The sequence below is a fragment of the Neltuma alba genome, unplaced genomic scaffold (genome assembly GCF_004799145.2).
Source record: "Neltuma alba isolate B1F8T4 unplaced genomic scaffold, ASM479914v2 tig00011551_pilon, whole genome shotgun sequence".
Classification (NCBI taxonomy): Eukaryota; Viridiplantae; Streptophyta; class Magnoliopsida; order Fabales; family Fabaceae; genus Neltuma; species Neltuma alba.
Genome location: NW_021636212.1, coordinates 103,375 through 247,553, shown reverse-complemented (window position 1 = coordinate 247,553; position 144,179 = coordinate 103,375). Strand labels below are relative to the sequence as shown.

Below are 144,179 nucleotides of genomic sequence, written 5' to 3'. Positions count from 1 at the left end.
ACAAATTAGAAATGATATTAAAAAAAACTTCCCCGATATTTAAGTTATAAACAAGACTATTGAGGTTAAAAAAAAAAAAAAGGTTATAAACAACGCTATATAGGGTGCACATCACATGACTATCAGAGTATCCTTTCCTACTCCCTTCCCTCTCTCTTCGGCAAAGGACGCGATTCAGACGCAGATTGCCCCTCGCATCCTCCGTCCCCACACGCTGCAAACTTCCTTTCATTGCAATTCAAATATCCACTACGTCACTCTCTTCTTCTCTGCAAGCTTGCAAATGCTTCACATCCACATCCTCTAGAAGATTTCTCGAACCCCAATCCCCCGCCGTCCCCAATGTCTCGTCGTTTCGCCTTCACGCTCTTCCTCTTCCTCTCACTCCTAATTCTCTCTGCTCAGGTTCACGCTCGGTTCCTTTTGTCCTCCTCTAATCTTGTTTCCAATGGGATCCACGATTCCCGGGATTCTCCGGAGGACAATCTGCTCCGACTTTTGCCGCCGTTGAAGGAGTCTTCCTGCGAGCAGACGTATGGATTCCTGCCCTGCACCACCTCTGTAGTCGGAAACTTGTTCCTCATCGCCGTCTATGGCTTTCTCATGTACAAGGCTGCTACCTATTTGTCCAATGGCAGCGAGCTGTTGCTTGAGATATTGGGCCCCGGGATCGTTGGTGGCTTGTTTCTTCCCGTTCTCGGCGCTCTGCCCGATGCCATGCTCATTCTCGGTAAGTATAATATGATTACACTTCTGTTTTTAATCCTGCAAATGGAAAATTAAGATATCATAGAATCAGTAAAACTGATTTAATTTGTCTTCTTATAAATTTTAACAATTGTTGCGTCGTCGTACTTTTTTTATTTTTGTCATTGATGTTCTGCTCTGGATTTTACTTCTCTTTTAACTGTTTGGTTAGAAGTAAAATACGATAATAATTTGCGTTTTCTCTGCCGCCTTCATCCTAAACACGAAGACTAAGAATTATTAGTGAAAAACGAGATGAATTCTTGGAGGCATCAGTAATTGCGTGATGCATTTCTGTTTTCTCTTGGATGTTCTAGATTTCTTTTTTTTTTTTTGGCCATCTCCCACGTTCTAGATTCTACTTCCTTATGTTTGGATAGTTGGGAAATCATAATAGCAATTTTCTCTCGCCTTTTGTTCGAAAACGAGAACTCTAGATGTTCATGCATAGCTCACACGAGTTCTTACTTCTTACCCGCGTTATATTTATCACACCGATATTAAGGAGTTTTCAGTCTGCTCATTAATTCGGATAAGGATTTGCTTTGATCTGTTTGGTTAGCTGGAAAACATGTTACTCTACCTAACGTTTCCTCCTCTGAATCGTCTCTGAAAATTCGGCGCGCAGTAGACAATTTTCTCCCTTCTCTCTTGAGATAAAATTCGGTTTCTTTGTCCATTTCTTTTTATGGTTCCCGCGAATGTTGGGCGTTGAATTGAATTTCTTTAAGTAGATATTAAGAAAGATTTCTTTAAGCCTAAGAAAAATTCTTAGATGACTCGTCTCCGTTTAAAGCTTCCATTTCTCTTATTTAATTATTTTAGATTTTCCTGCAGCGTTGAGGATACTGCAGGCATCAGAGTTTTCGTTCAATCGTCTTCATTATTCTTGTTTTGTTTTTTTGGCCAACTACTCATGTGATAATATTTTAAAATTTTTAGATGGGATATTTCATAATTTTTTTTTTGGATCCTTTCAGCCCTTGGGGGAAAATTAAAAAATTTAAAGGAGTTTTTTTTTTGTTGGCCAAACTATCTTTCTACTAAGAGACTAATATCTCGAAATACTGCTAGACGTCATAGCGGGGACTCCTCTCAATAATGTTTTTTTTCCATACATGCTGTCTCAAAGATCAAACCCAGGACATGATGTTTAAGGTGTCGAAGTATAAATATCAATAAATTTTTCTGCTAACTTGTGAATTTATTATAAAAATAATTAATATAAGATTCATGAGTCTAATAAAACTACTCGTGTTATTTATGCTTGACATAAAAATTCTATTATTTATGATTTTTATAATATTGCAGTTTATTATAAATTTTATATATAATACTATAACGAATTAAATTATTTGCGATATATGAATAGTTTGATTATTCTTTAATTAAAATTTGTCCATTCGCAAAAATAATTTATAAATTACTTAAAAACAAATTTGTTAAGTAATTTATGATTCTCATAATTTTATTTTATTATTATCTATTTATGATGTAAGTATTTACTTAACAATATTTACTCATTTTTTTGCCAGCATATTTATCATATTATATGTTATAAAATTTTCAGTATTAAAATAGAAGAAGTGTACTTAATCAGTTGTCAATCGCATCTAAATTTTGGATTTTTCTTCTTTTTGTCTTTACAAAAGTATTGATAAGACGGTTCCTTAACATAATCATGTTTTCTTTTTTGACCAACAAAAATCCTTTATTTTTCCTATCAATTTAATTTTGGAAAAATCACAAAAAAGACCATAAAAATTACAAAATCCCAAATCAAGATCAATTATAAGATTTGTATAGATTTTGACAATAATTGAATAGCACATAAATGAAATAACAACAATTTTTAATTTTTTGACAAAATGCTTGATTTGTAATTTTGTAGTTTTTATGGTCTTTTTTTAATTTTATCTTTAATAATTTTTAATAGAACAAAAACCAATTAATAAAACTCCGCGTCTAGTGATTTTTCTTGTTGTCTATAATGAAAATATATTATAGAATGCTTAAAATATTTATCAAATTAATTATCTATTAATTACTATTTATATGTATGAGCACAATTTAATGCTATTCTGACTTGCCATCTCGTATCCTTGCTTTTTCAGTCATATTGGGTCCTCTTCATTGTAGTTTCAGAATTCAGGTATAAATAAAAGTACTAGATCTTTCACCAAATTAAAAAAAGAAAAAGAAAAAACGAGATCTATTCATACCGGGCAACTCTGGGCATGAGGATTTGGTCCATTAATCTGGTGCATGAGATCCACATTCTTTTTGGAGCTTCATTCCCACCTTTTAGTTTTTATATGCTTTGCTTAAACTCTTCAAATTTCTATTTGCTCAACCTCCTTTTACATTTTGTGCGCTGCTCTCCACTTGATGATTATTTGTGCCAATTGGGATTTAGGAATGACGAAAAAATATCCTCAGGTGTATCTCTCAAAAAACTGTCAGTTGTTTCTAATGGTGATCATTCTCAGTGTTCCAAGAACTAACGAAATTTGCGTCCTGGGGGGGGGGGGGGAAGAGGAAGCGGACTTTTCAGTTCAGTAAATAGTGTGCAGTTCAAGAATTTATTTCTTGATCGCATTACAGAGGTACAAATAGAAGACTTTAACTAATAGTCTTAGCTGACAAGCAGCAATTTTTGTGAGACATTTTTCACGATTCATTGTTTATGTTGACCACAATCTCGTGGTGCTCATCATACTAGCCAGAAGATTGCTATATATTTGTTCACTCTCAAACTAACGAACACTTGGTGTTGTTATCTCCCTATTGTTGTAGTTTCTGATCTATTTATCTTGTTTTTACTCCAGTATCTGGGCTTTCTGGTGGTAAAGAAACCGCTCAAAGTCAGGTCTCTGTTGGAATGGGTTTGCTTGCAGGGTCAACAGTTTTGCTTCTGACTATAATATGGGGAACTTGTGTAATTGTTGGCAAGTGTGACATAGAAGATTCAATTGCGAAAGATTCACAAGACACACGAGGATTTAGCTTAACTGGTAAGTCTCTTATGTCCTCCTTCCTCTCAGGGATCTGCGAAAAATTTGATATTAAGCTTTTCTTGTCGAAGACCTTAAAAAAATATCTCACCTCATGGTGTGATATCCAACAAGTATACGTCAATTTTTTCTCCTGAATTAGGGCATAACTGTTCAAATTTTAAAAGGATGAATGCAGGAGATTAAGTTTATCTATTTTGCTGAACCTTCATTATTTCATTTTAATGTCATACATCTCAGCAGTGTGGATGTTTTAATAATTACTCCAATATATTTCCAACTTGCAGGTTCTGGCGTTAGTACTGATATTTGGACAAGCTATGCTGCAAGGATCATGGTTATATCTGTCATTCCATTTCTGATTGTTCAGATACCCCAATTACTCAAATCAACGTCTGGAAGGCACTTGGCTGTTTTAATTGCACTTATTGTCTCTCTTTGTTTATTGGCTTCTTATTGCTTTTACCAGGTAAATGTCAATATTGTCATATATCATAATACCATGAAAGAAATAGAGACAATGCTTACTCTGTGGTTTTTAAGTAGCACAATGCCATGAAAGAAATAGAGACAATGCTTTACAAAGCCTTGATAAAAGGAAGCATGTGTTGCATGTATGCCTAGTGGAATTTAGTTTGTTTCATTTGTGATTAGCCAATTGGTATACTTGGCCTAAATAAGGAAGGGATGTAAACCCATATACCGTGCCAACAGTGTCCAAATCCTCATATTGTTCTGTTGTATTTTTCTTAGATTCTAGGATTAGCACTTCCAATATCTATTAGTATTACTGTATACGAAGTGAGAGATTGTCTGTACCAATGAACAATTGAAAATTGTTCCTGCAACCTAAAGTAATTAGGGGGGGTCAAATTTTGCAGGTTTTTCAGCCCTGGATACAGAGGAGAAGACTTGCTTATGTGAAACACAAGCACGTAATATTTGGAATTCTGAGACACTTAAGGCAGCAGGCATTGGGAAGGTTGCTGAGAGAAGATGGTGAACCTGATAGAGAAATAATCAGGAAGTAAGATGTTTTCTCAGAGATATTACTTTCGAAGCATATTGTTGTCTTATTTTCATATTTTTATGCTTTTTGGGTCGTCGTTGATCTCCTTTTAATGATTATCCATATAGGCTTTTTTCAAAAATTGACGAGAATGGTGATGGACAACTTTCTCACAGTGAATTGAGAGCGTTGGTTATTGGAATTGAGTTTGAAGAGGTTGACCTGGACCATGGTGATGCTGTGACAAAAATAATAGAGGATTTTGATACTTCTCGTAACTCACTTATTGATGAAGATGAGTTTTTTAACGGAATTAATAGATGGCTTTCTAAGGCTAAGCGCTCTCGACGTGCTACTGGTGATGCTGGTCCACATACAATGAAGTTTTTAACTGATTTTCACCAGGTGAGTTTTACCATGACAGACTCGACCAAAGAAATTCTTTCAGGAAACGGATGTAGAACTGACTGAATTTTCATTTGCAGGAAACGAAGAGGGAACACGATCTACTGGATGTTGGGGGTCCGGCTGAAGAAGCTGCTGAGGATGTTAAGAATGCCAAATGGAATACTATAAAAGCAGTGCTGCTGCTCCTTCTGGGAACAGTTATTGCTGCTGTAGTTGCTGATCCTCTGGTTGATGCTGTTGACGAATTTTCCGACGTCACAAGTATTCCTGCATTCTTCATTTCCTTCATTGTACTGCCTTTGGCTACGAATTCCAGTGAAGCAGTGTCAGCAGTTATTTTTGCTAGCCGTGACAAGAGGCAGACCGCCTCCTTAACTTTTTCAGAGGTTGGTTTATTACTGTTTTGACACTTCTTTTCTTTCAAGCGTAGGGTCTCCAGCCTTTTCATTCAACTTCTGCCATTTGAGTTTAGTTCTGTTTTGCGGGGATGTCTAAGAAACATCTAATTTATCCTTCGATCAATGCATCTTTCCAATTTCTGGGTGTTTAGCTTGCTTTTCTTTCATCATTAGCACTGCATTGCGCGACACATGGATATGCCAGGCTCATAGTATAAACCCCACAATTCACAGTCTCACAGTTCTTGTAACAGCAACACTTAGGGGATGTTTGGATAAGATCAAAACAATGGTTTTAGAAGTGTTTTTACGGTATATGAAGTAAATATGTGGAAGAATTTGTTTCGATTTATAGAAAAATACTTCTGAAAAGTGCTTATTGGGTTACCTAAATACCCGTTTAGGGATTCTTAGTCAGAATAGATATTTCATGCCTTCACTCAGTATCAAGTTTAAATTTTTTTTTCATAACTTTTGTTGGTTTCGGTCCTGCTTATCTCTTAAAATTTCTTCATTCTGTTTCCAAAACCTAACACACGAAATTCTTAATGAAAATTCTTTCAAACTCGATTGATGAAAAGTATTTATATATATTCAGGCATTTTTCTTATATGCTTGCTGTGACAATTAATGAAGGCTTATAATAATATGAAGTGCATTATTTGTGTGTTTGCAGCTATATGGGGCAGCGACAATGAACAACGTGCTTTGCCTGGCAGTGTTCTTGGCCCTTGTATATGTAAGGGGATTGACATGGGACTTCTCTGCAGAAGTGTTGGTCATTCTGGTAGTTTGCATTGTGATGGGAGTATTTGCCAGTTTCCGTACCACTTTTCCTCTGTGGACTTCTATAGTGGCCATCCTACTTTATCCCTTTTCTCTCGCACTGGTCTATGTCCTTGATTATGTGTGTGGTTGGTCATAAACCCCAATCATTAAACATATGAATGCTCTGTTAAATATAAGCAAACCAAGCTAGTTATCAATGAACCTGTGTGTTAGATATGTTTGTTTATGATTAGCTTGGTTTAATTCTTATTTTTAGTGAGTATGTTCTATTCTAGGCCTTTACTATTATCGTGTGTAGATATTATAGTAAACTGCGGAGAGACTGATGTTGCTACAGCTATGTTTGATTGAGAAACTTGCTTGAATAGAGAATTACAAAGCTTGATCACTACTAATTGGATTGATTATGAGTTTCTAACATTTTTTTTTTGGAGGTTTTAATTAGAACCAAATAATAATGTGAAATTAAAGTTTTAGAAAATAACAACTAAGGATTTGTATTTATAGTTCCATTAACAACAATTAAATATTTTAATAATTAAGTTTTTTCAGAGAAAATTCAGTATTTTCATATAAGTTGAGATAAAATTCCGTTGACATACTTACTTTATATTTTATTATAAAATTATCTCTAAAAAGTTAATCTAAACACCTTTGAAAGCTTACTGGACTCATGGCCCACCCAAAAAAATAAAAATTCGAGGCTTGTGATTCGCCAATAACAACCTGCACAGTTCAAGATAGAGCGGGCCCCATGAGATCCATTGTCGTTTTGTCATCTAAATTCCCACAATCAAGTCCTCTTTTCCTTCCTCGGCCTTCATAAGGATCGGAATCCCCTCTACCAGAGAAGACACCCGCACCCATGCACGTTGTTGGGAGGGCCCCACAAGGCGTCCCGTTGAGTTTAGAACCATAATGAAGCCTTCATTTTAATTCATATCTTGAATTAGATCTCAAACGAAAATAGTGCTTCTTCATGTGTTTTTATGCACAAATTTTGATTTGAGATTTTATTTAATGATAAAAGTAAAAGGATAGTGCAACGATCCTCTAAAATTTTAAAATTTTAGTTTTATTAGCATATTTTCCTTAAAGCTTTAAAAAAATTGATTTATATGAGGAGGTGTTTAACTATAAATATTATACAAAATCTAGAATGATCAATTAATTAAAGGGACTTCTTGCTTTTCTTTCTCTTCACAGCTCATTCCTATCTACAAACCCTCCACCACCCCACCATCTCTCTATACCATTGGTTTAATCTTCCCAAGAGTTTTCTTGTTTTAGGCATGACCTTATCACTTTGAATATCATCTAAAGAAATGCTACCTTCTGTCTTAATTAAAAGAACTCGTTTCTAGATTATAACGAGGTCTTATAGTTAGGACCGAAGGTAGTAGTTATGAACTCATGTATTTTTTATATTCATGTGAGCTGTTTTTTTATCTTGAATAATTACAAAATAATTACTCCTCTGATCCTATTTATAGGGCAGAGAGATAAATTTTTTTGATCCTATTTATAAGTCACTTCATTAAATTTTTACCATAAATGATAAATGTATCATATTGTTCTTCATTTATTATAGTGTAGATAGTTATTTTTTTGAAAGGAGTATATATTAAATAAAGGTAAAGTTAAAAAATTGCTATATTTTAACAAAGAGTTAATACAATTTAAGATTTTTTTTGGTCTGTGTGAAACACATTGAAAGTGCCTTATAAATAGAACCAGAAGAGTATATTATAATCAGACGAATATGCATGTATAAAAAATGAATAATTATTTAAGGAACAAAATAAATGCAATCAATAATAGTAGTACCATCGTTTTGTTTTATCAATATAATTCTGATATTAAATGATTGGTTATAACAATTTTTTTTGGATTAGGAGTGTCTTCATCATCATAATAGAAACCAATTTTTCCGTAAAGGAGACATTTTTTTTCCGGATCACACTCTTTCCAAAATAAGAGTTATTAATCTTTAACTCTCATTATTTGTTTTGAGGATAAAGTCTTGTTTTTTATCCTATACAATTTAAATGGGTTTGAGTTTAGTGAAAAAGACCAGTCCTCCATGACATGATGACCTAAGATGCAAATCTTTGTAAGGAGAAATATTCATATTCCGTATCTGATAATACCTCAAACAAAATTACTTCTAACAGAAGAATGAGTAATAAAAAAAAATATCTATGCCAATTTAAGAGTGTTTGAATTTCCTATAAAGCACTTAAAAAAACACTTTTATATAAGTCGAAACAATATTTTTCTCACGTATTATCTTAAATGTCATAAATTATTTGTAGAAAGCTAATATCAAATACTCCTTAAACAGTGACCGCGTTCAAATTGGGACAATTTTACCCTTAACAGATGAAAGTTGTCCTGTTACGAACTCACATGCATTAATTAAAGTTGGAAAATTTTCATCTATTTGAATGATACGAGCGACAGTGCCAAATTTGTAAAGGAACCACATTAAATGATCACTGCTCTGGTTAGCCATATCTGAACATTGAAACCCTTACACAGAAGAAGAGGCGGGAGGCAGCAGTGGGGGCTAATTCATTTCGGGTCAGCAGCAATGAATGTGAGATGGTTGGGTCGTTGCGATGCTCCACCGACCCTCTCCAAACTGCAAGTGGGCCCATAGGCCCTCACTTTGCTCCTATTTTAGAATATTTGGCTCCATTTTTCTCTCAATATTTTAATTTAATTAACTAAGAAACGAATTGTATATTTCATTAAAAAAAATGTATGACGTCATGGCTCACGAGATCACGGCACACTACCCTATGAATCAACCATTATGCGTGCTCCTGTTCTTCCTTCATGAAATTCAGAAAAGTTTTCTAATTAATATAATATGTAACTCACCTTGTAAGAGCTTGTGTAATAATGTTAAAAATATTTACTCCCTCCAACCTTTTCTGTAAGTTATTTATAACTAAATCATGCAAACTAAGAAGTCAATTAAAATTAGTTAAAGATAATCAAATGCAAAAAAAATGTATTTTTACCGAAATATACCGTTATTTATAGAGAGGATGAATTAGGAAGAATGAGCGTGAAAACTATTATAATTAATTAATGGGGAGACATATAATTAATTGGCAAAAAAATAAAAATTGAAATGATTTTTAGACAATTTTGATAATGTAACTAATATTTTTTATTAGTGGGGTAATTAAAAGTAGTTCAAATAAAAAACATAAAGAAGTATAATTTTTGTTCAAAATTAGTGCTTTGTGAATAGTTGTATGATCTGTCTTGGACAATGTAATTTATTCATTTGGTTTTTTTTAAATGCTTATTTAATTACAGGGTAATTGTTTTATTCACCTGTGAGTTGTGACTTGTCTCGTTGTTCATTATAAACTATTCTCATGCATATCAACAAATAGAAAGAGATCAATTTTTACCAACTCAAAGCAATGGGAAAAAAAAACACATTGATTAAAATAAAGGGAGGAGAAGAGAAAGAGAAGTGAAGAGAAGACATAAAGGGGAGGCAGTTCATGAAAGTAGGGGATTAGATTTGAATATGAATATTGAATGAGGAATAGCATTTTGTGAGATAATGGATGCCAAAGGGAGGGGTCACATCGGCACGTGGTTGCTGATTCCACTACTTCTCCTTCACAATATTACACTTCTGTTCCCAAAACTTATCAAATTAACAAGTCATCCATGTTTTTAATTCGTAATAAATTACATCATTCATGAGGGACATTAATAATATCATGCATAATTTCTTTGTGGAAATTAAACAAGTTTTAAGGTGAGAAGCTCCCACCAATTCTTTAATTAATTTGTAGTGTCTCTCTTTGAATTATGAGGTTTGCACAATTTAAGTTCTAAAACACTTACATAATTAAAGTCTAAAGAAGAGAAAAATTAAGATGGTGTAGTAAATATTAAAGTTAGACGCATTGATGGTTTAAAACGCAAAAACTATAAATATTAAGCTGCATGTTGAAACTTTTATTAGTTTTAATGTATTAGGATGTCTGATGGCTGGATGTCTCTTGGCATTTAGCTACTAGGCTTTCATCTTTATTTATATCTTAAAAACATCATATTATATATATTCTTTGAATTTTTAGACTGTCAGTAATATATATATAAGATCTAGATCTTTAGTCATGGTTAATTGAAGTAGTAATAATAAACCATATATGGTGTGCGTAAAGATGCTAAATCAGCTTAATAAACTAATAGACTAGTTCTTATACCTAATATATCAGGTTAGTGTAATAAATTAAATTGGGCATTGGGTTAAAATCAACTTAAATATAAATAGAATATTGAGGATTGTCCCTAATGACATTAGATTCGCTCTCATGTGTGAGAGTCAATGTTGGATGTTTTGATCCCATTAACTTCATAGGTAGTTTCACTTTGGCCCTTGCACACCAAAACAACAAGGACTAGTTAAGAATTTTGAATGTGAACGTAACAAAATTAAGGTAAGTGCAAAAATATATCACTAACAATAATCCATTTACATATGATGATGTCTTCGAGGTGGTTGTAAGGTGACCTCTTCCTGATATTATATGACCTGACCTCCCTCATACTACACTGCTGTTTTAGGATCCGCAGAATTCCCTTTTCATCTAAGATTTCTGTTCGGTTCTAACTTCTAGGTTGCTTCTTTTTAATCTTCTCTCTCTCTCTCTCTCTCTCTCGCGGACAAGCTCGTTCAAGTTGACCTTGTTGTCCGATCCCACCTAGGAGATGGCACAGTTGTCTCTTAAGATACCAACCATGACCCAGAATTGGCCATCGTTTAATCCTCACCAGAAGTCAGCCGCCGCAATGCCGCCTAGTTTCAATCCCAGTGCAGCTCAACAATTTCAGCAACAGAACTCGCCGCCGCCGCAGCCGTCGTTACCGACGTTGGTGGATGAGTTTCTTGACTTCTCGTCGGCACGGCGGGGGGCTCACGGGCGGTCTGCTAGCGATTCCATTGCTTACCTCGATGCGGCTTTCCTTGAGGAATGTCGGAACCCAGTGACCGGAGCACATCATGGGTTTGATAGGCTTGACGATGATCATGTCCATGTCCTCCAATGACATTGGCTCGGTTTCGTTGCCGCCGTCATCTGCCACTGCATCGAACCCGTCAACGCCTTCGGATGATCAGAATAGCAATAACGAGGAGAAGCCTATGATAATTGACGACGTCGTTGTGCCGAGACAAGACCTTCAATTGCAGAAACAGCTCAAGAATGAACCGGGGGAGGAGGAGAGCGAATGCAAGAATGAAAGTGACACTCTGCCGGTGGTCGGCGGTGGCGGCGAACCACTCGTTGATCCGAAAAGAGTTAAAAGGTAAGCCACATCTATATGTCGATGCCATATCAGATGACCCATGCACGTATTAACTGAATAATAATAATAATAATAATAATAATAATAATAATAATAATAATAATAATAATAATAATAATAATAATAATAGTTACCAAATAATTATAAGTGATAAACATATAGATTTCATAGTTAATTTAATTATCTATATTTATGATCTTTTTCTTCTTTGTGTTGTGAAAAATCAGAATTTTGGCAAATCGGCAGTCGGCTCAGAGATCCAGGGTGAGAAAGCTGCAGTACATTTCTGATTTAGAAAGAAGCGTATCAACTTTGCAGGTATACATGAAAGCTAAATTTAGGCAATTCATTTGGCATCTAATTGATAAGATCACACCATATTTTTCTTAATCGACAAAGTTAAAATGATTTTAGGTGAATTCAAAATAAAATAGGTATACTAAGCACGTTAAAATTATAAATCCCTCTTACATTTTATGTTAATTTAGACTAAATCTACCCAAATTTTTCTTCACAAATATTGTTAACTATTATTAATATTTGATAAACTCAAGTCATTTCTCCATTTTTTTTTTTGCTATAACTTATAGTGAAATCACTGTTATTCTAGGTAACTGAGTAACCAAAACATTATGGCTTTCACATGCATGGGCAACATAACTTTATGCTTAAGAGTAATTAATTATTAATTGGCATCTTAAAAAGGATCATTCAAGTCAATAATCATATCTAGTTTATTATATGCTGTTTTATCATATGTATATATAGACAGAGCATATAGATAGGTATTTTTTAATTAATTAATGAGTTTGAATGAATAATAATGGAATTAATAATAACAATGTGTGAAAAAATGAAGACGGGGGAATCAGCATTGTCGCCGAGGGTAGCATTCTTGGACCACCAACGTCTGATTCTGAACGTAGACAACAGTACCTTAAAGCAACGTATTGCTACTTTGGCTCAAGACAAGATTTTCAAAGACTGTAATTTTAGTTCTAATGATTTTAATTTTTAGTTTTTCTATATATTAATTCCATTATCATCATCATTAGGCGATGATTTCGCAGCTTTTTTTTTTCCCCAAACCTATACGCACACCCTGATTAAATTGGTTTTAATGTGGTCGGTCTCAGCTCACCACCAAGCATTAAAGAAGGAAATAGAAAGACTAAGACAAATCTATCATCATCAGCAGGAACAACAATACAAATGGCCACCTGCTTCACTCTCCTCCACCACCACCTCCGGCGGCGGCGGCACCACTGCCAAAACTGCCACAACCACCACTAATGCCACCGCAATCTCAGCCCATGGCATGTTTGGACAAGGAACAGCTTGTGAGTTGATAATTTCAGAACCTTCACGTGATGTGTTCCCCACACTTGAATGTCCACCATGTGGGGGCTGCTCAGCTAGCTAGCTCTGACATTTTCATGAGATACTACCAATTATCAGTAAATTCAATATATTTGGGGATGATAAAACAGATGAAGGCGAAAATAATACTAATTAATGGAGATTAATTGGGGGGTTGAAAATTTAATTAGCCATTACACGTTAATTTTTGTTCTTTTTCTATGCTTAGAGAAAGCCATAGGGTGTGTGTCAAACTGCTGTATTTTTCTAGAATTCCTTAATTCCCTTGATTAGTTCCAAGTCCTAACTTTCCTGTTGTAAGCTCTTTCTTTTATGATTTGGATAATTGTACAAAGTACTAGTGATGATGAGTGCATTTTAACAGTTCTTAATTCTTACTTTGTCCATTGCTCTTGACGTCGTGTGTGAGAGAGAGATATATATGTACACACACACACACACATTATCGATATATATGTTCTGACATGGATGGACTGCAGCTTTTAACTTGAATCGTCATATCTATTATCACTAAGCTCTTATATTATACTCAATTATTTTTGTTATTCTAATATGTTTTTAATTAAAAACGAAACAAAATGCATAACAACAAAATAATATTTCATGATATTTAAGTAAATAATAAAGTCAGAAAAAATTCCAAAAATTCAGATTTGATTGAACAATTGTTTTCCAAACTAACTGAAAAAGGTTTAGGGAGATGCATCCTATGAGGCACATTAGCATAACCATTCTTTACATCTGCGTGGAGCTAATTTTGCTGTATGTATATACTCACATTTACTTTTATTTTAACCTTAGTCTATAGAGTAATTTCGTAGGTGCGGGATTAACCCAGCACGATTAACTAGTTGAGTTGCAAGTTTCATAACTCTAATTAATTAGTTGCTGCTAGTGACAGAAGTTGGTGTCAAAATTATGTCGATCGGTTTGGACTAATTTAATTTGTTTGGAGCAACTTAAGCAAACCGTCCATTAAGTAATTGACATAATGATTATATTAACGGTGGAGGATAACCACAACAATCATTACTACTAAACATCAATTATAGAGTTTTGAAAAGTTGTTTTATTTTTGGATCATTTGAAAAGTTTAAGAATGGGAACAGATTAAAGTTTACTACTTATACTCTGCACGCTGTTACTTGGCCTTTCTAGGGAGAAATTAAGCATTATTTTTCTCCATTATTAAATATTTCTTTGAGATGCTGGCTTGCAGTTTTTAATATTTAAATGTTAGATATTTTGATTATTATTATTATACTCCTCCTGTTCTTAATGTAGGGCTTAATTAACTAATTTGAGTAAATTAAAGATGTTAGTTAAATTAGCTAATATGATATTTTTTCCCCCTAAAACACTCTAAGCATCTTTCTTAATTCCTTCTCTCCTTCTCCTACTTGATTATTATTAGAAGAATATCAATACGGTTAATTTGAGAAAAAATTGATAAACATGTGAAATAAGTCTTACATATAGGATTAATATTAACTTTCCAATTAGATCTGGGAACCGAAAGAGCATATTGCATTATATCATCATGATATTTAATTGACTATCTAATATTCTTAGTGTGGGCCGCTAGTTAGTTTAATAAGGCTAGTTCAGTCTAGGATTTTCACTCAGCCTATTTAGTCATTAATACTTAATTTGCTCTAATGCTCACATTATTCTGTTTTCTAGGTCAAGTAGCTCCCCGTTCTCAAATGCCTCTATTAGGGCTTTGCTTGCAGTAGCCAAGCCTTGGAAATGCCTGCAAAAACACAAGGAAGAAGCACTATATAGTCCCATGTTGGTACGGGAATAGAATTTAAAAGATCATTACCATTAGAACTTAACAACCATCACCAATCACGTACGTCTCCTATAATTAAGAATGATATGTGTAAGGTAAGACTCCAGATGAGGATATAGAGATCCGTGTCTTTATATGTATTACCTCTGGTTCTAATTATAATACCTTGTTTATAATCTATATACGAGGTCTTATAATTAGGAACTAAAGTAATATTATGTTCAGGAAGAGCTAACTTAAGGAATGTTTGGATCATTTTTTTAAAAATAATTTTACATAGTCTGAGGCATATATATAAGCAGAGTTTTATCTCGGAAGTAGTTTTTTAGGTGCTGTTGAGGGTTTAATTTCAAACGCCCCTTAAATGGTGATGAGACTTGAACAAGGAAGTGCCGCTTTTCTGTTTGATATGGCCAGTTTGGTGTTGCAGATTAGCAAACGGAGAATACACGAGGATTAAGGGGGTACTTCACACTATGCTCTTCACCTCAAAAAAATCATCTTCATATCCGCTGCATGTCTTCTCTAATGCTGATTAGGGTGGCAAGGTTGATGATTCAAGATCTACAGCTGGCTTTGCCATTTATTTTGGTCCCAATCTAGTATCATGGAGTTCAAAGAAGCAACCTACTATTGCTCGGTCAAGTACTGAAGCAGAATATAAAGCAATTGCTACAGCATCTAGTGATTTGATATGGCTTCAGCAACTCCTTCATGAATTACATATTGTTCTCTCTGATGTTACATTTTTGCATCGTGTAATCTTGGTGCAACTTATCTAGTTGCTAATCCTATATTCCACTCCAAAGCTAAACATATATATGGCTCTTCATTATCACTTTGTTAGGGAACACCTTCCTACCAGTCTTCTCAATGTTCTTCATGTATCCTCAAAGGATCAACTGGTTGATATTCTTACTAAGCCTCTACCATCATCCAAATTTGCAGCTCTTAGATCGAGTCTCATTACACTACCAGCTTAGTTCCACTCGCGGGGTAGTATTGAGGCCCAACACCAAACAACACAAAGCCCAATTGACTAATAGGCTCTTACTTTGATTTTTGTCATTCTAGATCTTTCCTTTCAGTTCATATTACTTTTATATTTCTGACTTACTGCACACTTTTTCATTTACAATGAAATGAGATACTACACACAGAATTAGCCCGTTCCCTTCGCCTTTTACTGTTTTTTTCTCTTTAAAACTCCATTGTGTACTTCTAAAACCTTGGTCAATAAAGAAAAATTAAATTTTGGTGAAGATTATTGCAAAATTAAAGCTCTGATTATTATAATGTTTTGCTCTAGCTTGCCTATTTATCTTGCTATACATACTTACTAAGGAGAAAAGTATTAGCACCGTATGTGATTACTTTAATGGTGCTGAAATAGGAGAGTTTTATTAAAACATAAGTATTTCAAAATTTCAGCAAATGATATGTGAAAGGACTATCCTATTAGCAAAGGCCAGGCTGTGGACCACCAAGCACTGATAGTACTAAAAATATTGTTTTTTTTCCCCGGGTATTTACTGTGAAAGGACTGTAAGATTGTACTTCAAGAGTGTATTTGAATTGCAATTGGGAGAAGGATAACTAAATGTCTCGTAACAAGGTTAACACTACTCCGTCTTTTTTTTTATAAGATCTTTTTAACTAAATTATATAATTTAAGAAAATAGTTAAAATTAATTAAAAGTAATTAATATGTAGTAAATATAATTTTTTTTAAATATACCCATATATATAAATGGGTAGATGTGAGAAAATAATAGTGAGATAAATAAAGAAAGAGAATATATTAAATGCATTAAATTAAAGGTAAAATAGGTAATAATGTATTAAATATTCAGACTCACTCAAAAAAAATCTTATAAAAAGAGACAAACATTCAAAAAATTAGATCTTATAATAAAAACGGAGGGAGTACCAAATTAAAACCTTATCATCACAACTTATGTTCCCAAATTACATTACTCACTTTACTATAAATTGGCCCTGAAAATCTTTATAAGTTCTTAGTTTGATATTAACCTTTTTACGAGGTTCTTGGCCGTTAACCTCCCGGTGTAATTATTATACTTTCTGTCTTTGATAAATTTACATATGTGCGTAGTATTTTTCAAAAATAAAGTATCAATGCATCGAACAAGTATTGTATCTCATTAACGTATCTGAGTATATGTGGATCGATAGGTTGTACTACAACTGATATTTAATATAAAAATTAGTTGGGAAATTGATTTAACCTTAAATATAAAATCTCAGTTTATTTTATTTTTTAAATTTGTATTTTTTTTTCAAAATATCCTATTGGAGGTTACTACTGAAGAGTAATTCTCTCAACAATGAAATGCTAAAATGATATTATTATTGCTACTTTAATTTCCAATAAATCTATAGCCTGTAATTAAAGTAAACTTTATCATCTCCTCTCCTGTCTGGCAATTTATCTTCGTATTCTTCGTATAATTTTTCGTCAGTTTCAATAGCATGCAAAATAATAACATTATCACCTTTATTTATTGAATTCTCTATTCATTTATTCAGTTCCAATCAATAAACGACATTTTTATCTTAGCTTTCCCTTTCTGAAACATGCGCGTCCCTTGAAAACAACTCCTCGACTATTATATTATGTCTCTATGAGTTATAGTTATATTGCTATTTTTTTGGCAAAAATAATTTCAAAAACCTATTGACATTCCGCATTTATTGTTGTGTATGCAAAGGGGTGTGTCAAAAGTGAAGTCCCACATTGCCCAAGCGAGAGGGAGCTCAAGTGTATAAATACTATCACACTTTATTGGGCTAGTAAATGGGCTAGAGGAGAAGGAGGGTCTTGCGCACACAACAACAGCCCACCAGGAGGGAAACGCAGTTGAAAACTAGCGATTTCCCCCCTGCGCGTGAATTAGAACAGTACCGGGCACCTTTTGTAAATCACTTTTGCAAAATTAAATTATAAAATAGTGTTAGGAGAGCTTATCAGAAAACCCTTCTTTTGACCGTTTATTTTTGTAACAGCTGAAGGTTATTGAATGTTGGGAGTTTTCGAACCGTCATTGATTCTCCATTAATCCTCAAACCGTTTCTCATGGATTAATGCCTGGTAACGTCTGACATTGAATTTATTTCTTAAACGTACCCAACGTTCATAACCGACGGTATAATTACAGGTTAATGCAATAACGTATGAAACTGATAAGTTAATCGTGTTTATGATGGTGCCCAACGGTTAGGTCCCCGAGGCCTATATAAGCGGTCCAGGACAGTGTGTTCTGCACCCCGCTCTTGAGCTTTCCAGCATCTGTTCCTCCTCTGCATTTCCCTTCTTCCCTCTCTGTGTTTCTGTGGTGCTGGGTTACTGTATTTTTCTACTGCTCTGTCACCCTGTTTCCTGCAGGAAGGGTTCGTTTAATCCTGGGGAGTGCCGCACTCACATTTACCTACGGTTGCGGAATAACTCTTAAGGACAGTGTCTGCCGGCACGACTCGGACCTAGCTGATACACAACTCCAGTTTTCTCTACAATCTTAAGAGTTATTATGGAGTCCCGTAACGATGCTGCTGCTGGGAACACTGAACCTACTGTCAACGTAGCCCATGCTCCTGTCTTCACTGCAGTGCCACTACCCAAGCCATTCCCAGATGTCTCCAAGATTGACGTGTTTGACGGAAAGTACTTTAGACGGTGGCAGGAACGTGTGTACACTGTCCTTGACATGCATGGAGTCGCTGCTGCTCTTACCCAACCTGAACCCCCCACTGATGCTGACCAGGCCCAGAAGAATGCTTGGGCAAATGCCAACAAGGTTTGCCGACATACACTCATTAGCACTTTATCTAATGACTTGTTCGATGTCTACTGTGTATACAAGGAGGCACACAAAATATGGGAGTCACTGATCGTGAAGTACACTGCTGAAGATGCTGGAAAGCAAAAGTTCGTGGTTGGAAACTTTTACAAATGGGAGATGGATGAAGAGAAGGATATAAAAATTCAAATCAATGAATACCATAAGCTACTGGAAGAGCTCCGAGCTGAGAAGATAAATTTACCAGATGAGTTCGTGGCCGGGGTCCTGATCGAGAAGCTGCCAAACTCATGGAATGACTATAAGCAACAACTGAAGCATAAGCAGAAGCAACTTTCATTATCAGACCTAATCACACACATCATCATTGAGGACACAAACCGGAAGGCAATTCAAACAGCTAGAGGAAAGGAGTTGGCAACAAAGGCAAATTTGGTAGAAGCAAAGCCTAATGATAAAAGGTACAACACTAAACCCAGAAATAAAAACTTTGATTACAAGCCTAATGATTCTAACCCCAAATTCAAGAAGAAAGGAGATTGCTTTGTGTGTGGAAAGCCAGGTCACCACGCAGCTCAGTGCAGGAAAAGGGCTGGTAAAAACAATAACCGTAAAGGCAGAAATCCTCCTAAGCCAAACGTAAATTTGGTGGAAGGAGATGATGATGAGATTATTGCTGTTGTCTCACAAGCCCTTGTGATCTCTGATATGAGGAAGTGGGTGGTAGACTCAGGTGCTACCAGGCACATCTGTGCGAATAAGGACATGTTCACCTCCTTTGAAGAAGGAGAAGACCATATTTATCTGGCTGATTCCCGAACCACAAAAGTTCTGGGAAAGGGAAAAGTTGTCCTGAAACTCACATCTGGAAAGACCTTAGCACTGAATGAAGTTCTGTACGTGCCTGATGTTAGAGCTAACCTGATTTCTGTGGCTCTGTTAGGGAAAGCTGGGGTTAAGGTGTCATTCGAATCTGACAAGATCGTAATGACAAAGAATAATGTTCTTGTTGGGAAAGGCTATTGTAATCAAGGATTGTTTGTATTGAACATTGCTGAAATGAATGGAAATGCTTCTTCTGCTTACTTGCCTGTGTTCTATGTTAATTCCTTTGATATGTGGCATGCTAGATTAGGACACATAAGTAAACCTTATATAAAAAGGCTTCATCATCTAGGACTAATATCAGGGATTAACAACAGTATTCCTAATAAATGTGAAGTGTGTGCAGAAACAAAACAAACTAAAAAATCACATTTTCCCACTCAAAGAGAAACCGAGTTGTTATCCTTAATACACACTGATCTAGGTGATTTGAAACAAACTGAGACTAGAGGTGGTAAAAGATATTATGTAACTTTTATCGATGATTTTTCGAGGTATACAAAATTATATCTGTTAAGAAATAAAGACGAGGCCTTTGGAAAATTCTTGTCATATAAAGCTGAGGTAGAAAATCAATTAGACAAAAAAATTAAACGGGTTAGATCAGATAGAGGAGGCGAATTTTTTCAATTAAATGAATTTTGTGAAAAAGAAGGAATCATTCATGAGGTAACTCCTCCATATTCCTCAGAATCTAACGGTGTTGCGGAAAGAAAAAATAGAACACTAAAAGAGATGATGAATGCTTTACTTGTAAGCTCTGCTGTACCAGACAACCTTTGGGGAGAAGCCATTTTGTCTGCTTGTTTTCTACAAAATAGAATACCCCATAGGAAAACAAATAAAACTCCTTATGAATTATGGAAAGGCTTTGCACCTAGTCTTAATTACTTAAAAGTGTGGGGGTGCCTTGCAAAAGTGTTATTACCTGACCCTAAAAAGAGAAAAATAGGTTCTAGAACTGCTGATTGTTTATTTATCGGGTATGCTCAGCAAAGTACAGCCTATCATTTTATGGTTTTAAAAAGTGATATTTTGGGTCAAAATACTATTATTGAAACTAAAGATGCAGAATTTTTTGAACATATTTTTCCTTTGAAAGCTGAGCGTATCCCTAGAATTGTTGAAAATTCGTCTGAGCAAAACCCAAATGAAAACGTAGTAGAAAGTTTACGGAGAAGTAAAAGGCAAAGAAAGGAAACCTCCTTTGGAGATGATTTCTACACTTATTTAGTACAAGATGAACCTAGAAATTTTTATGAAGCGACCTCTTCTCCAGACGCACCTTTTTGGAAAGAAGCAATTCAGGCTGAAATTGATTCTTTAAAACAAAATAAAACTTGGGTCCTAGTTGACTTGCCCCCAGGAGCAAAACCAATTGGATGTAAATGGGTTTTTAGGAAAAAATATTTTCCTGATGGTTCTATCGATAAGTACAAAGCGAGGCTAGTAGCCAAAGGTTTTACACAGAAAGAAAACATTGATTACTTTGATACCTTTTCCCCAGTGACAAGAATTTCTTCTATAAGAATTCTTATTGCTCTGGCCTCAATTCATAAACTCTTTATTCATCAAATGGATGTTAAAACAGCTTTTCTAAATGGTGATTTAGAAGAAGAGATTTACATGGTACAACCTGAAGGGTGCGTTGCCCCTGGGCAAGAAAACAAAGTCTGTAAACTTGTGAAATCTTTGTATGGCCTAAAACAAGCGCCTAAACAGTGGCATGAAAAACTAGATCAAGTCTTAACTAATGGCGGTTTCACTACTAACGAGGTAGAAAGGTGTGTTTATACCAAACTTGTGAATAATGACTGTGTGATTATCTGCTTATATGTGGATGACATGCTAATCTTTGGTACTTGTCCAGATGTTGTGCTTGAAACTAAAAGTTTTCTTGCTTCTAATTTTGATATGAAAGACCTGGGTGAGGCAAAGGTTATTTTGGGTGTTAAGATAACAAAAACTGAAAACGGCATTTTATTATCTCAAGAGCACTATGTTGAAAAAATTCTTAGAAAATTTGGATGTGATGATGATCCGTTGAGTACTCCTTATGACTCTAGTGTGAGGTTGTTTAAAAACAAAGGGGAACCAGTTGCTCAATCTAAATATGCACAGATTGTTGGGAGTCTGTTGCATTTAGCGAACTTCACCAGGCCAGACATAGCATATGCTGTGTGTAGATTGAGCAGGTATACTCACTGTCCTAGCAGTGAACACTGGGTGGCCTTGGTAAGAGTATTGAGATACTTGAAAGGTACCATAAGCTATGGTATCCTCTATAGTGGATTTCCCGCTGTATTAGAAGGATACAGTGATGCTAACTGGATCTCAGATTCAGAGGAGACCAAATCCACTAGTGGTTATATATTCACCCTTGGCGGTGGTGCAATATCGTGGAGGTCAGCCAAACAAACAATTCTATCTAAATCCTCGAGGGATTCAGAACTAATTGCTATGGAGTTGGCTGGTACAGAGGCTGAGTGGTTGAAAAACTTCTTGGCCAATATCCCATTGGGAGAAAAACCACCACCATCAGTGTCTTTGCATTGCGATAACCAAGCTGCAATAGCTACAGTGAAAAACAAAACCTTCAATGGTAAAAGCAGACACATACGATTGAGACATAATATTCTAAGGCAGCTGCTCAAAGATGGAGTAGTCTCAATCGATTTTGTGAGATCAGAAGTGAATCTGGCGGATCCATTTACGAAACCCCTAGGGAAGAAACAGATTATCGAAACATCGAGGGGAATGGGACTTAAGCCAACATGAAATTAACAACGATGGAAACCCAACCTTTGTGATTGGAGACCCCATGAAAAAGGTTCATATGGGAAAAACAAGTCGTCTGTTAGTTCTGCTAGCACTACTGTAAATTCATAGTCCCTTCCTAGGATATGAGAAAGTGCTAGAATGCATTTATTAGCGAGGCTAGGTGAAAACTCTTAATGATTTCACAATCCTACGGGATGGTGTGCTCATTGCAGGTACACTTGATGAAATCACCTCTACGAATGTGGAGTGGGGCCGCTCCCATGAGATTGTGGCAAAATCTCTAGAGCATTCGTTAAGAACCGGGCACGCGCATGGCCGTCATAACGCGCAAAACCGTCGTAAACAGTAGAAATTGTGGGGGTATAATCTGACTCTTGATACCTCTAGCGCATACCAAGAGCTGTTGGTTCATAGAAGCAGGCTTCACTAACATCTCTATGTGCTAAGTATTATTGGTCTAGATCTGGTTCATAGTCCGAAAGACACTAGACTCGAAATGGTTATATCCATGTGTAACCCAGTTGTACGTGTTCCCTTTTGACATATGTGGGGGATTGTTGTGTATGCAAAGGGGTGTGTCAAAAGTGAAGTCCCACATTGCCCAAGAGAGAGGGAGCTCAAGTGTATAAATACTATCACACTTTATTGGGCTAGTAAATGGGCTAGAGGAGAAGGAGGGTCTCGCGCACACAACAACAGCCCACCAGGAGGGAAACGCAGTTGAAAACTAGCGATTTCCCCCCCTGCGCGTGAATTAGAACAGTACCGGGCACCTTTTGTAAATCACTTTTGCAAAATTAAATTATAAAATAGTGTTAGGAGAGCTTATCAGAAAACCCTTCTTTTGACCGTTTATTTTTGTAACAGCTGAAGGTTATTGAATGTTGGGAGTTTTCGAACCGTCATTGATTCTCCATTAATCCTCAAACCGTTTCTCATGGATTAATGCCTGGTAACGTCTGACATTGAATTTATTTCTTAAACGTACCCAACGTTCATAACCGACGGTATAATTACAGGTTAATGCAATAACGTATGAAACTGATAAGTTAATCGTGTTTATGATGGTGCCCAACGGTTAGGTCCCCGAGGCCTATATAAAGCGGTCCAGGACAGTGTGTTCTGCACCCCGCTCTTGAGCTTTCCAGCATCTGTTCCTCCTCTGCATTTCCCTTCTTCCCTCTCTGTGTTTCTGTGGTGCTGGGTTACTGTATTTTTCTACTGCTCTGTCACCCTGTTTCCTGCAGGAAGGGTTCGTTTAATCCTGGGGAGTGCCGCACTCACATTTACCTACGGTTGCGGAATAACTCTTAAGGACAGTGTCTGCCGGCACGACTCGGACCTAGCTGATACACAACTCCAGTTTTCTCTACATTTATGTCCAATAGATAATAACTAACCACGACGTCATTCTCTCAATATTGCACGACGTGCTTAAAAGCGTTTTAAAAAAAAATATTTTTACGCAAGTTAGAACAAAACTCTTCTTACTTAAGATTGACCATAATGTCATTCTCTCAATAATACATGACGTGTTTAGAAGCGTTTAAAAAAAAAAATTTTACGCAAATCAAAACAATACTCTTTTTACTTTTAAAATTATAATTTGGTTTCCACCCCAATACATTCCTCATCCATCAAATTGTTTAGTCTTTCAACCATGCGGTGCAAAATGATAACATTACCACCTTTGTTTGTTTGTTTATTTATTCAGCTCCAATCAATAAAGGACGCTTTCACCTTTGGTTCCCCTTTTTGTCCCACACATTTTTTTAATCATTTTTCTTATTATTACTTTCTTTCATTTACCCACTTAAAAATATAAAAGCATATATAAAGAAAAAAAATTTCATACATATTTGTTATTTTTAATTAATTTTAGTAATTTTTTTAAAACTAGGCAGTTCACTTATTTACCAAAAAAAAATCTTATAATAAGATAGGGAGGAAGTATATTATGTGCCTGTTTGGGAGGACCTAAGAGATCCCTTATAAACATGTTTCATATAAGTCAAGACAAAACTCCTCTTATATATTTGTTTTGTATTCCGTAAATCACTATTAAAAAAGTACTTATGACTTATAAACTGTTCCAAACAACTCCTATATTGCAATGAATTATACTTCCATTTCAATTTCAACCACGCATCGACATTTGTGTTCACGATATATATAATTGAGCATCACGTGATTCTCGCAAGTAAACTTTATCATCCCTCCTCTTCAGCAATAAATCTATCATGTCTATCATTTACCGAATTTTTAGACAATTTCAATCACATGCAAAATAATAACATTATCACCTTTATTTATTGATTCAGCTCCAATCAATAAATGACACTTTTATCTTAGTTTTCCCATTTTCAAACATGCGTACTATTGCATCTTAGCTTCCCCTATTGCTTATTCTTTTTTAAAATTTGCGAAGGAAGACCAACGCCCTTTTGTCAGAGGAAGATCGCATGTTCAACCTTACTTATAACCTCCAGTCATTAATTTTTGCCTCTATAATTAAGAAAAATAGAAAGAAAGTGAAAAGAGAAAATTAAATCTTCTAAGGCCTCGTTTTGTATCACGATTTTAAACATCTATAAACATATTTTATATAAAAATTAAAACAAAATTTCTTTCCCACATTTATATTACATTCTATAAATTATTATTAAAAAACTGTTCATAAATAACTTCAAATGAGCTAATGAGCAAATGGTGATCATGTTATTATTATTATTCTTATTAAAATATCCAGTTCAGGAAAGGATAATTTATTTGTTTTCTATTCTCTCTTGGTCCTGCTTCTTACGCGTTTCACGCCCTGATTGGCCAGAATTTTGACTGGGTGTTTGGACTAACTTAACAGATTGTTGAAATTGAAATTGCTTTTGATTCTCTTTCAGGATCAGCACCGACCGGAAGAAGAAAGATTTGGGATATACGACCTGCTGTTTAATATAAAAATTAATTGATTAAAAAAATTAATTAAGATAATTATTTATAATAAATATGTATTGTTTTTCTAAAATATTATTACTAATCAAGTATATTAACAAGAACTACCATTACAAAAAATATTTTAAAAAAAATAGATAAATATAAAAAATAAAATAGATTAAGATCATCAAAATACACAGAAGATAGTATCATATGCCGCCCACTTGTTTTCTATATAATGCCTCTTTGTTTTACCCTCTTCTCCGTGCTCCTCGTCTCTGGTTGATTGGTTCTTTGAGATTTGGCTTGGGCGAAGTTACAATCTCGTTCTGCTATTTCTCTAGTAAGGCTCTTGTTCTTTGACATCATAAACTTCTTCTTCTTAAATGTTGTTGGTTAGATTTTTCTCCTCCTCCTTCTCATTCATCTTCTCTTTCTTCTTCGAGTTTTTTCTCCCTTCTTTTGAGAGTCACGTACGGTTATATTTTCCTTTTTTGGGGTTCTTGTTTGGTCTGATCTTCCACAACTATGGCCGACAGTTGTCATTTATATATAATTTGGGATGGGCTTAAATTGAGTAGTCTTTTGGAAATTATATTAAATTGACAAATACGCAAGATTAAAAATATACCTGAATTTTACATTCTATTATTGCTTAATTAGTGACGAGATTGACTGCTTTTATGAAATTGTAGACGCGTGCAAAAGGAAAAGAATTAAGAGCTTTCTAGTTCCTAGTTTATATTTCTAAGTCATTGTTTGGATAAATATTTATTTACAACAAGGAAAATAAAGCTGTGTCCAGATATAGTTTGCGATTTGTGGACATTAGAAACATGAAAAATCTAGGGCAATAATAGATATGTAAAAATAGAGTTGTGTCCGGATATAAACGGAAAAATGAAAAAAAAAAGAAACGAAAAAACTGACGAAGGGGGATGTAGATGAATCATCCAAATGACCAAGCTTTTTTAAGTTTCACTGATAGGGGGTCTTGCCGATTTGGTTGGTGTTGCAGCTATAGAGATGGATGTCTGTGAGAGAGAAGGGTCATCATTATTGAAAGTTGTGTTTGGATTAGTAGTAAGAGAAATAATATTTTTTCAATCAGACTTTTGATAATAGGTAAAAAATCAGATATGGTAATGACTTCACTCTGACAAAAACTTGCTTGGATTAGACTCAAAATAGGAGAAAACAGAAGTAAAGATGAAGAAGCCGGAAGCAACTGCAAGTTGCTTTTAACTTTTAGTCTAGAAGTCCATTATAAGTCCATCTACTTAGAGGTCAATCCAAACACTTATTTAAATTAGAAGTTTTTTTGTCACGCTGTGAAAGTCAGTTTGGAATCAGCGAAACCCGAACTCGATTCATTGAGAGTGTTGAGAGAGAAAAGATAGTGACAGGGGCCAAGAGATTGTGCCTGTTTGGAAGGGCTTAAAAAATTTCTTATAAGTATATTTTCCGTAAATCGAGACAAAATTCTGTAAATTATTATTGAAAAGCTATTTATAAGTTATTCCAAACAGCCTTAATAAAAGAGATAAGGATTGAGAGAAGAACGTTACAGATGAGGCAAAGAAAGGAGAGAGAAGCGAATTTTTAATAAATGAGATTTGAAATATATAAATATATGGAGACATATCGGGGTGCACTGGACCAATTGGTCAGATATCAGTTTGAAACCCGGTCCAACCCGATCTAAAGAGATCGGGCTGGTCTGGTCTGTATTACTTCGGGCTGCAATTTTTGGGGTTAAGACCGTGTTGGACAATGCACCGGGTTCCAGGTTTAATGCACATTCCTAGAAAAATCGATAATTTGTATACATGTACAGTTTGGTCCAGAAGATGACTAGACTATGCACTGTTTATGTAAGACGCGATCCATTATGTTTAGGTCCATCTTCTAGGGTCAGAGCATACTTTCTTGAACAATGTTGAACGCCCTAGATGCTGGAATACTTTTAGTACTATGTGCTTATTAGCATTAGCAATAATCAAATTGATTAGCAAAAGTTGCAAATTATTAATACTAATAAATTTTTCTTATCTATATGAGAAAATTGGGGATAAATTCTTATTGAGAAATCAATTGATAAATAATACCTAAGGATTTAGTATAACTTAATTTCTCTTGCGTGCAATCCGTCTTTTTTTGTGTGCTATCATCTTCTCTTGTGCCACTTCTTTTCTTTGTGTAACTGAAATTTTCTTATGTGCAATCCATTTTCCATCATGCGCAAGTTATCTTCATTGTGTGCAAATTAATCTCTTGTATCCGAATGAAGTTTGTGCAAACTATCGTTCATATGTGCAACTTATCTTTCTTTATACAACTCATTATCTTAGGGACCATTTGTTAATTACTTTCTCAATGAGGGATTTATGTCCAGTTTTTCCTATTTATATTTGACTTATTTTTGGATGTCATATATATATATATATAATTTACACCATTTGAATTTAATTTGCAAGAGGCAATGAGTTCATCACCAGTTGACGCCCAGAAAGGAATCCTAGAGAAACTACAAAGTGATGCTATGGCAGCCAGGTGGACAGAAGTATTGGAAACGTACCGGGAAAAAAGGGAGCTTCGCACAGCCCATACACATGGCTGTGTTTCATGGGTCAGACTGGGTGGTATCAAAAATAGTGAACTTAATAGTTAATGAAGAGAAAACTCAGAAAGCTCAAGATAATGAGAAGGTTATGGAGTCTGGAGACAATGAAAAGAGTCCGAATGTGAGCGATGTCCTTGGGGCTAAGAACAACAAAGGCAATACTCCTCTGCATTTAGCAGCTTCTTACGAATGTAGAGCTTATTATGATTCAAGAAAAAGTATTGATATGTCTACGAAGATTGGAGAGGCATACCCGTCCTCCGTTGTTGAGCCCAACAATGCCGGCGAGACGCCCCTCTTCTTGGCGGCTCTTCATGGCAACAGAGAAGTTTTTCTTTGGCTTCATTATCATATCCCTCAAGATCCTTCATCAAGTCGTGATGCTCACTATAAAAGGGACGACAATAATGACACCATTAATGATACCATTCTTCACTGTGCAATTGCAGGAGGGCATATTGGTAAATACAAACTGTCATTCATCCTTTCATATATTTCCATGTTTAATGTAATACTTCTCCAGTCTTTAATATAAGACTCATTTAACTAATTTGATTAGATTAATAAAGTTAGGTAAGTTTGTTAATTATAAGAAAAGTGACACATTTTTCTTAAAAAACCATAATCATCTTTCTTAATACTCCTATCCCTCTTCTACTTGATTATGGTTGAAAGAGCATCCATAAGGGTAATTTAGAAAAAACTGATAAATATGAAAAATGGGTCTTATATTTAGGATCAAAACCAACTCAAGAATTGGGTCCTATATTAAGGACTGGAGGAGTATTTATTCAAGTGCATATGGCTTGGTTTGGTTTTGTAGATGTGGCAATCGAAATACTTCACCTTTATAAAAATCAAGAGATGACGATCATGCGCAATAAGAATGGATTGTATCCACTCCATATCTTAGCGGCAACCCCTTCAGCTTTCAAAAGTACTGATCTTGGTGGTCGATCTTTCATTGTTCGTCTGCTTTATCACTGTAAGTACATTGTCTTTCTGTGATTTCATGCTTGCGATTAAGGCAAATTTTTATCCTTTGTATCCAAATAAGCCTTCATATCACGCATTTTAAGCTTCTCATAACAATCCTCTACGTTCCTTTTCACAATACGTCTTTCCATATAGAAGAGAAAGAAATAAGGCAAAGGAATTAGGGTAGAGGAGCTCAAGTCTGAAAATGAGATAAGCTGGCTTCCATTCGATATATTTTTACCCTTCTTCATTTCCATTATTCTTTTTCTGCAACTCATTGAAACACCACTACTAGATCGGCTCCATCAATTAGTTTTGCACCCTTGCCATGGCTAATTTCTTTCTTTTGTTCTCTCAATCTAAAATAACAAGAGCGAATCAGATCTTGAAAGATTTTTTTGGATTCTGCGAGAGGAAACAAACTTCAGTAGAACGAGCCTTTTTCGTTGTCTGTGCCAGAGGTACGCCTATGGGGCGTTGGATTGAGGTGAGAAATGGGCGTCAGCAGTAGTGAGTCTTAAATTAATCCATTTTTAATATATTAAGAGTAAAATTATGCACTAAATACTTTAAGATGCTGATGCATTTTCAGAAATATGTCAGGGTAGTTCAAACTTATATTTTAATAAAGGTATCATTTTTATAGATAACAGCTTGTAAAGAAAGAGATTAATATTATTCCTATTATAGCAGGCGCAACCGCGCAAGCAACTAAGGATTGAAAATAGTAAAAATATTGTTATGTATTTTAATCATTATTTCTGTTGATAAAACTCCTTTTAATATATGCAATTAAAATAGAGAATTTATGAAAAAAATCATAAATTTAGAATACAAACTTAATTGGGATATTATATTTATGATTAAATTAATCCCTCAAATAGTTTTATATTTAGGAGGAGGAATAGTATTAAGTACTCTGCAAGGGCTATAAAATTGTGCTTGGATTGTAGCTTCTTTGAATTGTAATCGGAAGAATGACTATAAATTTAGTACTCATTTTCCTATTTAGCACTGAAGTCTTAATAAAGTCCCAAGTTAATACTAACCTTCTTAAGAAGTTCACAGTTGTCATTATTCCATTGCAATTATAATTTTTGTTTCTTATAAATTTATATATTTGTGTGTATTGCAAAAGCACCATATCCTTTATTTTTCAAAAATGAAAATACCAATTTATCATATACGTATCCGTTTTGATTATTCCAAAAGTATCTTGTGGTTACGAGTGTCTTGGTTGCTTGGAACTTTGGAAGGGTTTAAAGTTAAGAAGAAGGAGCAGGCCACGACGGAGGAAGCTATATTCCAACAACGTGAACACGAAGCACGCCTCGTCTTCGCTATGGTTGAATTGTTGCTTTGTAGTATAGGTAATTAAGTACGATTTACTAGCAATTGTTCTTCATTTATTTGAGTCACATTTCCAACATATATATGAATGTTGTCTTCACTCCTCATTTCTTAATTCAACAAAAATTCTAGGTCAACAAAACTTAGAGGGTACTTGTTTAGGAAATACTCCTCCAGTTCTTAATGTATAGGCTTATTTGGAGAGTTAATCTTGTTTCTATATATAAGACCTATTTTACATATTTATCAATTTTTCTCAAATTAACTCTATTGATATTTTCCTAATAATAATCAAGTAAAAAAGGGAGAGAAGGAATTCAAGAAGATGCTTATGGTATTTTTTTTAAAATCATATTAATTAATTTAACTAAGATCTTTAATCTAGTCAAATTAGTTAATTATGTCTTATATTAAAAGCTAGAGGAGTAATTAATTTTGTGACTCATATTTGCAGATTGTGTTGACACACTATCCTCATCTTGGGTGAATAAGATCCGAATTCTAATTGGTCTGTTGTGGGTTTCGGCCTTGTTCCTGCTGCTCCCCCTAATCATCCTTGAGTTCTTATTTTCAGCAGCAGGTACGCGATGTCAATGTCCATTTAACTAAGAGATACATGTCTTCTTTATTAAATGAAAATCGTGTGTGTATATAAGCACATGGATATGATTTATATGCCTATATCTATCTCTATATCGACGGGAAATACACAGACACACACACACGAGCACACTACAATTCGCAGTGAACTCAGCCCAAACCAAGGATTACAGAGAGAAGGAACACAGATGAGAAACTAGGTGGTCAATACTTCATTGAACCAGAGTTGGACAGCATATCATGTAAACAACCAGACTTGCCTAAATCTATTTTGGGCCTCAATTATAACATTATTAGAATACCAACAACGCACAAAACCCTTGGATCTATACAACATGTTTTGGTACGTTTAGATTCTTCCCTCAAGAATTGCATAGAGAAGAAACAGCAAAAATAATGGCATTGTTTTATGCTTCATCAACAATGACATTTTTTTGATAAATTGTTAAACAAACAATCTGATTATCAATAGTATACTCTATGGTCCACATTAAATGTTCAAACCACATTAAATGATTTCCACCATTATACCTCTGTAATTTTTGTTATCCCGTTAAATTCCAGCATTCATTACCATAAAGTATTGATGGTTTTTTAGTAGTTATATTCTAATAAAAATTATTGCTGCCTCACACATATCTTGTGTAGCTTTAATATCTGCAACATGAAAACCTTTCTTTTCCAAGGCTTTCCAAAGTACATTTCTTAGTACATGACTATAAGCTTTTTCTAAGTCAATGATAACAAGATATAATTATCTTCCCTAGCATTTGATGCTTTTCCATTAACCCTATGGTAAATAGATCACTTACATTGTTAATAAATTATTTTCTTTGACATATTATTCTTAGTACATTTCATTGAAGTATTATAAAGCTGTTGCAAGTGATGATTCATGTCACGGTATATTTTTATTTTAAATGTATGCTGTGTACTATATGAGTTGATGACTATATTTTTATTTGCAGTGAAACTGTTGAATATAGCAGTACTTATAGTCATATGCTGCTAAATTGAAATTTAAATTTAAGAAAAATCCTAATAAGATTGATGTGTTAAACTCAATGGCTCTATATGAAAGTTTAAACAAACATATTTTGTTTTAACCTTACATAATTATAAATTATTTGTAAATATTATTTTCTAAAAATATTTTGCTCCTACTAACTCGGGGTTCTTATTCCTAGGGATTTGGTTACTTCGGATACGAAAATTGAAGGAGAAGCATAAATGGTCTCTTCAAATATTGGAACAATTTCTTCAACACCCTTCCTGTGGAAGTATCTCAGAAAAACCATACGAAGTGGACAGCGGTAAAAAGTTTTATTTAAACTGGAAGCATCAGTTCATAAAGCATTATTCATTTATTATAAACATATAGAGCGTGACATCTTAGGACGAGTAATTAATCATTCTTGACCTTCACCGTGGGATCACTTGATGATAAAATATTGAATAAATCACATCAATATCATTCTTGAAGCATCAGTTCATAAAGCATTATTCATTTATTATAAACATATAGAGCGTGACATCTTAGGACGAGTAATTAATCATTCTTGACCTTCACCGTGGGATCACTTGATGATAAAATATTGAATAAATCACATCAATATCATTCTTGAATAAATTGCTGCAATAGCTACAATTTAATTTTGTGATTCGGATTGTGAATGATTGGATAGAGGCAGGGTCTAAAATAGTTGTTGACACACCACTAATCATTGCTGCTAAGAATGGTGTGAGAGAAATGGTGGAGGGAATCCTGAAATCATTTCCAAATATGAAGAAAGCAGAGAATGATGAGGGAAAGAACATAGTTTTATTAGCAGTAGAAAAGAGGCAGACCAAGCTGTATCAGTTTTTGCATGGATGTTCCTACCTTGACGATGCTGCATTTAGTAAAGTGGATAAAGATGGAAATACTGCATTGCACTTGGCAGCCAAGCTGGGGGTCAACCTAAATATGCAAACAACTACAATGGTAGAGGAATACAACTGGTTTGATGTGCGTATCTATTTTCTATTAAAATTTCTTTGGCTTGTCCATGAGGTCTAATCAAAATGTTGGGTAAATAAACATGGTGTATACTTATAAATGGTGATGCAGTTTGTGAAAAATTCAGTGCCTTATAAATTGTGGGAGAAATACAACAACGATGAGAAAACAGCAGAAGAAATCTTTAGAGAAAGTTACAAGGAACATATGAGAAGTGACAGACAATGGTTGAATCAGACCTCACAAACATGTTCTGTGGCATCGACCCTAGTTGCATCCATGGCCTTTTCTCATGTTGTGTCAGAGCATTTCGATGAAAAGAACTACTCATCACTTGTGGCCCTTTCCTTGTCCCTCACTTCCACCATCTCCTTCTTGGCCATACTTGCTTTTCGTTCTCAATCTCTTATCTTTTGGAAATACGCACCTTTCATGCTTCAAATTGCTATTTTGACCATGTTCGGTTCCATTGTTGCTTTGTGGATCTCTCTCATGCTCCTTGGCAAATCTTTAACAACTTACGCAATTCTTGGCTCGCCAATCGCTATCCTTACCATTCTATCACTACCCATCTTCATTGGTCCTACGTTAATGGCTTTGTTTACCAAATATCCACCCCCTAACCGCACCACCACAAGTGCCATCCGCTACCGAAGGCTCCAGAGAAAGGAAAATGAAACAGATTCGAAGCCGCAAAATTAAGTGTGTGTGATTTGATACATCTTTCTATTTCTCTCTTGTTTGCAGTGATGTGCGCGCAATATTTAGAGCATAATCTTTCAATGTCTGAGAACTGTTCTTGGAGAGGTTTTGTGATAATTATCCCTTGGACCTTACTTATATAACTTCTTTTATGGGCTGCTCTTGGTGATGCTAATCCGACTTGCGGCCTTGTCTTTTTAGTCTTTAGTTACTTTCATTAATGAAATCATGAGCTTGAATAGACAGGGAAGACAAGGATGCACATGATGATCAACTGATCTAATTCTAACATATACCTTGACTTGAGCAAATTGAGCAATTCAATTGAACTATTGGGATGATTATCATTTGTAACTGCTGGGTAGATATTACTTTATTATTATGATGATTCATGATTATATTTAAAAAGTGGAGATAATTAATGATTATATTATAATTGATTTAGATTTTGAATTCAACATGGGCTATCATCAGTTAGTAGGAATGATAATATGCCTATCACACACTCAGCCAAACGTAGCATATTCATTCAGTGTAGTGACTCCATTTTTCCATAAACCAAGCAAAGATCACATGCATGGGAGCTATGATCCGAATTAAACAACCCAATGATCCATTTCTAGATGCATACTTCATGTTTTGGGGAGGAAACCTCACTTCCTAGAGAAGGTAAAAAACAAAAAGTATTACTTTCTATCCTTAATATAAGAGCTAGTTGACTAATTTAAGTAGATTAAAAAATTAGTTAATTTAGTTACTTGTAATAAATAGATGTTACCTTTGTTAAAATGCCTTTACTAATCATGTGCATTAGCTATAATTACTATTTGATAGAATCTTTAACATGTAAACTACTTTAATGACTACTTTGAAAAAAATGGATAAATATAATAAACAAAATAAATTGAGATCTTATATTTAAGGTCAAATTGAAAGTCAAACTAACTTTTATATTAAAGACAAGAGCTAGTGATTTAGGGGGACGGCTCATGGCCAATGCGAATTGCTTTGTATCAAAGGTGTATTTTGAATGATCGGGGCCTTTCTGCACGTATGATGAGCATATGAAACCTGAATGTGATAATAGGGCAGCAACTGAAATTGCTCAGAACCCAGTCCAACATCATCACATGAAGAAGAGAGCTATCAAGGATTTTGATCTTGTTCCGGAACACCGTCAAGACATCCTGCTTCTTCATGAAGTCGCCGTCACTAGCAAATGACGAATCTGAAGCTGAAATGGAAGGGAAATTTTAACTTTTGCATAGGCGCATTTTGGTCAGAAAATTTTTGTTCCCAAGGTACAATTTACATTCCCTGGGTGGTGGGAGAGCTCATTTTCAAAGCTATCAGCTATATAACATGTACCAAGCATGTCAAGCATGGATTCTCTTAACGACTTCGATTCCTCATCTCCCGTTACCTTACCAAACACATCCACATATAGATTACTTCCAATAATTTGCAGCTGAGATTTTAAATTTGCATGTATATGAATTAATATTACATTACTACTTATATACTTAACACTACATTAATTGTTGCTCCTTCAATCCACAGTGTAGCTTAATCCACAATATAAGTCCAATTTGATATCTAAAGTATTTAATTTTTTTTTTCTTGTCTTTCATTCTATAGAGTTATCTTGGCCAAAAATTCTATGGAGTTAAACTTTATAAGTAATTAATTCATTACAATCATTGTAGTTTGACTTTTGACAAGCATATATTTAAAAAATTTTACAATTTTTTTAAATATTTAATTATATATGGAGCTTGTTTTAAACAATTTTTTTGGTCTACATGTGGCAATTAAACCATTAAAGCCGACTTTTCTATTGTGAAAAGCCATGAAAATTCATGTTAGCTCATGCTCCGGGTGGCTTTTAAGGGCTCATTTGGAACAACTTATAAGTAGCTTTTCAATAGTGATTTATGGAACACGAAGTAAGTATGTGAAAAGAGTTTTGTCTCAATTTACATGAAAACGTGCTTATAGTGGATTTCTTAAGCTCTCCCAAACAGGCACTAAGAAAACAAGCTTTTGGACAAAAAGTTAAGGGTATGTTTAGATTAGCAATAGGGTAAATAACCTTTTTCAATCTGATTTTTACAAAAGTCAAATTGGGTAAAAGTCAGACAATACAATACAATTTATGTTTAAATTTGCTTTTAAAAAGTCAGTTTGAAAAATTACAATTTGTTTGGATGATTAATAAAAAAATAATTTTAAATATAAAAAGACTGAAAATGATATAAATTTTATTAAGTAATACATATTTAATATTACATGTATATAATGTGGCAATAGTAAAAGAAATATTGAAAATAAAATTATTAAAAATAAAAAATTAATTTATTATTAGAAAGAAATTAAAAATACTAAAATACTTAATTAAATATATTTAATAAATAAAAAAATATGAATTAGAAATCATGCAACTATAGTATTTTTAATTAAAGTAAGTGCCACAAACTTTTGGCTGTTTGCTCATATTTACTCGTCTATTTATTTCCTCAACTTGGTCTTTCTTATGAAAATTCAAACCGCACCATTGCTCTTCCCGCCGTTAAAAGCAAGATTCATGAGCTTCATTCCATGAGTCTACTTGGGACCCAAAAGTCGATTGTACGAGTGAGTTTTTTTTGCTGCAAAAAAATGTAAGTGAGTTGGGTTTAGACGTGGGAATGCAAGTCTGGGCCTCTAAACATGATCCAAATACTAAAATTTAGACGGGACATGACAAAAAGAGATCAACAAGGGAATTATAATCAAGTTTAAAAAAATTAATTACTTTAAAATTTTAAACAGTATGTAATGACATGTTCAAGATAGAAACTGATAATAGGTTCATATTAATCAATTATCAGAAATTTTTTTATAAGTAAATTTTTTTGAGGACTTCATGATAACTCTCTCATCAATTATTTTCTCTTTCGGTTTCTTATTCCTTTTTTCACCGCGGAGTTTCTTGGTCGTTAATCCAGACCAATAAAGATTATTATTATTATTATTATTATTATTATTATTTTCACTTTTGTCAAGAAGGAATGAAGAGCGGAGTCAGAGCCAGATTCTTAGGTCACGTTTGGTAGGAGGGATTGATTTTTAATGGAATGGGAATGGTAATGGGATTGGGAATGGGAATGGTGATGGGATTGGGAATGAGGCTTTTATTTTGTGTTTGGTAGGAGGTAATATGTGGAAGGAATACATGTATTTATTTTATTTTATAATAAGATATATAAAATTAAAAGACTATAATACCCCTTGGTATTTTAGAGCTTGGGACTCCAACCTTATGTACTCCTTTTCTAATAAAAAGAAGACCACATGGTCATATATATTGTTTTAAAAATAAATAGATTAAAATTTGCCTCATTTTACAATAAAAATAAGTAAAAATAAATTAAATATTTTGAAAATCAGAAATTTTTCACCGATCCCAACAAATTTAAATATAAAAAAGTAATAAAAATTTAAAATTTATCCCAAAAAAATTATTAATAATTCCTTAAAATTATAATAAAAATTTATCACTAGGTCCTTAATATTATAATTTACTTAAATTTAGTAATACATTTTAAAATTAATTATACATAAGATCAAAAGATAAAAAGCAAATGTCAGTTCTTACTATAATTTTATGTAATATTAGTTCAAGTAAGATAATCCATATCTTACTTCAAATGGCCATCAAAATATTCCTATTTGAAACAAGATATTCCTACTTGAAACAAAATATTTCAAGTCTATAACAAAATATTTCTGTTTGAAACAAAATATTTCAAGTCTAACAAAATATTCCTATGTTTCTCATGAAAAGAATTCATGAAAATATCCCAACTTCAATCACACAAATATCAAAATATTCATCAGCTTGTTCATGGAGATATTATTTCACGGATCACATGAACTTTCCCCTCTTGAGACATGGCAAAAAATCCAATCAGTATGCTCTCATCAGATATCATCTTGACATAAGCTGCCATACGTTCTTTGTGTGAAAGTCCTTCAATCTTCATAAGATCACCATAGAGTGACTCCTTCATCCCATCCAAACGTTTCTCACGTTCAACCCTATCCAGACGCATTCCCAAACGATCACTTGCCTCCATCAAACTTTCAGAAAATGAATGAGCAACTGCCTCAATACCTTTGAGTAAGATGTCATCACGATCAGCTCTTGTGCGCTTTCGCTTTTTGGACCCTGAACTTGCATCAGATGAAATGTGCTTAGTTTGATTGTTGACATGTGAAGTGTCTTCCGGATGTGAAGTGTTGACATGTGATATATCCATATTAGCATCTGGGTCAGCCTCAAGCATTGAATTGTCCAAACTAGTCTGATCTTGAAGCTCCTCAAGGACATCTTCACATGTTTGAGCATCCTTGCCGGTTGCCCTGTCCTTGCCAAACATGTCATGAAGCTCATCATAATAAGAGAAAGACTTGTTCCAGAACTTAGCTGCCTCCTTGTGCGCCTATAAGGATAACACAAGTTACAATCATTTGTAAATAATTAAACAACCTGAAATACAATTATGAAATTAATTGTAACTTAAACAGTTATGAAATGACCAAATTGGTTGAGGTATGAAACAATTGAATGGATAATAAATGGTTACAACCTCGGTTATTTAACTTCATTACAAGGAAATCTAAACCCCAAACGTCACAATTTACTACCCACAGGTACATGCGAAATAATTATTCAATACATGTTAAATAGAAATTTTAAATCATGGGCGTAAATTACTTATATAGGCCTGCAAACCTTTTATCAATCCTAAAACTCATTAAATAGGCATGCACAGAGTGTAATAGAATGAATTACTATCTGCATGTATCAATCAGAGTAGTGAACAACAGCTAAATAAAAAATAGCAGTGGTCATTAACAAAAATAATAGCCATATATGTAAATTGCAAATGTAAACATTTACCTTTACATACTCATCCCATACTGCCTTAGGAGCTGTCACACATTTCCTCTCAGCATTCCAACCAAATCCAGATAAATTGAGGAGGTCAGAAACCACACCATAGTCAGTTTTTAGCTTCTTAATCCTAGACTGTATGTGAGGATGGGCCTTAAGAGAACATCCTGGTATTAAATCATACATCATATCTTTCAAAGTGTTCAACACACCAGACCTCAAACCATTCTCACACATAAGTTCACCCTTGGCATGCAATATCATCATGCAATGAATTAGTAGCTCATCCTCTTCGGGTGTCCACACATGCTTATCTAACTTTCCAGATTTTTCTGACATGTTTGGTTGACGATAAACATAGAATATTCCAGCAAATAAAGTTAGCATAGAGTTAAAACCATATTCCAACAAATAAACTATATTCCAACAGATAAAGTCACAAGGTTAAAACCATATTCCAGCAACTAAACTCTATTCGAGCACAAAGTTACCACCATATTCAGCAAATAAAATTATATTCGAGCACAAAGTTACAATAGTACGTATGGTAGAAATGAAATTACAGCAAGTAAAGTCACAAAGTTACAAGGCTTAAAATAACTCTTTCATGTAGAAGCCCTATTAGAAGTAAAAGCATTGAACATTCATTTGCAAGATTATCCCTAAATGTAGCCCATTCATCAGATGTATCCAAGTTTTGAATTGGGGGGTAATCCATCCTGTCAACATCAACTTCAAGCTCTTCAACTTCATCTTCAAGTAGATCACCTTCTTGATGAATTAAGTTGTGAAGGAGGCAGCAAGCAATTATTATTCGATTATATGTCCTAATGGGATAAAATGATGGGCTTCTTAAGATAGCCCATCTTGACTTCAAAATGCCAAAGCACCTTTCAATAACATTTCTTGCAGATGAATGTCTCATATTGAAGTACTCTCGTACATTTCTAGGATGTCGCCCCTCTCTCCATTCACTTAAATGGTATCTTTGTCCTCTATATGGTGCAAGGAATCCCTCACAATTGGTGTATCTAGCATCAACCAAGTAATATTGACCTTGTGGAACTCTTAAGCCATTCCTCCTACTAATGGCATCACGAAGAACTCGTCCATCTGCTGCAGACCCTTCCCACCCAGGCAGAACATATATGAAGTACCCATCTTGTGAGCAAACACCTAACACATTTGTCGTTATCTCTCCTTTCCTATTTCGGTATCTAGCCTTGTCAGGAGAAGGAACTCTCATTTTTACATGAGTTCCATCTAATGCACCTAAACAATGCTGTAACAAATAAAACACATATTATATACTTCTCACACATCTTTAAAAATTAATGATAAATATATAACATGTATGTCTACCTTGAACCACTTCCACTTATCATCATTTGAGTCTTCTGGTACAGGCTCTGGTTTCTTCAACAACATATTTCCAAGTCTCATCATACCATTAAGTACTAAGTTGAAATACCTACTAATGGTTTCTCCAGATCTTCCAAAGTTATGCTGTATCACTCTATTCTTCACATGATGTGCTAATATGTGTAAAAATATGGCAACTTGCTCATCTATAAGCATATGTTTACTAGGTTTGAGACCACCCACATCTCTTAGCATATAACATAGCTTATCAAATGTTGCCCTATTCATTCTAAGTAGGTTGAAACATGCCAAATCACTAATAGACACCATTCTCGTTAGATAAGACCTCTTAGCAAAGAAGTCCATTTGGTAAGTTATGTGTTTGACTCGTTGTCTCCTTAACATAATACTCATGCATATACAGAAAAACAACCCCTGCACTGCCTCAGCCATGCTCACCCACAAAAGCAACACACGTAATAGTTCTCTCTTTTCTTCAGATAATGCCATAACTGTGTAACCAATATACACATATAAGAACAATTAAATCACAAATCTACTAATGTAACAAATCTATTATTCATGAATTAATCCAAGAGATACTAAAAAAAAATCTCTTATCTTGAACTAAACTCATCCTTCAACAAAAAAACCATATACACAGATTAATTACTCTAATCAGAATATATACACATAATATATATACCCAAAAACAAAAAGAATAGGGGAAAAAAACTAGTAAGTTGAGATTATATTGTTACTTTCTGCTCAAAGTTTAAATGAACAATTAAATTAAATTTCAACTAAATGATCATTCATTGCTATAATTAAGCATATTGTGGGCGTTAAGGAAGCTTTCCCTTTATGCGTATGGTTGCTGTTATGCCACCTGGACGACACACACACACACATATGGCCATTTTAAATTGGTTTGGTTCGAAAATATATATAAGTCTAATTTTCACTAACACTATTTCTATATTTTTTTTTGGCCAAAAATTACTAACACTATTTTAGCTTAATTAACTCGTCTGCCTTCTTATCAGTTAAAGAAACTGGAGTTTCTGGCAGGCTACCTACAGAAAGTTGGGGAACTCTACTTTCATGAAAAAATGAAGGACTCGCATGGTCCCTTTATATTCTTCTAACTGATAAAACATCAGGTATATATCAGGTACAACTGAAAATGCCCATATACTGTCATTCTGCTGTTTCTTCTTTTGGAATATATTCTAAAAACTTCCTTGATTATTGCATCTTTTTCAACATTTTCCTGTCATCTTTCATGCACGCATTGAAGTTTGGGATATATATACATATATATAGATATGGTGCTTTTAGATTAGACCGATGGATAATAATTAAGCTCCATTAACTTCTTCTTAGATTTTGACATATGGGTGTTACCGAAATATTTTTGAAATTGATGAAATATATGAGGACAGGTTTTATAATTCAGGATATAGGTGAATGTAATCTAGCATAGATAAAATCGATTAACAGTAAGCAGGTAAACTGTAAACTACCTGATGAAGATAAAATCGATGAAGCGCTAGCATTGCAAATCAGATGAGGGAGATCAAATCAGTAACTATAAAATCATTGACAAACTATTTACAATCTCAGCATTATTAAATGGATTCATGTTTGTGATGCTATCCATCTTCCAAATCCACCAAAATATGTGAATAGAAGAAGATTCAAAAAAATTGCTGATGAAAACTGAAAAAACAGGAATCACATTTATCTTACCAGTGATTGAGGATAAACAGAGTTGCCGAGAGCGACAATGTGAGTGATGGCGTGAGCGATGAACTGAGCGATGGTGTGAGCGATGGAGGAGAGCGGGCGTGAGAAAGATGGAGATCGAGAGCTGAGAGGAGATGAGATAGAGGCAAAAATGAGAGGGGCAATTTTGTCTTAACGTTATTGTACTATGGGTATTTTTGTCTTTTATGCTTTTTAATCCCTGGATTAAAAAGGCATTACTGGGGGGAAGGTGAGATTGTATAATCCCACCAATGTGGTATTGAACAATCCCTGGTAATCTTTAATCCCTCCTACCAAACATGACAATTCACCCAATCCCTAGTCCATTCCCATTCCCTCCCCCTCAATCCCACCTACCAAACGTGGCCTAAGGGTAACAATAACAATAACAATAATACACCATAAATATTTTGTCATCATATTATACTATACATATTACTTCTGATCCTAATTATAAGAATTAATTGACTAATTTAAGAAGATTAAGAAAATATGATAAGTTAATTATTTGATATAAATAAGTATTGTCTTTTCTAAAATATCCTTGCTAAATATATTGGTTAGAACTATTATTATTATTAGAAGGACCATCTTAAAAAAGAAGTATAAATATGATAGACAAAATGAATTGTGATCTTATACTTGGATCAAAATAAAAATCAAATGAGATTTTATATTAAACATTTAAGTTTGTCCAAACGTAAGCAGGCTTAAGTTGATGTGAAAAAACAATATATCAATCGGATAAAATCCGACTTAATAATAAATATATATTTACATAAGCAAATTGTGCATACAAAATTAGACCTATTTTTCTTAAATGATGTTGAGTTTGAGATGGATGACATTTTATACAAATAGATTTTTTTTTGCCGCTATATAAATAGTTTTTTAACCTTACACACTAGTAACATTAGATGGATTTGGAATTGAATGGAAACTTTTGTGTTGCCCATATTTATGAGTTGATAAATGCAATGGCCTTCCACTATGCCATCGAATTATTGAGATCCACCATAAGTGGTCCTGCCGGCAGTATTCCCGGTGAAAAGTACAATTCCGGTCGTTATTTTTGGTTGTAATAAATTTGAAACACTCAAGCCAGCCCGTATCTAGTAGAAATGGTTAATAATAAGTTTGGTCCTAAATATAAAAATTAATTGACTAATTTAAATAAATTAAAAAATAATTTAAGTTAGTTATTTGTATTAAATATGTGTTTTTTTTTCTAAAAGATCTTTATTAATTAACTGTATTGGTTAAAACTATTATTATTAAAAAGACTTTATTGAAAAAAATGAATAAATATAAGAGGTAAAGTAAATTGAGATCTTATATTTAGAACCAAAATAAAATTTAAATAAGGTTTTATATTAAAAACTGGAGGTAGTATCTTATACCATGATGAATCAAGGTTTAAATTCTTATTAAGAAATATACCCACATTTAATACTTAATATTTTAAATAGGATTATTTCTAATAAAAAAATATATGTGCATGGCCAAAAAAATTCTTTTGAAAGATTCAACTTTTTCAGGTAAAAAAAAATACAATTTTTAATTTTCATCATGCAACTTGCAATCAATAAAACACTGTAATTAATAACTCCCCAGCGGCTGTCTCTCAACTTCCAGAAGTCAGTGGGTGGACCGGGTTGTGCAACTTTTGGGCCCTGCTCTGCTCATATATTTACTATTAGTGCCCTTATTTAGTCACTTCACAGCTTACCCGAAAAGACGGAAAAGCCCAGGGTTATTTTCCTTTTCTTTTAAACTGGGGGAAGATTTTTCATTGGAAAAATTGCAAATAAAAACCCCTTAAAATATAAAATTATAATTTGGGACTCTTAACATAGAAAATAACAAATAATGACAAGGTCCCAATTTTACAAATATGAAATATGAGTAAAATGTCTAAAATTCTCCTCAATCAAATAGTGATTTGGTCTGTTGAAGTTGTCATTCACTAAAATAAACTTATCATTTCCCATACTCAACTCGTTATTTGGTATATCTTCAGTCAAGTTGTGATTTGGTGTACTAAAATTGTTATTCGTTAAAGTGAACTTATAATTTTCTATAGTCAACTTGTCATTTGATTGAGGGGTATTTGAAACATTTCACCACAATTTCATATTTGCAAAAATGGGACCGGATCCTTGTTTGCTATTTTCTATATTAAGGGTCTCAAATTACAATTGTACATATTATGGGGTATTATTTGTAATTTTCCCCTTTTCATTTCAAGTCTAAGATTGAATTTTGACAGTCACAATGGACGTCCGTTTGATGGCAAAGCGCGGAGATTGACAGTCGAGTTTCCTATAAGAAAACTGTTAATATATTAGGCTCTTTTTAACAAAAGAGTGAATAATTATTCAATATTCTGAAATATTTTCCAACAACATTGATATGCTAAATTAATTTGTACTTTGTCCAGCATTTTAAAATATTTTTTTAGAAGTATCTAATGTCCTAAAATATTGTTTGAAATATTTTCTTAGCAACAATGAGCATTCTAAACTATAGATTCAAAATACTACTAAAATTTTTTTTTTTAAACAACGAGTATTACCGAAATATTATTTTTTTAAGGTATTAAATAAACCGTAAATTAATTGACGGCACGAAGTGATAATGAAAAATATTTCAGCACTGCATGTAGGTTAAGCCTTTATTATTTCAAGGAGCCTTAAAGAATATGTTATAGGAAGAATCTCAAAAAGATATATCTTGAATTTCAATATTTTTGAATTCATTTCAGAGTTGAGATTTTAAAATCAAAGAAGTAATGTTTTGGATAAGAAAATAACAAAAAAAGAAATTAAAAACTACTAAATACTAAATAAAGAATGTTAACAAAACTTTATTATTATTCATAAATTAAATATTACCAATACTAAATAAAGTGTTGTTATTAAACCTGATTTGAGATTTAATAATTTTCATATTTTTTTTAGTCATTTTACTTTTTGCGATTTTCTCTATACCATATTAAAAATTATTAATGAATTATTTTTTGTTGCTGTTGTCAAGATTAGTTAGGTTGTGTTTGGGTGACATCCCAAACCATGGTTTGGGGAATAAATCACCCAAACACCCACCCAAAAACCAAAACCATGGTTTTGGAAAAAGCAAAATTTTTTTGCTTTTGGAGAAAAAAGAGAGTGTGAGAGCCTATAGAATATGTATCTTGTTATTTTTTTATAAACATATTTAATCTTATATTTTATAAATATATATACATATTAATTATTTATTAATTATATTATATTATGTATTATTAATTATGTTAATAAAAAATAGATTATTAACAATTTTATTCCTTCAAATTAAAATATATCATAAAATCTATTTTTTCTATAATTATCATATTAACTTATGTCTTTTTTTTAGTAATTTGTATATATAAAAAGTACTTCTGATAACAACTATCCAAACACTCTCACTTCTCAAAATCACTTTTTCATAAAATTTATTCTTTCCAGAATCTATTCTTCCCAGAATCACTTTTCCAAACCACGGTTTGGTTTCATCCAAACACACCCTTAACCATGGTTTGGAGAATAGCTTCTGGAGAATAGATTCTGAAGAGAATAGATTTTGAAAGAATAGATTTTCTAAAAAAGTGATTCTGATAAAGTGAGAGTGTTTAACTCCGCCTATGTTGTATAGCCGGTCCCAAGCCCGGATAAAGGAGGAGGGTTGTGTTAGGCCCTCGACAGCCAACGTAAAACCTGTCGAATCTCATGAACATGGATCAACGAAGTAATTATGCTAATGCTAGGTCGTTGCCCAGATGTGACGCGCTGTATGGCTCGAGTACAGTGAGAAATGAGCTAGAGCCGCTGCATCGTCGCCCGGATGTAGTGTTAAATGAGCAAGGGCTACCGCACTCTCTTGGACGGAGGTGGCTAAAGAAGTTAGTTCATGAGACTAAGATTAGATTTGGCACTTGGAATATTGGGACGTTAAATGAGAAATCTATGGAAGTAGCAGGAGTTATGAGGGACAGAAGGATTAATATCTTATGCCTCCAAGAAACCAAATGGACTGGAGAAGCTGCCAAGGAACTTGGAGAGTATAAACTTTGGTACACAGGAAAGGTGAGCACAAGGAATGGGGTTGGTATCATCGCTGATGGGACATGGAAAAAACGTGGTAGAGGTTAAAAGGTTTGAGGACAGAATAATATCGTTAAGAGTAATTGTTGGAAAGGATACTATCAATATCATTAGTGCCTATGCACCTCAGGTTGGGGCAGAGACACATCTTAAAGATAAGTTTTGGGAAGATATGGAGGGCTTGGTTCAAAGCATACCACTCGAAGAAAAAAATTTTATCGGTGGGGACCTTAATGGACATGTTGGTAAAGAAGCAGGACAATTCAGTAGGGCCCATGGTGGTTTTGGTTTTGGGAGCTTAATAATGGAGGACAATCTATTCTCGATTTTTCTCTTGCATACGATCTTAAGATTGTCAACACTTGTTTTAAGAAGCGAGAGGAGCATTTAATCACATACAAAAGTGGTGTCTCAAAATCACAGATTGATTTCTTTTTGGTTAAGAATCGGACAGAAGATTGTGTACTAATTGCAAAGTGATTCCAGGAGACGGGGTGAGTGCCCAACATAGAGTACTTATCCTTGATGTATGTTTTAAGAGTACCAGGCAAAAGTACCATCAAGTGGCAAAACCCAGGATTAAGTGGTGGCAGTTAAAAGGAGAGAAGCAGGAGTTATTCAAAAGGACTCTTTTGAAGGAAGGGAATTGGGAGTTGCAGGGAAATGCAAACATGATGTGGGAAGAGATAGCTTCAAGGGTTCGTTTGGTAGCTAAAGCAATTTTGGGAGAATCCAAAGGTCCTGGTCAAAGAGATAAGGAGACTTGGTGGTGGAATAAGAGTGTGCAAGAGAAAGTCAAACAGAAAAAAGATTGTTTTAAGGCCATACACTTGTGCAATAGTGTAGAGAACCAGGAAAAGTATCAGTTGGCTAAAAAAGAGACAAAGAGAGCAGTGAGCGAAGCACGTACTAAAGCTTATGAAGGGTTTTATCAGGAGTTAGGAACAAAGACGGGAGAAAGAAATATTTACAAGATCGCGAAGCAAAGGGAGAGGAAAAAGAGAGATCTGGACCAAGTAAAGTGTATAAAGGATGAAGATGGTAAAGTGTTAGTTACTGATGGTGATATTAAGGACAGATGGGAGGCTTACTTTTACAAGTTGTTTAATGAGGGAAGCAATTATGCGACTCAGGACTTGCAGGACTTGCTATTAACGAAGATGATCGGAATTTGGCTTTCTACCGCAGGATACGTATCGGAGAGGTTAAGGCGGCTCTCAAGAAAATGGACAATGGAAAAGCCGTTGGGCCTGATGGTATCCCTATTGAAGTTTGGAAATGTTTGGGCGATGAGGGGGAGGCGTGGCTAACCAAGCTTTTTAATGAAATTCTACGCTCTAAAAATATGCCGGATGAGTGGAGGAAAAGCATTTTAGTTCCTATTTACAAGAATAAAGGAGACATTCAAAACTGTGCAAGCTACAGGGGGATAAAACTTATGAGTCATACAATGAAGTTGTGGGAAAAAGTGATGGAATATAGATTGAGGTTGGAGACTTCTATTTCGGAAAACCAATTTGGATTTATGCCAGGGAGATCCACATCGGAAGCAATCTATTTACTAAGGGGGTTAATGGAGAGATATAGAAGTAAAAGAAGAGATTTACATATGGTTTTTATTGACCTGGAAAAGGCTTATGATCGTGTGCCAAGAGAAGTATTGTGGAAGGCTTTGGAAAAGAAAGGTGTACGGGTTGCGTATATCAAAGTCATACAAGATATGTATAAGGCGGTAACTACCAGTGTAAGGACGCCTGGGGGGGAGACAAAGGACTTCCCTATTAAGATTGGCCTACATCAGGGATCCTCTTGAGTCCGTACTTGTTCAACATTGTTCTGGATGTTCTAACTAAACCTGTTCAAGAAAGAATCCCTAAGTCCATGCTCTTCGCGGATGATATAGTTCTTATGGCGGAATCAAAAGAAGAGATTAACACTAGTTTGGAGTTATGGAGAAGGACTTTGGAGTCGAAAGGTTTCCGTTTGAGCAGGAACAAAACAGAATATATGCATTGTGATTTTGGAGGGAGGCAAGGTAATAGGGATTTGGAGGTGAGGATGGGAGAGCAAATTATTCCTCAAGTATCAAAGTTTAAATACCTAGGATCCATTATACAGGAGGATGGGGAAATTGATGGAGACATTTCTCATAGAATACAAGCTGGCTGGTTAAAGTGGAGGAAAGCTACCGGAGTTATTTGCGATAAGAAGGTACCTGAGAAACTTAAAGGAAAATTTTATCGGACTGCTATAAGACCAGCTATGATGTATGGTAGTGAATGTTGGGCAATAAAGGGAAAACAAGAGCACAAAGTCGGAGTAGCAGAAATGAGGATGTTGAGATGGATGTGTGGTCATACAAGAAAAGATAGGATTCGAAATGAAAAGATCAGGACAAGAGTCGGTGTGGCACCTATCCAAGAGAAAATGGTTGAAAATCGCTTAAGATGGTTTGGACATGTGCAGAGAAGGCCTTTGGAGGCCCCGGTGAGGAGGGTGGATCAAACAAGATGGAGTCCCATAAAAAGAGGCAGGGGAAGACCGAGAAGAACGCTGAATGAGGTCATTGAACGAGACCTCCTAATCAACAACATATCTAAGGATTGGGTTGTTGACAGAGCACGATGGCGTCGTGTGATTCATGTAGCCGACCCCACCTAGTGGGATAAGGCTTGTTGTTTGTTTGTTTGATAAAGTGAGAGTGTTTGGATATTTATTGTCAGAAGTGCTTTTTTATATGTAGAAATTACTAAAAATGACATAAGTTTAAATGATAATTACATATAAGATATATTTCATAATATATGCTTATTTGAAGTAATAAATTTGTTAATAATATATATTTTGGCAACATAATAAATAAGACATAAATAATATAAATAAAAAAATTAAAACGTATATATATTAATAAAATAAGTAAATATGTTTTTTGTAAAATAATTTATTTTGCCAACAAAAAATATGATTAATTATTTCGGAAAATATGATTAACAAAAAATATGTTTGCGGAAGTAGGATTTGCGGACACCAAGTAAATAATATATTTTGTGAAGCACCGACAGTGAAGGCTATAGGATGGAGCTCGGTAGAGTGAAGGAGGAAGGAAATAATTGATGCCTGCTTCTGTGTAATATTCGCTGGGCCCACCAACGGTCAATTATTAAAGCAGCTCAGAAGCAGCACCTCCGTCCCTTATCCGAAACCAAGGTTTTGGGAGGCCAAAACCATAGTTTCATATTTTTAAAGGGTGTTTAGCAAATTTTTTTTCCAAACCATGATTTGGAGAGAGAGCCAAACACCCCCTTAATTAGTTTAACAAGAGTTGACAATAGCAGTTTGATGAAAGTGGTCACTTTTGGTAGTTGTCGTTATGATCCACTTGGCAACACAATTGCAGAACAAAGAAGAGAGTCAAATGAGGCAACGGCAACTCAACCTCTGGGTTCACACAAGCGGCTAATAGGTAGTCCCATCCCATTTCTGCTGCCAATTTTGCTGGCACACTCTGCATCGCACAATGTGCCCATTAAAAAATGAAACAAAACCAAGCTTCCCTCATTTACCATTCCCGCGCCACAATAATTCCAGTGAAATTATTATTTGTATCTTATAGTAGCACTCCCTCCGTTTTTAAACATGGCATGTTTCTTCTTGTACAAAGAATTACTCCCTCTGATTTTTAATATAAGATTTATTTGATTTTTATTTTATTTTTAAATATAAGATCTCAATCCATTTTATTTATAATATTTATGTACTACTTCCGGTTCTTAATATAAAACCTTATTTGACTTTTACTTTGATCCTAAAGATAAGACTCCAATCCACTTTGTCTCTTATATTTATGTATTTTTTTCCAAGATAGTCCTTCTAACAATAATAGTTTTAGTCAATACACTTGATTAATAAAGATATTTTAGAAAAGATAATACCTATTTATTACAAATAACTAATTTAACTTCTTTTCTTAATCTCGTCAAATTAGTCAACTAACTCTTATAAATAGGACTGGAGGTAGTATTTTTCTCTCTCAAGATAATCCTTCTAACAATGGTAGTTCTAGCCAATACACTTGATTAGTAAGGATATTTTAGGAAAGATAACACTTATTTATGACAAATAACTAACTTAATTTCTTTCTTTAATCTCCTTAAATTAATCAACTAGCTCTCATAATTAGGACTGGAAGTAGTATTATTTTTTCTGATTTTTAATGTATGACTTAATTAACTAATTTGAGTAGATTAAGAATATGAGTTAAATTAGTTAATTGATGTGTTTTTCCTATAACATCCTAGGCATTTTTGTTGAGTACTTTCCTTCTTCTTCTACTTAATTATTGTTGGAGAAATATCAAAAAGTTAATTTGAAAAAAATTGATAAATATGTAAAATAAGTTTTACATATAGAACCAACATCAATTCCCTAAATAGGTCATATATTAAGGGTCGAATGAGTGCGATAATTTCTTCTTCTTTGTTTTCAGCTTTTTTTTTTAATTTTTAGAATTAACAGCTAACAAGGATGTTTCATCTTATAGAAAAAATTAGATTTGAGTCTCATGCTTGACATATACTTGACATATAATTTAAGATACAAAAAGCAAGTTTTATTATTCCTTATGAATAATATGGTTTATTTTGTTTTTTGTGGTGTATATGAAGTTTTAAAATAAATTTAAATTATTCAAATACGCGAATGTAAGTAATCAAACATTCTTCTATATATGTATTTGCCATCGAAGCATATGGACGATCTACTTTAACACTAAAGAGAAAAGTATTATGATTTGAAATTAGGAATCAACCCTAATCATATTATATTAACAAGCAAAAAGAAATATTCTTATTACGATTCTGCAGCCATGACATCCATTCACTGAGGAATCATCAACTGGAGAATCATTTGAAAAGAAAGGTGATCGATACGTGATTTGAGTTATGCATGCCCAACTCCCGCCTCCTTTTTACGACCAAATAATTACTAAAATAAATTTTTTCAAATAAAGTCACAATTATTAGCTTAATAGTACTACCTCCGGTATTTAATATAAGAGTCTATTTAATTTTTATTTTGATCCTAAATATAAGATCTCAATATACTTTGTCTTTTATATTTATCTGTTTTTTAAGATAGTTTTTGTAGTAATGATAGTTCTAACTAATACATTTATTTAGTAGGGATGTTTTAGGAAAGACAACATTTATTTATTATAAATAACTAACTTAATTAGTTTCTTTAATCTATCTAAGTTAGTTAACTAGCTCTTATATTAAAGACATGAGATAATAGTATTTTACAATTCCTTTTCTTTTATTGCCACCTATTATATTACCATTCATTCAAACAAAAAGTTACATTAATCAGCTCAACTTTATGTTTATTTTCCTTATATTCAATGCTGATTATCATGAGCTTACGTACAAACTAAGGAAGGGCCAGCCGTCGGCAGATGGCTAAAATAATGGCGGACTACGGAATGTGAGAAAATCTCATAAAAAGTAGAAATAAAAGAGATTGGTATGATCTGAGAAAACTTGAAGAAAAGTCCATCTAGGTAATTTAGTTAATGCTATGTTTAAAAAAAAAATATGAAGATTAAAAAATTATTAAATTTTAAATAAGAGTTAATAACTTATAAATTGAATTAAAAGAATGTTAGAGTTGATCTTACAAACTTTGAAAGATCTATCTTGTGTCTGATACTGCATGGTTTCATTTTGCAAGAATTCCGAATCATTCTCTTGAAGCTCATCCTCTTCGCGAAGTGCTTTTTCCCCCCTTTTTGTGACAACTTAGAAGAGCTTTGATTTTAGACACTACTATCATCATTGCGTTTCCGTGCTTGAGGAGCAGGAAGAAGGGTAGAAAGTGGAAACTATGAATTTGCTTTATTAGGCAAACAAGGCTGACAATGAGTTGGTGGAATGTAATTCATTCAACCGTAGTTAATGAATTTTATTTTGAAAAATATAAGAAGTTATTATTTTTAAGTTTCCAAAAACTTTCTGAAGCATAGCCAAACTAAAAGATGATAAGTCTACATTAACATCTTAGTAAATCTATTTATACTTTCAAACAATATTTAACCTTCAATGACTAAAATTATTGGTTACAAATTTAAAAGACTAGAGGACTAAAATAAACATGATATCAAATTTCAGGACTAGAGATAATATTAACCTTCAAATTATCTATAATCTTGGACTCTCTCCGATCATATATGTGTGTGTGTGTTTCATTTTTTAAGATAGGTTTAATACAAAATATGAGTTTCATTTTTTATTTTATATGAGTATTTATTACTTTTTTTTTATTTTGCTCTTAGTTGACCATACTTAGTAGTTTTCTTAACCTTATACACTAGTAACATTAGATGGATTTGGAATTGAATGCAAATTTTTGCGTTGTTCATATTTATGAGTTGATAAATGCAACGTCCTTCCACTATGCTTTTGAATTATTGAGATCCACCACAAGTGGTCTTGCCGGCAATGTGCCCGGTGAAAAAAGTACAATTCAGGTCGTTATTTGGTGTTGTAATAAATTTGAAAGACTCAAGCCACCCCGTACCTAACAGAAGTGGTTAATAGTAAGTTTAGTTTTGAATATAAGAACTAATTGACTAATTTAAAAACATTAAGAAAATAAATTAAGTTAATTATTTGTAATAAATATGTGTTATCTTTCCTAAAATATTTTTATTAATCAACTGTATTAGTTATTAAAAGGATTACTTTGAGAAAAAATAAATAATATAAGAGATAAAATGGACTAGAATCTTATATTTGTAATCAAAATAAAATTCAAACAAAGTCTTATATTAAGCACCAGAGGTAGTATCTTATAACGTGATGAATTAAGGTGTAAATTCTTATTGAGAAAGATACCCATATTTAATGCTCAGTGTTTTGAATTTAAAAAAAAATCTTTTGAAAGATTCAACTTTTTGAGGTGAAAAAAAATCAATTTTTAATTTTCATTTTGCAACTTGCCATCATTAAAACATTATAATATACTCCTCCAGTCCTTAATATAAGACCTATTTAACTAATTTGATTAGATTAAGGAAGTTAGGTAAGTTAGTTAATTATAAGAAATATGACATTTTTTTTAAAACACCATAATTATCTTCCTTAATATCATTTCTCCCTCTTCTATTTGATTATAGTTGAGAGGGTATTCATAAGAGTAATTCAAGAAAAACAAAACTAAACTCCCAGTCCTTATAGTTACAATGACTTTTGAATTAGGTCCCCGTATTATTATTATTTTCTTTTTACTAATGCACTCCTTTAACTTTAAGCCGTTAGTGACGTTGACCCCCACCGTTAAAAGTTGCCGAAATACCCTGACAGAGCAAATGACTTAAACATTACTGGGACACTTACGCATTGTTTGGTTGGAGGGTTTTTGAGGGGAGGGGAGGGGAGGGGAGGGGAGGGGAGGGGATCAGTGTGTTTGGTTGAAAAAAATGGAGGGGAGGGGAGGGAAGAAATTTGTCTTTTAGTGCTCCCTCTCTTCTTTCTGCTCCGCTCCAAATTGGGGTTTTTTGGAGGGAAGAGAAATATTATATTTCGTATGGACAAAAATATCCATGGTAATTTTTTAATATTCCAAGTTTGCCCCTCAAACACTTTCTCCTTTCTTTCACGCTGCATCTTCTCCTTTCTTCGCAGGCGAAACCCTTTCTCCTTTCTGTCTCAGGCATCTTCGCAGGCAAAACCTTCCTTCGTCCATCTTTACTTCCTCCAAAGATTCTATCCCTCATTTCTTCGCTCCTCGTCTCCGCTTCAGGTACACCATCTGCGTTTACGGTTCATCTCTCAGGTACTCACTCGATTTTTCTTTCTTTCTTTTGTTTTTGAATCTTGGCTACGGGATTGTAATTTATATATCCAAAGTTTCCATTTTTTTCCTTCTTTCCTCGTTTTTCTATCTTAGATGTTTCTGTATCTTCGTAATTATTATAATTATCATGCCATGTCTTTGATTTGTCTCGCTAGTTACACTAAACAAGTTTTGGTTCTAATTTAGCATGGTGTAATCGCTGCTAATAATTAATCATAAGCAAGAACTAAACCGTGAAAACAATATATCGTATTGATCGATTGTGTTGGAGGCATTTGGATCTTGTTATTGAATCAATGTCATATTATATAAATTTGTTACGCCAATCAAGTGTGTTCTTATCCCATAATTACAAAGTATGGATCAGATTTGCTTCCTGATGTAAAAGAATATGTATCTTAATTTAAAATGCTCTTGATACGCCGTGTTTGGGTGGACGCATGGATCAATTATTTGAAGTCCTTTTGATGTCTATGCTTCTTTAAAGGGAGACTTAATGCAGGAGGAAAAAAGTAGTGTGCATCTTTGCTTCAATGCAAATTTGAATTCAATCTGTTTCTTGAGTTTTTTCTGTCGTGTTGTAAGAAATGCATTTTTCTCAGACCAATTGTTGTGTCCATGATTGATGATGCTTCTCTTTTTCTAAAGATGCTTCTTAAGCAGTGGAAGCCAGTGCTGATTAAAATATAGTTTCTGCTTTGTTTGAGTTGAGCTATTGCCTAGATATAATTTGCCTAGATATAGTTTCTGCTTCTCGAGTAGTGCTGATTAAAATATGCTTCTCACGCATTTGCCTTTTGCTTTTTGATTTATAGATATAATTTGAACAAATTTGTATTGCAAGGTTAAGAAGATAGAAGCTAGAAAGGCGAGGGTTTAGTTTTGCATTGCAGAATCAAGAAGATGAAAGCTTCAAAGGTGCAGTAAATGTCTTTTATGTGTAGTTTGACGTCATTCCATTTTAGTTGTAGTGTTACTAGCATATGAGGCCTTTGATAGACATTTCTTTTAATCTATTAATTTTTATAATCTATTTGTCATGTCTCAAGTGATCTAATATTAATTGGATACATGTTGATATGGTTTATTAGATGGAATGGAGATCTCAAAACAATTTAGCCTTGCGTCGATGGTTGGATTTGCGTCAAAAAGCTATAACACTACTCACATGTGTTTTTGTCTATCTTGTTATTCGGAGAGGTGCTGTAAGAGAAAAATAAGTTATAGTATGAGTTCAGAAAGAGAAAGAGTGCGTGAAGAAATAATGAGCCAATTAAGCACCAATGAAAAGAGTCGCAATATCATCCGTATGACTCCTAATACTTTCCTAACATTATGTGTCTTGCTAGAAAGAGAGGGGGGGTTAAAGCCCACAAGATGGGCTACTGTGGAAGAACAAGTGGCAAAAACTCTTTACATATTAGGCCATAGAGCAAAAAATCGAGTTGTAAATTTTTTCTTTCGAAGATCTGGTGAGACAATTAGTCGCCATCTCCATAATGTGTTAGAAGCTATTATTGAAGTAGGTGATAAATTTATTGTGCAACCTAATGGAGCAATAGTCCCTCCTGAAATCCATGCAAATGAGAGGTTTTATCCTTTTTTTAAGGATTGTATTGGTGCCATAGATGGAACACACATACGTGTGAAGGTATCTGTTAAAGATGCTCCTCAACATCGTGGTAGGAAAGAATTCCCAACACAGAATGTGTTAGCAGCTTGCTCATTTGATTTAAAATTCACCTATGTGCTCACTGGATGGGAAGGCACAGCATCTGACTCTAGAATTATGAAAAATGCATTAACACGAGAGGATAAATTGAAAATTCCTGAAGGTAAATACTACCTTGTGGATGCTGGTTTCATGCTAACTAGTGGACTCATTACACCCTACAGAGGAGTCCGTTATCATTTGAAAGAGTTTTCAGAAAGAAATCCACCCCAAAATTATAAAGAATTGTTCAATTTGTGACATTCATCATTACGCAATGCAATTGAAATGGCTTTTGGTGTTTTGAAAAAAAGATTTGACATTTTAGCTAATTCAACTGAGCCTACTTATGGAGTGAAAGCTCAAACTCTTATTATTGGAGCATGTTGCATTCTTCATAACTATTTAATGAGTATAGATCCTAATGAGGATCTCATAGAAGAAGTAGATCGTGAACTTGCAACTCAATCTGAGTCTAATGATAAATAATCGTGATCGACGTGGTGACAATGAGGAGGCTGCTCGGGGACAGTTGATTAGAGATACTATAGCAAATGAGATGTGGATAGATTATCCAAATAGGCTAATAAGACGTGGTGGCAATGTACCCTAATCAATTTAAAGCTTGTGCTTTGATGTACTTGTTGTTTCATGTCTATTTGGTTGTATTGTATTTGATATTTGAGACTTGTTTTTTTAAATTTGGTTGTATTGTAATAATTTTGAAGTTAGACTTTTATGTATTGTATTTGAAGTTTGAGACTTGTTACTTTTAAATTTGGTTGTATTGTAATAATTTTGTAGTTAGACTTTTATGGATTGTATTTGAAGTTTAAGACTTATTGCTTTTAAATTTTTATGTAATGTAATAACTTTTGTTTGTCGTATTGTTTTATTATTTTGATAATAGAATGCTGCCCAAACCGAACAACAATAAGCAATGTTTGAATTGGACAAGAGCGATGGATGATTATCTTGTTGACGCGTTCATGGAACAATATAACTGTGACAATAAAGTAAATGGCACGTTCACAATCACTGCGTATGAGAACATTGTGAAAGAGATGAGTGCTTTACTTGATATTGAAATGGACAAGGAGAAGATTAAGAACATGTGGAAAACTTTAAAAAAAAACTTCTTTGAAATTTATGATATTTTTAAAAATGGTTTAAGTGGGTTTGCTTGGAACCCATCAACCCAATTATGGGAGACAGAAGATGAAGTGTGGGATCAACTTATTGAGGTCAGTTTATGTTATTTATTGTGGAGAATTTTTAACATCTAAACCCTCTATTTATTCATTAATATTGACTATTATTTGAATTTTTCTTTTGTAGTCAAAGCCTAAAGCTGCAAATTGGAGAGATATTCCCTTTCCCAACTATAACAAGATAGTCATCTTGTATGGAAATAATAGAGCATCAGGGAGGGAACTCATACTATAGGTGAGATGCGAAAGAGAAGTATTCAATAATGAAGAGGACTTTCTTGATACAAGCAACAACATGAAGATGTTGCTTCCCAACATAATATTAATATGGAGCATTTTGAAATACTTGATAATAGGTCAATCAAGATAACTCACTTGGAGTTGCAAGTGCTTCATCTAAAAAGAAGCAAAAGGTGAATTCAAATAAGGAAAAATGTCTGAAATTGCACAAGCTATTAGAGAAAGTGCTAGAAAGATTCCACAAGTTTCGGATGAAGGCTAGAAAGATTCCACAAGTTTCGGATGAAGAAGTATGGAATATGGTTAAAGATTGTGGCGTCTCAACAACCTATATTGCCAAGATCTATAAAGCTTTATGGGTGATGATGGGCTACTAAGGACATTTGTTGAATGTCCCCTTGTTGGGCGCAAGGATTTGCTTATGGAAATTATGAATGATTTAGAAAATTAGTTGCTAATCATTTGGAGACTTTTGATGTTAAGTGATGTTGATGTTACCAATTATGAATGGCTTAGAAAATATATAGTTTGCTGACTATTGGTGACTTTTGATATTAGGTGACCTTAATGTTGCCTATTATGAATCACTTAGGAAATATTTAGTTTACTAACCGACGCGCAGGAGCGGGGATACACGCCCAATTTAATGCTCAGTGTTTTTGAATTAAAAAAAATCTTTTGAAAGATTCAACTTTTTGGGTAAAAAAAATCAATTTTTAATTTTCATTTTGCAACTTGCCATCATTAAAACATTATAATATACTCTTCCGGTTCTTAATATAAGACCTATTTAACTAATTTGATTAGATTAAGGAAGTTAGTAAGTTAGTTAATTATAAGAAATATGACATTTTTTTTCTAAAACACCATAATTATCTTCCTTAATATTATTTCTCCCTCTTCTATTTGATTATAGTTGAGAGGGTATTCATAAGAGTAATTTAAGAAAAACAAAACTAAACTCCCAGTACTTATAGTTACAATGACTTTTGAATTAGGTCCCCCTTTAACTTTAAGCCGTTAGTGACGTTGACCCCCAACGTTAAAAGCTGCCGAAATACCTTGACGAAGCAAATGACTTAAACATTATGGGACATTTAGTATTCAAATGATTGGATGGAGAAGCTGTGATACTCCATCCTCATCCTCACGTTTCTTTTGCGTCATCATCATCTCTTCACCATATATAACTCTGCTCTTTCTTAGCCACCTCTTCAGCGTAAACCAGAGTTGGAGTTGTTGCATCCTTTAGGACAACACTAGCATAGAAGAGTAGAAGAAGGAGGCTTCATAGGTGGAGGCTCATAGGTACTGTTGCTATGGTTGTTGAGTCTGGGATTGATCCATCCTCTCCCATTCTTTCTTTATGTGTAGTCTTATATATACATATATACCGACACATACATATATATTTGCTAAATTCTTTGAAGTTTCCTAAAACAAAAAGCTCTGTTTTAGTCCTAAAAACAGGGTTATAATTCGACATTTTTATAGTTGGCAGATAAGTCTCAGGTTATGAATTCCATATTTTACATGAAAACACTTGCTCTTCAGGATTAAGTCTGAGGTTCTCATATTTAAAACTGTATCTTTAGTGTTTCCATTTACTTTTTCTCCCCTCTTTGATTGTATGAGTTTCAATCATTTTCTTAAAAACAATAATTACATGGCTTTAAAATAAGTAAGCCATTTGCCAAAACAAAAGAGAACGTCGACCTGGCATCCTGTTTGAGGATAATGATATGTCGGTCTTAACTACCGTATGGACGAATAAAATTAAACAATAGACTTCATGATTAAAATGCTGCATTCAGACTTTATGCAGAGGCGTAGTACAAAAGACTCGTCAAACATTAAGATTTTGAAGCTAGTCCTCCAACGTTCTGGCACTCGATGTAACCAAACTAGATCTCTTTTATGTCTTGGTGCTTCCTATTTCCTAATTCATTTCACTTTGTCTCTCTCATTGTATATGGTTTTGCCCAGCATAAACCTCAGTGACACAAAAGTGGAAAATAGGGCCTCACGCTTAGTTCGTCTACTGAAGAGTTGCACTAATTATACAGAAGTTGGTGAGTTCAAGGAGGCAGGTGCCGTTGATAGTAATCTGATGCAGAGCTGGTTATGGAGATTGCAGTGTTTCGGTATAGTTCACATTGTTTGCTCCATCAATGTCCTTCGGGCATCTTCTAATGGTGGGAGATCAACATCACTGACGGCCTAAACTTTAAGGAGTGTATTAATAGAAAAAAAAAAATACTATAATGACCTAATTCAAAACCCATTATAAGTGTAAGGACTAGGATCTTAAAAACAATAATTACATGGCTTTTAAACTAAGTAAGCCATTTGCCAAAACACAAAAGAGAAACGTCGACCTGGCATCCTGTTTGAGGATAATGATATGTCAGTCTTAACTACCGTATGGACGAATAAAATTAAACAATAGACTTCATGATTAAAATGCTGCATTCAGACTTTATGCAGAGGCGTAGTACAAAAGACTCGTCAAACATTAAGATTTTGAAGCTAGTCCTCCAACGTTCTAGCACTCGATGTAACCAAACTAGATCTCTTTTACGTCTTGGTGCTTCCTATTTCCTAATTCATTTCACTTTGTCTCTCCATTGTATATGGTTTTGCCCAGCATAAACCTCAGTGACACAAAAAGGGAAATAGGGCCTCACGCTTAGTTCGTCTACTGAAGAGTTGCACTAATTATACAGAAGTTGGTGAGTTCAAGGAGGCAGGTGCCGTTGATAGTAATCTGATGCAGAGGCTGGTTATGGAGATTGCAGTGTTTCGGTATAGTTCACATTGTTTGCTCCATCAATGTCCTTCGGGCATCTTCTAATGGTGGGAGATCAACATCACTGACGGCCTAAACTTTAAGGAGTGTATTAATAGAAAAAAAAAAAACTAGAATGACCTAATTCAAAACCCATTATAAGTGTAAGGACTAGGATTCTAATTTTCTTTTTAGAAAAAATTAATAAATATAAAAAATAAGTTTTATATTTAGAACCAAAATTAACTTAATAATGGGTCCGTTTGGATCAGCGATTGGAAAATTAGCTTATTGAAAAAGTAGCTTATGAAGAAGTGAAATTGGGTAAAAGCTAAATTGGATAAGCTGAATTGTGTTTGGATTGGAGTTCAAAAAAGCTAGTTTGCAAAAGTGAAATTGGTAAAAGGTTGTTTGGATTATGGTTGAGAAAAAATAAGTTTGGTTGTAAAATGACCAAAATAGACATGAGTTTTAATAAATAATGAAACATGATTACAAAAAATAATTTCACATAATATAATGAAATTAAAATAATTTAATATGAAGAAGTCATAAAAAATATTTTAAATATAAACTGAAACATGAAAAAATAAAAGTATATTTTTAGGAACATATTTAAAAATAAAATATATTTATAACTTATTCATTACTTTCAACTAATTTTAACTAATTTTTTATTATCTACAAATTAGTTATTTGAGGCTTATAGTAAGAACCAAAAGAGGTAATAAATTTCTTAACTTTCTCTCTCTCCATATTTCAAAAGCTATAAGTTATAAGCTACTATAAGTCATAAGCTGTTAATTTTAGTTTACAGCTTATTGTAGCTTTTCGTACAAAAGCCCGATTGCAGAAAAGCTGATCCAAACAGACTCATTGTGTCAATCGAGCTTATTGAGCTTATAAGCTACTTATAAGCTCAAAATAAGTGATGCCAAACAAGCACAATGAGATCTTATATTAAGTACCGGAAGAATAATTAATGACTCGCAGCGGCTCTCTCTCTCAACTTCCAGAAATCAGTGGCTGGTCCAAAGAACAAAAACTTCCAGAAATCAGTGGGTGGACCGCGTTGTACTACTTTAGTCACTTCACAACTTACCTGGAAAGACCGAAAAGCCCAGGATTATTTTCTTTTTCTTTTTTAACCAGATATTAACCTGGGGGAAGATTTTTCATTTCAAGTGTAAGATTAAATTTTGACCGTCAAAACGGATGTCGATTTGATGGTAAAGCACGGAGAATGACATTCGAGTTTCTTATAAGAAAACTGTTAATATATTAGGCTCTTTTTCACAAAAGAGTCCATAACTATTTAATATCCTGAAATATTTTTCAACAATATTGAGCATTCTAAAATATTTTTGAAGAAGTATCTAGTGTAGCAAAATGTTGTTTGAAATATTTTTCTTAGCAATGATGAGCATTTTAAACTATAGATTCAAAACGCTACTAAATTTTTTTTAAAAAAATAATAATGAGTATTATTGAAATATATTTTTTAAGGCACTAAATGAATCATAAATTAATTGACGACACTAAGTGATAATGAAAAATATTTCAGCACTACATATAGGTCAAAAGCCTTTATTATTTCAAGGAACCTTAAAGAATATGTTATAAGAAAAATCGCAAAGATATATCTTGAATTTTAAAATTCTAAATCACTTTTGTTTACTGTACTTTAACAAAAATTAACTACACTTGAAAGGTAAATGATAAACTTTTTTATAGTAATTTCAGATTTGGGATTTTAAAATCAAAGAAGTAGTTTTTTTATAAAAAAATTAAAAAAACTGAAAATTACTAAATGTCAAATAAGAAGTGTCAACAAAAATTTGTTGTCATTTACAAATTAAATATTGTCAATACTAAATAAAGTGTTATTACCAAATATGATTTGAGATTTAGTAATTTTCATCTTTTTTTTTGGGGTCATTTTATCTTTTTTGATTTTCTCTACATCATATTAAAAATGATTAATTAATTAGTTTTTTTTTTGGGGGGTCAAGATTAGTTAATTAGTTTAACAAGAGTTGACAATAGGAGATTGATGAAAGCGGTCCCTTTTGGTGGTTGTCATTATCATCCACTCGTCAACACAATTGTAGAACGGAGAAGAGAGTCAAATGAGGCAACGTCAATTCAACCTTGTGTTCACATACGCGGCCAATAGGTAGCCCCATTCCATTTCTGTTGCACATTTTGCTGGCACTCTCTGCACCGCATAATGTGCCCATTAAAAAATAAAACAAATTTTTTTTTTGGAGCAGCACTTGTATCTTATAGTCGCACTCCTTCCCTCTTTTAAACATGGCATGTTTCTTTTTATATAAGAAATTATTAACTTTTAATTCTTAACATAAGACTTAATTAGCTAATTTGAATAAATTAAGGATATTAGTTAAATTAGTTTATATGATGTGTTTTTTTTATAACACCCTAAGCATCTTCCTCAATTACTTCTCTCCATCGCCTACTTGATTATTATTAAAAAAATATATCAATATGCAAAATAAGTTTTATATATAAGACCAACATCAACTCCCTAAATAAATCATATATTAAGGATCGGATGAGTACTATAATTTCTTTTTCTTTATTTTCAGCTTTTTTTTTAATTTTTAGAATTAACAGCTAACGAGGATATTCCATCTTATAGAGAAATTAGATTTGAGTCTCATGCCTGACATATAATTTAAGATATAAATTGCAAGGTTTGCTATTCCTTATGAATAATATGGTTTATTATATGTTTTTTATAGTGTATATGAAGTTTAAAAATAAATTTAAATTATTCAAATACGCGAATGAAAGTAATCAAACATTCTTCTCTATATATATTTTCCATCGAAGCATATGGACGATCTGCTTTAATGCTAAGAGAAAAGTATTATGATTTGAAATTAGAAATCAACCTTAATCATATTATATTAACAAGCAAAAAGAAATATTCTTATTACGATTCTGCAGCCATGACATCCCTTCACTGAGGAATCATCAATTAGAGAATCATTTAAAAAGAGAGGAGATCGATGCGTGATTTGAGTTGTTCGCATGAGTGCCCCTCCATGCGACTAGTCAACTACCACCTCCCTTTTACGACAAAATAATTACTAATGTTAATTTTTTTTCAAATAAAGTCCCAATTATTAGCTTAACACTACTACCTCCAGTTTTTAATATAAGAACCTGTTTAATTTTTATTTTGAGCCTAAATATAAAACTATAATATACGTTATCTCTTATATTTATATATTTTTTTAAGGTAACCTTTGTAATAATGATAGTTCTAACTAATACATTTGTTTAGTAAGGATATTTTTAAAAAAAAATAACACCTATTTATTATAAATAATTAACTTAACTAGATTTTTTAATCTACCCAAATTAGTTAATTAGCTATTATATTAAAGACCAGAGTTAGTAATATTTTACAATTCTTTTTCTTTTATTGCCACCTATTATATTACCATTCATTCAAACAAAAAGTTACATTAATCAACTCAACTTTATGTTTATTTTCCTTATATTCAATGATGATTATGATGAGCTTACGTACAAGCCAAGGAAGGGCCAGCCGTCGGCAGATGGCTAAAATAATGGAGGACTAAGGAATGTAAGAAAATCTCATAAAAGGTAGAAATAGAAGAGATTGGTATGATCTGAGAAAACTTGAAGAAAAGTCTACCTAGGTAATTTAGTTAATGTTATGTTAAAAAAAAAAGTCTATGAAGATTTTAAAAATAAGGAGGAAATTTTGCATAATTTCCATGAACAGGGTTAGGAGAGCGCTTGATAATATAATGTACGACTATTTGCTTTATTAATTGAAGTTTAATAAAATCCTAGAAATAATATAATGTTGGGTTTGGAAATATAAAAGCATGTATACAAATGAGCTTGACACCATATATACACACTCTTCTAGTTTTATTTATAAGACAAAGAGAAGTAAGTTTTTATTTTATTTGTAAAGTAGATAGAGAAATTTTTTATATAAATGTATAATTTTATCTTTCATTTATTATTGTGTTGACTTTATTCTTATGGGATATAATATATATTACCTCCAGTCCTTAATATAAGACCATGTTTGACTTTTATTTTGATCCTAAATATAAGACCCCAATCCACTTTGTCTCTCATATTTATACATGTTTTTTTTCAAAGTAACCCTTATAACAATGATAGTTCTAGTCAATACACTTGATTAGCAAGGATATTTTAGGAAAGACAACACCTATTTAGGATAAATAACTAACTCAACTTACTTCCTTAATCTCTTCAAATTAGTCAACTGGCTTTTATAATTAGGATCGGAGGTAGTATATAATACTAATAAAGTTGAAAAGTTGTTAAATTTTAAATGAGAGTTAATAATTTATAAATTGAATCAATGGAGTATTAAAGATGAACTTACGAACTTGGAAGAGCTTTTTTTTTTTTTGGGTGACAACTTAGAAGAGCTTTGATTTTAGATACTGTCAGCATTGCGTTTCAGTGCCTGAGGAGTATGGAGAAGGGTAGAAAGTGGAAACTATGAATTTGCTTTAATAGGTAAACAAGGCTTACAATGAGTTGGTGGAATGTAATTCATTCACCCGCAGTTAATGAATTTTATTCTAAAAAATATAAGAAGTTATTATTTTAGAGTTTCCAAAAACTTACTGAAACATAGCCAAACTAAAAGATGTTAAGTTTGCATTAACATCTTTGTAAATCTATTTATACTTTCAAACAACATTTAACCTTAAATGACTAAAATTATTGGTTTCAAATTTAGAGAACTAAAGTAAACATGATGTCAAATTTTAGGAACTAAAGATAATATCAACCTTCAAATTATCTATAATCTTGCACTCTCTCTGATCTTATGTGTAAGCTTCACTTTTAATTTGGATATGGATCTAATCCAGACTATAAGTTTCATTTTTGAATTTGTTTAAGTATTTATTATTTTTTTTTTATTTTGCTCTTAGTTGACTGTACTTAGTACTCCCTCTCTTATTAATATTATCCTCATATTTTTTTTCATCATTTTATTTATTTATTGCCTTTCTCGTTTACTCTCAACAAATAAGGACAAATTTGAGAGGGAAAAAAATACATTTCTAACCTATTTATTATTTTTAACTAATTTTAATTGTTAGTTCATCAAATGTGTTTCGGTTATTTAAAGTTTATATATAGGACTAGAGAGAGTATCTCTTAGTTTCTTTTTATATAAGAAATAATATTTGAATATGATTTGTTTTTATTTATAAAAGACACTTAAAGAAAATTAGCAGGTTTGATTAACCACACCTTTTAGAGAAAATTTAGGTTTTGTCATGCTTCTTACAAAATACTACCTCTGGTCTTTAATATAAGAGTCATTTTGACTTTTATTTTGATTCTAAATATAATACTCCAATTCACTTTATCTCTTATATTTATTTATTTTTTTAAAATAGTCCTCATAGTAATAGTAGTTGTAACTATTATGTTTAATTAGCAAAGATATTTCAAAGAAGACCACATGTATTTATTACAATTAACTAATTTAACTAATTTTTTTAATTTATTTAGATTAATAAACTAGTTCTTATATTAATAACTAGATGTAGTATTCACATATGATGAAGAGGATTTTTTGTATGGCAGGTTGATCAATTTCCAACTCTTGAACATAACGAGGGCCTTGGTGAAGGGAATATATATATATATATATATATATATATATATATATATAGACACACACTAGTATATAACTTTGGATTAGTATATAACTTTGGATGAAAACATGCAATGGAAGAGCATTCTCATTTGCGGCAGCTTCCATTGAAGCACAGCTTTCAATGTGACTTTATTGCTACTTCCCAACCAACTCCTCAAACCCCCCCCCCCCAAAACAAGAACCAAAAAGGGAAGGTAGTTCGTCGGCACTAATCTGCTCTTGGATGTTTTTACCATTCTACCCCCATCCCCATGGACGAATGATGTTGTACGAGGATAAGGTTAGGCTGTACTGTGATCAAGTGAAAGACTTCTTGTGGTGTCTGACCATCGGATCGTGTGATATTTTTTGTGTGTCCTTCCGCGTTTTTTGTGGCCAATGATTGACCAGGTAATAAACACTACCTCCCATCCGTAATTCTATATTTCCTGTGGTTAATACAAAAAATAGTTGGTTAATTTGAATAAATTAAAAAATTAGTTAAATTAGTTATTTGTAATAAATAAGTATTATTTTTCTTAAAATATTCTTGCTAATCAAGTATATTGGCTAGAACTATCATTATTATAAGGATTATATTAAAAAAATAGATAAATATAAGAGACAAAATAGATTAAAATTTTATATTTAAGACTAAAATAAAATTCAAATAAATTATATTAAGGATTGGAGGTAGTATAAGACTTAGTTAACTAATTCAGAGAGATTAAAAAAATTAATTAAATTAGTTATTTTAATAAATATGTGTTGTCTTTTCTAAAATATCTTTATTAATAATGTGTATTAACTAAAACTATTATTTGATAGAACCTTTAACATATGTAACTATTACAAGAACTACTTTAAAAAAATAGATAAGTATAAAAAACAAAGTAGATTGAAGTTTTATATTTAGTACCAAATTAAAAGCAAAACAAACTTTTCTATTAAGAAAGAGGTAGTATAACTCGTTAACAAATATCAAAGCAGCCCAATTTGTTTGTGATTTCTCTTAAGAACTTATGATTTTTAATTTCCTTTATCAATTAAAAAATATTTGATTTACTTCAAAAAAAGAAGAAGCAAATTTCCAACATGGCTATTAGACAAATATATAATTTAAGAGAGAATTGTGAAGACAGCTAAAAAATGAATCTCATGATTACAATTTTGTAATTACAGATGTGCTAATGAATTTAATAATTTCTTTTTTCAGTTTACAGTTATATAACAGGAAATATATATATATATATATATAAAATGACTTCTGCTATAATAAGTATTTTTTCTTTTGAAATTCCAATTTCAGTTCCATTTCGATTTTCGTTTTCATGCTCCTAAATTCGGTCATGGCAATGGTGGTTCTCCCACCAAATCTTATCTACGTGTCAGTATTTGAGAGCAATGAAAGTGAGTGCTGATGCAAAACTGCAAAAACTCAACACTCGTGTTTTTATATAATTAATAAATTTATTATTTCAATAATTATTATTTTTTCCAAACACCATCCAATTAATCATATTTTTTATTACTAAATAGTATGGTGAAATTAATTTTTGACGCATAATCACCCTGTAAAAATGGAATACGATAAAATCAAAATTAGAATAGGTAGAGTCAGTGGCATATTTTTCTTGATATTTTTTAGTTACATGACATGTCGTTTCGTAAATACAATATACATATAATTAAGTACTAAATAGATATATAAACATTAGGAATTTATATATCTCTGCATCAACCCTTATGGATACTCTCTTAATCATAATCAAGTAGAAGAGGGAGATGTAGTATTAAGAAAGATGATTATAATATTTTAGAAAAAATGTGTCACTTTTCTTATAATTAACTAAGTTACTTAACTTTTTTAATTAAATTAAATTGGTTAAATAAGTTTTATATTAAAAACTGGAGGTGTGTGTATAACTTTGGATGAAAACATTCAATGCGAGAGCATTCTTATTTACGGCAGCTTCCATTGAAGCACAGCTTTCAATGTGACTTTATTGCTACTTTCCAACCAACCCCTCAAACCCCCCCCACCCCCCACCCCAAAAAAACAAGAACCAAAAAGGGAAGGTAGTTCGTCGGCACTAATCTGCTCTTGGATGTTTTTACCATTCTACCCCCATTCCCATGGACGAATGATGTTGTACGAGGATAAGGTTAGGCTGTACTGTGATACAGTGAAAGACTTCTTGTGGTGTCTGACCATCGGATCATGTGATATTTTTTGTGTGTCCTTCCGCGTTTTTTGTGGCCAATGATTGACCAGGTAATAAATACTACCTCCCATCCGTAATTCTATATTTCCTGTGGTTAATACAAAAAATAGTTGGTTAATTTAAATAAATTAAAAAATTAGTTAAATTAGTTATTTATAATAAATAAGTATTATTTTTTCTAAAATATTCTTACTAATCAAGTATATTGGCTACAACTATCATTATTACAAGAATTATATTAAAAAAAAGATAAATATAAGAGACAAAATAAATTAAGATTTTATATTTAAGACTAAAATCAAAATCAAATGAACTATTATATTAAAGATCAGAAGTAATATAATACCTAATTAACTAATTCAAAGAGATTAAAAAAATTAATTAAATTAGTTATTTTAATAAATAGGTGTTGTTTTTTCTAAAATACCTTTGTTAATAATGTGTATTAACTAAAACTATCATTTGATAGAACTTTTGATATATGTAACTATTACAAGAACTATTTTTAAAAAAATATATAAGTATGAAAGACAAAATAGATTGAAATTTTATATTTAGTACCAAATTAAAAATAAAACACACTTTTATACTAAGAAAGAGGTAATATTACTCGGTACGAAATATCAAAGCAGCCCAATTTGTTTGTGATTTCTCTTAAGAACTTATGATTTTTAATTTCCTTTATCAATTAAAAAAATATTTGATTTACTTCAAAAAAAGAAGAAGGAAATTTCCAGCATTTCTAAATAGCTATTAGACAAATATATAATTTAAGAGAGAATTGTGAAGACAGCTAAAAAATGAATCTCATGATTACAATTTTGTAATTACAGATGTGCGAATGAAGTTAATAATTTCTTTTTTCAGTTTACAGTTATATAACAGGAAATATATATACATATATAATGACTTCTGCTATAATCAGTATTTTTTCTTTTGAAATTCCAATTTTGAGTTCTATTTCCGTTTTCGTTTTCATGCTACTAAATTCGGTCACGGCAATGATGGTTCTCCCACCAAATGTTATCTACGTGTCAGTATTTGAGAGCAGTGAAAGTGAGGGCTGATGCAAAACTGCAAAAACTCAACACTGTGTTTTTATATAATTAATAAATTTATTATTTCAATAGTTATTATTTTTTCCAAACACCATCCAATTAATCATATTTTTTATTACTAAATAGTACGGTGAAATTAATTTTTGACGCATAATCACCCTGTAAAAATGGAATACGATAAAATCAAAATTAGAATAGGTAAAGTCAGTGGCATATTTTTCTTGATATTTTTTAGTTACATGACATGTCGTTTCCTAAATACAATATATATATATAATTAAGTACTCCTCCGGTCCTTAATGTAAGACCCATTTAACTAATTTGATTAGATTAAGAAAGTTAGGTAAATTAGTTAATTATAAGAAAAGTAACACATTTTTCCTAAAACACCATAATCATCTTTCTTAATACCCCATCTCCCTCTTCTACTTGATTATAGTTGAAGGAGTATTCATAGGGGTAATTTAGAGAAAATTGATAAATATGAGAAATGGGTCTTATATTTAGGATCAAAACCAACTCAAAAATTGGGTTCTATATTAAGGATCGGAGGAGTACTAAATAGATATATAAACATTAGGAATCTATATCTCTGCATCAACCCCATGTTAAAATGATATCCTTAGTTAGTTAATATAGTTGGTTATCTGTCCACTGGCCGTTTGTCTTTACGGGGGGAACATAGTGGGTCAATCCGTAACAAATCAAGGATTAATTACTAGAAGAGTAAATATAAACCACACACCACACTTTTTTTTTTTTAAAAAAAAAAGATTTGGTCCCTATTTTGTTTCCATTGCTTTCTTCATTACATAATCCTCTCCGTTGATTAATTAAACAACTGAGAAAAGAATTTATAAATGGACGATATATTTGGTTTAATAGTCTGCATCCATTATTATAAACGAAATATTTTAGGATGTGTTTGGAAAAATAGAAATAGAAAGAAAGTATCAAGGGGATTTGGATCTACTTTTTTTAAAAAATAATTAGCTGAACAATATAAGTATATCATTATTTAACTTCTCTGTATTTCACGACATTTTTCAATAATTATTAAAATTTATATGTAACTGTACATTGTAATTTTAAAAATTTGCTTTGTTGCTCTAGCTAATCAGAAATTAAATCCTTCAACTTAAAACCTAGACCAATATTAAAACTATTACCATTATAACGTGGTATAAACAATGTTAATTCATGTATCAAACTTGACACAAAATTGGGGAGCTCACCTAATCAAAATGAAGAAAAATGCATTTCTTCTAATTTAACGTAGAGGATTTTGTGTTATTTTCCTTTTTAAGATTGATTATCTTAATCTTGATATAATAAATTTTCTACGAATTTTAACTAAAAAACTAGTATTAAAAACTTTTAATACATTATTTCTTTATTTTACAATATTAAACTGTAACTTTCAATTTTTTAATAAAACACTAAATGGCACACATCACATGACGATCTTATTTCTCACCTAATTATAACAAGAAAAATATTTTGTGCTTTTCTCCTAAAAATTGATTATTTTGTACCACATGGTTAAATATTTTTGTAATGATTTCTACTCCAACTTAAAGAATTATTTTTTATACTTTATAAATGTTCTCCCCTGAATTTCTTATTAAGTTTTAACTTAAATAAACTAAAATATATTTAAATTTTTGAATTTATCATTTTATGTTTATAATGTTAAATGAAAAATTTACCTACATGTTCCAAATAAAAGAATCATTTATCCATCGATCAAGCCACTTGTAAATACAAAAATTTACTATGTAAATGTAATTTTTTGTCCTAAATGTAAGAGTTAGTTAGAGATTTAATTTGTTTCTAAGTATAACTTTGCCTCTCATATTTATTTAATTTTTTTTTCTAAAATAGTTCCTATAGTGATTGCATATGTTAAGGATTTTTTATTTTAATACATATAATTAATAGGAATATTTTAAGAAAGACAACTGACAACACTCATTTGTAACAAATAACTAACTTAACTAATTTTTTAAATATTTTTAAATTGTTTATTTAATTTTTATATTAAGGAGTATTAAATTTAATACTATATAAATGATACTAAAAAATAATTAATTTCTTCGTTTGGAACCTCATGTAACTGTAATTCCCCTGCATTTGTAAACAGACTATAGAGTGCGCATCACATGACTGTCCTTTCCCACTCCCTTCCCTGTGTCTTCCCCCACCACCCTGCCTTCGGCAAAGGACGCGATTCAGACGCAGATTGCCCCTCGCATCCTCCGTCCCCACACGTTGCAAACTTGCTTTCATTGCAATTCAAATATCCACTGCGTCACTCTCTTCTTCTCTGCAAGCTTGCAAATGCTTCACATCCACATCCTCTAGAAGATTTTCCGATCCCCAATCCCCCGCCGTCCCCAATGTCTCGTCGTTTCGCCTTCACGCTCTTCCTCTTCCTCTCACTCTCACTCCTAATTCTGTCTGCTCAGGTTCACGCTCGGTTCCTTTCGTCCTCCTCTAATCTTGTTTCCAATGGGATCCACGATTCCCGGGATTCGCCGGAGGATAATCTGCTCCGACTTTTGCCGCCGTTGAAGGAGTCTTCCTGCGAGCAGACGTATGGATTCTTGCCCTGCACCACCTCTGTAGTCGGAAACTTGTTCCTTATCGTCGTCTATGGCTTCCTAATGTACAAGGCTGCTACCTATTTGTCCAATGGCAGCGAGCTGTTGCTTGAGATCTTGGGCCCCGGGATCGTTGGTGGCTTGTTTCTTCCCGTTCTCGGAGCGCTGCCTGATGCCATGCTCATTCTCGGTAAGTATAATATGATTACACTTCTGTTTTTAATCCTGCAAATGGAAAATTAAGATCTCGTAGAATCAGTAAAACTGATTTAATTTCTTTTCTTATAAATTTTAACAATTGGCGCGCCGTCGTTCTTTTTATTTTTTTGTCATTGATGTTCCGTTCTGGATTTTACTTCTCTTTTAATTGTTTGGTTAGAAGTCACATACGATAGTAATTTGCGTTTTCTCTGCCGCCTTCATCCTAAAAATGAAAACTAAGAATTATTAGTGAAAAACGAGATGAATTCTTCGAGACATCAGTAATTGCGTGATGCATTTCTGTTTTCTCTTGGATGTTCTAGATTTTTTTTTGGCCATCTCCGACGTTCTGGATTCTACTTCCCTATGTTTGGATAGTTGGGAAATCATAATAGCAGTTTTCTTTTCCTTTCTCGCCTTTTGTTCGAAAACGAAAACTCTAGATGTTCATGTATAGCTCCCATGAGTTCTTACTTCTTACCCGCGCTATGTTTATCAGACGGATATTAAGGCTCTGTTTGGAGGGCTTTTGAAGGGAGGGGAGGGGAGGGGAGGGGAGGGGATAAGTGTGTTTGGTTGGAAAAAATAGAGGGGAGAGGAGGGAAGAAATTTGTTTTTTAGTGCTCCCCTCTCCTCCCCATGGTCCCCTCTAAATTTGGGATTTTTTGGAGATGAGAGAAATATTATGTCTAACATTGATCAAATTATCCATACTAACTTTTCAATATTTCAAGTTTGTCTATCTTATTAAAAATCTTTTTTCCACTTCTTTCTCTTTTTAGCCACTAATAATATTTGATAATTATAATATTATAATATATACATACCATATATATTAATATATACATATCATAATATGTGTGTATTATAATTATATATCATAGCGTGTGCATTATAATCTTAGATAACATGCATATATATTAATATATACATATCATAACGTGTGTGTTATAAGTATATAATATATACATATCATATATATTAATACATATATTTATAAAATTAATGAAATAGAATATTAAATTTTTTTATCATATTTTCTAATTTTTTTAGTTTTATTATTATTTTTATCACATGTAAGTGAGGTAATTGGTTTTTTTTAAAATTCATCAATTAAGAAATAATAATTTTGACATAAATATTGTAATAAAAAAATAAATTAGTCTAAATATAGAGATAAGGGCATATTTGTCAATTTATAATTACCTCCTCTCTCCTCTTCTCATAAACCAAACAAGAAATCTCTTCTCCCCTCCCCTCCCCTCCAACCAAACAAAACCATGACCTCCCTTCCCCTTCTTTTAATTAACCTCCCCTCCCCTTCCCTCCATTAAACCAAACAAAGTCTAAGGAGTTTTCAGTCTGCTCGTTAATTCGGATAAGGATTTTCTTTCATCTGTTTGGTTAGCTGGAAAATATGTTGGGGGATTTTGGACCCTTTTTAAAAATGCTTTTACGTCTTTTAACATCATGATATGGTAACACCTTACTCCACCTAAGTTTTCCTCCTCTCAGTCGTCTCTCAAAATTCGGAAGTGACCCCCCTGTTGTGAGTGGGTGCACGCTTTTGTGGGCAGTGGACAACTTTCTCCCTTAATTGAGTTTCTTTGATACTAAGAAAGATTTCTTTAAACCTAAGAAAAGTTCTTAGATGACTTGTATCCGTTTAAAGCTTTCGTTTCTTTTATTTTAAAGTTTCCTGCAGCGTCGAGGATACTGCAGGCATCAGAGTTTTCGTTTGATCATCTTCATTACTTTTTTCTTTTTGCCAACTATCTTCATTACTCATCCGATGATATTTTACAACCTTTAGATGGAATTCTTTTGGCGGATTCTTTCAGTCCTTGGGGGAAAATTTAAAAATTTAGAGGAGTTGAAAAAACAGAGAACAAAGAAGCTTAAATATCAATAAATTTTTTTAGTGAAAGTATAATTAGAAAATAACTTATGAATTTATTATAAAGACAGTTAATATAAGATCCATGAGTCTAATAAAATCACTTGTGTTATTTATGCTTGACATAAAAATTCTATTATTATTTTTTATTTTTATAATGTTGCAGTTTATTATAAATTTTATATATAATATTATAACGAATTAAATTATTTGCGATATATGAATAGTTTGATTGTTCTTTAATTAAAATTCTCCATTCGCAAAAATAATTATAAACCACTTAAAAATAAATTTGTTAAGGAATTTATGATTCTTATAATTTTATTTTATTATTATATCTTATAAAATCTTCAACATTAAAATATAAAAAGTATACTTAATCAGTAGTCAATCGCATCTTAATTTTTTATTTTTCTTCTTTTTGTCTTTACAAAAGTACTGATAAGACGGTTCCTTAACATGGTCATGTTTTCTTTTTTTGACCCACAAAACAAAACCCTTATCTGAGCGCACGGATCTTTATTTATTTATTTTTCCATATCAATTTAATTTTGGAAAAATCACAAAAAACCATAACAATTACAAAATTGCAAATCAAGATTCATTATAAGACTTGCATAGGTGTTGACAATAATTGAGTAGCAAATAAATTAAATGACAACAATTTTTTCACAAAATACTTGATTTGCAATTTTATAATTTTTACGGTTTTTTTTTTTACTTTCTTTCCAATAACTTTTTTTAGAACAAAAACCAATTTATAAAACTCCGCGTCTGAATCATGTTAGCACATATGATTTTTCTTGTTTTCTATAATGAAAATGGAAAATATTATAGAATGCTTAAATATTTATCAAATTCATTATTTATTAATTACTCTTCCAATCCTTAATATATGATCTAATTAGGAAGTTTATGTTGGTTTATATATAAGACTTATTTAACATGGTTGTTAATTTTTTTTCCAAATTAGCCCTATTTCCTTAAGAATAATCAAGTAAGGAAATGAGGAAGGGAATTGAGAAAGATGTATAGGTGTTTTAAGAAAACAAATGATATTAACTAATTTAATTAATATAATTAATTAAGTAGATTTTACATTAAAAATCAGAGAGTATTATTTATATGGATGAGTACAATTTAATGTCATTCTAACTTGCCATCTCGTATCCTTGCTTTTTCAGTCATATTGGATCAATTCAGATATAAATAAAAGTACTAGATCTACTCATACTGGGCAACTCTGGGCATGAGAATTTGGTCCCTTGCTCTGGTGCATGAGATCCACTTTCTTTTTGGAGCTTCATTCCCACCTTTTACTTTTTATATGCGTTGCTTAAACTCTTCAAATTTCTATCTGCTCAACCTCCTTTTACACTTTGTGCGCTGCTCTCCACTTGATGATCATTTGCGCCAATTGGAATTTCGGAATGACGAAAAAATATCCTCAGGTGCATCTTTCAAAAAATTGTCAGTTGTTTCTAATGGTGATCATTCTGAGTGTTCCAAGAACTAACGAAATTTGCGTCCTGGAAAAAAAGAAAAGAAAAGAAAAGAAGAGGAAGCGGACTATTCAGTTCAGTAAATAGTATGCAGTTAAATAATTTATTTCTTGATCGCATTACAGAGGTACAAATAGAAGAATTCAACTACTAGTCTTAGCTGACAAGCAGCAATTTTTGTGAGACATTTTTCACGATTCATTGTTTATGTTGACCACAATCTCGTGGTGTTCCTCATACTAGCCAGAAGATTGCTATATATTTGTTCGCTCTCATTGATTAAAACTAACGAACACTCGGTTTTTTTTTTTTTTTTTGGGGGGGGGGGTGGGAAGCAAACACTTGGTATTGTTATCTCCCTATTTTTATCGTTTCTGATCTATTTATCTTGTTTTTACTCTAGTATCTGGGCTTTCCGGTAGCAAAGAAACCGCTCAAAGTCAGGTCTCTGTTGGAATGGGTTTGCTAGCGGGGTCAACAGTTTTGCTTCTGACTATAATATGGGGAACTTGTGTAATTGTTGGCAAGTGTGACATTGAAGATTCAATTGCGAAAGATTCACAAGACACACGAGGATTTAGCTTAACTGGTAAGTCTCTTATGTCCTTCTTCCTCTCAGGGATTTTCGAAAAATTTGATATTAAGCTTTCTTGTCGAAGACATTAAAAAAATAACTCACCTCATGGGGTGATATCCACAAGTGTAGGTCGTTGTGTCAGTATTATTTTTTCTCCTGAATTAAGGCATGACTGTTCAAATTTTAAAAGGATGAATGCCGTAGATTAAGTTTATCTATTTTGCTAAACCTTCATTTCATTTTAATGTCATGCATTTTAGCAGTATGGATATTTTAATAATTAGTCCAATATATTTTCCCCTTGCAGGTTCTGGCGTTAGTACTGATATTTGGACAAGCTATGCTGCAAGGATCATGATTATATCTGTCATTCCATTTCTGATTGTTCAGATACCCCAAGTACTCAAATCAACGTCCGGAAGGCACTTGGCTGTTTTAATTGCACTTATTGTCTCTCTTTGTTTATTGGCTTCTTATTGCTTTTACCAGGTAAATTTGTTGTTGCAATATTGTCATATATCATAATACCATGAAAGAAATAAAGACATTGCTTACTCTGGTTTTTAAGTAGCACAATACCATGAAAGAAATGGAGACAATGCTTTACAAAGCCTTGATAAGAGGAAGCATGTGTTGCGTGTATGCCTAGTGGAATTTAGTTTGTTTCATTTGTGATTAGCCAATTTGGTATATTGGGCCTAAATAAGGAAGGGATGTAAACCCATATACCGCGTCCAAATCCTCATATTGTTCTGTTGTATTTTTCTTAGATTCTAGGATTAGCGCTTCCAATATCTATTATTACTGTATACTAAGTGAGAGATTGTCTGCACCAATGAACACCCGAAAATTGTTCCTGCAACCTAAAGAAATTGAGGGGGAAAATTGTGTAGGTTTTCCAGCCCTGGATACAGAGGAGAAGACTTGCTTATGTGCGACACAAGCACGTAATACTTGGAATTCTGAGACACTTAAAGCAGCAAGCATTGGGAAGGTTGCTGAGAGAAGATGGTGAACCTGATAGGGAAATAATCAAGAAGTAAGATTTTTTCTTCTCTTTGGTCTGACTCAACAAATTACTTTCCGAAGCATATTGTTTTCTTATTTTCATATTGTTATGCTTTCTGGGTCGTCATTGATCTCCTTTTAATCCACATAGGCTGTTTTCAAAAATTGACGAGAACGGTGATGGACAACTTTCTCACGGTGAGTTGAGAGCGCTGGTTGTTGGAATTGAATTTGACGAGATTGACCTGGACCATGATGATGCTGTGACGAAAATAATAGAGGATTTTGATACTTCTCGTAACTCACTTATTGATGAAGATGAGTTTTTTAACGGAATTAATAGATGGCTTTCTAAGGCTAAGCGCTCTCGACTTGCTTCTGGCGATGCTGGTCCACATACAATGAAGTACTTAAATGATTTTCACCAAGTGAGTTTTACTATGATAGACTCGACCAAAGAAATTCTTTCAGGAAACGGATATATTACTGACTGGATTTTCATTTGCAGGAAACAAAGAGGGAACACGATCTACTGGATGTTGGGGCTCCGGCTGAAGAAGCTGCTGAGGGTGTTCAGAATGCCAAATGGAATGCTATAAAAGCAGTGCTGCTGCTCCTTCTGGGAACAGTTATTGCTGCTGCAGTTGCTGATCCTCTGGTTGATGCTGTTGACGAATTTTCCGACGTCACAAGTATTCCTGCATTCTTCATTTCCTTCATTGTACTGCCTTTGGCTACGAATTCCAGCGAAGCAGTGTCAGCAATTATTTTTGCTAGCCGTGACAAGAGGCAGACCGCCTCCTTAACTTTTTCCGAGGTTTGTTTATTACTTTTTTGACACTCTTCTTTTCTTTCAAGCATATGGTATTCAGCTTGTGCCATTTGAGTCTAGTTCTGTTTTGCTGGGATGTCTTAGGAAGAAACATCCAATTTATCTTTGGATCAATATATCTTTCAAATTTCTGGTTCTTTAGCTTGCTTTTCTGTCATCATTGGCATTGCATTGCGCGGTATATGGAGATGCCAGGCTCATGGTAGAAATCCCATAATTCACGGTCTCACAGTTCTTTCCTTGTAGCAGCAACACTCAGAGATTCTTAGTCAGAATAGACATTTCGTCCCTTGACGCAGTATCAAGCTTAAATTTCTTCTCATAACTTTTGGTTCCAGTCCTGCTTATCTCCTAAAACTTCTTCATTCTGTTTCCAAAACCTAACACCCACGGAATTCTTGATGAAAATGAAATGTATTTCAAACCCGATTGATGAAAAGTATGTATATACATTCAGGCATTTTCCTCATGTGCTTGGTGTGACAATTAATGAAGGCTTGTAAAAATATAAGCGCATTATTTGTGTGTTTGCAGCTATATGGGGCAGTGACAATGAACAACGTGCTTTGCCTGGCGGTGTTCTTGGCCCTTGTGTATGTAAGGGGATTGACATGGGACTTCTCTGCAGAAGTGTTGGTCATTCTGGTAGTTTGCATTGTGATGGGGGCCTTTGCCAGTTTCCGGACCACTTTTCCTCTCTGGACTTCTATAGTGGCCATCCTACTTTATCCCTTCTCTCTCGCATTAGTCTATGTCCTTGATTATGTGTGTGGTTGGTCATAAACCCCAATCATTAAACATATGAATGCTTTGTTAAATATAAGTAAACCAAGCTAGTTATCAATGAACGGGTGTGTTAGAGATGTTTGTTTATGATTAGCTTGGTTTAATTCTTATTTTTAATGAGCATGTTCTATCCTAGGCCTTTACTATTATCGTATATGGATATTATAGTGAATTGATGAGAGACTGATGTTGCTAGCCTTTATTGATACATCTATGTTTAATTGAGAAACTTGCTTGAATAGAGAATTATAATGCTTGATTAGTACTAATTAGATTGACTATGAGTTTCTAACATATTTTTGGAGGTTTTAGCTAGAACTAGATAATAATGTGAAATTAAAGTTTTAGAAAATAGCAATTAAGGATTTGTATTTATAGTTCCATTAACAACAATGAAATATTTTTATAATTAAGTTCTTTTCCGGGTTATGGGAATAGATTATTATTATTATTAGTACTTTTTGAAAGCTGAACTAGTAAATTTTAAAACTAGAACATGATTTTGTCAAAACGCCTGTACTTTTTTTTTTGTGTTGAATAAGAACTGAATAACTTTCTATTCAACAGATCAAAGCATTACAAAAACTAATTTTCTTCATCAAGATCCACCCCTTCAAGCCAAGGTGGAGATTGATCAAGAATATAAAAGTTAGTTTCCATACTCTAGGACTAGACATCAATAAGACCTGTCATTCTCTATGAATGATTTTCCTAACTTCATCAACTAGGTCACTAAAAGGATAATTGCAATCAGCACCCCATGACAAAAGTCTAAAGCTTCGATACAATCTGAGTACACGATAATGTTTCCTATTTTCCTCTTAATTTACTGTACTTAGTACTTCTTTGCTCATTAATATTATTCCCGTATATTCTTTTTCCTCATTTTTTTTATTTATTACCTTTCTCATTTACTCTCAACAAATAAGGGCAAATTTGAGAAAAAAATTTATTTTTAACCTATTTATGATTTTTAACTAATTTTAACTGCTACTACATTAAATGTGATTCAGTTGTTTGAAATTTATATATAGGACCAAAGAGAGTATCTATCATTTTCTTTTTATATAAGAAATAATCTTTGAATATGATTTGTTCTTATTTATAAAAGACACTTAAAGAAAATTAGCAGGTTCTCATTAACAACACCTTTTAGATAAAAGTAGAAATTTCTTCCTCGTGCGATGCATAGATTATCATATTTGATTATATTTAAAATTTTAATAAACTGCATTATCTAAGATAGCTTAAAGTTTACTTCTAATAGGAATATATTTTTTATTTATTTTAATGGAATTTGAATTAGAGATGCAAAATTTATGGAGCATAGATGAAAATTTGAAACTAATGATTTATTTCTCCATTTAAGCCTTGACATACTATTTAATCATGATACCCCCTATTTAAATTAATATATTCAAATTTCAATTAAGATATTGTTCAAATTCAAAGTTAATTATTAATTTTTTCATTTGAATCTTTATTTGAAACTGCATTTATTTATAATGTTTCCTATTTAATTAAATATATTCAAATCTTAATTAAGGTATTATTTAAATCTCATTAATTGAATATATTTGGATCCTACAATTTCATACCCGACCCATTTTCAAATGAATCGGGTATTACAAGTTTTTAAGAATATAATAATTGATTGATTGATGATTTAGGTTTTGTCATGCTTCTTACTAAATATTATCTTTGATCCTTAATATAAGAGTCAATTTGACTTTTATTTTGATTCTAAATATAAGACTCCAATTCATTTTATCTTTTATATTTATCAATTTTTTTAAGGTAGTCTTTGTAGTAATGGTAGTTGTAACTATTATGTTTAATTAGCAAAGATATTTTAAAAAAGACAACACGTATTTATTACAAATACTTAATTAAACTAATTTTTTTTAATTCATATACGATGGAGAGGATTTTTTGTATGCTTAATCAATTTCCAACTCTTGAACATGACGAGGAACTTGATGAAGGGATATATATATATATATATATTTGTATATGTATATATATATGTATATAACTTTGGATGAAAACATGCAATGCAAGAGCATTCCCATTTGAGGCGGCTTCTATTGAAGCCCGCACAGGTTTCAATGTGACTTTATTACTGCTTCCCAGATTCCCAACATTCCTCAAAGCCCCCCTTCCAAAAGGGAAGGTGGTGCGTCGACCCTAATCTGCTCTTGGATACTTTTACCGTTCTACCCCCATTCCCATGGACGAATGATGTTGTACGAGTACAAGGTTAGGTTGTTCTAAAATACCACTCTATTTCTTATTATAAGTCATTTGTATCCCAAATCCGTAAACCAAGAAATACATTAGATTAATTAGTTTTTTTTTCATATTTACCCTTATTAAAAGTCGAGAGAGAGAGAGAGAGAGAAGGAGGGGATGGATTGTATAGAAAATGAAAAGTTAAGAGGGAGGTAGAAAGGGAGATTAATTAATTTTTTATTAAATTAATAGGGGTAAAATTGAAAAAAGATCATTAAGTATACTATAAGTGACTTATATTTTAAAACAAACTTTTGAGGTACAAGTAACCTATAATAAGGAACAGAGTGGTACAGTAAAAGACTTCTTCTGGTGTCTAACCATCAGAGCATGCGATCCTTTTTTCGTTACCTTCCCCTTTTTTGTGGCCAATGATCGACCAAGTAATAAATTCTACCTGCCCCATAAAAAATAATTAATTAATTTGAGTAAATTAAAAAAATTTAGTTAAATTAGTTATTTTTAATAAATAAGTATTATCTTTTTTAAAATATTCTTGCTAATTAAGTATATTGACTAAAACAATCATTATTACAGAGACTACACTAAAAATAAATAAATAAATGTAAGAAACAAAGTAGATTAAAGTTTCATATTTAAAATTAAAATAAAAGTCAAACGAGCTGTTATATTAAGGACCGGATGTAGTATAAGACCTAGTTAACTAATTTGGAGGATTTAAAAAATTAGTTAGGTTAATTATTTATAATAAATAGGTATTGTTTTTCATAGATTACTCTTGCTAACAATGTATATTAACTCTTGCGGAGGAAGAGGAAGAGCGTGAAGGCAAAACGACGAGACATTGGGGACGGCGGGGGATTGGGGATCGGGAAATGTTCTAGAGGATGCGGATGTGAAGCATTTGCAAGCTTGCAGAGAAGAAGAGAGTGACGCAGTGGAACGCAGTGGATATTTGAATTGCAGCGAAAGGAAGGTTACAACGTGTGGGGACAGAGGATGCGAGGGGCAATCTGCGTCTGAATCGCGTGTCCTTTGCCGAAGGCAAAGTGGTGAGGGAAAACAGAGAGATAAGGGGGTGGGAAGGGATAGTCGTGTGATGTGCACTCTATAGTCTGTTTACAAATACTGGAGAATTACAATTACAAACAGTTCCAAATGAAGAAATTAATTATTTTTAGTATCATTTGTATAGTATTAAATTTAATACTCGAGTTAATTTATAAATATTTAAAAAATTAGTTAAGTTAATTATTTGTCACAAATAAATGTTGTTTTTCTTAAAATATCCCTATTAATTATGTGCATTAGCATGAAAACTCCTTAAAATATGCGATCACTACAGGAACTATTTTAGAAAAAACTAAATAAATGTGAGAGGCAAAGTTATACTTAGAAACAATTAAATCTCCAACTAACTCTTATATTTTGGACAAAAAATTGCATTTACAGAGTATATTTTTGTATTTACAAGTGGCTTGATCGATGGATAAATTATCCTTTTATTTGGAACATGTAGGTAAATTTTTCATTTAACATTATAAACATAAAATGATAAATTAAAAAAATTAAATATATTTTAGTTTATTTAAGTTAAAACTTAATAAGAAATTCAGGGGAGAACGTTTATAAAGTATAAAAAATAATTCTTTAAGTTGGCATGGAAATCATTACCAAAATATTTAACCATATGATACAAAATAATCAATTTTTAGGGGAAAAGCACAAAATATTTTCTTGTTATAATTAGGTGAGAAATAAGATTGTCTTGTGATGTGTGCCATTTAGTGTTTTATTAAAAACTGAAAGTTACAGTTTAATATTGTAAATTAGAAATAACGTATTGAAAGTTTTTAATACTAGTTTTTCAGTTAAAATTCGTAAAAAATTAATTATATCAGGATTAAGATAATCAATCTTAAAAAGGAAAACAACACGAAATCCTCTACATTAAATTAGAAAAAAAATGCATTTTTGTTCATTTTGATTAGGCGAGTTCCCCAGTTTTTTGTCAAGCTTGATAAATGAAATAACATTGCCTATACCACGTTATAATGGTAATATTGGTCTAGGTTTAAAGCTGAAGGATTTAATTTATAATTATCTAGAGCAACAAAACAAATTTTTAAAATTACAATATATAGTTATATATAAATTTTAATAATTACTGAAAAATGTCGTGAGATACATAGAAGTTAAAGGTTAAAGTATATTTTTAGTTTTTTAACTTTATACAAAGTTTCATTTTGGTCCTTTATTTTTAAAAAGTAGATTTTTAGTTCTCTAATCCTAAAACCATTAACAAAAAATGATGATATTGAGCTCTTGAATGCTGATAAAACATTACTACATACTAATATATTAAGTTTAATATTCAAAACAATCATGGTTGTTGTAAAAAATTATCATTTAAGACTAAAAATTTTGGGGTTAAAGGACTGAAAGTATACTTTTTTAAATTAAAGAATTAAACTGAAACCTTACATAAAGTTAAAGGACCAAATATATACTTTAGCCAGAGTTAAATAATGATATAGTTATATTGTTCAGTTAATTATTCCTTTAGTCTTATATTAATGACCGGAAGAGTAATAATTATTGAAATAATAAATTTATTAATTAATTAAAAAAACGAGTGTTGAGTTTTCGCAGTTTCGCATCAGCTCTCACGTTCAGTGCTCCCAAATACTGACACGTAGACAAGGTTTCGTGGGGGAACCATCATTGCTATGACTGAATTTAGGGGCATGAAAACGAAAATGGAAATAGAACTGAAATTGGAATTTCAAAAGAAAAAATACTTATTATAGCAGAAGTTTATATATATATATATATATATATTTCCTGTCATATAACTGTAAACTGGAAAAAAAAAATTATTAACTTCATTAGCACATCTGTAATTACAAAATTGTAATCATGAGATTCACTTTTTCGCTGTCTTCACAATTCTCCCTTAAATTACATATTTGTCTAATAGCTATTTAGAAATGTTGGAAATTTGCTACTTTTTTTTGTTGTGGGAAAAAGACAGAAAAATGCTATCTTACATAATGACCAGAACATCCCCTAAATTTGCAAAATGCCATTTTGGTCACACGAAACCAAATTGGCATTATTATATCAAATGAAAAAACCAAATTGCCCTTTCTTTTAAATATTGTTTTAAAAGTATCACAGTCCCACTAGTTGGCCGGTCGCCGGAGCTCCGGCAACGGCAGTCACCGGAGCTCCGGCAATTGGCAGACAATTGGTCACCGCAGCTCTGTCGGTCGGAATTTTTTTAAAATTTTTTTTTACAACTTCAGTATAACGGTTAACAATTTTTGTGATGCTATTAACAATTTCAGTATAACAGTTAACAATAGGTTTTTTGAAAAATTCAACAAGTTCTGGCGGACGGAAATAAATTTTTTGAAAATTTTTACAACTTTAGTATAACAGTTAACAAATTTTGTAATGCTATTAATAACTTTAGTATAGTGGTTAACAACAGGTTGTTAGGAAAATTCAATAATTGGACATTGGAGCTCCGGCGGTCGGAAACAATTTATATATATATAAATTGGACACTTGGTATTGTTATCTCCCTATTTTTGTAGTTTCTGATCTATTTATCTTGTTTTTACCCTAGTATCTGGGCTTTCTGGTGGCAAAGAAGCCGCTCAAAGTCAGGTCTCTGTTGGAATGGGTTTGCTAGCGGGGTCAACAGTTTTGCTTCTGACTATAATATGGGGAACTTGTGTAATTGTTGGCAAGTGTGACATTGAAGATTCAATTGCGAAAGATTCACAAGACACAAGAGGATTTAGCTTAACTGGCAAGTCTTTGATGTCCTTCTTCTTCTCAGGGATTTTCGAAGAATTTGATATTAAGCTTTCTTGTCGAAGACATTAAAAAAAATATCTCACCTCAGGGTGTGATATCCACAAGTATAGGTCGTTGTGTCAATATTATTTTTTCCTCCTGAATTAAGGCATGACTGTTCAAATTTTAAAAGGATGAATGCCGTAGATTAAGTTTATCTATTTTGCTAAACCTTCATTTCATTTTAATGTCATACATTTTAGCAGTATGGATATTTTAATAACTAGTCCAATATATTTTCCACTTGCAGGTTCGGGCGTTAGTACTGATATTTGGACAAGCTATGCTGCAAGGATCCTGATTATATCTGTCATTCCATTTCTGATTGTTCAGATACCCCAAGTACTCAAATCAACGTCCGGAAGGCACTTGGCTGTTTTAATTGCACTTATTGTCTCTCTTTGTCTATTGCCTTCTTATTGCTTTTACCAGGTAAATTTGTTGTTGCAACATTGTCATATATCATAATACGATGAAAGAAATGGAGACAATGCTTTACAAAGCTTTGATAAAAGGAAGCATGTGTTCCGTGTATGCCTGGTGGAATTTAGTTTGTTTCATTTGTGATTAGCAAATTTGGCATAGTGGGCCTAAATAAGGAAGGGATGTAAACCCATATACCGTGTCCAAATCCTCATATTGTTCTGTTGTATTTTTCTTAGATTCTAGGATTAGCGCTTCCAATATCTATTATTACTGTATACCAAGTGAGAGATTGTCTGCACCAATGAACACCTGAAAATTGTTCCTGCAGGATTTTCAGCCCTGGATACAGAGGAGAAGACTTGCTTATGTGAGACACACAAGCACGTAATATTTGGAATTCTGAGACACTTAAGGCAGCAAGCATTGGGAAGGTTGCTGAGGGAAGATGGTGAACCTGATAGAGAAATAATCAGGAAGTAAGATGTTTTCTTCTTTTTTGTCTGACTCGAGAAATTACTTTCCGAAGCATATTGTTTTCTTATTTTCATATTTTTATGCCTTTTGGGTCGTCATTGATCTCCTTTTAATCCGCATAGGCTGTTTTCAAAAATTGACGAGAACGGTGATGGACAACTTTCTCACGGTGAGTTGAGAGCGCTGGTTGTTGGAATTGAATTTGACGAGATTGACCTGGACCATGATGATGCTGTGACGAAAATAATAGAGGATTTTGATACTTCTCGTAACTCATTTATTGATGAAGATGAGTTTTTTAACGGAACTAATAGATGGCTTTCTAAGGTTAAGCGCTCTCGACGTGCTTCTGGTGATGCCGGTCCACATACAATGAAGTACTTAACTGATTTTTACCAAGTGAGTTTTACTATGATAGACTCGACCAAAGAAATTCTTTCAGGAAACGGATATATAACTGACTGGATTTTCATTTGCAGGAAACAAAGAGGGAACACGATCTACTGGATGTTGGGGCTCCGGCTGAAGAAGCTGCTGAGGGTGTTCAGAATGCCAAATGGAATACTATAAAAGCAGTGCTGCTGCTCCTTCTGGGAACAGTTATTGCTGCTGTAGTTGCTGATCCTCTGGTTGATGCTGTTGACGAATTTTCCGACGTCACAAGTATTCCTGCATTCTTCATTTCCTTCATTGTACTGCCTTTGGCTACGAATTCCAGCGAAGCAGTGGCAGCAATTATTTTGCTAGCCGTGACGAAAGGCAGACCGCCTCCATAACTTTTTCCGACGTATGTTTATTACTTTTTTTGACACTCTTCTTTTCTTTAAGCATATGGTATTCAGCTTGTGCCATTTTACTTTAGTTCTGTTTTGCGGGGATGTCTTAGGGAGAAACATCCAGTTTATCTTTCGATCAATATATCGTTCCAATTTCTGGTTCTTTAGCTTGCTTTTCTGTCATAATCGGCATTGCATTGCGCGGTATATGGAGATGCCAGGCTCATAGTATAAATCCCATAATTCACAGTCTCACAGGTCTTTCCTTGTAGCAGCAACACTCAGAGATTCTTAGTCAGAATAGATATTTCGTCCCTTCACTCAGTATCATGCTTAAATTTCTTCTCATAACTTTTTGTTCCAGTCCTGCTTATCTCCTAAAATTTCTTCATTCTGTTTCCAAAACCTAACGCCCACGGAATTCTTGACGAAAATGAAATGTATTTCAAATCCGATTTTTGAAAAGTGTGTACATACATTCAGGCATTTTCCTCATATGCTTGCTGTGACAATTAATGAAGGCTTCTAAAAATATAGTGCATTATTTGTGTGTTTGCAGCTATATGGGTCGGTGACAATGAACAACGTGCTTTGCCTGGCAGTGTTCTTGGCCCTTGTGTATATAAGGGGATTGACATGGGACTTCTCTGCAGAAGTGTTGGTCATTCTGGTAGTTTGTATTGTGATGGGGGCCTTTGCCAGTTTCCGTACCACTTTTCCCCTCTGGACTTCTATAGTGGCCATCCTACTTTATCCCTTCTCTCTCGCATTGGTCTATGTTCTTGATTATATCTGTGGTTGGTCATAAACCCCAATCATCAAACATATGAATGCTCTGTTAAATATAAGTAAACCAATCTGGTTATCAAGGAACGTGTGGGTTAGAGATGTTTGTTTATGATTAGCTTGGTTTAATTCTTATTTTTAGTGAGCATGTTCTATCTTAGGCCTTTACTATTATCGTATATGGATATTGTAATGGATTGATGAGAGACTGATGTTCTTGGCCTTCACTGATACATCTATGTTTAATTGAGAAGCTTGAATAGAGAATCATAATGCTTGATTAGTACTAATTAGATCGATCATGAGTTTCTAACCTTTTTTTTTTTAGGTTTTAATTAGAACCAGATAATAGTGTGAAATTAAAGTTTCAAAAAATAAGAATTAAGGATTTGTATTTATAATTCCAATAACAACAGTGAAATATTTTAATAATTAAGTTATTTTCAGGGTTAAGGGAATAGATTAATATTATTTGTATTTTCTGAAAGCTGAACTAATAAATTTTAAGACTAGAACATGATTTTTTTCAAAACGCTTGTACTTTTTTTTTTGGTAATAAGAACTGGATAACTTTCTATTCAACAGAATAAAGCATTACAAAAACTAACTTTCTTCATCAAGATCCACCCATTCAAGCCAAGGTGGAGATTGATGAAGAACACAAAAGTTAGCTTCCTTAAATGGAAAGCTTTGGCAAGATAATCAGCAGTAGCAAGGTTTTCTCTAGAACTATACATCAATAAGACTTGCCATTCTCTATGAATGATTTTCCTAATTTCATCAACTAGGTCACTCAAAGGATAATTACAATCAGCAACCCCATTACAAAAGTCTAAAGCTTCAACACAATCAGAGTACACAATATTGTTCCCTATTTTGCTCTTAATTTACTGTACTTAGTACTCCTTCTCTCGTTAATATTATCCTCATATATTCTCTTTTATCATTTTTTTATTTATTACTTTTCTCATTTACTCTCAACAAATAAGGGCAAATTTGAGGAAGAAATACATTTTTAACCTATTTATTATTTTTAACTAATTTTAACTACTAGTTCATCAAACGTGATTCGGTTATTTGAAATTTATATATAGGAACAAAGAGAGTATCTATCAGTTTCTTTTTATATAAGAAATAATCTTTGAATATGATTTGCTCTTAATTAGCAGGTTCTGATTAACCACACCTTTTAGAGAAAATTTAGGTTTTGTCATGATTCTTATTAAATATTATCCCCGGTCCTTTATATAAGAGTTAGTTTGATTTTTATTTTGATCATAAATATAAAACTCCAATTCACTTTATCTTTTATATTTATTTATTTTTTCTAAAATAGTCTTTATAGTAATGGTAGTTGTAACTACTATGCTTAATTAGCAAGGATATTTTAGAAAAGACAATACGTATTTATTATAAATGACTAATTTAACTAATTTTCTTAATTTACTTAAATTAGTTAACTAGTTTTTTTATCAAGAATCATGTGTAGTATTCACATATGATGGAGAGGATTTTTTGTATGCTTAATCAATTTCCAACTCTTGAACATAATGAGGAATTTGATGAAGGGATATATATATATATATATATATTTATATAAAAGCTTTGGATGAAAACATGCAACGCAAGAGACTAAGAGCATTCCCATTTGAGGCAGCTTCCATTGAAGCACAGCTTTCAATGTGACTTTATTACTGCTTTCCAAATTCCAACCACTCCTCAAACACCCCCCCCAAAAAAAACCCCCAAAGGGAAGGCAGTTCGTCGACCTTAATCTGCTCTTGGATGCTTTTACCATTCTACCTCTATTCCCATGGACGAATGATGTTGTACGAAGATAAGGTTAGGCTGTATTGTGATACAGTAAAAGACTTCTTCTGGCGTCTGACCATCAGCTCATGTGATCTATTTTTGTTTCCCCCCTTTTTTTTGTGGCCAACGATCGACCAACTAATAAATTCTACCTCCCCACTGTAAAAAATAATTAATTAATTTGAGTAAATTAAAAAATTAATTAAATTATTTATTTATAATAAATAAGCATTATTTTTTAAAAAAATATTCTTGCTAATCAAATATATTAGTTAGAATAATCATTATTACAAGGACTACATTAGAAAAAAAGAATAAATATAAGAGACAAAATATGTTAAGGGCAAATTTCACTGTAGGACCGCACAAGACAATTAATCTCAAAGAGCCCCCAAAACTTTCTGAAATCTCACTGCAGGACCAAGGGGCCAATCTGATATTAATTCCACAAACGAAATGACGCCACTACCCTTAGCATCAGGTGAACCAGTCCACATGTGAACGGACTGATTCCACGTGTGAATATATGTATTTATTCTGCAAATTGGCTAGTTCCCCTTGCAAATGCGCTCTCCCGCACTTTTTCCCTCACGGACGCATGCATCAGGTGAACCAGTCCACATGTGAACGGACTGATTCCACATGTGAATATATGTATTTATTCTGCAAATTGGCTAATTCCCCTTGCAAATGCGCTCTTCCGCACTTGTTCCTTCACGGACGCATGCATCAGGTGAATCAGTCCACATGTAAACGGACTGATTTCACGTGTGAATATATGTATTTCATCTGCAAATTGGCTAATTCCCCTTGCAAATGCGTCTCCCACACTTATTCCCTCACGAACGCATGCATCAGGTGAACCAGTCCACATGTGAACGGACTGATTCCACGTGTGAACATATGTATTTATTCTGCAAATTGGCTAGTTCTCATTTGTAAATGCACTCTCCCGCACTTGTTCCCTCCTACTAGGGGCAGTGGCGTCATTTCATTTGTGGAATTAATATCAGATTGGCCCCTTGGTCTTGCAGTGAGGTTTCAGAAAGTTTTGGGGGCTCTTTGAGATTAATTGTCTTCTGCGGTCTTACAGTGAAATTTTCCCATATGTTAAAGTCTTATATTCTCTTATATTTAAAACTAAAATAAAAGTCAAATGAGCTGTTATATTAAGGACGAAATGTAGAATAAGACCTAGTTAACTAATTTAGGGAGATTTAAAAAATTAGTTAGGTTAATTATTTATAATAAATAGGTATTTTCTTTCCTAGATTATTCTTACTAATCATGTGTATTAACTAAAACTACTAAGAAAAACTAATTTAGAGGTCCTTATAGTTTTTCTCAATTTTAAATCAGGTCTTTGAGCTTTTTTTTTCTTTTTATTAGGTCCTTTAACTTTTTACTTTTAGATCTATTGGTCCTTCTCGTTAAATAGAGCAAACACTGTTATGCCATCCAAGATTAGTTACTGATAGTGTTTGATTTTGGGCGTTTGCCCCATTGTACACCAAAAAAACAAAAAAAATTACCGTTACACCTTCAACGTCCTGCGATCTCATCATTGCTTCCCAGTTCTTCTACGACATCACATCTCTTGAAACGCAAGAAGGCTCACTACTCTAACGATGAAACGAGTTTGTTCATCAAACCCACGTGAAAAAGAGACAACACAATGAATCAGTAGAGGAAGACGAGAGAGATGGACTTTCATGGCCTCCAAGGAGCTCGACGGTGAGAACAAAATGAGCATGAAGAGAGCCAGTCCAAGAGCCCTCATGTCCCAAATCCATTTGAGAAACTAGAGTTTGAATCAAACTAATGATATTGTTGAAGATGATAATGAGTCTAGTAGTGAAAGTCATGATTAGTTTGATGTGGTCTTATCCATGCTTTCTGATTCTACAGAGGAAAGTGGAGGAGAGAAGCTGAAGAGGCCCAACTTGGAAGTGGCGGGAAGGATATGGATGCCAGAGATACGAGTTAGAAGGAGCTATGAATGAATGGATTGATTGCTTGGCTTTTGATGCTCCTTTGGTTTTAAGCAGGAACCGTGAGTTCAGGCACAGCAGAGAAGAAAGATGTAACGGTGTTTGCTTTCTTTAACGGCAAGGACTCGTAAATTTAATGATAAAAAGTTAAAAGACCTAATAAAAAGAAAAAAAAGCTCAAGGACCTGATTCAAAATTAAGAGAAACTATAAGAACCTTCAAATTAGTTTGATAAAATTTTTAACATGTGTAACTACTATAAAGACTATTTTGACAAAAATAGATAAATATAAAAGACAAAATAGATTGGAGTTTTATATTTATGATCAAATTAAAAATCAAACGGACTTTTACATTAAATACTAAGGAAGAGGTAATATAACATTACACGAAGTATCAAAGCAGCCCAATTTGTTTGTGATTTCTCCTAAGAGCCTTACGATTTTTAATTTCCTTTGTCAATTAAAAAAATTGATTTACTTCAAAAAGAAAGAAGCAAATATCCAACATTTCTAAGTAGCTATTGATACATAATATAAGAGAGAATTGTGAAGACAGCTAAAAAATGAATCTCATGATTACAATTTTGTAATTACAGATGTGCTAATGAAGTTAATAATTTTTTTTTTCAGTTTACGGTTATATAATAGGAAATATATAGAAAATAATTTCGACTATAATAAGGGGTCCAATTTATTTTATTTTTTCTTTTGAAATTCCAATTTCAGTTCTATTTCCATTTTCATTTTCATGCTCCTAAGTCCGGTCATAGTAATATCTACATGTTAGAATTTGAGAGCACTGAAAGTGAGAGCTGATACAAAACTGCAAAAACTCAATACTCGTGTTTTTAATTAATTAATAAATCTATTATTTCAATTATTATTATTTTCAAACACCATCCAATTAATTATATTTTTTATTACCAAATAGTGTGGTGAAATTAATTTTTGACGCATAATCACACGGTAAATATGGAATACGATAAAATCAAAATTAGAATACATAAAGTCAATGTTATATTTTTAGGAAAAATTGCAATAAAATCCCACAGAAGAGAATTAAATACAAAAAAATCTCTTGAAGTTATTAAATTATTCTGAAATCTGAAGTCCTGAAGGACCTCATTGCAAAAAAAAAAATCATTTGTTTAATTACCAAAATTACCCTTATATTTTTTTAAAATTTTTTATTGACTACTGAAATAGTAGTCATTAACAATTTAAAGTGTAAGAATTGACTTTTGAAAGATTTAACATTTTGAGGTTAAAAAAATTCAATTTTTAATTTTCATCTTGCAACTTGCAATCAATAAAACATTATACTACCTCCGGTTATTAATTTGGGTAGATTAAAAAAACTAGTTAAATTAGTTATTAATAATAAATAGATATTGTCTTTCTTAAAATATTTTTATCAATCAAGTATATTTGTTAGAACTACTATTATTACAAAGACTAGCTTAAAAAAAATAATAAATAAAAATAAAATATAATAGAGTCTCGGTATTAAAATAGAAGGTACTACCTCCGGTCCTTAATATAAGACTCTGTTTGACTTTTATTTTAGTCTTAAATATAATACCCTAATTCATTTTATCTCTCATATTTATATATTTTTTCCAAGATAGTCCTTCTAATAATTGTAGTTCTAATCAATATAGTTTATTAGTAAGGATATTTTAAGAAAGACAACATCTATTTATTACAAATAATTAATTTAACTTTTTTTAATCTCTTCAAATTAATTAACTAAGTCTTATAATTAAGATCGGAGATAGTAGTAATTAATAGCTCCCCAGCGGCTCGCACTCAGCTTCAGGAAATCAGCGGGTGAACCGCGCTATGCTACTTTTGGGCCCTGCTCTGCTCATGCATTTATTATTAGTGCCCTTATTTAGTCACCTCATAACTTACCCGAAAAGACGCAAAAGCCATCTTATAAGAAATTGTTAATGTATTAGGTTTTTTTTAAATGAAACAAGAGTATTCTCAAATCATGATAGATTTAGGACTAATCTATTTCAGACCTGAAACAGTTAAGGGATAGCCCTCTCAACAAGTGCACTTTTTAAGATTTGAATTTGTGTTCTGCTCCTTACGAGGGTGAGGCCGCTACCACCTCAACTCATAGCTTGTTGATTGTATTAGGCTCTTTTGTACAAAAGAGTGAATAACTATTCAATGTCCTGAAATATTTTCTAATAATATTGATATATTCAACATTTTAAAATATTTTTTAAAAATTATTTAGTGTTGCAAAATATTGTTTGAAATATTTTTCTTAGCAACAGTGAGCATTCTAAACTACAGATTCAAAATGCTACTAAATTTTTTTTAAAAATAACGAGTATTACTGAAATGTTATTTTTAAGGTACTAAGTAAATCATAAATTAATTGACGACACTACTATGTTTGGCTCGACGGAGGGGAAGGGAGGGGAGGGATTTTAATCAAGGGAAGGGGAGGGGAGGAAAGGGGAGGGTAGCTACAAAGGGGAGGGGAGGGAGGGGGAAGGGAGGGGAGGGATTTTAATGATCTCCTGTTTGGATTGATTGGAGGGGAGGGGAGGGAGCAATTTTAATAATACCTTATTTTGTTCTAATAAAAAAATTGACTATTTTAGCCTCATAAAATTTAAATGAATTTTCTCACTTTTTATTTTGTTAAGATATAACTATATATATATAATACAATTCACTAATTTTGATTTACAAGATACAGTCATACACTTATAGAATATCAAGACAAAAAGTCACAAGTGATAGATTTCAATCATAGAAAAGACCTTGAAGGTGAAAGAAAATATCAACGGCCTCTTAGAATTAGAAGAAGAGAAAAAAAGTTTACAAATGCTCACTAATTTTGGAAATAATTATCTTAATAACCTCTTATTAGATGCTCAAAAGAACTCTCTTATGTAGAAATGTTTATGACTGATTAGAAGTTAACAAATCGAAAGGGCATATAAGGAATTAAAATATCATCTCTCATCTCCCCTCCAAAAAACCCCACTTTTGGAGGGGAGGCTAGAAGGGGAGGGGAGGGGAGAAGAACCCCTCCCTTCTTTAAAAAACATCTTAACCAAACGAGGGGAGGGGAAGAGCTCCCCTCCCCTCCTAAAAAATTATACCGGCCAAACAAGGGGAGGGGAGCAACTTCCCTCCCCTCCCCTCCAAAAACCCCGTACCAAACATAGCGTTAAGTGATGGTGAAGAATATTTCAGCACTACATGTAGGTTAAGCCTTTATTATTTCAAGGAGCCTTAAAGAACATGTCATAGGAAAAATCTCAAAAAGATATATTTTGAATTTCAAAATTTTAAATATTTTTTTGGTAGAAAAATTCTAAATATTTTTGTTTACTATACTTTAACAAAAATTGACTACACTTGAAAGGCAAATGATAAATATCTTTATAGTAATTTCAGATTTGGGATTTTAAAATTAAAGAAGTAATTTTTCACAAGAAAATGACAAAAAAAGAAAAATATTATTAAATGTTAAATAAGAAACGTCAATAAAAATTTGTTATCATTTGCAAATTAAGTATTGTTAAATTTGTTGTCATTTGTAAATTAAGCATTGTTAACACTAAATAAAGTGTTATCACTAAACCTGATTTAAGATTTAGTAATTTTCAGTTGTTTTTGGTCATTTTTTCTGGTTGGATTGCGTCTATATCATATTAATAATGATTAATTAATTGGTGTTTTTTTTGGTTCAAGATTAGTTAGTTAGTTTAACAAGAGCTTACAATAGGAGATTGATGAAAGTGGTCATTTTGGTAATTGTCATCATGATCCACTTGTCAACGGATCTGCATTCGGTGCTCATCACTTCATGAGCACCCAGTGCTCATCAAGTGATGAGCAATCTGGACTGTCCAGATTAGATCTTGACGGTCCAGATTTAATATTTTTAAATAATTATTATAAAATAGAAAAAAATTATTTTTTTAAAGTATAATAGTTAAAAAATTATCTTTATTTTTTATTCTATACCTATTAAAATAATTATTTTAAAAAAATGATAATAAAAATAAAATTAAATATGGACCGTCCAGATCGGATCTGGACGGTTCAGATCCTGATGAGCAATGAACACCCGGTGCAAATCCCTTGTCAACACAATCCTAGAACAGACAAGAGAGTCAAAGGAGGCAACGTCAATTCAACCCTTGTGTTCACATATGCGGCCAACAGGTAGTCCCATTCCATTTCTGTTGCACATTTTGCTGGCATCGCATAATGTGTCCACTAAAAAATAAAACAAAACCATCCCTTCCTCATTTACCATTCCCACACCACAATAATCCCATTGAAATTGTTATTTGTACTGCTCTGTTTTTTATTATAAGATTTTTTTAAAAACTAAATTACGTGATTTAAAAAAATAATTAAAAATATTTAAAAGCAATTAATATGTGCAAATGTAATTTTTTACCAATATACTCTTATATATAAATAGATAAATGTGGGAGAGTAATAGTAATATAAATGAAGAAAGAAAAAATATAAAATATATTAAATTATAGATAAAATAGGTAATACTGTATTAAATATCCAGACAAATTCAAAGAGGATCTTATAAAAAGGAACAAACCCATATAAAAAATTAGATCTTACAATAAGAGACGGAGGGAGTATCTTATAGTCCTTTTTTTTTTTAGCAGCACCTGTATCTTATAGTCGTACTCCCTCCTCCGTCTATTAAACATGGCATGTTTCTTTTTATACAAGAAATTATTACCTTTTTTGTTTTTAATATAAGACTTAATTACCTAATTTGAGTAAATTAAAGATATTAGTTAAATTAGTTAATATGATATTTTTTTTATAACACCCTAAATATCTTCCTTGATTATTTTCCTCCCTCTCCTACTTGATTATTGTTGGGAAAATATCAAAATATCAAAAATTTAATTTAAAAAAATAGATCAATATGCAAAATAAGTTTTATATATGAGACCAACATCAACTCTTTAAATTGGTCATACATTAAGGATCGGATGTGTACTGTAATTTATTTTTCTTTATTTTCAGCTTTTTTAATTTTTAGAATTAACAGTTAACGAGGATGTTTCATCTTATAGAGAAATTAGATTTGAGTCTCATGCTTGACATATAATTTAAGATATAAATTGCAAGGTTTACTATTCCTTATGAATAGTATGGTTTATTATATGTTTTTTTATAGTGTATATGGAGTTTAAAAATAAATGTAAATTATCCAAATACGCGAATGTAAGTAATCAAACATTCTTCTCTATATATATTTTCCATCGAAGCATATGGACGATCTGCTTTAATGCTAAGAGAAAAGTATTATGATTTGAAATTAGGAATCAACCTTAATCATATTATATTAACAAGCAAAATGAAATATTCTTATTACGATTCTGCAGCCATGACATCCATTCACCAAGGAATCATCAATTAGAGAATCATTTAAAAAGAAAGGAGATCGACGCGTGAGTTGAGTTGTCCGCATGCATGCCCCTTCATGCAACTGCCACCTCCTTTTTACGACAAAATAATTACTAATATTAATTTTTTCAAATAAAGTCACAATTATTAGCTTAATAGTACTACCTCCGGTTTTTAATATAAGAGCCTATTTAATTTTTATTTTGATTCTAAATATAAGACTCCAATATATTTTATCTCTTATATTTATCTATTTTTTTAAGGTAATCTTTGTAATAATGATAGTTCTAAGCCAATATATTTGTTTAGCAAGAATATTTTAGGAAAACCAATACCTATTTATTATAAAAAACTAATTTAACTAGTTTCTTTAATCTATCCAAATTAGTTAAGTAGCTCTTATATTAAGAACCGGAGCTAGTAGTATTTTACAATTCATTTTCTTTTATTGCCACCTATTATATTACCATTCATTCAAACAAAAAGTTACATTAATCAACTCAACTTTATGTTTATTTTCCTTATATTCAATGATGATTATGATGAGCTTACGTGCAAACTAAGGAAGGGCCGTCGGCAGATGGCTAAAATAATGGAGGACTACGGAATGTGAGAAAATCTCATAAAATAGTAGAAATAGAAGAGATTGGTATGATCTGAGAAAACTTGAAGAAAAGTCTACCTAGGTAATTTAGTTAATGTTACGTCAAAAAAAAGTCTGAAGATTTTAAAAATAAGGAGGAAATTTTGCATAATTTCAATGAACAAGCTAAGGTTAGGAGAGCGCTTGTTAATATAATGTACGACTATTTGCTTTATTAATTGAAGTTTAATAAAATCCTAGAAATAATGTATACATTTTAGATACATTAAAAATATTGAACCTTCAATGACTAAAATTATTGGTTTCAAATTTAAAGGACTACAGTAAACATGATGTCAAATTTTAGATACTAAAGATAATATTAACCTTCAAATTATCTATAATATTGCACCCTCTTCGATCTTACATGTAAGCTTCATTTTTATAGATAGGTCCAATCCAAAATATAAGTTTAATTTTTTGAGTTTATCTGAGCATTTATTACTTTTTTTTTATTTTGCTTTTAGTTGACTGTATTTAGTATTCCTTCTCTCATTAATATTATTCTCATATATTCTCTTTTATTATTTTATTTATTTATTGCCTTTCTTGTTTACTCTCAACAAATAAGGGCAAATTTGAGAAAAAAATACATTTCTAACCCATTTATTATGTTTAACTAATTTTAATTGCTAGTTCGTTAAATGTGATTCAGTTATTTAAATTTTATATATATAACTGGGAGTATCTATCAGTTTCTTTTTATATAAGAAATAATATTTGGATATGATTTGTTCTTATTCATAAAAGACACTTAAAGAAAAATAGTAGGTTCTGATTAACCACACCTTTTAGAGAAAATTTAGGTTTTGTCATGCTTCTTACTAACTACTGCCTTTAGTCTTTAATATAAGAGTATGTTTGATTTTAATTTTGATTCTAAATATAAAACTCTAATTCATATTATCTCTCATATTTACCTATTTTTTTAAGGTAGTCCTTATAGTAATAGTAGTTGTAACTACTATGTCTAATTAGCAAAGATATTATAAGGAAAACAATGCATATTTACTACGAATAATTAATTTAAATAATTTTTTTAATTTACTTTAATTAATTAACTAGTTTTTATATTAAGGACTAGATATAGTATTCACATATCAGGGAGAGGGTTTTTGGTATGCTTGATCAATTTCCAACTCTTGAACATGACAAGGGGCTTGGTGAAGGGAATTACACACACACACGTAACTTTGGATGAAAACATGCAAAGCAAGAGCATTACCATTTGCGGCAGCCTCCATTGAAGCACAGCTTTCAATGTGACTTTCTGACGACTTTCCAACCAACTACTCAACCCCCGCCCCCTCCCAAAAAAGGAAGGTAGTTCGTCGACCTTAATATGCTCTTAGATGCTTTTACCATTCTACTCCCATCCCCATGGGCCAATGATGTTGTACGAGGATAAGGTGGAGCTGTACTGTCATACAGGGAAAGACTTCTTCCGCTGTTTGACCGTCAGATCATGTGATCGTTTTTGGTGTCCTTCCCCTTCTTTTGTGGCCAATGATTGACCAAGGGATAAATACTACCTCCCATCCGTAATATCATTTCATGTGCTTAATATAAAAAATAATTGATTAATTTAAATAAATTAAAAAATTAGTTAAATTAGTTATTTGTAATAAATAAGTATTGTCTTTTTTAAAATATTTTTGCTAATTAAGTATATTGGTTAAAACTATCATTATGACAATGACTATATTAGAAAAAATTGGATAAATATAAGAGACAAAGTGAATTGATATCTTATATTTAGAATTAAAATAAAAGTCAAACGAACTATTATATTAAGGACTGGAGGTAGTATAAAACCCAGTTAACTAATTCGGGGAGATTAAAAAAATTTAATTAACTTAGTTATTTTAATAAATATGTGTTATCTTTTCTAGAATACCCTTGCTAATTATGTGTATTAACTAAAATTACCATTTGATAGAACATTTGACTTGTGTAACTATTACAATGACTACTTTAAAAAAATAGATAAATATAAAAGACAAAGTGGATTGGAGTTTTATATTTAGTACCAAATTGAAAGTGAAACAAGTTTTTATATTAAGAAATAGGTAATATAATGCTATACGAAATATCAAAGTAGCCCAATTTGTTTGTGATTTCTCTTAAGAAATTATGATTTTTAATTTCCTTTGTCAACTAAAAAACATATTTGATTTGCTTTCAGAAAAAAAAGCAAATTTCCAACATTTCTAAATAGCTATTAGACAAATATATAATTTAAGGGAGAATTGTGAAGACAGCTAAAAAGTGAATCTCATGATTACAATTTTGTACTTACAGATGTGCTAATGAAGTTAATAATTTTTTTTCAGTTTACAGTTATATGACAGGAAATATATATATAAACTTCTGCTATAATAAGTATTTGGGAAAATGACATTAAGGTCCCACACAAGCATAAATACAGCAAAAAGGTCCCATGAAATCTCATAATTTTTCTGAAGTCCCAAAGGGATTTAGATGCAATTTTCAGAATCCTCAAATTACTCTTTTGCCCCTAAAGTAAAATTTGTTGGAGCCCTTCCTTACGAGATCAAACACGGCTGGCTATCTTGGAGAAGTTGGAAAACGCAACGTCGAAGGAAGAAAAGTTCTGGCGACCTAAGTGTTGTGAACGACAGAGGGAGAGGAGCCGAGTTTTGAAGGATGGAGGCAGAGAAGTCGAGTTCTAGGAACAGAGATTGCTGAATGACGAAGGCAGAGATGGTGATTTCTGAGAACAGAAGTAGTTGAACGACAAAGAAAGAGACGCTAATTTCTGAGAACAGAAAGTAATTGAACGAACGAGGCAGAGACGCTAATTTCTAGGAACAGAAAGTCACTGAACGTCGGAGGCAGAGACGCTAATTTCTAGGAACAGAAAGTCACTGAATGACGGAGGCAGAGACGTTGATTTCTGGGAACGAAAAGTCACTGAACGACGGAGGTAGAGACGCTAATTTCTGGGAACAAAAAGTGACTGAACGACAGAGGCAGAGACGCTGATTTCTTGGAAAGGAAAGTCATTGAACGACGGAGGCAGAGATTATGAATGATGGTTTGTTTTTCCATCCTTTTTCCCTTTCATTCTCTGCTGCCAGTTTGTTGTTTAAAGCATAATACAATTGGTCATATCAGATGTTGAAACAAGTTTTAAGGTTCATGAGGGAATGAGTAGTGCATTTACCTTCTGCATAGTCTAAAAGCTTAATTTCTTTTTATTTTTCTCCCAGATTACGTTGCTTCCCATTACTGAATACTAATAATCAGAATTCCCTTTTTTAGAAATTACTAAGTACATTGAGCTTGATATAGTAAGGAAACCAACTTATGATTGCAATATGAAAAATCGAAGAAGGCATACAGTTTTTAATTTTACTGTAGTGTGGCTTCATTTTATAATTTTGCTATGCACAAGGCACATAAACAATATGCTTTGTACGGGAATCTGTCTTAGTTTATTGTTTTATTAGTTATTTATCTGTATCTCTTCTCTCTATTTTACTATTTGAATGTGCATTTTGAATTTTCAAAACCTAAAATTTTGTTCAAATTAAAATATCCCCCGGTAAAAAATTTCTATTAGGTTATTATTGATGTTGTGCATTGCATTGCACAAGGAGAAAAAATATAATTTTGATCCTAAACCATAGATAATAATCAAGATAGAGTTGGGAGCTGCTGTATTGGGCAAGTTATCTGATGCTATTGTCTTTTTCCCTCTTCTTTAAATCTTGGTGTGCCATGTACCAAATATATGTATTTATTAAATTCTTCCATTTTTTGACTTGCCTTCTATATCATGCAAAATTAGTCATAGTTTGTCTTTTTTTTTGGCAGGTTAAGAAAATGGGGAAGGATGGAAGCAATGCAAGTGGACAAGGGAGCTCTAATTTTTCTAGTTATGCCTTGTTCACAGAGGAATTCTATAAGCAAACCTCGAGAAACTACAAATCCCTTGAATCAGGGAATCCAATGTGAGGAAGGCCTGGAATAAATTATCTGAAAAGCAAAGGGAGGAATATTGTCAAAGGGCTAGGGAACAAAGAGCTTCTACAAAGTCCAAGAAGTATATAGTTCCTTTCTACACAAGATGTGCACCTAAGCAATTCGTACAAGTTTGCAAGCATGTCAAAGAAAGGAAGGACCTGATGGATAAGCTAAAAAAGATAGATTTTGACAAGTTGGTTGAATTATGTTGCCACACAATTCAAAGAGAATTGTGTGAAGAGTTTATGTGTGCATTCGACCTTCCAACAAAAAGCATTTCCATAAGAGGGAAGAGAAGGAAAATGGGGGCAAATGATGTGTATGACTTTATGGGGCTACCATTTGAGGGGGAAGAGATTAAAGTAGCTGTGAGTAGTGAAGATGAAGTGTTCAAGCAATGGAGGATTGTGTATGTCAATATTCCATACAAGAAGATAGCGTCATTGTTGACCGAGGAGAAACAAGATGAAAATGAGATGCTGTTTGTCATGTATGTATTGGGAATGTTGTTGTGTCCTAATGCAAGTATTTGTGTCACTGATTATTTGTTGAAGCTAATACTATCAACAAAGGATAGATTGAGTAAGTTTGATTGGTCATCTTATGTGTTGAATGAACTATACAAGGGCATTGGAGTGTGCAAGAAACAATTGGAAAAAGGCAAGTTGATTGAAAAGAAGAAGAATGTTCCAAGCTGTCTATACTTCCTACAAGTAAGTGCTATTATAATTTGTATATTTTTGTTGTCATTTTATGGTCTGAATGTTGTCAATGGCTATTGTTAACTTATCATTCATGTCACATGCAGATATATTGTCTATAAAAGTTTCCATTAGGGGAAACAAAAGCTTCACATGTTAAGTATGCTCTTGCATTTGGGGATGAAAAGAAAGTGCAGGAAAGAGTTAACATGGAGAAGGAGAGCGATCGAGGATTATTACATCCGACTAGTCAAGCCACCAATGTTGGTCCAGAAAATTTAACTCACCTGATATGTGGACTTGGAGACTTAATGGACTTTTTTTTTTTTTGTGCTGTTGCTTACAGATTGAAGTTCTGAATTTTATTTGTATAAGAGATCAAGAAAACATATGCTCGATTAGTGATAATGTTGGGAGAGGAAATGATGTCCCTTCAGTTAAGACTAATGAAGGATAGTGACAATGTAAGTGAAGAGGAGAAAGATGAGGAGGAAGAATCTGAGTCAGAAGAGAAAAAAGTTGTCAAAGGAAGTGAATCCGAGAAAGAGGAAATTGAAGAAGATGGAACTGAATCGAAAGATGATAGAAATCAAGAAGAAGAACAAGAAACTCAATCAGAGAAGGAGATAGGTAGAGAAGAAAATAAAAAGAGAAGAAGAGGATGAGGAGGACAAAGAGCAAGAAGAGGACAAAGAAGATGAAGAAAATAAAAGAGAAGAGGATGAAGAGGACAAAGAGCAGGAAGAGGACAAAGAAGATGAAAAAGGAAATATAAGAGAAGAAGAGGATGAAGAGGACGACCAAGGGGAAGGAAAAAAATATGTGAGGAAATCAACAAGGGTGATAAGTAAGGGTAAGGCTCTTAGGTCTCCATTTCTGGAAATCAAAAGTAAGCCTGGGAACAAGAGAACAATTGATGATAGGCAAGCTTTATTTGACATGTGTACATCAAGGTGTGATGAAGAGGAGCAAAAGCAGTAAGTATTATGTTTTGGTGACCAAATTTAAATTATGTTACAGAATTTACTGAGTTCATAATTGTTTCATTTGCATTAGATACTTTGTATCGATGTATGGATACTTCCTAACCCGTGGTGAGTTGCAATGTTTCCAATGTAGAAAATGGATAAACGACAAGGTGAGTTACATGTATATGGTTAACATTAGAATGAGTAATTTGATGGTAGAATTGTAATTTCTTTGTATTGTAATTTCAGTTTATGACTATGGTGGCGAAGACATTTGCTGGAGATCAAAAGGATAAAGAGGGGTGAGTCAACCGGCATATATTTAGTGTAGATTTCATGCAAAAGATGGTGGCAAATCCTTTAAGATGGAAATAGGAGGACCATGGAAGGGAAATATTACCTAAATATATTGGGTACAATATAGAGGAATGCGATTTCCTTTTCGGTCCTACGTTATTTGAAGATCATTGGTTTTGCTATGTTTTGGAGACAAAGACCATGACCTTCTACGTCCTTGACTCATTAATTGGTAGCATCACATACATGAGATTACAAGTAGAGGAAGAACAAGCAAAGAAGGAGGTCAGCAGCAACATGATGCCAAGAAGAAGAAAAAAGGGACAAATAAAGGGCACTTCAATCTAAGACAATTTTAACAACACAAACTATGTGTAGTTATTTACTACTGTTATACTTGTCAATGTCTGCTATTATACTTGTCACTAGTAGCCTACGTAGTTGTCACTGCATGCTAAGTTATTTACTGTTGTGTTAGTTGTCGCTAGATGCTTGCAGAGTTGTAATTGGATGCTGTATTAGTTGTCACTAAAGGCTGTGTTAGTTGTCACTGGATGCTTGTGTTAGTTGTCACTGGATGCTGGTGTTAGTTATCGCTGGATGCTTCTATAGTTGTCACTGGATGCTGTGTTAGTTGTCACTGGATGCTGTGTTAGTTGTCGCTGGATGCTTCTATAGTTGTCACTGGATGCTGTGTTAGTTGTCATTGGATGCTTGTGTCAGTTGTCACTGGATGCTGTGTTGTTAGAGATGCCTCTTGATTATGTGCTTTTTTTTTTTCCAGATAAACTGTTTCCATAAGATGCTGCGTGCTATGAAGCCAAAATTGTTTGCTAATGAGGACAAAATTGACAATGAAGTGCAATGGACTAAAGTTTATGTGCAGAATGATACATGAGTGTAGTTGTTCGACTGTGTTATGTTGTTTGTTATTGTTCACAATAAAAATTGCATGGTGCTACATATTGAATTTGCTTGGCAGTGATTCATGTGGAGTTCATGTCCTCTCTTGGCTACAAGAGTGGGATGGTACTGTTTGTGATGCTGCGGGATATACCATGCCATGATACTCCAATAATGAATTACAAGAGTTGAAGGTTGGCTGTTTGTGGTGGTTGGTTACCCATCCACATAATAAACATAGGGATGAAGTGATATCGATGCTATCGGATTACAACAAGAGCAAGAGGAGGAGATAAACGAGTCAATTAATTTTTTGTTCTGTTATGCCAGGATGTGTTGTAAGATGATTGGCAACTAAGGGTGTGAGCCATGAGTAGCAATAGCTAAATGGTCAATAGGTCATTTTGTAACAAACTGATCAAATTATGTTTATAATATTATTACCTTTGTTATCAGATGTTATGATACCAATTTCTTAGGGTTTTATTACATTTTTATTTTTGTTGTTTTATATCTTTATTGATATCGACAAATTTATGTAATATTAATAAGTAATATAACAGGAGTTAATGACAAGTGATATAACAATTTCATAACAAATGAATATGTGGATATTAACAATTGATATTCAAAATTTTTACAATTGAAGGTGTCATTTATTTATAATGTTAAGTAATATTTATATTAAAATATAATTATTAAGAAGGTGTTACTTAAAGTTATGTTCAATTGATAAGGAATAGTGCCTTCATTAACAAGTCAAAGTGCTCTATTGGCAAGTCACAGTGCCACCATTAACAAGTCACAGTGCCACCATTGACAAGTCACAGTGCGACGATTGACAAGTCACAATACCACCATTGACAAGTGAGTGTGCTACCAATGACAAGTCAGTGTGCAACCATTGACAAGTCACAGTGCCACGATTGACAAGTCAGTCTGCCACCATTGACAAGTCACAGTGCCACGATTGACAAGTCAGTGTGCCACCATTGACAAGTCACAGTGCCACGATTGACAAGTCAGTGTGCCACCATTGACACTTCATTAATAATGATTATATATGACAATATAACCAAAAATATAATATGACAGAGTGATTGAAAATATCATATGTTACTATAACAGGTTATGTAACTTGAATTCATATTATTGACAACTTACATCAGCAAATTAATTGACAAGTGATAGTGCTCCATTGATAAGTCATAATAGGTCTAATAACAATACAGGGTGTAGGTAATGACAACAGAATCTAACATGCCAATTCATAGTCAACTTTCATTTACACTTTCACATATATGAAATTACACCTATTTCACAACCCATCCCAAAAAAACATAGGGGTTGCATGTAATTACGAGAAACTAACTATTGGTGTGTATCCATTTACAAAAAATTCCCTTCACATCCATATACAAAAAAAAAGCTGATTTCAATATGTTCTCAACTGGGATTTGGGTTCTTACATGTCTTGGCAGTGTGTCCAGGCTCTTTGCATCTTTCACAACGATAAACCTTCTTATTTTGGAACTGAGATTTTATCTTATTAATCTTTGGCCTTCCTAGAGGCCTTTTAGTTATGGGTGGATGCAAGAATGTTTGGGTTAGCATATGAGTCACGGTAGGTGCATGCAGCTGTGGGCAATCATGCGTTGCAATTGGCCTCATGCTATTTGCATATATTTTCTCCTGTGTGCACAATTTATAACAGTCATCTATATAATCATACACGCTACGGTGAACTAGTTTGATTGCCGCACACGCATATGGACAAGGTATTCTACTCATTTGTCATGCCAAACATGTGCATCTGTGAGAAATAAGATCAACAGTCACATAGATGATGCTTCCCGCACGCATTGTTTGCACCGAAATATGGTCATTACCATAATATGTTGCTGCTATATACGCACCTCTTGCTATTTGTTCTGACAACTTTGATTCAATATTGGGTTCTATACCATTTTTTCAGCTTCTCATCCCCATTTTGCTAGCAACCATCTTCTTCACCAACTTCTCTTGATGCTCTTGTATCAAAACCAGCAAGGCATGGTTCCTTTTTTTCAACATCCATGCATTAAAAGACTCGGCAAGATTATTAATGATGCTATCCCATCTCTAAAAAGGAAATTTACTTTGCGCTCATCTATCTACATCCCCATGAGATTCAACCCATTGTGCCAATTGTGGACAAAACAATCTTAAATTTTCCATCGCAACATTAAACTCATTGTCATACCTTGCATATGCGATTCCATTAAGTAAATTAAGTGCATTCTCCTTGTTTTTTTTTTCTGAGGTTCGTCTCACACCTCTATTGATTTTCACATACTATGCACTATAATTTTCTTTCACATGTCGATAGCAAAAAGCATGTCTCTCACCATCAAATACTGTCCTAACAGCACCGATGATAGCATTACTCCAATCTGAGACAATTGTCACTTGTGCTGATCTGGTTATCTCCTTCAGATTCTGTAGAAACCAAGCCCATTCATCATTTGTTTCTCCGCTAACAATACCATATGATAAGGGAAACAACTCATTGTCTGCATCAAATGCACAAGAGGATAATAAAGTTCCTTTATAAGGACCACTCAAATGACATCCATCTATATAAATAATTGGTATGTAACCTTGTATAAAGCTTTTAATTGAGCATCCATATGCAATGAATAGCCTCTCAAATCGGTTGCTATCTGAGCCTTCCCATCTTGCAACTGTATCAGGATCAGTTTCTATTAATCTCTCACACATCCAAGGGATTACCTTATAAGAATCTTCTACTCGACCATGTAATTCCGTTAGTACTCTCTTCCTGACCCTATATGCTCGAGTATAGTTCAATTGCACTCCATATTCTTTATACAAGTCTTTTCTACTTTCATTAAAACTCTTGTTAACATTGCACCTCAAGTCATCAATCACAATTGAAGCAGCTAAATTTGACCTACCTGAGTAAGAAACAATTAAGTTGTCCTGTGCATGATGCATGTGTTCACTTTTGTATGTTCTGATTGTTAAAAACTCAGTATCTTGATGTGTTCCCATTGACTATGCACCCATATACCATGGACAACCATCAACCTTGCATTTCACAATGATTTTTTGCTGATTATTCTTAATAAAAGGGTATGAAAACTACTGGGATAGGCTGTATTTGTATAATGTTTCTCGGAGAGCAGTGGCATTTGGAAATATTTGTCCTTCTCCAATAATCAAATCCTTCCATTTTGTGGAATTCATTTGTGGTGTAGGTGTTGGGATCATTTTAACAGTACAAGGAATTGATGATGGCTCTCCAATCACATCAAATAAGGTAGGTGGAGACATAAACAATTCATTGACACCTCCAAATGATTGATTAATCTTGTAGGAAATGACAAGTCAAGGTGCATGCATTGACAAGTTGATAGCAAGACAGTAACAACTAACATACCAAGAAATGAAAATAACAGATTTGTTAAACTATTTGCTCCTCCATTGTATTATCCCTTGTTGCTTTTATGTGGTTCTTATTTCCAGTCTCTTCTACATCCAGATGACCACTTTCTTCATTGAACCTTATCAAATGTTCTACCCCATCATCATCTACCAACTCCACAAAAGTTTTTTTTATCGAACACAACTGAGAATTTCAAAAGAAATGAGTTGGTTTTTTTCCACAATTGATGATATAATCTCCTTTAGTTCTTCATAACTTGTGCCCTCTTTTATATTTGTTGTTCTTACACTACCTTCCACATATCTCATATCATCTTCTCCATCATTTATAAACTTTCCACCTATGTGAACAAAGCAAAATAGATGCTTTCTAGATGTACCCGCCATCAGTAATTTAAACCTGCATAAAAAATCACGCAACTGTCGTTGACAAGTCAAGGAACTATATTGACAATTGTCGCGACACGCGTTGACAACTATCGCGACCTGATTGACAACACGATATCTCATTTCGTGTTAAGGGTTTCCACCCACACTAACCTTCATCTTTTTCTTCCTTTGCCACTGAAGTAACATCAGAACAGAGCAAAACCACCCACAAGCAACCCAAAAACAGAGCACCCATGATCATCCTACACACCCAACTTAAATCACCAACACACACCAACAAAAAACATAGCTTTTTTATTGATTAACTTGTGAATCCCATTCCCAAAACCACCCACAAGCAACCCAAAAAGACAAAAATGATTTTCTGATTTCTCATTCCCAAACAAATGCACAATCTGTCAAGAAAGGTAGGAGAGGAGAGGAAAGAAAGTTCCACACCTAAAAATTTGTGGAGATTCACATGGAAGCTCTTTAGAGTTCACTAATGGTAATGGAGAAGATATTTCATCATCAATGGCTCCTTCCCTCTTTTCCAATGTCTTCTCTCTCAAGCATATTGCGCGGGAACTCCTCACCCAAATGAATTTCTCTCGTCTTTGTTTCTGATGGCAAGGGCAAGAGAGTAATTTGAGGATTCCGAAAATTACATCTAAATCCCTTTGAGACTTCAGAAAAATTATGAGATTTCAGGAGACCTTTTTGCTGTATTTATACTTGTGTGGGACCTTATTGTCATTTTCCCTAAGTATTTTTTCTTTTGAAATTCCAATTTCAGTTCTATTTCCATTTTCGTTTTCATGCCCCTAAATTCGGTCATAGCAATGATGGTTCCCCCACCAAACCTTATCTACGTGTCGGTATTTGGGAGCGCTGAAGGTGAGAGCTGATGCAAAACTGCAAAAACTCAACACTCATTTTTTTAGTTAATTAATAAATTTATTATTTCAATAATTATTACTCTTCCGGTTCTTAATATAAGACATATCTATCTAATTTAATTAGATTAAGAAAGTTAGGAAAATTAGTTAATTATAAGAAATGTGACACGTTTTTCCTAAAATATTGTAATCATCTTTTTTAATAACCCATCTTCCTCTTCTACTTGATTATGGTTGAGGGAGTATCCACAGGGGTAATTTATAGAAAATTGATCAATATAACAAATGGGTCTTATATTTAGAACCAAAACCAACTCAACAATTGGGTCATATATTAAGGACCGGAGTATTATTTTCAAACAACATCCAATTAATTATATTTTTTTATTACTAAATAGTATGGTGAAATTAATTTTTGACGCATAATCACACTGTAAATATGGAATACGATAAAATCAAAATCAGAATACATATAGTCAGTGGCATATTTTTCTTGATTTTTTTTGGTTACATGACATGTCGTAAATACAATATATATAACTAAGTACTAAATAGATATACAAACATTAGGAATCTATATCTCTGCATCAACCCCATGTTAAAATGATATCCTTAGTTAGTTAACTATAGTTGGTTATCTGTCCACTGGCCGTTTGTCTTTACGGGGGGAAACATAGGGGGTCAATCCGTAACAAATCAAGGATTAATTACTAGAAGAATAAATGTAAACCACACGCCACACTTTTTCTTTTTTTTAAAAAAAAAGATTTGGTCCCTATTTTATTTCCATTGCTTTCTTCATTATATAATCCCTTCCATTGATTAATCAAACAATTGAGAAAAGAATTTATAAATGGACGATATACTTGGTTTAATAGTCGGCATTCATTATTCATTATTATAACCGAAATATTTTAGGATGTGTTGGGAAAAAAAGACGTAGAAAGAAAGCATTGAGAGGATTTGGATCTCCTATTTTAAAGGAATAATTAACTGAACAATTTAAGTATATCATCATTTAACTCTGGCTAAAGTATATGTTTGGTCCTTTAACTTTATGTAAGGTTTCAGTTTAGTTCTTTAATTTAAAAAAATATACTTTTAGTCCTTTAATCCCAAAATTCTTAGTCTTAAATGATGATTTTTCACAACAACCATGGTTGTTTTGAATATTAAACTTAATATATTAGCACTTAGTAATGTTTTATCAGCATTCAAAAGCTCAATATCATCATTTTTTGTTAACGGTTTTAGGATTAGAGAACTAAAAATCTACTTTTTAAAGTTAAAGAACCAAAATGAAACTTTGTATAAAGTTAAAAGACTAAAAATATATTTTATTTTAGCCTTTAACTCCCATGTATTTCACGACATTTTTCAGTAATTATTAAAAATTTATATATAACTATACATTGTAATTTTAAAAATTTGTTTTGTTGCTCTAGATAATTATAAATTAAATCCTTCAGCTTAAAACCTAGACCAATATTACCATTATAACGTGGTATAGGCAATGTTAATTCATTTATCAAGCTTGACACAAAACTGGGGAACTCGCCTAATCAAAACGACACAAAACGACACAAAACAGACTACAGGGTGCACATCACACGAGACACGACTTTCCCTTCCCACCCCCTTATCTCTCTCTTTTCCCTCACCACCTTTGCCTAAAGGACACGCGATTCAGACGCAGATTCCCCCTCGCATCCTCCATCCCCACAGGTTTTAACCTTCCTTTCATTGCAATTCAAATATCCACTACGTCACTCTCTTCTTCTCTGCAAGCTTGCAAATGCTTCACATCCACATCCTCTAGAACATTTCCCGATCCCCAATCCCCCGCCGTCCCCAATGTCTCGTCGGTTCGCCTTCACGCTCTTCCTCTTCCTCTCACTCCTAATTCTCTCTGCTCAGGTTCACGCTCGGTTCCTGTCGTCCTCCTCTAATCTTATTTTCAGTGGGATCCACCATTCCCGAGATTCGCCGGAGGACAATCTGTCCCGGCTTTTGCAGCCGTTGAAGCAGTCTTCCTGCGAGCAGACGTATGGATTCTTGCCCTGCACCACCTCTGTAGTCGGAAACTTGCTCCTTATCGGCGTCTATGGCTTCCTCATGTACAAGGCTGCTACCTATTTGTCCAATGGCAGCGAGCTGTTGCTTGAGATCTTGGGCCCTGGGATCGTTGGTGGCTTGTTTCTTCCCGTTCTCGGCGCGCTGCCTGATGCCATGCTCATTCTCGGTAAGTATATATAATATGATTACACTTCTGTTTTTAATCCTGCAAATGGAAAATTAAGATCTCGTAGAATCAGCAAAACTGATTTAATTTGTTTCGTTATAAATTTTAACAATTGGTACGCCGTCGTTCTTTTTTATTTTTTGTCGTTCATGTTCCGTTCTGGATTTTACTTCTCTTTTAATTGTTTGGTTAGAAGTCACATACGATACTAATTTGCGTTTTCTCTGCCGCCTTCATCCTAAAAATGAAAACTAAGAATTATTAGTGAAAAACGAGATGAATTCTTGGAGACATCAGTAATTGCGTGATGCATTTCTGTTTTCTGTTGGATGTTCTAGATTTTTTTTTTTTTGAATAGTTGGGAAATCATAATAGCAGTTTTCTTTTCCTTCCTCGCCTTTTGTTCATTTATAGCTCCTATGAGTTCTTACCCGCGCTGTGTTTATCACACCGATATTAAGGAGTTTTCAGTCTGCTCGTTAATTCGGATAAGGATTTTCTTTCATCTGTTTGGTTAGCTGGAAAATATGTTAGGGGATTTTGGACACCTTTTTAAAAATGCTTTTTCGTATTTTAAAATCATGATTTTGTATTTGGTAACACCTTACCCCACCGAACTTTTCCTCCTCCAAGTCGTCTCTCAAAATTCGGAACGTTGCTGCGCAGTAACGCCCCTGTTGTGAGTGGGCGCACGCTTTTATGCGCAGTAGACAATTTTCTCCCTTAATTGAGTTTCTTTGATACTTTAGAGTGTGTTTAGAATCACATCTGGACCTTCAAACTGACTTCTCCATCGGCAAAAGGAGTTTTTTTGATTTGGGATGTGTTTAGAATCATATTTTTACAATCTGACTTCTGTCACCGAAACAGGCTTATACAATAAGCTCAAAGAAGCTATTTTTATCCAATCTGACTTCTGTAAAAGTCATATTGAAAAAAAAGTTACTCCTCCGCCGCTAATCCAAACACACCCTAAGAAAGATTTCTTTAAACCTAAGAAAAATTCTTAGATGACTTGTGTCCGTTTAAAGCTTCCATTTAGGGGTGAGCAAGAAACCCATAACCCGCTGACCTGCCCATAACCCAATAATTTTTTGTCCATTTAAGTCCACTCAATTAGTCCATATAGCAGATCCTAAATGGGTTGGGTTAAATGGGCAGGGCAGCCCATTAAACGGGACGGGCTATGGGCAAGGCATCGGGCTGCCCATACCTGCCCATTTAAGTGTTTTTTTTTAAAAATATTTTTTTAAGCCATCAGCAAGTGGGCTCCTGGAGTCATGGGCTGGTACCAAGTTTCAGGATTGAGTTTCATATCCAATTAGGCAATTATCCATTTATCCATTTCCTTCGGACTTTCGGTTTCAGGCTTTCAGGTTTCAACTCTGTCTCTGTCTTGCTCTCTTTCGACCGAACAAGTAGGACTAGCCAGCCGACTATGAACTAGGAACTTCCTATGCTGTTGCCACTTACTTGTGCTCTCCGTCTAGCGTCTTTGAGATTCAGGTTCAACTTTGAGCCTGTAGTTGCCCAGTTTGCTTTGAGCTCCAGCGATCTATGAACTATGATCGTCAATTTCTCTAGCTGTTTGCAACCGCGAGAGTTGAGAGAGTGATGCTGTGACTCTGTGTCTCTGCATCTTCAAGACTGTAACTGTGAGCCTGTGATGCTGGATGGCTGGGTTGCTGCAACTTCAAGTCTTCAACTTCGACATTGGAGCTCCACTGATCATCTGAACTCTGTACGGTGCTGCCGCTGCGTCTTGCCGTCTTTAAGACTTCAACTTCGATTGATACTTTTTATGATTGGTGACTCTACGTGAAGTTATGTGATGAAATATAGTTGGTATTATGTGATGTTATTTTATATTTGATTTGCTATTTGCTATGCAAAATTTATTAACAGCTACATAAGATTATACTATGCTGAAAAAATTGTAAAAAAAAAAAAAAGTAGAAAAATAAATGGGTTACCCATAACCCGATCAGCCCAAACGGGCTGTCCCGTAACCCATTTAATACAAGCTAAAATGGGCTGCTACCGGGTTATGGGCTAGCCCATGCCCGTTTATTCATAAATGGGCGGGCTATGGGCTAGCCCAACCCGCCCATTGCTCAGCCCTACTTTCATTTCTTTTATTTTAAAGTTTCCTGCAGCGTCGAGGATACTGCAGGCATCAGAGTTTTCGTTTGATCATCTTCATTACTTTTTTCTTTTTGCCAACTGTCTTCATTATTCATCCGATAATATTTTACAATCTTTAGATGGAATTTTTTTTCGGCGGATCCTTTCAGTCCTTGGGGGAAAATTAAAAAATTTAGAGGAGTTAAAAAAAAACAGAGAACAAACAAGCTTAAATATCAATAAATTTTTTTAGTGAAAGTATAATTAGAAAATAACTTATGAATTTATTATAAAAACAATTAATATAAGATCCATGAGTCTAATAAAATCACTTATGTTATTTATGCTTGACATAAAAATTATATTATTTTTTATTTTTATAATATTGCAGTTTATTATAAATTCTATATATAATACTATAACGAATTAAATTATTTGCGATATATGAATAGTTTGATTATTCTTTAATTAAAATTCTCCATTCGCAAAAATAATTTATAAATTAATTAAAAATAAATTTGTTAAGGAATTTATGATTCTTATAATTTTATTTTATTATTATATCTTATAAAATCTTCAACATTAAAATATAAAAAGGATACTTAATCAGTAGTCAATCGCATCTTAATTTTTTATTTTTCTACTTTTTCTCTTTACAAAAGTACTGATAAGACGGTTCCTTAACATACATGTTTTCTTTTTTTGACCCACAAAACAAGTTCCTGATATGAGCGCGCGGATCCTTTATTTTCTTTCTCATATCAATTTAATTTTGGAAAAATCACAAAAAACCATAAAAATTACAAAACTGCAAATCAAGATTCATTATAAGACTTGCATAGGTGTTGACAATAGTTGAGTAGCAAATAAATTAAATGACAACCATTTTTTCACAAAATACTTGATTTGCAATTTTATAATTTTTACGGTTTTTTTAACTTTCTCTCCAATAATTTTTTGAAAAAATTGTAAATAAAGACCCCCAATATATAAAATGGCAATCAGGGACCTTGAATTTGAGAAATTGCTCACAAGGACCCGATCCCAATTTGCAATTATGAAATCATGACCAAATTACCAAAATACCCCTCTTTAATTTTTTTTTTTCCAAAAAAGAACACCACTGCCTCGCCAGAATCCGGCCGCCAGCGCCGGAGCTCCGCCACCTCGGCTGCCAGCCGTCGGAGCTCCGATGCCGGCGGCCTTCCTTTGTTTTTTTTTTGAAACGGTTTTTTTTTTTTAAATTGGGGGGAAGTGAGGTTGGGGGGATTTGATCCCCAACCTAATGCTTCCCAAAATTAAGAATGACCATTGAGCCAACAAATTTTTGCTAACATTATAATACAAAAAAATATATAAGTTAACTCATTTACTCTTGTTCCAGGTGATAACAATAATATATTTGAAAATAACAAGTTCTGATTATAAAATAACAAGTCTGGGATTAAAATTTAACAACACGTTTTTTTTATAACAACACACTCTGTTGCAAGTAATAACAACAATACATTTGAAAATAACAAGTTCTGATTATAAAATAACAAGTCTGGGATTAAAATTTAACAACACGTTTTTTTTATAACAACACACTTTGTTTCAGGTGATAACAACAATACATTTGGAAATAACAAGTTTGGGATTAAAATTTAACAACATGTTTTTTTATAACAACACATTCTGTTTCAGGTGATAACAACAATACCTTTGGAAATAACAAGTTCTGATTATAAAATAACTAGTTTGGAATTAAAATTTAACAGCACCTTTTTTTTTTTATATAACAACACATTTTATTCCAAGTGATAATAACAATACATTTGAAAATAACAAGTTCTGATTATAAAATAAAAAATCTGAAATTAAAATTTAACAAAACGTTTTTTTTATAACAATTAATTATTTTATACTTTTGAAAAATAAATTATTTATAACTTATAAAAAGTATTTTAAATCTATTTAATTTGCTAAAAAAATAATTTTTATCTCCAATTTATAATCAGAAATTGAAGTGTAATTTATTATAGATTAAAAATACTTTTTTATTGTTCAAATTTATAAATAAAATTTAGGGAAAATGACAACACACATTTTTAATTTTTTTAAAATTTTTTTTAATCTATATATCTATACAACTCATTATAAATCAAACTACTTCTTATAAATTATAAATAGTACAATTTATTGTAGATTAAAAATACCTTTTGATTGCTTAAATTTATAAATGAAATTTATCTCTAATTTATAATTAAAAATACTATTTTATTCTTTAAATATAAAAACTATTTTTAATATTTAAAGAATGAAATAATATAAAAATTTATACTGTGATTTATAGATTAAAAATACTTAATTATAAATGCTTTATAATTTATAAGAAGTAGTTTGATTTATAATGAGTTGTATAGATATATAGATTAAAAAGTATTTTTTTAAAAAAATAAATATATTAAAAATATTTTTATAAGTTATAAATAATTTATTTTCCAAAATCATAATATAAATAATTTTCTAAAAAAATGTGTTGTTAAATTTTAATTCCAGACTTGTTATTTTATAATCAGAACTTGTTATTTTCAAATGTATTGTTGTTATCACCTACAACAGAGTGTGTTGTTATAAAAAAAACGTGTTGTTAAATTTTAATCTCAGACTTGTTATTTTATAATCAGAACTTGTTATTTTCAAATGTATTGTTGTTATCACCTGCAACAGAGTGTGTTGTTATAAAAAAACGTGTTGTTAAATTTTAATCCCAGACTTGTTATTTTATAATCAGAATTTGTTATTTTCAAATGTATTATTGTTATCACCTGGAACAAGAGTAAATGAGTTAACTTATATTTTTTTTTGTATTATAATGTTAGCAAAAATTTGTTGGCTCAATGGTCATTCTTAATTTTGGGAAGCATTAGGTTGGGGGATCAAATCCCCCCAACCTCACTTCCCCCCAATTAAAAAAAAAAAGTTTCAAAAAAAGCAACAAAGGAAGGCCGTCGGCAATGGCCGGAATTCGGCCGCCGGCATCGGAGCTCCGGCGCCGGCGGCCAGATTCCGGCGAGGCAGTGGTGTTCTTTTTTGAAAAAAAAATTAAAGAGGAGTATTTTGGTAATTTGGCCATGATTTTATAATTGCAAATTGAGACCGGGTCCTTGTGAGCAATTTCTCAAATTCAGGATCCATAATTGCTATTTTATATATTGGGGGGTCTTTATTTGCAATTTTCCCTAACTTTTTTTAGAACAAAAACCAATTTATAAAACTTCGCGTCTGAATCATGTTAGCACATATGATTTTTCTTGTTTTCTATAATGAAAATAGAAAATATTATAGAATGCTTAAAATATTTATCAAATTCATTATTTATTAATTACTCCTCCAATTCTTAATATATGATCTAATTAGGAAGTTTATGTTGGTTTATATATAAGACTTATTTAAAATGTTTGTTAATTTTTTTTCTAAATTAGCTCTATTTCCTTAACAATAATCAAGTAAGGAAAGGAGGAAGGGAATTGAGAAAGAAGTTTAGGTGTTTTAAGAAAACATATCATATTAATTAATTTAATTAATATAATTAATCTACTCAAATTAATTAAGTAGATTTTACATTAAGAATCGGAGAGTATTATTTATATGGATGAGTACAATTTAATGTCATTCTAACTTGCCATCTCGTATCCTTGCTTTTTCAGTCATATTGGATCAATTCAGATATAAATAAAAGTACTAGATCTATTCATACTGAGCAACTCTGGGCATGAGAATTTGGTCCCTTGCTCTGGTGCATGAGATCCGCTTTCTTTTTGGAGCTTCATTCCCACCTTTTACTTTTTATATGCGTTGCTTAAACTCTTCAAATTTCTATATGCTCAACCTCCTTTTACACTTTGTGCGCTGCTCTCCACTTGATGATTATTTGTGCCAATTGGAATTTAGGAATGACCAAAAAATATCCTCAGGTGCACCTTTCAAAAAATTATCAGTTGTTTCTAAGGGTGATCATTCTGAGTGTTCCAACAACTAACGAAATTTGCGTCCTGGAAAAAAAGAAAAGAAAAGAAAAGGAAGCGGACTTTTCAGTTCAGTAAATAGTATGCATAGTTCAATAATTTATTTCTTGATCGCATTATAGAGGTACAAATAGAAGAATTCAACTAATAGTCTTAGCTGACAAGCAGCAATTTTTGTGAGACATTTTTCACGATTCATTGTTTATTTTGACCACAATCTCGTGGTGTTCATCATACTAGCCAGAAGATTGCTATATATTTGTTCGCTCTTACTTATTAAAACTAACGAACACTTGTTTTTTTTTTTTTTTTTTTTGGGGAGCAAACACTTGGTATTGTTATCTCCCTATTTTTATAGTTTCTGATCTATTTATCTTGTTTTTACCCTAGTATCTGGGCTTTCCGGTAGCAAAGAAACCGCTCAAAGTCAGGTCTCTGTTGGAATGGGTTTGCTAGCGGGGTCAACAGTTTTGCTTCTGACTATAATATGGGGAACTTGTGTAATTGTTGGCAAGTGTGACATTGAAGATTCAATTGCGAAAGATTCACAAGACACACGAGGATTTAGCTTAACTGGTAAGTCTCTTATGTCCTTCTCCTCTCAGGGATCTGCGAAAAATTTGATATTAAGCTTTTCTTGTCGAAGACCTTAAAAAAATATCTCACCTCATGTTGTGATATCCAACAAGTATACGTCAATTTTTTCTCCTGAATTAAGGCATAACTGTTTAAATTTTAAAAGGATGAATGCAGTAGATTCAGTTTATCTATTTTGCTAAACCTTCATTTCATTTCAATGTCATACATTTCAGCATTATGGATGTTTTAATAATTAGTCCAATATATTTTCCACTTGCAGGTTCTGGCGTTAGTACTGATATTTGGACAAGCTATGCTGCAAGGATCATGGTTATATCTGTCATTCCATTTCTGATTGTTCAGATACCCCAAGTACTCAAATCAACGTCTGGAAGGCACTTGGCTGTTTTAATTGCACTTATTGTCTCTCTTTGTTTATTGGCTTGTTATTGCTTTTACCAGGTAAATTTGTTGCTGCAATATTGTCATATATCATAATACCATGAAAGAAATAGAGACAATGCTTACTCTGGTTTTTAAGTAGCACAATACCATGAAAGAAATGGAGACAATGCTTTACAAAGCCTTGATAAGAGGAAGCATGTGTTGCGTGTATGCCTAGTGGAATTTAGTTTGTTTCATTTGTGATTAGCCAATTTGGTATATTGGGCCTAAATAAGGAAGGGATGTAAACCCATATACCGTGTCCAGATCCTCATATTGTTCTGTTGTATTTTTCTTAGATTCTAGGTTCAGCGCTTCCAATATCTATTATTACTGTATACTAAGTGAGAGATTGTCTGCACCAATGAACACCTGAAAATTGTTCCTGCAACCTAAAGAAATTGAGGGGGAAAATTGTGTAGGTTATCCAGCCCTGGATACAGAGGAGAAGACTTGCTTATGTGAGACACAAGCACGTAATATTTGGAATTCTGAGACATTTAAAGCAGCAAGCATTGGGAAGGTTGCTGAGAGAAGATGGTGAACCTGATAGAGAAATAATCAAGAAGTTAGATGTTTTCTTCTCTTTGGTCTGACTCGAGAAATTACTTTCCGAAGCATATTGTTTTCTTATTTCCATATTTTTATGCTTTTTGGGTCGTCATTGATCTCCTTTTAATCCACATAGGCTTTTTTCAAAAATTGACGAGAACGGTGATGGACAACTTTCTCAAGGTGAGTTGAGAGCGCTGGTTGTTGGAATTGAACTTGAAGAGCTTGACCTGGACCATGATGATGCTGTAACGAAAATAATAGAGGATTTTGATACTTCTCGTAACTCACTTATTGCTGAAGAGGAGTTTTTTAACGGAATTAGTAGATGGCTTTCTAAGGCTAAGCGCTCTCGACGTGCTTCTGGTGATGCTGGTCCACATACAATGAAGTACTTAACTGATTTTCACCAAGTGAGTTTTGCTATGGTAGACTCGACCAAAGAAATTCTTTCAGGAAACGGATATATTACTGACCGGATTTTCATTTGCAGGAAACAAAGAGGGAACACGATCTGCTGGATGTTGGGGCTCCGGCTGAAGAAGCTGCTGAGGGTGTTCAGAATGCCAAATGGAATACTATAAAAGCAGTGCTGCTGCTCCTTCTGGGAACAGTTATTGCTGCTGCAGTTGCTGATCCTCTGGTTGATGCTGTTCACGAATTTTCCGACGTCACAAGTATTCCTGCCTTCTTCATTTCCTTCATTGTACTGCCTTTGGCTACAAATTCCAGTGAAGCAGTGTCAGCAATTATTTTTGCTAGCCGTGACAAGAGGCAGACCGCCTCCTTAACTTTTTCCGAGGTTTGTTTATTTACTTTTTTGACACTCTGCTTTTCTTTCAAGCATATGGTATTCAGCTTGTGCCATTTGAGTTTAGCTCTGCTTTGCGAGGATGTCTTAAAGGGTGTTTGGATGAAATCAAATCATGGAGATTCCAGGGAGAATAGATTTTGTGAAGAATAGATTTTGTAAAAAAATAATTATGAGAAGTGAGAGTGTTTGAATAGTTATTGTTAGAAGCACTTTTTATATATGCAAATTAGTAAAAAAGACATAAGTTAACATGATAATTATATAAGTTAACATGATAATTACATAAAAGATAAAATTGTTAATAATAATTTTTTTACCAACATAATAATACATAAGATAATATAATTAATAAATAATTAATATTTGTACATATATTTATAAGATATAAGATCAAATATGTTTATAAAAAAATAATTGAGGGATGTCAAAGTCATATGATTGTTGATATCTACTCTGACAGCACAATCATACTCTCCAATTTGAGCCGGAAGCAAAATGGATTCACTTCTCCTGAAATCATGGTTTTGGGCTCCAAAACCATGGTTTCAGATTATTTCTCCAAAATTGATACTGTTTGGGTAACATCCCACTCAAACCATGGTTTTACCTCCCAAACTATGGTTTTGGAAGGCACCCAAACAGGCCCTTAAGAAGAAACATCCAATTTATCTTTCGATCAATATATCTTTCCAATTTCTGGTTCTTTAGCTTGCTTTTCTGTCATCATTAGCATTGCATTGCGCGGTATATGGAGATGCCAGGCTCATAGTATAAATCCCACAATTCACAGCCTCAGTTCTTTCCTTGTAGCAGCAACACTCAGAGATTCTTAGTCAGAATAGATATTTCGTGCCTTCACTCAGTATCGGGTTTAAATTTCTTCTCATAAGTTTTGGTTCCAGCCCTGCTCATCTCCTAAAATTTCTTCATTCTGTTTCCAAAACTTAACACCCGCGGAATTCTTGATGAAAATGAAATGTATTTCAAACCCGATTGATGAAAAGTATGCATACATTCAGTCATTTTCCTCATATGCTTGCTGTGACAATTAATGAAGGCTTCTAAAAATATAAGTGCGTTATTTGTGTGTTTGCAGCTATATGGGTCGGTGACAATGAACAACGTGCTTTGCCTGGCAGTGTTCTTGGCCCTTGTGTATGTAAGGGGATTGACATGGGACTTCTCTGCAGAAGTGTTGGTCATTATGGTAGTTTGCATTGTGATGGGGGCCTTTGTCAGTTTCCGTACCACTTTTCCCCTCTGGGCTTCTATAGTGGCCATCCTACTTTATCCCTTCTCTCTCGCATTGGTCTATGTCCTTGATTATATCTGTGGTTGGTCATAAACCCCAATCATCAACACATATGAATGCTCTGTTAAATATAAGTAAACCAATCTGGTTATCAAGGAACGTGTGGGTTAGAGATGTTTGTTTATGATTAGCTTGGTTTAATTCTTATTTTTAGTGAGCATGTTCTATCTTAGGCCTTTACTATTATCGTATATGGATATTGTAATGAACTAATGAGAGACTGATGTTCCTGGCCTTCACTGATACATCTATGTTTAACTGAGAAGCTTGAATAGAGAATCATAATGCTTGATTAGTACTCCCTCCGTTCCTTATTATAAGAGACACTTGATGCTTATGCCATGTTCCTATATATAAGAAACACTTACAAGTTGTCTCTACTTTTTTGTGTTGATTTACTATTTTACCCATATTTATTATCTCCAACTCACACTCTCTCTCCCTCCCACTTCTCTTTCTTTTAATAATTTAATTGTTCTCTCTCATGCTCTCTCTCCTTATTAATGAGGGCATTTTTGGAAAAAATTATACTTTTTATACATTAATTGTTCTTAACTAACTTTAACTGTTTTTTTGATCAACGTACTTCGGTTATTTGTCTCTTATAATAAGGAACGGAGGGAGTACTAATTAGATCGATCATGAATTTCTAACCTTTTTTTTTTTTAGGTTTTAATTAGAACTAGATAATAGTGTGAAATTAAAGTTTCAAAAAATAAGAATTAAGGATTTGTATTTATAATTCCAATAACGACAGTGAAATATTTTAATAATTAAGCTCTTTTTCAGGGTTATGGGAATAGATTAATATTATTTGTGTTTTCTGAAAGCTGAACTAATAAATTTTGAAACTATGACATGATATTTTCAAAACGCCTGTACGTTTTATATTTTCATGCACCGAGCCGTGAAAAGGGTTTTTAAGTTCATTCCAATGCCCCATTTATCAACTTGGGTTAGCTAAAGGTTTAGCTAGCTTAAAGACGTGGGGTGTTTGGAAAATTCCGTATGTACATAAAAAAAATATTTTCATCTAAGTTAAAATAATACTCCACTCACATATTTATTTTATATTTTATAAAATTACCTCTAAAAAATTAATTCAAACAACTCTAAAGTATTTGAGTAACTCCAAAAATATTTTTTAAAAGTATTTTTTTATAAATTGAGACAAATTTTTAAACGTATTTAGTTTGCATACGGTAAAAATATTTTTAAAATTATGATTTTGTTTCTACTTAGATACTTTCTGATTATACATAGGATTTGTGACTTACCCGGAAAAAAAAAAAAAAAGACTTACAATTTACCAACAAAAAAAAACCTGCACAGTTCAAGATAGAGCGGGCCCCATGAGATCCGCTGTCGTTTTGTCATCTAAATTCCCACAATCAAGTCCTCTTTTTCTTCCTTGGCTTTTACAAGGATCGGAATCCTCTCCACCAAGACAAGACCCCCCCACGCATGCACGTTGTTGGGCGGGCCCCACAAGGCGTCACATGGAAGTTAGAACCATAATGAAGCCTTCAGATTTGTGGACCCCACTCTTCGATCGAAAAGAGAACGCAAACCAAACACAACGCAATCGCATCCCTCCGCCTCCCACAAACATGTATTTTAGTTAGTTATCCCCCTTCTCCTCTTCCCACCTCTTCTCAAGAGGTCACTCTCCAACCCAATCTCACCCTATTATTGATTTTTTTTTCCCCTTGGCCGTTTGATACGTAATAAAAGAGAGGCTATGCACTGCTAAAAAAACTTGTAGCTGTTGAAAATTACACGAGAGTTCTTATGCAAATTTCAGGTATTTTTAAACCAAAAACTTTACAATGAGAGATTTTCCAACAATTTTCTCATTCTTTTTTTATCTCTTTTTCAATTGTATTAAATTGTGTCACTTTTAATAACTATAAAAGAAATGGTACTTTTATATGTAGCAAAGTATTTCTAAAGATGAAGAAAATTCCAAAAACACAATACAACACAAACACACAACTATCAGAGTTCGGCTTTATAGAAGCAAAAAAGACATTGTTATTATTATAGGGAGCCCCTAGGCCTAAAAACAAACTAAATCTCTCGTTTTTGCTTCTCCGCTCTCCCACTTCTCACATGGCAAAGATTTGAAGTCCCTTTCAGACTCAGCCCCACATGTGCGACTTCTAGAAATATCTACCCACTTGTGACATTGGATCACAGATGAGTTTGCAATTTTGGGTGTGAGTTTCATAGTGAGGAACAACTGGCCTAATAGTGACACCATGACAAGAAAATGGGGCAAAAGAAGATGCTCATAGCTTCAAGTTTAAATCAACACTTTTTCCTTTTTCACCACTGCAATTCCCATCTTTGTTTGTCTCTGTCGTTTGGACAGTTTCTTCTTCCTTTGGTGGGAAGAAACTGTGTAAAGATTGTTGCTGGCCATGAGGCATTTGATCTTCTCCGGTTCCCTGAAGAAAATGAAATGGAAGTTAAAATGAATTATTAGATTCTGCAGAAATGAACAATAACTCCTCTTTAGTTCTTGGGTTCTCACTTAACACCTAAGAGTCATTTCAGTACACTAAAAGGGTGACATTAGAATCAGATTAGTCTTAGGTACAACAATTCAAGACTGTCAAATTGATAACGATGCCATCTTTCAAGGATAAAAAATAAGGTTTCTGTCAAAATAAGAAGGGTTTTCCTAACCTGAAAAGGTGGAGGTTCAAAATGAGGAAGTTCCTGGTTGTGAAATGCTGGGAAAGTTGAAGTAGACTTGCACTTGGAGGGTGAAATGGGTGGAGCTAAGGAGAGAAAATCTCCATTGAAATTCTCATTCTTCTTAGAGTTTGGCTCTGATGAGCATGGTGTTGAACAGGAAGGTACTTCTCTGCAGAAGTTGCAGAAACAAATGATGTGAGGTAACAGAATTTACAATTACAATGCAAGAGCGAACAGATTCAAACCGAGACAACCTAAAAGCTGAAGAGGAAGCACCAAAGTTCAGGCCACTTCCATAGGCACGTGAAGTACTTTCATTTGGTTTCACATTAATAGTCAAGGCAGGCGATTTGAAATTGAAAGAGGAGGCGGGTGGAACTTCCAGAGAGAAGGGGTATGATCTTTTCTGGCCAATCATCTGCTCCAAATTTAAAACACGGAGATCCAATTAAGACAGTTTTATGATTAAGTCAAAGTTTTGTAAGGGGGAAATCTTAAATCAATATGCATCAGTCCAAAATTTCATTCATCGTGCTGATGAACCATAAGCTTAAATTATGCAGATGAATTCCAGTATGAGCACAAATTGCAGATTACCTTCTCCTCTGGCCTCATAGGCACACGGCTGCTACTACAGTTTTGGTTTGAAGGGGGCTCTTTTGAGTAATGAGAGACAGGTGATGTTAAGTTCCCTGATGAGACATTCACCTACAAATTCCAACAATCCAAAAGATGCCAATTGAAAACCTCATCTTGGAAAACCATAGAAAGATCAAACTTGAAACTTGAAAGTAACTTACCGTTGATGAAGAAGGTTGCTGATATTGCTGTGTTCTTTGAGTCCAATGGGAGGGAGGCCAAATGTGGTTGGATTCATAAGGCAAGTTCATAGACATACTTGACACAAAATCCTTCTCAAATTCACACAACTTACGCCAGGCAGGGTCAAAAGTACAACTGTCTTCCAATGGAACAGTGCATGAAGAAGCTTTATTAGCATCTAGATTTTGCAGTGACGGAGGCAACCTAAAAAAATCTACTGGGATGCCAGGATGTAATGAAATTGGAGAAGAGGACGGTTGATTAGAATGATGAAAACTAGGAAGTTGCGGAGGCAGATAACATTTGCTTGGTGATAGTGATGGTGGGGTTGGTAAAATTGCAGCAGCAGCAGCAGCTTCTTTCCTTTGTTGTTCTTCTATTCTTATTTTCTCAAGCTGTGCCACACCAAGTCCTCTTTGTGGTACCTTTTTCTGCTTTGGCTTCTTTGAAGACCTTCCGGGACCTCCGGCGCCGCCACTGCCGCTATTGCTCCATTTTTGGGTTTGATCTTGCTGAGTCATTGTCTTCCATGAAAATTTGCGTACACCACCACAAATGGGTCTGCAGTGGTTTTTTGATCTCTAGGCAGTTTCTTTGTTCTCTCCCATCTGACTTTGAACTTTCAAGAACAGATTTTGCGAGCAAATTTTGACACCCAGATCAACAGAAAGAGAGACCCAAAAGTTTGATCAGGACCCCATAATTTGAAAAGCGTGTAATGGGAGCAAAATATAAAGGAGTTCGAAAATTTACCTAAATCTCAAAGAATGCGAGGTATGAGAAACAAAAACCCAAGAGCCAAGCAAACGATTCAGCAATTACTGACTTGGAAAGAGGACGACGACGACGAAGAAGAAAGCAGAGTGGGGTAGAGAGAGATGGAGACACAGAGAGTGTGTTGAAAGATTTGGGATTTTCTCTTAAATCCAGGAGCTTGTCCGAGGGACGGACCAGAGACCCAAACGGGTGATGATAGACGACATAGTTGAAAGGATTTTTCTTATGATCTGAAACACAGTTGAAAGATTTAACAAAATAACTGTAAGAGAAAAATCAAGAAGAAATCTTTTTACCTCAAAATTTAAACAAGGAAAATCTAATGGCATAATGCATAAATATTACATTAACCCATTTGTCGCCCAAATCCTCGCTGCTTTCTGTTCATTATCTTGCTGGCCTTACTCTCCCACTCTTTATGCAGTAATGGCGGGGAGAGAGAGAGAGAGAGAGATTGGGAGTGGGAGGTTGTTGGTTCATTTGAGCATGGCTGGCTTTTTTCGCAGGTACGGGACCCAAATGCGGTGGGGCCCACCCACACCACATGCATGGCCTTTCAATTCACCGCCTGATTGGAATTTGGATTTGCCTTCGTTTTGGCGCAAAAAGTGGACACATGTCATCCCCCAGGCATACACAGTACACACACGAAGAAATGAAATTTGAAATTGGTATTTAATACAATATTGATATTGATTATTGAAACGTTGTGATTATCGTACAAATGAATTTTAACCAGTTCTCATTCTTTTAAGAGTTAAATGTATAAATATATATTAATCAAGTACTTGAAATTTACACCATTTATTTTTAAGATGTTACTCGTACTGTTTTTAATATAAAACATAATTGTTGAGTTATTTTTTGTCTAAATATAAGGCATATTTTTTATATTTATTAATTTTTTTTTAAATTATCCTTATGAATACTCCTTTAACTATAATCAAGTAGAAGAGAGAGGAGAGATATTAAGAAAAATGATTATTATGTTTTAAGAAAACATGTCATATTTCTTATAATTAACTAACTTACTTAACTTCCTTAATCTAATCAAATTAGTTAAATAGGTCTTATATTAAAAACATGAGAAGTATTTTTTTTTCATACTAAAAGCCCAATTAGGTATGGTCATAAAATTCCAGGAGCTGGTTAACCAAAAAAAAATTCAAGGACCAAATCGAAAACTGAAACCAATTTAAGAGAACAAAATTTTTATTATCCTAAATTAATGTAAAACACTGATGAGATGATGTTATAATTTGATGAAATATAAGGGTTTCAAATGATTTTTCAAAATTAGAATGCAAGTCCCATATTTTGCACATAATTTAAGGTATAGTACATTATTCGTGCCTCACGCATGATTTATAACTTTCAATAATATTGAATTTCATATTGTATATTAACCACATAAGTACATATTGAGCAAGTAAAATTTTACCACAGGAAATGCATATGATCAATCTTAACTGCTAATAACTGAATTAAAATAAATTATCAACACAACAACTATCATTAATATATATAATAAAATCTATTTGTATTATCTTCATGTTATAATCAATGTAGCTCATTTCTTTATACTCCATGCACTGCAAAACTGATGTAATTAAGCATAAATGAAAAAAAAATGCTATGGAATGATCCATATTAGATTCTTGTGTATTGTCATGGAGAAAGAGACACAACACTCCCATATCCTTGAGGTGCCCATGACATTGTTAACGTTACACTTTCTAGATCTTTCATTGGGAAAATCTCATGTGTCGTATAAAATTAAGTAGTATCTTATTTTAAAAATTGCAAACGTGGCGTCTCCCCGTCCCCTAGCTCAGTTGGTTAGAGCGTTGGTCTTATGAGCCGAAGGTCGCGCGTTCGAGCCTGGCCGGGACCATTGAACTTAGTTTATTTTGTTAATCAGTGTTTGGGCCCATGCCTTATGGACCCACTATGCTTTTTTTGCCAGATTCTTAGCCCACTAAACTATGGGCTTATTGTTTTGTATTAAAACAACAGGCTTCATGTGGATTGTAGATTATCCAACAAAACAAAACAAAACAAAAAACCAAAGAAATATTGTTCAGATTGAGAAGAGTTGGATCAGATTTTGACTTTTTTGTTTTGAAAAGGATGAACACATTTTGTTTAACGTCAATGGAACTAAGATATGGTAAAAATATTTTGAAAATATATTTTTTATGCACACAATTCTAATAGTAAGCATACATTTTTATCACAAAAAAAGTATGGGTTATGAAACACATATAATTGTGTATAGACACATAACCCGCCCAAGGGTTTTTCTTTGCCCAAATTTTGTTAGAATTATTTTTTGTCCATGCTTATTAATTATTGCAGTTGGACGGTCCACTCTCCTACAATCTCCATCACCAACACAAATAACACCAAAATGTTCACATCTCCATAATTTCATATCCTATTATTATGTCCTTATTTCTCACTTTTTCATTTTCAATATCAATGCCACCCAATATCGTCTCTCTATTATTGATTCATATTGATATATAGTATTATTTTTAATCCTAAATATAAAAATTAGTTAAAATATTTACATTTTGAATATAAAATTTCAATATGTTTTATCACTCAAATTTTTTCAGGCTATTTTATTGACTACATATAAAAAGAGAGTCTTCATGAATGGAATGATGATCAAATGAGATGTACTACCTCCTTACCTAATTATAATATTTCATTTATAGACTACAAACGAGGTCTTATAACTAAAACTGAAGGTAGTATTATAAAAATTCTCACGTGGAGAGATCAGGAAGAGTACCTGGAAAACGTGCACTGGTTTGATGAAGATAACGGAGGGAGGGTAATTTTTTTGTAAAAAAAGATAGAGTTGAAATTTCAGATAAATATGTTTAATTTTATTTTTTAATTTGTGTGAAGTAGTTAACATATTATCATAAAAGTATCAGAAAGAAGTATAAAATTTATACCATTTACATACTCTTCACTCATAAAACAAGTATTGAGAGTAAATTAAGAAAAATAGATAATAAATATAATTATGGATGGAACACATATATATCATAATAAGGTATAACGCCCATTTTCAGCCAAGAAACGGTACAGCGCGCATTATTGCATTCATTTTGTCCTAATAAAAATCTCTAATTAGAGGAGTCATGTTAATTAGTTAGAAAGTTTTATAATTAGTTAGGGAAAACTGGTGAAAAAATTAGTGTTATTACATCGGATCCTTAATACAAAAGCTATATAATTATTAAGGAAATTAATTTTTTTTTTGAGCTGAATAATACTCTGCATTAATACTCAAAGACCAGTACAAACGCTAAAAACAAAAACAGAAACAACGAAAGAAAAAGAGGAAAGCAACAAGACAAAACAAAACTAAAAGCAACGAAACACCTAAGAACAAAGAAGCAAAGCTGCTACTTAACCAATACTAGATCTTTCCCCCACGTCCTCATGAGAGTTCCTCACGTCCAGGTGTAACACAGGCTTCAGAGAAGGTGGTGGCACACAAAGCCAACCTTTCGGTACCACACTCCTCATAACATCAACTGCCATAAAATCAGCAGCTTTGTTCCCACTTCTTGCAACCAAGGATAAATGTCAATTCTGCCTTACCTATAACGTTGAGATACGCTTCTACAGGATGTCTTCACAACCCCATTCACAGCCCTTCACCTGCCTTTTCTGCAATTTATCAAATAAGACCTGACAATCAGTTTCAACAATCACCTCAGCATTGCCTATTCTGTCATAGCTGTTTAACACTTCCATTATTGCCATACTTTCAGCAATGAAAACAGAACCGGCATTAATCTTCTTGCCCAGACCACCAATAAATCCTCCCTTATCATCCCTTGCTACTAATCCCACAACAGCTTTACCCCTTTCTTTACAGAAAGCAGCATCAACATTTATTTTAATTGTCCCTCTTGTAGGCAAGACCCAAGACTTATTCCTTTCCACACTTGTCACAGAAACACATCTCCTCTTCTTACTAGCAGTCACGTACCAGTCCCATAGCTCTGCCAACACACCCAAGAGCATCCACCTTCTTACCTTAGAAACAAACTGGCATCTAGACTTCTAGATTTCCCAACAAATTGTAGCAAAAAGGGCACAAATATAGTCATCAGGTCCCTCCTTGATTTTTAGCCACTCATCCAACCATATATCAATTCTTTTCATACTCCTCTCCTTAAACCTCAGTGATAAAGGAGAACAACCAGACCTGCAAAGCCCAGGGACACAAAAACAGCATGTGCTCAATTGATTCAGGTTGTCATCTACAGATAGCACAGATTGGGGTACTTGCACATTTCCTTCTAAGCAGTGCCTCTCGAGTTGCCAAGGCTCCATTGAATACCCTCCATAAAAAATGAGCAACTTTTGGAGGAATTTTCCACTTCCAAAACACATCCCAAATCACTCTAGGAGTTTGATACGAGCTACTAGGTCTCCCTGAACCCTTCCTATCCTCTTTATCTTTGACCACCCTATACCCCAACTTGATACTATAGCAACCATCTCTATTTTTCAACCATAGAAGCTTATTAGCCATTTTCACTACTGGTAGTTTCACACCTTTTATCAGCTTCATATCTTCCTCACAGATAATTCCTGAAAGCATCAAGACACCACTCATCATTCCTGATTAAGCTGTCCACTGTTAAGTCTCTCATCTCCTCATTAAGGCTTCTTTCTTTTAAATCGTATCCTACAGCATGTGGTATCCATTTATCAGAGAAAACATTGATCCCCACGCCATCATCAATCCTCCAACACAAATCATCTTTCAATAGGTCTCTACCTTCCAGAATACTTGCCCACCCCCAAGATGACTTACTCCCTTGCTTTGCTTTGAAGAAATCATCATGAGGAAAATAGATGCCCTTCAGAATCTTGCACCAAAGATCATTCGGATTCCGTAAAATTCTCCAAGCAGTTTTGGCTAACAAGGCTTTATTGAAAAGCTCCAGATCTCTGAACCCCATGCCATCTTCACTTTTCGACTTTTCAAGAGATTTCCAAGCTTTTTAGTGAATTCTACCTTCATGCTCCTTCTGTCCCCACTAGGACTTTGCCACCACAGCATCCAATTTCAAGCACACCTTCTTTGGAAATTTAAAACAAGTCATCAGAAACACAGGGATTACTGTAGCTACAGCTTTCAACAACACTTCTCTACCAGTAAAGGTTAGAAGCTTTTGTTTCTACCCTTGTAACTTCATATTCACCTTGTTCTTAACAAGGTTCAAAGCTTCATTTTTAGATTTACCCCATAACGTGGGCAAACCCAAATATTTCCTAGGATTATCACTTCCCTTCATACCTAGTACCACAAAAACTTCCTTCTTTACCTCTTTAATCGTGTTCTTTAAGGGAAAAAAACACAGGACTTGTCAAAGTTAACAGCTTGACTTGATGCCTCACAGTAACAATCAATAATTTCTTTCAACACCTTACAATTTTGCCTCTTAGTATTAACAAAAAATAATGCATCATCTGCAAAGAAACAACGAGAGAGTATTGGGCATTCTTTTGCTAATCTTATACCTCTTAATCTGCCATTTTCAACATGCCATTGGATCATTGATGATAAAACATCAGCTGCTAATATAAAAAGATAAGGAGATAGAGTGTCTCCTTGTCTTATTCCTCTCTCCATTTTGATATCAACAATCTTTCTACCAGAAACTACTAGGTTCAAATTCACAGTTTTGACACAATCCATTACCCAAGTAATCCACTTCTCTCCAAATCCCATTCATCTCATAACTTCTTTAATAAAATGCGATTCTGGCCTATCATAGGCTTTATTCATATCAATCTTTATTGCCATTTCCATTTTCTTTCCTTTTTCCTTGGTTTTCAAATAATGGAAAGCTTCATGAGAGATCAGGATGTTGTCTTGAATTAATCTTCCTACAACAAAGGCTCTTTGGTTCTCAGAAATCACTCTTCTCAGCAAGTCTTTTAATCAATTGGCTAATATCTTAGATACAATTTTGTAAGCAAAATTGCAAAGACCAATTGGTCTATATTGACCCACACAGCATTCTCTACCTTGGGAATTAGAACAACATTAGTACTATTTAAATTTCTTAGACTTGCCCTTCCTTCAAAAAAATCAACCACCATTTCCACCACCTCCTTGTTGACCTTATTCCAAGCAGAATGGTAAAACACTCCAGAATAGCCATCAGGACCTGGGGCCTTGGTCCCATTCAATTGAAACACAGCCATCTTGATTTCCTCAATAGAAATCGATCTCTCAAGCCTTTCCCTGTCCCTTTCTAGCACAAACTCTTTCACAAAATGTAAAGCCACCTGCAAATTTCTACACCCAGCAGAAGAGAAAAGTGAAGCATAGAACTTCAAAAAAGCCTCATTCACATCCTTCTCGTGCACCAACCATCTACCATCATTACACTTCAGCCTTGTTACTTTGTTCCTCATCCTTCTCTGTATGGTACTTGAATGAAAGAATCTTGTGTTTCTATCCCCATCACCAATACTTACCCTCAGCTTCTTGTTTTTTTTTTTTGTTCATTCAAAGTACTCTTATTACAACTTTCCAGTTTCTTTGTCAGCAATTCGACTTGTTTCTTAGCATTTGGAAAGGTTTCCCTACTCCATTTGATCAAACTTCTTATATATTCATCAAGCTTACTAATCAACTCTTCTACTTTACTTTCAAACACACTTGCACTTCTCCATCCTCTTCTAACAACATTCAAAAAATCAACATGTTCAGCCCAATAAGCCTCAAATATAAAGATTCTTAATACCTTCGCATGCCCAAACTCACAATCCACAAGTAGCAAGTGATGGTCAGATCCAACCGGTTCCATATGAACAGCAGTAGCATTTACAAAATCTTCTCTAAACTCAACATTAGCTATACCTAATCCAATCTTTCCTTCATATGTGATGCCCCTAGCCTTTTATTATTCCAAGTATACTTAGCTCCCTGGAAGCCAAGGTCTAATAATTGACAGTCAGCTAGCATACATTGGAAATTGATAGCCCTACCAATATCGACAAGCAAATTTCCCCACTTCTCATCATCAAAGATCACATCATTAAAATCTCCAAAACAGAGCCATAATCCCCTTATACCACCTACCAACCTTCTCATCTCATTCCAGACTAACATCTTCTCTTCATTTATTGAAGCACCATAAATAAAGGTGACATACTTAGGTACTTTAAGAAAATTAGAATCCATAGTCACATGGATTAGGTTTCTTGAGCTGAACCAGACATTAATCACAACCTCATGGCTCCACCACAGAGCCAAACCACCTCCTCTACCTCTCGGATCAACATAAAACTCTTCTTACATCTGACATTGACCTTGAATTCTTTTCAACTTATCACTTTTCATCCTTGTTTCCATTAGGAAGATCACAAGGGCTTGTTCTTAAAACACTCCTCCCTCAACTTCTTAACTGTCAAGGCTCTTCCTAAACCTTGACAGTTCCAACCTATGAACTTCATGGCTCCTTAGTGGTTGTTTGAGGCCAGCCACCAAGACCATTTTCCAGCAAAGCACTTTGACTTACCACTGAGAAAACATCCTCAATGGACACACTCTCTTCCCCAACTCTTCTCCAGACTTCCCCACCTTCCTTCCCAACATTCCCCTCCTTCTCATATGCTTCTTGATCCTTTGCACACTCTTATGTCCTCCTCTTTTTTCAAGTGATTTCCTTTGTTTATAACAACAATATTTGGTTCTTCAACAGATAACTTCCTTCTCTTAACATCCAACCTCTCCTCTTCATCTTCCAAGTTCCTCTTTAGTTTTACTTTCCTTAGTCCAATTGTAACCTCACTCATAGGTGAATGCGCCCCATAACTACTCTTTGGCCTTTGAGAAATTCTCCTTATTTTTACTATTATTCAGTTTAGGATCTTCTTTCTTCAAATCATGACTCTTGTCCTTATCATGATTGTTGAATTATTCTGCTTTCTCTCAACAGACGCCAACTTCTCATCCTCACTTTTACCACTACTCTCCCCAGCCGATACAGAGTTCTTCTGTAATTTGAGAATAGGAGTTCTGTTCTCTTTATTATCATCAATCATCAGATTACTCTTGCCTTTTCCCTCCTTAGTCTCACCTATTTTTAATAACTTCTCATTTTTTGATTCCTTCCTCCTTTCCTTCACTACAAACTCCTCCCAGCCATCTCTACAACTGTCAATAATACCATCAATATTTCTGGTAGCTTGAACTCCTAACCAACCTCCATAGCCACTATCGTCTACATCGTCATCCTCCTCTACACACTTACAGCTTCTCTGTTCATGACCAATTTTGCCACATTTGTAGCAATAATTCTGCAACCTCTCATATCTCAATTTAATCTAGACTGGATCCTTGTTCGGCCTGGGAGTCCACATACCAATTATTAATAACAAATGTATATTGACTTTCCTAAACTACCATTTTTAATCATGGATATTGGAGTTACTTCTAACGTATATAATCAATAGAAATACTTTGAGAAAGAATTATAAATTTGAAAAACAAAAAAACGATTAAGATCTTATATTTGGAATCAAATTCAACCTCTAACTAACTTTTATATTAAAGACTAAAATTAGTATGTCCATAATATAAAATGTTTCTAACTAATTCACATGTACTAAAAATAATTAAAAGCATTAAGTTTGTCATGAAGTTATTGATTTTGAACATAACTTTATTAACCATATTAAATTCTACCATCATATTAATTTTTAACTCTCAATACTTTTATTAAATATGGGCATACATGAAAAAAAATTTAATGCTTAATAAAACTATCAAAATATCTTATAAAATGAACCAAAAATACTTTCTAAAAAACCTATAAAACTTCTTATAATATATAGACAGGAGGAAGTATAAGACACGGTGGGCGTCTTTATAATAAAAAGCGAAGGAAAAAATTACTGACTAAGATATATTTTTAATTTAGCTTATTTTGAGTAATTTTATCCTCCGTTAAATATATAAAAAGACTTTATCTTTTAAGACAAAATAATTTTTGGGGCTAACGCCAAATGCCCCATTAGTATCGTACGGTTTAGGGACAATTACATTAACCAACAGGAAATCATTTTTTCTAGATACCAAAGACGAAGAAGTACAGTACAACTCAGAAGACGGAATATTGAAGTGGAATTATGAATTAAATTCCGAAAAACTGTGTGCAGATGATTTGGAACGAGAGAAAGTTGGTAAGTGGGTCCTAACTCTAAAGATGATGATGGAGTTGCTTTCCGTCACTAATTAAGGTACCTTGCCTTTTCAAATCAATCTTTGAGTCGCTTTCAGATTTGCTCTCCACTCCCTAAAACACCTACAAATCCGTTACGCTTTCATCTTCCCCAAAATTGCATGCAGTGCTCTCCACTTGCAAATCCCTCACAGAAATAACCTTCAAGACTCAATGCCGTCCATGAGTCCAAAAAAATGCCGTCCAATATCAATATATATAATTTAATAATTGATATTATTTTTCAGTTATGTCAGTGCTAAATGCATTATGAATAAGAGTACAGTAATAAAAATATTAGAAAATAACATCAAAATGTCATATGTATGATAAAAAAGATAAGATTAAGGTGTTAAACATAATTAAAAGATAACATCAAGACGTTAGATGCTATTTTACCCTATATTATTTATCACTATGTAATAGCTTCGATGCTATATACCCTATGATATTTATCCTATATGCATTGCACTAAAAACTAAATCTTATATTTAGTGCAAGAGGTAATATAATCATAAAACAATATAACCGTATCATGTACTCCTCTGATCCTTTTATAAGATAGAGAAAGAAGCAATTGTTTAGTCCCTTTTATAAAGGAGAGAGAAAATTTTTATAGAAATGTAAAATTTTATCTTTTATTTAATATTGTGTTGATTTTGTTCTAATAGGGTATAATGCATTTGAAGTTGTTAAATTTTAAATGAGAATTAATAAAATTTAAATTTTTTTAATCTATACAAAATATATTAAAAATAATTTATAAATAAAACGCAGGGTGTGGTCAAGCCAATCTGTCCGGGGTTATAATTGTTTTTTGGGAGAATTAGAACAAATGACTTGTAGAGAAAAAATATTTAGTAAAAAGGATCGTAAAAATTAGAATTATTTTAAAGGACCATATATTAAAATATAATTTTAGAAAGACTAAATTGTTAACTAATCCTTCTATCTTCTCTCTTATACATCTCAATTATTTGATAGTTGATAAGTTTCTTTTTTTTACGTTGGCCTGCACTCATTCCACAGAGAATTAGAAAACCCTTGGAACTCACCAATAATGATAAAGGCTTCTATGCATTTTGTGACAAACTTTATCATCTACTAGTGATTGCTTTCTGATATCTTTGATGCAAGTTTGTTTGTTTTACCCCATTAATATTGTTTTGGCCTCTGTTAAGAAATAAGCAATGAGAATTAGTTTTTCTTTCTGTTTCTACAATTACAAGTCATGTGTATATTTATAATTAATTTCATAGTCTGACCTTAGGATCTTTGCATTTTCTGTGGATATTGATTAATGTATATAAGTTTAGAAATCAATAGGCGATGGATAATTTGAAAGCAAAGTCTATGATGAGACTTCGAATTACAAGTGACAAACGGGTTCGAATGTTACCTTTTGAAATGATTCTAAATGTCTTATTAATTTTCTTCGATGTATAAATCATCGAATAAAAACAAAAACAGAAAAATTGCTGACAGAATCAGAGAAATAATAAAGAAGGGGATAGAGGTAATCTGGTATTCAAAATAGTCCATAAGACCTAATTTTTAAGTTATTTGGTAAAATATGATCCATTTCTCATATTTATCAATTTTTTCTAAATACCTTATGGATACTCTCTCAGTATAATCAATAGAAAAGGGAGAGGGAATTTAAGAAAATGTTATGGTGTTTAGGAAAAATGTGTCACTTTTCTTATAATTAACTAATATAACTTTCTTAATATAATCAAATTAGTTAAATGGATCTTATATTAAGGACTGGAGGAGTATATATTTAACATTTAAAATATTTTAATTATGATCTTTTTTAATAAATATTTTTCTCCATAGGTCCTTTGTTCTAATTCTCCCTTATTTTTCCGAAGTCCAATACTGTAAATTACACTTTTCAAGGTTATGGAATGTAATTTTGCTTGTGGGAATCTAGAAATATCGGCCTTCCCACAAGCTCTGCTTCCTACACATATAATAATAATAATAATATAGTTTCCTGTGTTCATGTGTTCATGGACAATGACTTCACAGTCAAAATGCTCCCAAAATTGAAGCACCAAAATAGTCATAAAAAAACAACAACCATCCTAGAAAGCAGTAAAACCAAAAAAAAAAAAAAAAAAAAGGAAAGAAAGAAACACAGTAATCATTCATTCCCACGCTCTTCCATTTCTGGAATTGAATATTTTGATGATAACGTCAGCCTTTTCACCATTCCCCAAACCCTATGCAAAACGGAACAACTCATCATCCTTTTGCTTTATCCTTTTCCCTCGTTTCAAAAATGTCTCTTAACCATAAATTAGCGATTCAATCAATTGAAACATCATCTGATTAGCACCTCATTCATGCACTGTAATGCAGTGGTTACTTAAAACTTGAATCTATAGTGAATTCAGAGTGGCACAGAGGCAACATAGTGATCCAACAGTGATGAAATGGAAGAAACATGGTTCATGGTCAAACACAGGTCGAACAAAAGTTGACTGAAAAAACACACACACACACACAACAACAAACAAACCGGGGATTAGGAAGCCTGGAAAATTTGCCCCAGCTTCTCTTCTTTCCCACGGCATAATAAACACGCCATTGAATCAAGACTGACTGAAAACTGAATCCAACTCCTTTAATTTCTGATGCTTCTTCAATCTTAATTCCCACTGTAGCTGAAAATTTCGTTCTTAGTTCTCTGTAAAATCATCTTGGATGCGATTGTGAATCCTGGGGAAGAAAAAACAGAGTGAGAATTGCATTGTGAGAGTAAAAAGTGTAAAACAGAGAGATAGAATACAGGAATTTGAGGGTGGCACCTGAAAGGAGAGGGAAGTTCGGAAATCTGATGTGTTCAATAGCGAGAATCAGAGGAAGCAGAGGACGGCTTGTCAGAAACGCCGTCGTACTCCTCTTCACCCTGGATTCGTGCTGGAATGTGAAAACCGGAGAAGATATCAGAATCAAATCCGATGCCGCCGGAGATAGAAGATTGATGATGAATTGTCGGTGGTAGATAGTGGCTGTGGTCAGGCGTGGAGGCGGTTGACGAGTCTATCCAAGCACGAATCAAAGGAGTGTTACTGGACTGAGGGGGACCCCTCTGAGAAAGATACTGGCTCCGACTGAACAGTGGCTGCAGCGGAGTCTGCATCGGCGACTGCGGGTTGAAGATAAGTCCTCCGTCTCCGCCATGGCCACTATTACCAGTATCAGTAGCACCACCATTCCAAGCTACCATTCTACTCAATCGATCATGCTCCACTGGGAATGAAGCCCCATCGAACCCCACTGGGGTCGTCGCAGAGAACAATTGCTCACCCTGGTGGTGGTGGTGGGTCTGAGCTTGAGCCTGGTGAAAGTAGAATCGGGTCCTGCAACGACTGGAGCGAGAGCCGTAGATCTTGGTTCTGGCAGGCGCTACTAGTTAGCGAATGCAAATCTGGTGAGTAATTCTGAAACTGAATCGACGAAGAATCCGTCTCCGGCGCTGACTCCCCACTGGGGAAGAAAGACTTCATAGAGTCAGCAATGTCAGTGTCAAATGTCGGCGGTAGAAAATCCAACCCGCCACGGTCAGGGTTTTCATCGAATTGCTCCATAATCCTCCCGCCATTATCTGCGGCCGAACCTGTTCTCCGGCCAAAAGAATCCATAGCATCGACCGCGGAACGGTCAACTCCAATGAGGTTCTCGTCCTCGTTCACCTGCTGATTCTGGTGTCGATCCTTCTCCTGCTGAGCATTTTGATTTGTTGTGTGGGGGTTCCACGCAGGAAGCTTGGCAAGCTCATCTATGGCGGCTTTGGCATTCTTAATGAGCCAATCGACGGCTTTGCTGGGGCGGTCGTAGCCAAGGCGATCTTGGACGTCGTAGAATTGAATGGCGGTATGAGCGGAGAGACGAACTCGCCGATCTCTGGGTCCCTTAGCGGTACACACCTTACTGTGCCGGTCTTTGCGTCCGGTGGAGCGAACAATGTGGCCGCCTTGAACCTCCACGATCTCTCCCCCTCCACCCCTCACAGCCAATCTGGACGACGTCGTTGCCGGCGGTCGCTGGTGACGATTGGCACTCTCTCCCATCTTTGCTGCATATTCAACGGTAAAAAGCGGAAGACGGAGGCGAAGGAGGAAGGAGATAAGACCGCTTCTTGGGAGGATGAAGAGATTTAAGCTCTGTATCTAAGTCTGCGAAAGAGTGGTTTTGTTGCAGATACTGAAGCTGGAAATGCAGAGCTGGGTCTTTGCCGGATGGAGATATTGATGAATCCTGATCCTCTTCGTCTTCCCCACCCGCTTCTTCTTCCCCCTCTACATGCCTGTGAAATTCAGAACTTGGCTCTGATGAAGGTAATGGTTGAGATGGTAACAATGGTGACGATCGTCGCTTAGAGGATCCAGACTCAAAGTCTTTTATATTCCTCTTCCAGCTTTTCAAAACTCGGTACAGGATTTTGATCTTATTGTTGATGATGACGACGATGACGAATGTTCTTCACAGGATTTTGCTGAGGATAGCGAAAGAACCTGCCATATATTCAATATTACCAGTGTTTCCATGGAAAGAGAGAAACAAGAAAAAGCAAAACCCAGAAACCCAAAACTCTCTTTTCGCCCTAACCCATGTCCTTCACTTCTCTCTCTCTCTCTATCGAAGCCGCTCTCGTGGCTTTAGGCAACTGAGCTTCTGCTTTATGTACTGCTGCGATTCACTGACCCGCCTGCAAAACAATTTTTAAAAAAAATAAAAAAGGCAATACAGTTGGGTCGGTTAATGGATTACAACTTAATAGATTAATTTGAATAAATTAAAAAAATTAATTATATTATTTATTTATAATAAATAGGTATTATTTAAAAAAATATTTTTATTAATCAAATATATTAACTAGAGCTATTATGATTACAATGATTACTTTAGAAAAAAAAGTATGAGAGACAAAGTAAATCAAGATCTTATATTTAAAATTAAAATAAAAATCAAACGACCTCTTATATTAAGGATCAAACGTAATATTATTTTAAATTTAAAGGACAGAAATTAACATTTAACAATGATATCACACTTTGATTACCCAGCAATTGGTTATAAATAATATACTACTTGTATTTAAATTAAGCTACTTATATTTGTTATGTTGAATTTTTTAATCATATGCGGTGCTAATATTCCAAAAATATGACATATGGTTGGTTACGCATGATTGAAAAAATTAACATTAAGTAAATTAAAGTTTTATATTTAGAATAAAATTATTTTTTAAAATAGTACTGACATTAAGGAGGTGTTTGGAAGCATCCAAAAATATCTTTTGGAAGTACTTTTTTAATAAAACGAGGTAACTTTCTCTACATATTTACTTTGTATAACGTAAAAAACACTTTTAAATTTATGATTTTGATTCTGTCTAAATACTTTCTAAGGAGAAGAGGTATTAACTCCAAACCTAATTATAAAATTTTGATTATAATTTATAAATAAAACCTTATAATTAAAATAAGGCAGAAAAAACATATGTTTGATTGGGATGATGGTGACGCCGACACGGCGCCGGGTCAGAGCGGGAGGGTAAAAGTGAGAGACTATTATTTGCAATTGTGATTTACACAGAAGAGTACACACTATACAACAGGGAAGGTTTGTTTGTACAATAAATAAAATAAAATAAATAATAAAATATCAACTCATTTAGCTCAGGTGATAGTGTGGGCTTTGGCCATGAATAAGGTTGGTGGTTTTATTTAAACAATTATTGAGTGTGCGATTTAGTATACCCAAAAAAGGATTAGTGTGTGATTAGAAAAACTATAAAATTTAATAAAAAATAAATTTCATCGATACCAAATGTTTTTATTTTTAGAAAAAATGGTTAATGGTTAAAGATATAACTCTTTTTCAATTACATGTAACATATGTTCATTTAGGTGTAAGTATATTTTGTTTTGCATGTAATTAAAAATAGGCTTCACAAATTAAAGAAGAGTTTGCACCCGCTAAAAATAAGCATCATTTGAGTTCTCAAACTAACTTAGGATATTTTTTGGTAATAAATTTTGTAGTTTTAAATTTTTCAGCAATTTTTTTCTTTATTTTTATGTTGAGAATAGTAGCAATACCAGCAGCAGCAGAGTAACCAGTAATAACAACCGAGCAATATGAACCAATTAGTAAATTATTATTTTTTCTTTTCTGTTTTTTTTGGCGCCAATTACAATAAGCAACAATCTTGATTGCATCCAAAGGAAAGAGAGAGAATGAATGCATATTAAGGTGGCAAAAATGGAATTCATATTTCAGATTTTTATAGATTTAAAAATTTAATATAAATATCTAAAAATTAAGATAGTTTTCCGATACCCTTCAATAATTCACTCTCCTGAAAAGCAAACATAATTTGATCCAGATATATGATTAATTATGCGGTGTCACCGTCAACTAACAAAAAAATATTTATTTTGATGAATAATAATTACTTGTCTTTATATAATATTTTCAGATTTGTTTTGCGCCAATCCATGTAAGTAGTAGTACTAATTCTCAGACTCATTTCTTTTTTAATTCAAAGACAGTTTTAATTCTCAGACTCATTTTCTTTAACAAAGATCCATTTTATCATCTATACCTCTTTGCATGCATAGTATCTCATATATATATATATATATATATATATATATTTAAAAAAATAAATGCCTAATTTAGTCAAATACAAAATCCATATAATCAATGACTAAATGTGCATTGTTCAATGATTGTTGATTGGCTTTGAAATTTGAATCATCAATATAAGTAATACACTATTCCGCAGTATGTATAATTTAGAACAAACTACGTTATTCAATAACAGAAGTTAGAGTTATAAATCACTCTTCAATTTTTTTTATAAGACACAGAAAATACATATTTAGTTTATTGGGAAGCTAAAGGTAGAGATTAAATTATATGTGGAAAAATAAATGCATAATCCATTCTAAGAAGGGGGAGAAAGACATATAAGAACCGTTGAAACATGAGAATCCCAAAATAGTCCTACACAAATGACTTAATTCCCATAAAGTTCTTGGAATAAAGTTCTTGGAATCATTTTAGAGAAAAAGATTTTTGTGAAATGACCTAACCTAATCGTTTAGGAAAAGCCAGTTGGTATTGCTTTAGGCATCGTTTGGATTTATTTATTTATTTAAGTTTATAAATATTTTATGTAAATCAAGACAAAATTCTCTTAACAATAACGATTGAAGAAAGCTGCTTGAAATTTAATAAGTGAAAATTGTTATTTGTTAAACTGTTATTTTCATAGAAATTTTTATCAATTAATTGTGTTTACCTTAGTATCCGTTTGTCCTTGACCATTTCATTTTTTTTTTTAAAGATTTTAAATTACAAATATTTGGGTAATTTCCTTATAAATTTAACGTCAAGCTAATCCCTGAAAAATTGCAATAATAGAGTATTGGGAAGATATCCTGAATTAAGGATTCCATACTTAAAGATATTTTTGTATGTTTGTTTTACCGGATATGTGTATGTTTATTCCTTCTTAATTTGGATGCCATGTGATGAAGAGATACATACCCACGAGGCCATGACATTGCCATCACCCCCTCCTCATTGAAAGGGACTTCCTCTCATTTCCTCTCTTTCTTCTTTGGATTTTCCTTTTCCTTGGTTTTGTGTGTTTGTGTGTGTTTGTTTCCATCACTTTGTCTGTGTGGTTTGATAAATGAATGAAAGAAAAGGAACAACAACAAACATGCGTGTAGGGATTGTCATGTTCCAAACAAACCTTTTGAGATTTGTTGGACAGTGGAGAGGGCATCTTCACTCCAATCTTTTTTTTCTTTTTTGCCCCAACGTCCTCCTTCTCTGCTCCTCTTTTATCGTGTCCTTTTTCCTTTCCATCCCCCTTTTTACTATTTTGCCCTTCCTTTCTTAATTTTCATCCACTCTTTTTTTTTTCTCTCTAATAAAAAGATGGATACAGTGATGGTCCTCGAGTTTGTGAAATTGTACTAAAACTCAAGGCATTGCTTTATCAAAATATTTGTATTTTCAAAAATAAATAATTAGTTTTTCAGAAGGTGACACAAAAATGACACTTGAACTAAGAAATGCCAAAATTATCACTTGAATTTGGGAAATTCCAATTAGTTACAAGTGACCAATTTAACATTTATAAATTTGTTAAAATAACAATATTGCTTTCATTTTATTTATTGTTTTTTAAAAAACTAAGCCCCCATTGCCGCGGCCGGTCGCCACAGCTCCGGCGATGGCTGTCACCAGAGTTCCGGAGACCGAAAACAATTTTTTAAAAAATTTTACAACTTCAATATAACGGTCAACAACTTTTATAACGCTATTAACAATTTCAGTATAACAGTTAATAATAGGTTTTTTAGAAAATTCAAAAAGTAGTATTTTTATAACTTCAGTAATGCCATTAACAAGTTTCATAACTCTATTAACAGTTTCGGTATAGCATTTAATAGCATGTTTTCTTAAAAATTAAAAAAATGGTATTTTACAACTTTAGTAACTTTTTTTTAAATTTTTACAACTTTAATATAACGGTTAACAACTTTTGTAATGCTATTAACAATTTAATATAGCAATTAACAGCAGGTTTTTAAAAAATTAAAAAGTAGTATTTTTACAATTCAGTAATGTTGTTAACAAATTATGTAACTCTATTAACAACTTTAGTATAGCATTTAACAACAGGTCTTCTTAAAAATTCAAAAAGTAGCTTTTTACAACCTTAGCAACTACTTTTTAAAAAAAATTTTATAATTTCAGTAAAATAGTTAACAAGTTCATAAACGCTATTAACAACTTTAATATAGCAATTAGCAATAGGTTTTTCAAAAATTCAAAAAGTAACATTTTTACAATTTCAGTAATGCCATCAACAAAAGTAGCATTTTTATAATTTCAGTAATGCCATTAACAAATTCAAAAACCTGTTGTTAACCGTTATACAAAAGTTATTAATAGCGTTACAAAAATTATTAACCGTTATACTGAAATTGTAAAATTTTTTTAAAAAAAAGTAGTTGCTAAAGTTGTAAAAATGCCTTTTTTTTAATTTTTAAGAAAAACTTGTTGTTAAATGCTATATTGAAGTTATTAATAGAGTTACGAAACTTGTTAATGGTATTACTGAAGTTGTAAAAATGCTACTTTTGAATTTTCTAGAAAACTTGTTAATTACGTACTATACTGAAGTTGTTGATAACGTTACAAAAGAGTTTAACTGTTACACTGAAGTTGTAAAAATTTTTAAAAAAATTATTTCTGACTGCTGGAGCTTCGGCGACTGGCCGGTTAGTGGAGGTTTTGGTTTTTTAAAAAATAATAAATAAAATGAAAGGTGATATGGTTATTTCAGCAAATTTATAAATGTCAAATTGGTCACTTGTGACTAAATTGGGATTTTGCAAATTCAAGTAACCACTTTGACATTTTCAGGTTCAAGTATCATTTTTGTGTCATTTTCTTTTAGTTTTTCTTTCATGGACTCAGTTTCTTTTACTTTCTCTTTGTTCCAGTTATATCCTGTTCATCTCATGATGGCAAAAAAAAAATCATGTCATGAAATCCTTCTTCACTCATCTCTCCCCACCACAAGAAAAACAATGCTAGTGTTTGGGTCGGGCCATACGTACAGGCCTGACCTTATTTTTTCCTGAGATATTTAGGTTAGCTCAAAAGGTTTCAGCTAATCAATAAGGGTTGAGTTTAGTAAAAAAAATTAATCAATTATAATATGGCGAATTAAAGTTCAAATCCCTTCTAGAAAAGATGCCTACATTTAATACTTAACAATACCTTGAATATGATTACTTTCAATAAGAAGATCAATGTACCTAGCAAAGAGAAAATCCAGTTATAAGAAAAGGTATTATTCTCACAAGTCAAATCCTAGTATTGTTTTAGGCTTACTCAGGCTGACCTGTCAAGTTTAATTTGGTCCAAAATTTCAGCTCTAGTTCAAACCATCATTCCACAATTTAATTTTGCATTCCTTGTGCATTATCATTAATATAAAATCTAAAAGCATTGGTTTTGATTTTGTTTAATATTAAATAATTTCCTTTTTTGGGGGGTGGGTGGTATTTGTACTATGCTTTGTTCTATGCATGAATCATCAATTATTTGTTTCATGCAGCTTCCTATACATCATGAAACATTGGATTATTCAGATCGACCTCAATAAATGAACATCCATCAGTTCATCCTAATTAAAAATCGCATCCATGATGAAGACACAACGAGCACTACTCCTCCAAATCTTTTTTTTTTTTTAAATAATGATAGTGATACGTAACATTGTAATATTAAAAACTTAAATATTATCACAAAGGAATTATGCTTCCTAAGTCTCATGTTTTTTTAAGAGAAAACTAATAATAATGATAAGAACTATTGGTTGAGTAACTTTCACACCTACTCTATTCAAAAGTGAGGACCATCTTTGGTTTTGTCATTTCTGCATCTCACCATTCTAGTGGTGACTTCAAAAAAATAAAACAACTTGAGAATCATAAATTTTCAC

General features: G+C 33.2%; 6 protein-coding genes, 1 non-coding gene and 3 pseudogenes across 10 annotated transcripts; 6 read left to right on the top strand and 4 right to left on the bottom strand.

Annotated features, from left to right (window-relative positions):
* Nucleotides 1-165: 165 nt before the first annotated feature.
* On the top strand, nt 166-6,612 carry LOC114714907 (sodium/calcium exchanger NCL). Its single transcript, XM_028899700.1, has 7 exons — nt 166-730; nt 3,576-3,761; nt 4,049-4,230; nt 4,643-4,788; nt 4,899-5,175; nt 5,256-5,564; nt 6,253-6,612. Exons 1-7 carry the CDS (start codon nt 343-345, stop codon nt 6,499-6,501), a joined length of 1,737 nt encoding a protein of 578 aa, XP_028755533.1. The 5' UTR covers nt 166-342; the 3' UTR covers nt 6,502-6,612.
* Nucleotides 6,613-11,114: 4,502 nt separating this feature from the next.
* Nucleotides 11,115-15,668, top strand: LOC114714914 (basic leucine zipper 34-like; annotated as a pseudogene).
* Nucleotides 15,669-27,913: 12,245 nt separating this feature from the next.
* LOC114714913 (uncharacterized) lies at nt 27,914-32,911 on the top strand. The gene is made up of 6 exons (XM_028899705.1): nt 27,914-28,385; nt 28,748-28,909; nt 30,159-30,272; nt 30,707-30,832; nt 32,040-32,165; nt 32,538-32,911. Exons 1-6 carry the CDS (start codon nt 27,914-27,916, stop codon nt 32,909-32,911), a joined length of 1,374 nt encoding a protein of 457 aa, XP_028755538.1.
* A 4,405-nt stretch (nt 32,912-37,316) lies between these two features.
* Nucleotides 37,317-38,831, bottom strand: LOC114714911 (uncharacterized protein At2g29880-like). The gene is made up of 2 exons (XM_028899704.1): nt 38,499-38,831; nt 37,317-38,037 (listed from the first exon to the last, which is right to left on the bottom strand). The coding sequence occupies exons 1-2, from the start codon at nt 38,829-38,831 to the stop codon at nt 37,438-37,440; spliced, it is 933 nt and encodes a 310-aa protein (XP_028755537.1). The 3' UTR covers nt 37,317-37,437.
* A 235-nt stretch (nt 38,832-39,066) lies between these two features.
* On the bottom strand, nt 39,067-40,184 carry LOC114714910 (protein ALP1-like). Its single transcript, XM_028899703.1, has 2 exons — nt 39,855-40,184; nt 39,067-39,774 (listed from the first exon to the last, which is right to left on the bottom strand). Exons 1-2 carry the CDS (start codon nt 40,182-40,184, stop codon nt 39,067-39,069), a joined length of 1,038 nt encoding a protein of 345 aa, XP_028755536.1.
* A 30,594-nt stretch (nt 40,185-70,778) lies between these two features.
* On the top strand, nt 70,779-120,344 carry LOC114714908 (sodium/calcium exchanger NCL-like). Its single transcript, XM_028899701.1, has 10 exons — nt 70,779-70,800; nt 70,999-71,323; nt 106,513-106,574; nt 109,885-110,209; nt 116,734-116,919; nt 117,203-117,384; nt 117,789-117,934; nt 118,055-118,331; nt 118,412-118,720; nt 119,829-120,344. The coding sequence occupies exons 2-10, from the start codon at nt 71,197-71,199 to the stop codon at nt 120,075-120,077; spliced, it is 1,863 nt and encodes a 620-aa protein (XP_028755534.1). The 5' UTR covers nt 70,779-70,800; nt 70,999-71,196; the 3' UTR covers nt 120,078-120,344.
* On the top strand, nt 75,190-86,653 carry LOC114714920 (sodium/calcium exchanger NCL-like; annotated as a pseudogene).
* A 1,688-nt stretch (nt 120,345-122,032) lies between the features above and the next one.
* On the bottom strand, nt 122,033-124,761 carry LOC114714906 (uncharacterized). 4 transcript variants are annotated; one of them, XM_028899697.1, is made up of 7 exons: nt 124,692-124,761; nt 124,323-124,576; nt 123,548-124,188; nt 123,345-123,455; nt 123,002-123,165; nt 122,736-122,916; nt 122,033-122,494 (listed from the first exon to the last, which is right to left on the bottom strand). In XM_028899697.1, the coding sequence occupies exons 3-7, from the start codon at nt 124,088-124,090 to the stop codon at nt 122,336-122,338; spliced, it is 1,158 nt and encodes a 385-aa protein (XP_028755530.1). In that variant the 5' UTR covers nt 124,091-124,188; nt 124,323-124,576; nt 124,692-124,761; the 3' UTR covers nt 122,033-122,335. The 4 variants fall into 4 exon arrangements, with proteins under 4 accessions (XP_028755530.1, XP_028755528.1, XP_028755531.1 ...); XM_028899695.1 differs by having other exon boundaries at nt 124,323-124,752; XM_028899698.1 differs by lacking the exons at nt 124,323-124,576; nt 124,692-124,761 and having other exon boundaries at nt 123,548-124,307.
* A 1,405-nt stretch (nt 124,762-126,166) lies between these two features.
* Nucleotides 126,167-126,240, top strand: TRNAI-UAU (transfer RNA isoleucine (anticodon UAU)). Its single transcript has one exon. It is a non-coding gene; the product is annotated as a tRNA-Ile (tRNA).
* A 9,973-nt stretch (nt 126,241-136,213) lies between these two features.
* LOC114714922 (transcription factor TCP4-like) lies at nt 136,214-137,936 on the bottom strand (annotated as a pseudogene).
* Between the last annotated feature and the right edge of the window lie 6,243 nt (nt 137,937-144,179).

Coding starts and splice junctions, on each gene's coding strand:
- LOC114714907 (XM_028899700.1), top strand. CDS start 343: ATGTCTCGTCGTTTCGCCTTCACGCTCTTCCTCTTCCTCTCACTCCTA. Junction 4,231..4,642: donor CTTCTTATTGCTTTTACCAG/GTAAATGTCAAT, acceptor CAAATTTTGCAG/GTTTTTCAGCCCTGGATACA. Junction 5,565..6,252: donor CCTCCTTAACTTTTTCAGAG/GTTGGTTTATTA, acceptor GTGTGTTTGCAG/CTATATGGGGCAGCGACAAT.
- LOC114714913 (XM_028899705.1), top strand. CDS start 27,914: ATGGCTGTGTTTCATGGGTCAGACTGGGTGGTATCAAAAATAGTGAAC. Junction 30,273..30,706: donor ATTGTTGCTTTGTAGTATAG/GTAATTAAGTAC, acceptor TCATATTTGCAG/ATTGTGTTGACACACTATCC. Junction 30,833..32,039: donor GTTCTTATTTTCAGCAGCAG/GTACGCGATGTC, acceptor TCTTATTCCTAG/GGATTTGGTTACTTCGGATA.
- LOC114714911 (XM_028899704.1), bottom strand. CDS start 38,831: ATGTCAGAAAAATCTGGAAAGTTAGATAAGCATGTGTGGACACCCGAA. Junction 38,038..38,498: donor TATGGGATGAGTATGTAAAG/GTAAATGTTTAC, acceptor TTATCCTTATAG/GCGCACAAGGAGGCAGCTAA.
- LOC114714910 (XM_028899703.1), bottom strand. CDS start 40,184: ATGGTGTCTATTAGTGATTTGGCATGTTTCAACCTACTTAGAATGAAT. Junction 39,775..39,854: donor ATAAGTGGAAGTGGTTCAAG/GTAGACATACAT, acceptor TATTTGTTACAG/CATTGTTTAGGTGCATTAGA.
- LOC114714908 (XM_028899701.1), top strand. CDS start 71,197: ATGTACAAGGCTGCTACCTATTTGTCCAATGGCAGCGAGCTGTTGCTT. Junction 117,935..118,054: donor GATAGAGAAATAATCAAGAA/GTTAGATGTTTT, acceptor TAATCCACATAG/GCTTTTTTCAAAAATTGACG. Junction 118,721..119,828: donor CCTCCTTAACTTTTTCCGAG/GTTTGTTTATTT, acceptor GTGTGTTTGCAG/CTATATGGGTCGGTGACAAT.
- LOC114714906 (XM_028899697.1), bottom strand. CDS start 124,090: ATGACTCAGCAAGATCAAACCCAAAAATGGAGCAATAGCGGCAGTGGC. Junction 123,456..123,547: donor AGCAACCTTCTTCATCAACG/GTAAGTTACTTT, acceptor TGGAATTTGTAG/GTGAATGTCTCATCAGGGAA. Junction 122,917..123,001: donor GCTTCCTCTTCAGCTTTTAG/GTTGTCTCGGTT, acceptor CAACTTCTGCAG/AGAAGTACCTTCCTGTTCAA.